Consider the following 121372-nt stretch of genomic DNA (forward strand, 5'->3'; position numbering starts at 1 on the left):
ATTGTGTATGTGTGCCATTCAGAGGGTAAATGAGCAAGACAAAAGATTTAAGTGCCTTTGAATGGGGTATGGTAGTAGGTGCCAGGAGTGCCGGTTTGAGTGTGTCAAGAACTGCAACGCTGCCGGGTTTTTCACGCTCAGCAGTTTCCCGTGTGTATCAAGGATGGTCCACCACCCAAAGGACATCCAGCCAATGGCAGGCCAGTGGTCGAAAACGGCTCATTGATGAGAGAGGCTAAAGGAGGCTGACACGAATTGTGCAGAGCAACAGATGGGCTACAGTTAGTCAACTAACAGTCCAGTACAACATTGGTCCTAAAGATCAATCAGCACCCAGCCACATGACATAAAAGGAGGCCTCTACTTCTCATTTGGGAGGAGGGAGCAGAGGAAGCAGGTTGGTGCTTTTTGTTTGTAATGTTTGAATCCAGTGAAGGCATTGCCCAGCCTGGAAATCCTTATTTTATAAGTTTTTCTTGGCCTTTTGTTATTTGTGTTTAAATACTGTTATTTTGGCCCTTGTGCCCTTTTATTTTTGTGTTTATTTATAATAAAAGTAATTTTTTTTGAAGTGCAGTCTGTCTCTGGGCCTCTATCCACTCACCAGCCAGCCACACTAGGGTATGGAGAAAACCATGCGAGTACATGCATACATCATGCTGCGTGTCAACATTGCAGGCTGGTGGTGGTGATGGTGTGGGATGTGTTTTGATGGCACACATTGGGCCCCTTGATAAAAGTGGAGCAACGTTTGAACGCCACAGGATATCTGAACATCATTGCCAATCAGGTGCATCACTTCATGGCAGCAGTGTATCCATCTACTAATTTGATTTTTTTCAGCAGGATAATGCCCCATGCCACAAGGCTAGGATTGTCCAGGAATGGTTCCACGCACATGACCGTGAATTCAGCATACTGCAGTGGCCTGCCCGGTCACCAGATCTCAATCTAATTGAGCATCTATGGGATGAGATGGAACGAGCTCTTTGGAGTAGAGATCCACTACCAGCCAACTTGACACAACTGTGGGAAGCATTGTAGTCAACATGGGCGAGCATCCTTATGGAACGCTTTTGACACCTTGTAGAGTCCATGCCCAGATGAATTGAGACAGTTCTGAGGGGAAAAGGGGGGGGGGGGGGGGGGGGGGGGTACAACTCAAAATTAGGAAGGTGTTCCTAATGTATTGTACACTCAGTGTATATTGTAAAAAAGGATTTACACATGAAGTATTGTAATTATGCATAATAACATTGGAATGATGTGTAAGTACACAGGTATTTACTATGTAACTGCAATGTAAATACACAGGAATTAGAGATATGTAAAGCATTATTCTTTAATGTTCACAATTACTTTAATTGTCGCTATTGGTCGTTTCTCCATCACTTACCTAGGAACTCCTGGAGAAGCTGGAACATCAGGCAGCTTTCATAACGAGCTTGTCTTCAAAACAGCTCAAAGAGCTTTTCCAGGTTATACAGTATGAAAAAATTGAATACAACTCAGAGCAACGCCACTCAGAACTACGATGATTGCAAATAACATGAAAAAAACAAAAATACACAGTCACATTTCACTTGAAATGACTTGTTAATCTTTTCTTCTCACTTAGAAATGAACAACATTATTGCTTATGCCTCTAAATGTATTTTTATGTAAAAGGTGCTGCAGTTTATGCAGTAAAAAAAAAAAAAAATTCTTCTTTGGACCTTCACAATAATCAGCAACAAAGTGCGTGCTCCACTTCTGTGTTCCAGTCTCTGTCAGTTCTCTCTTATTGGAGCCTGTGCTTGTGTTCCAGTCTCTGCCAGTTCTCTCTTATTGGAGCCTGTGCTTGTGTTCCAGTCTCTGCCAGTTCTCTCTTATTGGAGCCTGTGCTCTACTCTACTCTACCTGCCTGACAGATGATAAAGGGTTTTAGCACTGTCAATCCCTCAGCTTGCATGACTGCTAAACTAATCACTGGCCCTGTCCACACTGTTCCTGCAAGGTTTAAGGCATTAGGCTGCTGTCAAAATGAAGAACAAAGTCTTGGAAAAAAGAAAGTAAAAGTAGAATAATTAGAATATAAATCTATCCCAACTTTATTGAGACTAGATCTGACAGGGTCACTTCCACAACTAACTGATAAGCAATCAGGAGCACTGCTAAGTCAGTTCGGTTAATTAAGTAAGAAATGGCAATGCATTTGAATAGGTGCTCTGGAGACCCACATAAATACAAGCCCTCAGGGACAGATATGCCTGAAAACAGGATCAAAGGGTAACGATATTGCGATTCTTTTAACAAGGTGACTTTTTATTAAAAGAAGAGAATGTTGGGAATTATGATAGGCATATCTATCCACTACTCATTTGATCCTGTCATCCCACTTTTAATTTTGTCCCTTTCCTCAGCCTTTTAAAAAGATGAACAGAAATTGAAATTCTACACTATCATTCAATAAGTTCAGTATTTGTCTGGTCCCATGTACAGACAACCAAGCAAATCAGTTTTTGACTACCATAAACCAGAGTACAGCAACAAAACAAGTCACAAGTACTGATGCCATCCTGAAAGAACAGCCCAGGAGAGGTGCAGATGGGTTTTACCTTTCACTGTCAGAAGAAACCCTCGACACCACAGCATGGTTTGGTGAAAGAGCTTGAGAGTTTGGGTCCCTTTTTAGATGTTGAAGGGCTTCAATGACAACCTTATCAAACAAAGGCTGTGATGTGGAAATGGGCACAATAGTGTCACAGAGCCCCCTGAGCTGGTGAATGGGCTTCAATAGGACATTTTACCCGGCTATTGCATTTAGTCCCCCGAGGTTAGGAAATACACGGTTGCTCACATCTGTCGATTGGAGGCACAGTTGGGCATAAAATGAGATGAATGTTGAGAAGCAAACAGCAGCTAGGCAAGCAGCTTCTTCTAATCAGAGTACATTTGGGGCTCTTCAATACAAATAACAAGGGTTTTAATAGTAGAACCAATCTAGCACACTGCAACTGGATCAAGATTTTTCATTTATTTCCTTTGTATGCCTACTTGTATGCAAACCTCTCTCTGGGCATGAGAATTTCAATTTTCGGTCAGGAATAATAATAACTATTAAGTTATCAGTTACATTACTCACGCCACTAATTATGTGTATCTACACATGTATTTACTATGTAACTGCTATGTAAACAAACAGTAATTAGAGGCTGTTCCATGGAAATTAATAATGCCTTATTCTGGGCATCAGTAAAATTGACTGCATGTCCAACAATTGTGTTTAACAAACTCATCAGGCAGGTTCTGACTGAAACAATCCTGTTGAAGCGTCAGTGATCACGAAGCTCCATACCAGATGAAGCATATAGGATTTAAACCCATCCATGTTATACAATCTTCACTACCTTAACACTGAAACTCTTTCCCATTGAATACCCACATGCATTCTCTTCTACTCAATCTTCACCTCCCTAATATTGAACACCCACATGCATTCTCTTCTACTCAATCTTCACTACCCTAACATTGAATACCCACATGCATTCTCTTCTACCCAATCTTCACTACCCTAACATTGAATACCCCACATGCATTCTCTTCTACTCAATCTTCACTACCCTAATATTGAATCTCTTTCCCATTGAATACCCCACATGCATTCTCTTCTACTCAATCTTCACTACCCTAATATTGAATCTCTTTCCCATTGAATACCCACATGCATTCTCTTCTACTCAATCTTCACTACCCTAATATTGAATCTCTTTCCCATTGAATACCCCACATGCATTCTCTTCTACTCAATCTTCACTACCCTAATATTGAATCTTTTTCCCATTGAATACCCCACCTGCATTCTAGAAGTGTTAGCTTTAAAAGGCTGCTAATTTGGAGATACCAGTCAAATCTTCCTGAACCGAGCTTTGGTTCAACTCAAGTTGTCCAACATTATTTTTACTACTAATAGTAACAGTTGTAACAAACCCAATCCTTGAGCAAGGTCCAATGGCTAGTATTTGACGGAATTACAAATAAACTACCCTGAACAATAGAAGTCTCCAAAGCAGTAGGATTGCCCAACAGAACCAAGAAAAATTGCAGGGTAAGTCAGGATTGTTTACAACAAATAGAACATAGGAAGACAATTAAACCAGAAGACAACACCAGAGTTCAAATAGCAGATGTTATTGGATATGCATGGAATATTATACTTGAGAGAGATGGATCAAACATTTGGAGTACATGAGTTTTAAACAGACAGCATTTGACCCATTCAAAATGTTTACCACCGAGTCCATCAGGCAGTCGTTATAAAAAGAAAAAAAAAGTGTCCATGAAAACAACCACAACCCCCAATACTTTAAAAGTCCCAAGATGTTCAACTGCATTCTCATCCGTACTGAGAATGCAGTTGAACCAGAAAAGTTTAAACACAAAACAAAACAAAAATAAAACTTCTGTGCTGGGTGCTCGTTAATCCCCAATAAATAAACAAAAATGATAATCCAAAACAGTCGGAACAGCCCAGATAATCCAGCAGCAAAAATAAGATTCCTCCCCATTAGGGGATCTCACCCAGTTCTTCCTTGGTCCTGTAGAGCTTGGAGTTTCCAACCAGGTAAGACGACAAAAAGTGATGATGACGACAACTGGATTAGTCACTGTTGTTGCTCTTAGGATCCATAGAACCAATTTGAATGATATGGATAGCTGGTTAATTTAAACTGGAAAAATGGCAGATTAGAGAAAATACTGTTTCTAACAACCAAAAGATTACTGCTTCCTGATTTCTCCTTTACAGACCAGCAAACTCACTCTTTAAACACTCTGCATCCACAAAGAAACACACCCGAAAAAGAATTACCCCAGCAAAAAAGAACCAACCTCCCCACCAGGAAGTAATAGTCCTATTTAAAGAGCCACCAATTTAGATACCTAGACTTAATGATACATCAAGCCCAAAAAGACCTTTGCAAAGGCAATTAAGGAAAACAGCTGAATCTAAATAGAATGTCCATGAGTCATGAGATAAACCCCTTACCAAAATTTAACAGTAAATTGAAATAGCTTCACCTAATTTTACCTTATGGAATCTGAAAGGCCCACTTTAAAAATGAGAACAAAATTACTTTTTTAGCAATTGAACAGAGAATTAAATTAACCTGGCCAGGTATTCTGATACTCAATTAAGAGCAGCAGGCAGCAAATTACTTATGCTGCATTCATGTAGCTAGTGCTACACAGTAATAATAAAATAACTGCATGGCATAGCAGATCGTTCTCATTGCAAGTACCAATAATGATATACAACTGTAGATATGAAACTCTAAATAAAAATATGAAAGCTAGAAGTGCTTGAAGTAAATGAATTGTGTTCCTGTGGCCCTGCTACAAGGTCACGCCTGTGTACAGCAATAATTACACACACCTGTGTCACGCTTCTCCATATGTTAATAAGGTACAAGCTTAGCACGGGCCAGAAATTCTTGCATACACAATTTTGTTTTCTGTCATGTGCTATATAATTTGCATTCGTTTGATAGTTCGGAAGATCTTGCGTCATTAATTCAGAGAAACTTAAGTGCCTTCTTCATATTCTTGTTCACCTTTATAACTGAAAAGCTGTCCTTCCCTCACCTTTACAACTGAAAAGCTGTCCTCCCTTGAACTTTACAACTTAAAAGCTGTCCTTCCCTCACCTTTACAACTAAAAAGCTGTCCTTCCCTCATCTTTGCAACGGAGTACACATCAATGGCAGTTAACTTCTGGAGTGTTTTAAAAGCTGACTGGAAGTGAATTCTTCTCCTAAACTAGTAAAGTGTGACAAGTTTTATAAAGCAAAAAAAAAAAACAGTCATGTTGTTTTACTAGCAGCGCTTGCATTCATTCTCTCCATCTCCCTTCCAAGAGAGGTTTGAGGGAAACTCAACAGTGGGGTAGGTGTCACCCCCACCCCCCACCCGCAAGAAAATCTTTTATTGATCTGGAAATGTATTTATTTCACAGTGTTGACATTACTGCATTAGCACTTGTACTAAAGATAGAACAAAATCCAAATGAAACACTTTGAATTTGAATCCAGCTGGCTGCCTTCTCTAATCTCCTTGGAATTATCAGACGGGTCTATTAGTTTTACCAGGCATTTGCTTTCCTCATTATCTGTTAGTTTTACCGTGCATTCGCTTTTCTCATTATGTTAGTTTTATACCCCCTACTAACCATTTCAATGTTCATTTTTTGCTCAGACCCACTTCTGTCTCCAGTAATCATTCCACCATCTATTCTCAGTAGTTTTGGAAATGGAGTGTTGCTTATCTATCCAATGCAGTTGACTTGCTTCACGCTTCAACAGAACCGCTGCAGGCGTGCTAGAGCAGGCAGCGATGCCCTTCTTTTCATTTCTTTTTCCAGATGTACACAGCCCTGATGAAATGTTGCAGCCAGTGTTTCAGATCACTGATGTTAGTGGTTTTTGCAGCACTGTGGGGGTATCTCACACTGAGATGGTTCCATGATATTTTGATAAAGAACCTCCCTCCTGAGAGTTTTGCAGCTCTGCATGTCTCAAGCCTGTGATCCATGCGTATGGATGTTAACAATGTTTCTAACGGTGGGTTTAGGCACCTCAGAATGTGGAATTGCATGTGCAGGAACAGAGGGTTTCAATTTTTGTCTCTCATTAAAGCAACGTTTTGTATAATCGATGCTAGCCATGAGTTCAGTAACATTTCTGCAGGTCAGCGTCACTGCTGTAGCCTGGGTCATATCCATATAAAATATGGGCAACTTCAATTTTCACCTAATTGGAGTGCTTCAAAAAATGACTATTTACAGTTTAATGGTGCAGCCTTTGATCGTAATTACTATTTCAGGCAGGGATTTTATTGTGCCTTTATGAAAGCCTTTGTTGGCTCATGATATTTCTAGCTTCTCTTTCATTAGTCTCAGAAGCTGAATGTCCACTCAAGTATAATTTGTCCCTTAAAAGGTTACGCATATGAAAGAGCGCTAACACTTATAATTAGATCCGAGGCAGCTGCTTGCACGGTGTACTTTTTATCTTGGGAAAGCAGAAGAATATAAAATCGGTTTCATAACTAATGTTGGGGGGGAATGTACCTAGTCCATTAACGGCTACCCCTGGCATACAATGATTGGAACACAAGCTGCCACTTGCTCTGGGCATAAATACTATGTCTGCTACACAATTCAAAGTGGCTTCCCATGAAATGATGAGGTGCTTGTTAGAGACCCATCATGTGGCTAATGTAATGGCATGGATTCAAGGATTTGTACACCATCATCTAGCAAGTATAAAATGTTGTTGCCCCTTCAATTACCAAATGCTCATCCCGATAGGAGCATGCAGCTGTGACAAAAGGAGAGGAGTGCGCGTGCATATGAGATAAGCACCTGGACTTGTATGCAGGACTGTTTTAGAAAAATGAATCTAACTTTACATTAAGTGTCTAGGTAAGTGATGCAGAGACTACCAAAAGCAGCAGTACAAGTACCTTAAAGAAATTGTAGCGATCAAAAGAGGGCAACACGTTGCATTCCATGTAATTGTATCGGAGCACTACTGTATCAGAAAAGGATTTGAGTTAGGGTTCATAGCACAAACTCTTTCATTTGTAAAGCTAAGTGCTGCTGAATCATCTTGGCTCGTTCCCTCATGTTTGTTTTGTTGTTGAGTGTCTGCACCTGGCAGTGCGCTGTTCTTTTTATCAGCACAAATAGATCTCCTCCAGGTACAGCCCTTAATACGAATTCCTGATTCATTCCTATCACTTCCCACAGGAGTTACTTGGAAAAGCATGCAGATTTCTATCTATTATGATGATTTTGAGCAAAGTACTCTGAAGTGCTCTTTACCACCAACAAAGTGGTGTTAAAGTAGCAGATGGAAACACTGTCATTTGGAAGATTATCTTCAGAGCAGTGTCCTCTCTGATTTCATATGTCAATCTAGTTGCTTTTTCTTACATATATGATTGAGGCATTCTACCTGGTAGTTTTACATTTTGGTTTTGAGTTTGCTTAAAACAGAAAATGCAGTTTTTATAGGCAGTTGTATATCTCTGTGCCACAATGCTTCAAAGGCACAGTTTGTAAGGAGAGTGTCCCATTGCAATACTGTTTCTATCACTCCAGCAATGGTATTTTGGTATTGTTCTCGATCCTAACCCGAACCTCCATAACCCTAAAAAAGTTTTTCCTAAGTGGTGACTGCCAAGACTGGTCCAATATTCAGGCAGTGTTGTCCTTGGCAGACTTTAACTGACCATCTGAGGGTAAAATGAAGAGAACAATGTGTCACACCAGTCTTTCCACATTGTTAGTAAGTGGACCTTATTTGGAGGACTACAGCACTTGTAAGAGAGACCTGCATATTTTCAAATAAGAGACAATTTTCTATTCAGCACTCACCCTAACCTTCACCTCCCACCACCGGCACTCACCCTAACCATCACCTCACCAGCACCGGCACTCACCCTAACCACCACCTCACCAGCACCGGCACTCACCCTAACCACCACCTCACCAGCACCGGCACTCACCCTAACCACCACCTCACCAGCACCGGCACTCACCCTAACCATCACCTCACAGCACCGCACTCACCCTAACCATCACCTCACCAGCACCAGCACTCACCCTAACCTTCACCTCACCAGCACCGGCACTCACCCTAACCACCACCTCACCAGCACCGGCACTCACCCTAACCATCACCTCACCAGCACCGGCACTCACCCTAACCACCACCTCACCAGCACCGGCACTCACCCTAACCATCACCTCACCAGCACCGGCACTCACCCTAACCATCACCTCACCAGCACCGGCACTCACCCTAACCACTCACCTCACCAGCACCGGCACTCACCCTAACCATCACCTCACCAGCACAGGCACTCACCCTAACCATCACCTCACCAGCACCGGCACTCACCCTAACCATCACCTCACAGCACAGCACTCACCCTAACCATCACCTCACCAGCACCGGCACTCACCCTAACCATCACCTCACCAGCACCGGCACTCACCCTAACCATCACCTCACCAGCACCGGCACTCACCCTAACCACCACCTCACCAGCACCGGCACTCACCCTAACCATCACCTCACCAGCACCGGCACTCACCCTAACCATCACCTCACCAGCACCGGCACTCACCCTAACCACCACCTCACCAGCACCGGCACTCACCCTAACCACCACCTCACCAGCACCGGCACTCACCCTAACCATCACCTCACCAGCACCGGCACTCACCCTAACCATCACCTCACCAGCACCGGCACTCACCCTAACCATCACCTCACCAGCACCGGCACTCACCCTAACCACCACCTCACCAGCACCGGCACTCACCCTAACCATCACCTCACCAGCACCGGCACTCACCCTAACCATCACCTCACCAGCACTCACCCTAACCATCACCTCATAGCACAGGCACTCACCCTAACCATCACCTCACCAGCACCGGCACTCACCCTAACCACACCTCACCAGCACCGGCACTCACCCTAACCATCACCTCACCAGCACCGGCACTCACCCTAACCATCACCTCACCAGCACGGCACTCACCCTAACCATCACCTCACCAGCACCGGCACTCACCCTAACCATCACCGGCACTCACCCTAACCTTCACCTCACCACCACCGGCACTCACCCTAACCATCACCTCACCAGCACCGGCACTCACCCTAACCATCACCTCACCAGCACCGGCACTCACCCTAACCTTCACCTCACCAGCACCGGCACTCACCCTAACCATCACCTCACCAGCACAGCACTCACCCTAACCACTCACCTCACCAGCACCGGCACTCACCCTAACCATCACCTCATAGCACAGGCACTCACCCTAACCATCACCTCACCAGCACCGGCACTCACCCTAACCATCACCTCATAGCACAGCACTCACCCTAACCATCACCTCACCAGCACCGGCACTCACCCTAACCATCACCTCATAGCACAGCACTCACCCTAACCATCACCTCACCAGCACCGGCACTCACCCTAACCATCACCTCACCAGCACCGGCACTCACCCTAACCATCACCTCACCAGCACCGGCACTCACCCTAACCATCACCTCACCAGCACCGGCACTCACCCTAACCATCACCTCACCAGCACCGGCACTCACCCTAACCATCACCTCATAGCACAGCACTCACCCTAACCATCACCTCACCAGCACCGGCACTCACCCTAACCATCACCTCACCAGCACCGGCACTCACCCTAACCATCACCTCACCAGCACCGGCACTCACCCTAACCATCACCTCACCAGCACCGGCACTCACCCTAACCATCACCTCACCAGCACCGGCACTCACCCTAACCTTCACCTCACCAGCACCGGCACTCACCCTAACCATCACCTCACCAGCACCGGCACTCACCCTAACCATCACCTCACCAGCACCGGCACTCACCCTAACCATCACCTCACCAGCACCGGCACTCACCCTAACCATCACCTCACCAGCACCGGCACTCACCCTAACCTTCACCTCACCAGCACCGGCACTCACCCTAACCATCACCTCACCAGCACCGGCACTCACCCTAACCATCACCTCACCAGCACCAGCACTCACCCTAACCTTCACCTCACCAGCACCGGCACTCACCCTAACCATCACCTCATAGCACAGCACTCACCCTAACCATCACCTCACCAGCACCGGCACTCACCCTAACCATCACCTCACCAGCACCGGCACTCACCCTAACCATCACCTCACCAGCACCGGCACTCACCCTAACCATCACCTCACCAGCACCAGCACTCACCCTAACCATCACCTCACCAGCACCGGCACTCACCCTAACCATCACCTCACCAGCACTGGCACTCACCCTAACCATCACCTCACCAGCACAGGCACTCACCCTAACCATCACCTCACCAGCACCGGCACTCACCCTAACCATCACCTCACCAGCACCGGCACTCACCCTAACCATCACCTCACCAGCACCGGCACTCACCCTAACCTTCACCTCACCAGCACCGGCACTCACCCTAACCATCACCTCATAGCACAGCACTCACCCTAACCATCACCTCACCAGCACCGGCACTCACCCTAACCATCACCTCACCAGCACCGGCACTCACCCTAACCATCACCTCACCAGCACCGGCACTCACCCTAACCATCACCTCACCAGCACAGGCACTCACCCTAACCATCACCTCACCAGCACCGGCACTCACCCTAACCACCACCTCACCAGCACCGGCACTCACCCTAACCATCACCTCACCAGCACCGGCACTCACCCTAACCATCACCTCACCAGCACCGGCACTCACCCTAACCATCACCTCACCAGCACCGGCACTCACCCTAACCTTCACCTCACCAGCACCGGCACTCACCCTAACCTTCACCTCACCAGCACCGGCACTCACCCTAACCATCACCTCATAGCACAGCACTCACCCTAACCATCACCTCACCAGCACAGCACTCACCCTAACCATCACCTCACCAGCACCAGCACTCACCCTAACCATCACCTCACCAGCACCAGCACTCACCCTAACCATCACCTCACCAGCACCGGCACTCACCCTAACCATCACCTCACCAGCACCGGCACTCACCCTAACCATCACCTCACCAGCACCGGCACTCACCCTAACCATCACCTCACCAGCACCGGCACTCACCCTAACCATCACCTCACCAGCACCGGCACTCACCCTAACCATCACCTCACCAGCACCGGCACTCACCCTAACCATCACCTCACCAGCACCGGCACTCACCCTAACCATCACCTCACCAGCACCGGCACTCACCCTAACCTTCACCTCACCAGCACCGGCACTCACCCTAACCTTCACCTCACCAGCACCGGCACTCACCCTAACCACCACCTCACCAGCACCGGCACTCACCCTAACCATCACCTCACAGCACCGGCACTCACCCTAACCTTCACCTCACCAGCACCGGCACTCACCCTAACCTTCACCTCACAGCACAGCACTCACCCTAACCATCACCTCCCAGCCCCAGCACTCACCCTAACCATCACCTCATAGCACAGCACTCACCCTAACCTTCACCTCCCAGCACCGGCACTCACCCTAACCATCACCTCACCAGCACCAGCACTCACCCTAACCATCACCTCCCAGCACCGGCACTCACCCTAACCATCACCTCATAGCACAGCACTCACCCTAACCTTCACCTCCCAGCCCCAGCACTCACCCTAACCTTCACCAGCACTCCCCATGGTTCTGACTTTTGAAGAGCAGTTTTGTGCACGGGACGTTGGAGTGTGGATTATAATAATTGTCTTGTTTTTAGGTTTGCAAGCCCCCCCCCCGATACCATCGTTGGTAGAGGGGCAGCCATTATTGTTGTTTATTAAAATAAAACACAGACGTTTTTGGGAGAAATACTGTTTGGACATTGTCTTTGTTACCGCACCACTTACACAGTCACAAGCACACACCAGCTGTTTGAAATAATGGGTAAAACATTACACAAGTCTGATAACTGTGATCTTACAGTACATGCATGTACTGTTTAATCCCAAAGCACTCCAACTCTAATTCAAAAGTCTTTTACGAGTGAAAGGCCCAGCAGGAGCATGCAGGACAAAAGAAAGAACATTTCTTTTTCAGCTTTGAAAAGGACATGCGACACTTGCTGAAAGCTGTAAGAAGCACAACATTTCGAACTCCATGACAGAATGTGGCGGGATACGTGGGCCGATTCCTGAGTGTATTGTTTTATATGGAGTTCCTGGGATCCCTTGGTCTTTGTGGTTTAAAAGGGTTAAAACATAGAAGCAGTTAACAAGTACAAGACACTCTGCTGGTATTTATATGCAGCTCAAGCTCCTGTCCCTGTCTCTGTGCTCAGTTGAATCAGTGGGCTGGTACAGGAGGCAACCTGTGAAAATGATCCTGACCCATTGGTGCCCAGATACTGCACTCTGGAGGAGACAGCTCAGTTTCAACACCAGGAACCAAGGTCCAGAAAGTATCTGGTTTAGCCTTGGCAGATTTCAGTCTGAAAACTGACCTGTAATGTAAAAAAATAGGATGCAGTACCTTGGAAACTAAAAACCAAAAAATAATTTACATATTAAAGCGCAAAATTAATAGTACAGTAAGGGAACTGCAAGTGTCAGAAGCTTCACATCACACTGGGTTAATCGCTTTTTAAGTCCTGCTGCCCGCAAATCGCTTTTTTCCTTAATGTTTTCACAACCTAGGGTTCTCTTCTAGACCAGTTAAAAAAATTCTGCAAGAGAATCTGCTTCAGTCCGCTAAAAAAACTGAAGCTTGGGAGGAAATTCACCTTTCAGCAGGACAATGATCCCAAGCACAAGGCCAAAGCAACATTGGAGTGGCTCAAGAACAAAAAGGTGAATGTCCTACAGTGGCTCAGTCAAAGTCCTGATCTCAATCCCATTGAGAATCTGTGGCACTATTTGAAAATTGCGGTCCACAAGCGTCGTCCAAACAACCTGAACACCCCGGAGCAAATCTGCCAAGAAGAGTGCCGACACGAAAGGTGGCTCTACCAAATGTTAAAATGTGTGGGGGTTGAATACTTATGCAAGCAAGATATTTCAGTTTTTTATTTTTCTTAAAAATATTTCCCAACATAAAACCAATGTCACCTTACAATAATTGATTTTGAGTTTAAGTGTTTTAAAATAAAATATTGAATAGAACGAAATTTCGAAAACGAGAGTTTGATTTTTAAATACATACAGTATACCACTTTTTCCTCAGTAAATGCAGTAAAACATTTTTTTATTTTCACACGTACACTTATGACACAAGGCATACATTAACGACACAAGGCACAGGTTAATATTTTATTAGATTATCTTTTTAAAACAAAACTGTATACATCATGATTACTATCCAAAAAGTCATCTATACAAATTAGTGCAGGCAAAAATTTGAACTTATCTTAAGAAGGACAGTTATATGAACCAGTTACAGGTGTTTTATGAGCTTTACGGGTCAGTGTGGTTAAGACTGCTGTCCTTGTTTAGCACCACGAAGAACTAACTCCATCTACCCCTTCACATACTCGTCAGTGTTAGGTTAGGTTACTATAATAGTAATGTGGCTTAAGAAAGGATAGGCATGGAACCAGTTTCTTGTGTCAATGCATCTGATTATGAACCTGATTCACTCCAATTACAACCACAGCCTGTCCATAACTTCAAAAGGAATGTTTTCTAAGTTTCGAAAAAGTGGCATTGCTCAACTACCTGCAGACAAGCTGCTTCAATTCAAGTTAACTTCAACACAAGGTCAAAATGAGTTTGTGAATGTAGAAGACATGGAAACATGGTTAATATTCTATTACACTTACTATTGTAAATAACAGTAACAGCTAGTGCTATTTGCATCCTTCTCTGCAAGTACTCATTGATTCCACTGAGAGCTCTTCAAATACATTAAGCTACATGATCACATCACAGTCCCCCCCATACACATTTCTTACAAAAGCATGTTTTAAAATGGGCAAACAGAGAGCAAGAGAGGTAAATGCATGGGGCTTATTAAGCCTAACATGCTTTTGACATCAGTTAATAGCGAGGGAAAGGCAGATTTCAGTCTACTCCAGTTCTGAAAAAGGACCTAGCGCATAGCCACTTGAGAAGCTGTTTCAAACAGTTTAGAAGCACCTACAGTCATCAACGTAGGAAGCCATGGACGTGTGCCAGCACTATTGCATTCTATTTTAATGAACAGAAGCCTGCCATCCCCTCTGAAAGAGTCAAACATTCTCAGTCAGCCCAAAACCATGACCTACACAATCTAAGCTTTACTGGGTTACAACCGGCTAGTGGATATATAGGATCTGCTTTAGAGAAGACACTGAAAATAGAAAAGTGCTGTTGTAGTTAAAAGAGTATTGTTGCATCAAAACATCTGACCACGTTTATACTTTACTGTAGGCAGTTCACACCACGAATAAACATGTTCTGAAGAGTCAGAGAGCTGGAGTTAATCATGGACAGTACTGCACACCTCACTGCTAACTCAACCCACTGTTCACCTGTACTAAACACACGTAGAGACTGAACACTCGGGTTGCGGTGGTAACTTTTTATAGACAGGCAATAATGTGAAAAATGTTTCTGCAGTTACCTCTTCACAGTTAAAAATCCTTATGTCTTTTATAATGCACTGGATACTGGATAACTGGCAGTCCTGCAGAACGTATGGTACAGTATGTAACATTCCCTAATGTAAAGAAGCACTGATTGCTCATGATAACACAAGAAAGAAAGTATGCCCTCAGTATAAAATCTGTGTATAGCTGTATCCAAAAGCATCTAAATAATGTGTCAGACGCCATGACTGTGCACTCCAGACAAGACTGGTCCATACGATGCCATGCCTCACTTTCATGTGCTTCTTTCAGCCAAAACCATGTTGAGAAGAGAATAAAGGAACAGCTCTCTTCAGTCCTCTTCAGCCCAGACCAGCACGCCAATTACAGGCTTGATAATGATAAAGAAAGTGTGAACCACACTGCAGACTTCTCACAGCTGATTCTCCCAATTCATAATGTTTTCCACCTCTGCAATACGGAATCCACTTACAACGCATGCTTTTAAAGACATTTCCATGTATTTGCTTTATTTTATTTCTACTTGTTCTTTGCATTTCATACACCATCTCTTTTTTTTTTTTTTTGCAAATCAAAAAAGGTATTCTGGAAGTTTGTTAAAAAATAAATAAATAAAAATAATAATAAAAAAAAATCCTGTTCCTCTATCAACAGTTGACACCCAAACCAGTCCAATGATCCGGTACCATTAGGAAGTACTTATCCATTGCTTCACAGAACCGAGTCCTGTACAGCTCTGGGGACACTACAGTTGGCATTTTACCTGTTAATAAAACAAAACATGTACCTTTTCAAACAGTCTGAAACACAGTACAAAACTAATTCAAACAAACACAAACCAGCATAACACAATATCCAGAACAAAACTCATCAGCCTAGCATCTTAAAAGGCATGTGATTTTAGCCACATTTCAAAGTTAATTATTGCAACAACAAAAGGGTCAAAGCACTTAGGACCTCTGAAGCACTGGGCTAACACTTAATGAAGTATACTAGGCCAGCCATACTGTACTCATAAAGTACTCACCACCACTGTGTGCCATTTCCTTTTGTAAAAAGAGCTGCTGGTATTGAAAAACAAGCTGCTAATAAAACAGAACTAGCAAGAAAGGAGCTCTTAAAATCACAAAGGATTTACAGGAAGGTTTTTAACATCAACGTTAGGAAAACATCTGCTGTTAAGTTAGCATGGCAGTAAATGGCAGGGATGGAAATAAGACTCACATTGCATAGCAAGCAGATCCATTCCTCGTTTTACTATTAGTTTAATAAGACACACCTGAGCTTGTTACCTATACACTGTGGAATGCGTGAAATTGCTACACAATAAGAGTCTTATTTCCATCCCTGAACTCATTAAAGTGCATTCATATTTAAAGATCTTACTATCACCTACAGAATCGAACCTTATTAAACAAACAAAAAATAAATACATTGAGGGTGTGAGAAACAGCACAACTGTGTAGGAGACAAACCAAAAACAAAGCAAAACATTTTAAACAATTCTTAAAAGAAAACACTGCAGCAGATGGACACCAGGAAGAACACCTGGGGGGATTCAACACGAGTTAGGATTTTAATTACATTGAGTTTTGGATCCACTGCATAGCCCTGAATAGCTGCAGTATAATTCTGCATTTCTGTCATGCACATCGATGCCCAATGAAAAGTCTATTAAATGGGAAAAAAAAACCACTTATTTGTTTACAACTCCCCATTGTATACAGATCTAAACTTAGATGCTTAGCCTGTGTCTCAGTTCTGCACTTGCAGCCTCGTGGATGTCTCCGATATAATTAAATAGTTTGCAAGCTACAATTTTGCGGATCCAGACTCCTAAAGAGGGATGAAACTTTTCTTGTGATGTCAGGGAGTCGGGTGTATTTTCAAAACCCCACATGCAACTCACCTTGTCCACCCAGGATTCCTGTGGACTTTACAACCATTTCAAGCTTCTTGTCCCACGTAAACGTCCGGATATAATCTGAAAAGAAAGAATGAGCATATTTAAAAAAAAAAAAAAAAAAAAAAAAAATCATTATGTAGGCTCTAGGATTTATTTGAATTTGTATTATATACTGCACTATTCATGTACTTCCTTTTTGCATATTCATGGATACTGCGCAATAAAAGCTTAACTGGATATAGGTGGAAGATGAAACACTGAACACATCTTCCATGGCTATCCCTCACCACGCCTGCAAATCCCCCCAAAAAAACCAGCTAGTCGGAGATAGTATTTCCAGTAATTTTCCTCATATGCAAAGCTCAAGCAACAAAACCAAAAGTCTCGTGATTTGAGTTTCGAGTGAACTTAGATTTTACCTAAAACTATTTTCTATGGGGAAAAAAAAAAGAAAGTGCTCTGGAGCAGCAGGGGCGCGCGGCAATGCGGGCAGGGGCGCGCGGCAATGCGGGCAGGGGCGCGCGGCAATGCGGGCAGGGGCGCGCGGCAATGCGGGCCAGCCTCACCAATGATGCCCACGACCAGCTCGTCCGTGGAGTCATCACGCCCCACCAGCAGGGAATAGTCGATGATCAGGTGGCTGGAGAGGAAGTAGGCGTCGCTGTGAATGGAGGCGTGGAGCACAGACTTGCAGTGGGAGCGGATATAGAGTGGGCTGTCCCGCATCAGCTTCAGCAGGTTCTCATCCAGCAGCACCACTTCACAGCTCTCCTTCCCAGTGTCCGTCTTTACATTGCGGTTCCGCAGGGAGCCCTTCAGATCAAACACCTACGAGGGGAGGGAGGGCATGACAGTCACTACAGCACGCTTACGGGACAAGGGCTTCACATTTCCATTCTAAATCCAGCCTGATCTGAAATCTCATGGAATTGAGAAGTGATATTCTGAATACAGTACCTGTATTTGGAATGCCCTAAGGAAATCATCATTTCAATCTGTCAACCACACTTTAAAATACTGAATCAGAAGAGATATAGGCACTAAAAAGAAACTTCAAAAATTTTGCAACACTTATTATATATGTTATGGGGTCCCACTGAAAGAAGCTGTATATGTATTTTTCAATCTGGAAAATAAAAATGACTATCTGGCATGCTTTAATAGAAATGTGCTGGATAAATGCCTAACTGCTTTACTGATCTTTTTAGATAATGCATACAGCAATGAGAAAAATGCAGGTGCAATGAAGCGGGTCCCTGGCTTTTCCTATTCAAACTGCGTATTCTGCCATACAGAGACAGTCACTGCATCAGAGAGGGCTCCTCACAGTACCTGATCACACACACACACAGGACTCCTCACAGTACCTGATCACACACACACATGGGACCCCTCACAGTACCTGATCACACACACACACGGGACTCCTCACAGTACCTGATCACACACACACACATGGGACTCCTCACAGTACCTGATCACACACACACACACATGGGACTCCTCACAGTACCTGATCACACACACACACACACGGGACTCCTCACAGTACCTGATCACACACACACACACACGGGACTCCTCAGAGGACCTGATCACACACACACACACGGGACTCCTCAGAGGACACACACACACAAAACACCCCGGGACTGAGGACCTGCACTGACACACACACGGGGATCCTCAGGAGTCTCTGGATCTCACACACACACACACATACGGGATCACTCAGAGGACCTGATCACACACACACACCATCCTCACAGGACCTGAGGACACACCACTGGACACACGGGACTCTCTGAGGACTGATCAACACACACGGGATCCTCAGAGGACCTGATGATCACACCACACACACACCACACACGGGACTCACACACCACCAACACACAAGGGACTCCTCACAGAGGACACCTGATCACACACACACACACACACGGGACTCCTCAGAGGACCTGATCACACACACACACACGGGACTCCTCAGAGGACCTGATCACACACACACACACACAGTACCTGACACACACACAGGACTCCTCACAGGACCTGATCACACACACACACACGGGACTCCTCACAGGGATCACACACACACACACACCTCACAGTACCTGATCACACACACACACACACGGGACTCCTCACAGTACCTGGGGACTCCTCACAGTACCTGATCACACACACACACATGGGACTCCTCACAGTACCTGATCACACACACACACTCCTCACAGGACTCCTCACAGTACCTGATCACACACACACACACGGGACTCCTCACAGTACCTGATCACACACACACACACACGGGACTCCTCACAGTACCTGATCACACACACACACACACGGGACTCCTCACAGTACCTGATCACACACACACACACACGGGACTCCTCACAGTACCTACCTGACTCACAGTACACACACACACACACGGGACTCCTCACAGTACCTGATCACACACACACACACACGGCTCACAGTACCTGATCACACACACACACACACACACGACTCCTCACAGTACCTGATCACACACACACACACACGGGCTCACTGCAGAGGACCTGATGAGTGGTGCAACACGTGGCCCTGAACGCTCCTGATCCATTCACACACACACACACACACACACGATCAGGACTAGGTACCTTGATCACACACACACACACACGGGACTCCTCAGAGGACCTGATCACACACACACACACGGGACTCCTCACAGTACCTGAGAGTTGTTGTGTGTGTGGTGTTGCCTGAGGAGTATCCTGAATAGGTAGTGGTGTGTGGTGCACAGTCTCATGGACTAGTGGGGTGTGTGCACCTGTCCTCACCGTACCTGATCACACACACACACACACGGGACTCCTCAGAGGACCTGATCACACACACACACACACACACACGGGACTCCTCAGAGGACCTGATCACACACACACACACACACGGGACTCCTCAGAGGACCTGATCACACACACACACACACACAGTACCTGACTCACACAGTCACCTGATCACACACACACACACACCCACACACGGGACTCCTCACAGTACCTGATCACACACACACACACGGGACTCCTCACAGTACCTGATCACACACACACACACACGGGACTCCTCAGAGTACCTGATCACACACACACACACACACACACTCACAGTACCTGATCACACACACACACACACTCCTCACAGTACCTGATCACACACACACACACGCGACTCCTCACAGGACCTGATCACACACACACACACACACGGGACTCCTCAGAGGACCTGATCACACACACACACATACGGGACTCCACACACACACACACACACACACACACACACACACCCTGTCATGGACTAGTGTGTGTCACACACACACACCAGTGTGTGTGTGCCCTGAGGAGTGGTCATGGACAGTGTGTGTGTTGTGTGCCCACTCCTCACAGTGTCACACACCCACGACCCCCAACTGACCAGTGTCCCTGAGGACTAGTGACAACACACATGTCACAGTGTGTGGGGACTCCTGAGAGTACCTGAGTCTCCTGGACTAGTGTGTGTCACAGTGACCTGATCACACACTGTGTCCACGGAGGACCTGATCACACACACACACACACGGGACTCCTCAGAGGACCTGATCACACACACACACACACGGGACTCCTCAGAGGACCTGATCACACACACACACACACGGGACTCCTCACAGTACTCCTCACAGTACATCACACACACACACATGGGACTCCTCACAGTACCTGATCACACACACACACACACACGGGACTCCTCACAGTACCTGATCACACACACACACATGGGACTCCTCACAGTACCTGATCACACACACACACACGGGACTCCTCACAGTACACACACACACACACACACATGGGACTCCTCACAGTACCTGATCACACACACACACATGGGACTCCTCACAGTACCTGATCACACACACACACACGGGACTCCTCACAGTACCTGATCACACACACACACACGGGACTCCTCACAGTACCTGATCACACACACACACACACGGGACTCCTCACAGTACCTGATCACACACACACACACACACGACTCCTCACAGTACCTGATCACACACACACACACACACGGACTCCTCACAGTACCTGATCACACACACACACGGGACTCCTCACAGTACCTGATCACACACACACACACACGGGACTCCTCACAGTACCTGATCACACACACACACACACACCTGATCACACACACACACACAGTACCTGATCACACACACACACACACACACACACACGGGACTCAGAGGACCTGATCACACACACACACACACACGGGACTCCTCAGAGGACCTGATCACACACACACACACACGGGACTCCTCACAGGACCTGATCACACACACACACACGGGACTCCTCACAGTACCTGATCACACACACACACACACGGGACTCCTCAGAGGACCTGATCACACACACACACACACACACACACTCACAGTACCTGATCACACACACACACACACACACACTCCTCACAGTACCTGATCACACACACACACACACACGACTCCTCACAGTACCTGATCACACACACACACACACGGACTCCTCACAGTACCTGATCACACACACACACACACACTCCTCACAGTACCTGATCACACACACACACACACGGGACTCCTCACAGTACCTGATCACACACACACACACGGGACTCCTCACAGTACCTGATCACACACACACACGGGACTCCTCACAGTACCTGATCACACACACACACACACGGGACTCCTCACAGTACCTGATCACACACACACACATACGGGACTCCTCACAGTACCTGATCACACACACACACACGGGACTCCTCACAGTACCTGATCACACACACACACATGGGACTCCTCACAGTACCTGATCACACACACACACACGGGACTCCTCACAGTACCTGATCACACACACACACACACACGGGACTCCTCAGAGGACCTGATCACACACACACACATGGGACTCCTCACAGGACCTGATCACACACACACACACGGGACTCCTCACAGTACCTGATCACACACACACACATGGGACTCCTCACAGTACCTGATCACACACACACACACGGGACTCCTCACAGTACCTGATCACACACACACACACACGGGACTCCTCACAGTACCTGATCACACACACACACACTCCTCACAGTACCTGATCACACACACACACATGGGACTCCTCACAGTACCTGATCACACACACACACACACGGGACTCCTCACAGTACCTGATCACACACACACACACACGGGACTCCTCACAGTACCTGATCACACACACACAGTACCTGATCACACAACACACACATGGGACTCCTCACAGTACCTGATCACACACACACACATGGGACTCCTCACAGTACCTGATCACACACACACACACACACACGACTCCTCACAGTACCTGATCACACACACACACATGGGACTCCTCACAGTACCTGATCACACACACACACACACACGACTCCTCACAGTACATCACACACACACACACACACACACGGTGTGTCCTCCCTGAGTACCTGATCACACACACCACACACTCGATCACAGTACATGATCACTGGTGTCACCTGGACTGAGGTGTGTGGACTCCTCACAGTGTGATCACACACACACACGATCCTCACAGGACCTGTCACACACACACACACACAGGACTCCTCACAGTACCTGGACTACACACACACACACACACACACACACACACACACACACTCACACCTGATCACACACACCTCACAGTACTCCTCACAGGACCTGATCACACACACACACACACGACTCCTCACAGTACCTGATCACACACACACACACATCACACACACGGGACTCCTCACAGTACCTGATCACACACACACACACATGGGACTCCTCACAGTACCTGATCACACACACACACACACACACACATGACTCCTCACAGTACCTGATCACACACACACACACACGACTCCTCACAGTACCTGATCACACACACACACACACACTCCTCACAGTACCTGATCACACACACACACACACGGGACTCCTCACAGTACCTGATCACACACACACACATGGGACTCCTCACAGTACCTGATCACACACACACACACACACGACTCCTCACAGTACCTGATCACACACACACACACACGGGACTCCTCACAGTACCTGATCACACACACACACACACAGTGGGTCCTGATCACGACTCCTGACATTACACACACACACACACGGGTGGTGCACACACACACACACACACACATCACACACACACACACACACGGGACTCCTCACAGTACCTGATCACACACACACACACACGGGACTCCTCACAGGACCTGATCACACACACACACACACGGGACTCCTCACAGTACCTGATCACACACACACACACACGGGACTCCTCACAGTACCTGATCACACACACACACACACACGGGACTCCTCACAGTACCTGATCACACACACACACATGGGACTCCTCACAGTACCTGATCACACACACACACACACAGGACTCCTCACAGTACCTGATCACACACACACACACACGGGACTCCTCACAGTACCTGATCACACACACACACACTCCTCACAGTACCTGACTCCTCACAGTACCTGATCACACACACACACACACACACACACACGACTCCTCACAGTACCTGATCACACACATACACGGGACTCCTCACAGTACCTGAGCTATTTTACGACCATAGAAAAGGTTCTCCATGACCAGCAGATCCAACTTCTTTTCTGTGTTGTTCTGAGAATTTTTATAGCCGATCCGATAGACGCCCAGAATCTTAGCCAGAGCTGTGGGTCTCTGAAACACATTTCCACATCATGTTCGAAAACAGAAGAGCATCTGTAAAAGCATCTATGTGAACGACTGCACTGCTGAACACTTCAGTTACCTTCTGCTGCACGGCTCCAGTAATGTAGGTGAAATAATGCGGAGCAAAGTCTAGGAAAGACTGAACTTCCAGCCGAGGCATCTGCTTCAGGATAAACCGGTCATCTACAAGCAAGAAAGAAAAGAAAAAGAACCGGCCATGTGGCACAGTTTAAAAACACCAATTATTTATTTATTTATTTATTTATTTATGTGTGTGTGTGTGTGTGTGTGTGTGTGTGTGTGTGTGTGTGTGTGTGTGTATATATATATATATACACACATACACACATACATACATACACATACATATAAAATAGATATTCTACACTTTGAATTACCTACAATTTGTAGTTTTACATTAAATAAAATTAGATAATGTACAATGCTGACAAATTAAGGAAATTCACTGGATAAATAGACTCAATACCATGATGCTTGGAGGTTTAGACAGAAAGGAATAGTAGAGTGTTACCATGTAGTACCTCACATCACAAGCACATTAACAGATATAAATAGATACGAGTGTGGTTACCATGCCATCAAAAGCCTTCAAGTACCTCCAGTGTTTGCTTTGAAACACACTTTCCCTTGACAAAGGCATGTTAACTGTGAGCCAGCTCACTCAATGGAAGTTCTCACAGCTTTACGTCAGATACAACTGCTTGATTTTTATTGTTGGAAGCATGCAATGAATCATCTCAGATTATAAACCCCCATTAATGTAACCTAGAACATTTAGAACCCTGAAGCAGCAGGCTCTGGACCTCGGTTCTATCTGAAACGTTTAGAACCCTGTGAAGCAGCAGGCTCTGGACCTCGGTTCTATCTGAAACGTTTAGAACCCTGTGAAGCAGCAGGCTCTGGACCTCGGTTCTATCTGAAACGTTTAGAACCCTGTGAAGCAGCAGGCTCTGGACCTCGGTTCTATCTGAAACGTTTAGAACCCTGTGAAGCAGCAGGCTCTGGACCTCGGTTCTATCTGAAACGTTTAGAACCCTGTGAAGCAGCAGGCTCTGGACCTCGGTTCTATCTGAAACGTTTAGAACCCTGTGAAGCAGCAGGCTCTGGACCTCGGTTCTATCTGAAACGTTTAGAACCCTGTGAAGCAGCAGGCTCTGGACCTCGGTTCTATCTGAAACGTTTAGAACCCTGTGAAGCAGCAGGCTCTGGACCTCGGTTCTATCTGAAACGTTTAGAACCCTGTGAAGCAGCAGGCTCTGGACCTCGGTTCTATCTGAAACGTTTAGAACCCTGTGAAGCAGCAGGCTCTGGACCTCGGTTCTATCTGAAACGTTTAGAACCCTGTGAAGCAGCAGGCTCTGGACCTCGGTTCTATCTGAAACGTTTAGAACCCTGTGAAGCAGCAGGCTCTGGACCTCGGTTCTATCTGAAACATTTAGAACCCTGTGAAGCAGCAGGCTCTGGACTCTGGATTTCCAGTAAGTTTCAGATGGTTTTATGAAAATGAAGCATGATCTACATGCAGCCTCTCGCTTTTACCCTCAGTGGCATAGAAGACAGCACCGGATTTGCCTCCGCGAGCCTGCCAGTTGACACAGTGGGCCAGGGAGCGGATAAAATCATCCGCTCTACTTTCCATGATCTCCTCCCGCATTTTGTGGAACTCCTCCGCATAGTAGATCCGGCAGTAGAACTTCGCATTGGCATCTGAAAACTCTGAAAAGAGCAGGGGGGGTTAAAACATGTTCAATGTGCTGCTGCAATTCATCCTGCGCTGCACAACAATGTTTAAACTCTCCAGCACTTTACAACTCATTTTACCAGTCTGGCATGGCATATCATGCATCAGAGACACATGCGTCTTCTGGTATTGTAAGTGTGCAAGTGGACACGGAGAGTGCCTATAATGTAGTGCGTTAAGCCACGACAACCCAGAATGGATGCATTTAAACTGGTGTAACCCTAAAACTGCAGTGGAATCATTTTACATTGAAACAAAACTCAGCAACTGCCTAGCTTGCCCCATTTCTCACCCGTTTAATCTTCTGTGTACCGCCGCACATCTGAAAACAGACAGTGTTGTGTACATTCCCTAAAAGCATTTTGAACTTCAGGGACACAAGCTTTCGTTTCCAATATACAGCAGCAATGAAATACTGTTATGACATTTCGAATTAGGTACAGAGCGACAAAGCCAATGATGTAATCTGGAAACGTGAAAAGAAACTCAAAAGTACTTATTCAGTGTGTGTGTAATACAGTTTTGTACACTGTGTGTAATCCAGTTTTGTAGTGTGTGTCTAACAGTTTTGTACAGTGTGTGTAATACAGTTTTGTACAGTGTGTGTGTAATACAGTTTTGTTCAGTGTGTGTGTAATACAGTTTTGTTCAGTGTGTGTGTAATACAGTTTTGTTCAGTGTGTGTAATACAGTTTTGTACAGTGTGTGTGTAATACAGTTTTGTACAGTGTGTGTGTAATACAGTTTTGTTCAGTGTGTGTAATACAGTTTTGTACAGTGTGTGTAATACAGTTTTGTTCAGTGTGTGTAATACAGTTTTGTACAGTGTGTGTAATACAGTTTTGTACAGTGTGTGTAATACAGTTTTGTACAGTGTGTGTAATCCAGTTTTGTACAGTGTGTAATACAGTTTTGTAATAATACAGTTTTGTACAGTGTGTGTAATACAGTGTGTGTGTAATACAGTTTTGTACAGTGTGTGTAATACAGTTTTGTACAGTGTGTGTAATACAGTTTTGTTCAGTGTGTGTAATACAGTTTTGTACAGTGTGTGTAATACAGTTTTGTACAGTGTGTGTGTAATACAGTTTTGTTCAGTGTGTGTAATACAGTTTTGTACAGTGTGTGTAATACAGTTTTGTACAGTGTGTGTAATACAGTTTTGTACAGTGTGTGTAATACAGTTTTGTACAGTGTGTGTAATACAGTTTTGTACAGTGTGTGTAATACAGTTTTGTACAGTGTGTGTAATACAGTTTTGTTCAGTGTGTGTAATACAGTTTTGTACAGTGTGTGTAATAGTTTTGTACAGTGTGTGTGTAATATAGTTTTGTTCAGTGTGTGTGTGTAATACAGTTTTGTTCAGTGTGTGTAATACAGTTTTGTACAGTGTGTGTAATACAGTTTTGTACAGTGTGTGTAATACAGTTTTGTACAGTGTGTGTGTGTAATACAGTTTTGTTCAGTGTGTGTGTAATACAGTTTTGTACAGTGTGTGTAATACAGTTTTGTACAGTGTGTGTGTTTTGTAATACAGTTTTGTACAGTGTGTGTAATACAGTTTTGTACAGTGTGTGTAATACAGTTTTGTTCAGTGTGTGTAATACAGTTTTGTACAGTGTGTGTAATACAGTTTGTACAGTGTAATACAGTTTTGTACAGTGTGTGTAATACAGTTTTGTACAGTGTGTGTAATACAGTTTTGTTCAGTGTGTGTAATACAGTTTTGTACAGTGTGTGTGTAATACAGTTTTGTTCAGTGTGTGTGTAATACAGTTTTGTTCAGTGTGTGTGTGCGTAATACAGTTTTGTACAGTGTGTGTTTTGTACAGTGTGTGTGTAATACAGTTTTGTTCAGTGTGTGTGTAATACAGTTTTGTACAGTGTGTGTGTAATAGTTTTGTTCAGTTTTGTAATACAGTTTTGTACAGTGTGTGTGTGTAATACAGTTTTGTACAGTGTGTGTAATACAGTTTTGTACAGTGTGTGTAATACAGTGTGTGTGTAATACAGTTTTGTTCAGTGTGTGTGTGTAATACAGTTTTGTACAGTGTGTGTAATACAGTTTTGTACAGTGTGTGTAATACAGTTTTGTTCAGTGTGTGTGTAATACAGTTTTGTTCAGTGTGTGTGTAATACAGTTTTGTACAGTGTGTGTAATACAGTTTTGTACAGTGTGTGTAATACAGTTTTGTACAGTGTGTGTAATAGTTTTGTTCAGTGTGTGTGTGTAATACAGTTTTGTACAGTGTGTGTAATACAGTTTTGTTCAGTGTGTGTAATACAGTTTTGTACAGTGTGTGTGTGTAATACAGTTTTGTACAGTGTGTGTAATACAGTTTTGTACAGTGCGTGTAATACAGTTTTGTACAGTGTGTGTGTAATAGTTTTGTTCAGTGTGTGTAATACAGTTTTGTACAGTGTGTGTAATACAGTTTTGTACAGTGTGTGTAATACAGTTTTGTACAGTGTGTGTGTGTAATACAGTGTATACAGTTTTGTTCAGTGTGTGTAATACAGTTTTGTACAGTGTGTGTAATACAGTTTTGTACAGTGTGTGTAATACAGTTTTGTACAGTGTGTGTAATACAGTTTTGTACAGTGTGTGTAATACAGTTTTGTACAGTGTACAGTGTGTGTAATACAGTTTTGTACAGTGTGTGTAATACAGTTTTGTACAGTGTGTGTAATACAGTTTTGTACAGTGTGTGTAATACAGTTTTGTACAGTGTGTGTAATACAGTTTTGTACAGTGTGTGTGTAATACAGTTTTGTTCAGTGTGTGTGTAATACAGTTTTGTACAGTGTGTGTAATACAGTTTTGTTCAGTGTGTGTAATAGAGTTTTGTACAGTGTGTGTGTGTAATAGTGTGTGTGTGTGTGTAATACAGTTTTGTTCAGTGTGTGTGTGTGTGTGTGTAATAGTTTTGTTCAGTGTGTGTGTAATACAGTTTTGTACAGTGTACAGTGTGTGTAATACAGTTTTGTAATACAGTGTGTGTGTGTAATACAGTTTTGTACAGTGTGTGTGTAATACAGTTTTGTACAGTGTGTAATACAGTTTTGTTCAGTGTGTGTAATACAGTTTTGTACAGTGTGTGTGTAATACAGTTTTGTACAGTGTGTGTGTAATACAGTTTTGTACAGTGTGTGTGTAATACAGTTTTGTTCAGTGTGTGTAATAGAGTTTTGTACAGTGTGTGTAATACAGTTTTGTTCAGTTTGTACAGTGTGTGTGTGTAATACAGTTTTGTTCAGTGTGTGTAATACAGTTTTGTTGTGTGTAATACAGTGTGTGTAATACAGTTTTGTACAGTGTGTGTAATACAGTTTTGTACAGTGTGTGTGTAATACAGTTTTGTACAGTGTGTGTAATACAGTTTTGTACAGTGTATGTGTGTATACAGTTTTGTTCAGTGCGTGTAATACAGTTTTGTACAGTGCGTGTGTAATACAGTTTTGTGTGTGTGTAATACAGTTTTGTACAGTGTGTGTGTGTAATACAGTTTTGTACAGTGTGTGTGTAATACAGTTTTGTTCAGTGTGTGTGTAATACAGTTGTTCAGTGTGTGTAATACAGTTTTGTTCAGTGTGTGTAATACAGTTTTGTACAGTGTGTGTAATACAGTTTTGTACAGTGTGTGTGTAATACAGTTTTGTTCAGTGTGTGTAATACAGTTTTGTACAGTGTGTGTAATACAGTTTTTTTGTACAGTGTGTGTAATACAGTTTTGTTCAGTGTGTGTAATACAGTTTTGTACAGTGTGTGTAATACAGTTTTGTACAGTGTGTGTAATACAGTTTTGTTCAGTGTGTGTAATACAGTTTTGTACAGTGTGTGTGTAATACAGTTTTGTTCAGTGTGTGTAATACAGTTTTGTTCAGTGTGTGTAATACAGTTTTGTTCAGTGTGTGTGTAATACAGTTTTGTACAGTGTTGTAATACAGTTTTGTACAGTGTGTGTAATACAGTTTTGTACAGTGTGTGTAATACAGTTTTGTACAGTGTGTGTAATACAGTTTTGTACAGTGTGTGTAATACAGTTTTGTACAGTGTGTGTAATACAGTTTTGTACAGTGTGTGTAATACAGTTTTGTACAGTGTGTGTAATACAGTTTTGTACAGTGTGTGTAATACAGTTTTGTACAGTGTGTGTAATACAGTTTTGTAGTGTGTGCGTGTAATACAGTTTTGTACAGTGTGTGTAATACAGTTTTGTACAGTGTGTGTAATACAGTTTTGTACAGTGCGTGTGATACAGTTTTGTACAGTGTGTGAGGACGCCTGTTTTGTTTAATACAAAATAAAAGTTTTAAACAAACACGAAAAACACAGGACACGGCACTCTTGTGCCAAAATAAACAGACAAACAAAAACAGACTAAACTTAACAAAACGGTGCACGGACAGACACTGACAAACACGGTGAGCGGATACTTTCTCCTGTGTTATTAGTGTGTTCAGTGTGGTGTGTGGGGTTTATTACAGTTCCGTGTTCCAGTCCCGTTCTGTGCTCACCGAACACCCAACCACCAGTATGTGCCCAACGTGCATCTATATATACTTTTGTGCTGGGATTCAATTACCAATTAATGTTCACTTGAATCCAGTTTTGCACAGTGAATTAATAAAGTGCAATTCCCCGTGCTCAGTTTGGACAGTGTACTTTCTAAAAACACAGTTTTTTGTAAGTGTGGATGTCAAAGTTTTCGTTATGTCTTTACTTGCACGTTTTGTGCAATCCTCGTGTGTGTGTACAGTTATACAGTTTTAAACAGTTTTGTGTGTTACACAGACCCGTTTATTATCCCGTGTAATAATGTTTTGTACACCAACATGTAAACACACAGTTTTGTACAGTGTGTGTAATACACACAGGGGCGGGGCACTGTGTTACATATACCCCCCTTGTGCAAAGCACACATGGCCTCAATGGCCACCTCCCCCCTTAAAAGCCCAAAAGTCCCGCCCAAAGTTTTGTTCAGGACCAGAGGTTTCCAGGTTCCCACAGGTCGTAATGCTGTCAGCAGGGTAGCAGTCTTGCCAGGGTAGTCCTAGCAGCGGAAAGGCTGCTTGGGGTGTGGTCTCCTGACCTTCCCCCTCCTTCGGCGTGGCAGCTCCCCTTGGTGGGGCTTCAACCACAGTTCTTCCTGCAGGGAAGAAACTGCAGAGGGAGCAGGTCTCCAGACCTCCAGTTTTGTTCCGTGCGTGAGAAACTGCTGCTTTGTTTGGCGGTCTCCAGACAGTTTTGTACAGTGTGTGGCAGCGAAACTGCTGCTGGGTTGGCGGTCTCCAGACCTCCTCCCCCAGTTTCCTACAGTGTGTGCTAGGTTTTGGCGCTGTGGTGTACCTCCCAGACCTCCTAATACAGTTTTGTTCAGTGTGTGTGCTACAGTTTTGTTCAGTGTGTGTGTACTACCGGCTTTGATACAGTGTGTGGGCAACCCCAGGCGATGCAGTGTGTGGCAATACCAGGCGATACAGTGTGGCGTCCAGGCGATGCAGTGCGGTGTGCAACCCAGGCGATGCAGTGTGTGTGGGCAACCAGGCGATGTACAGCGTGTGTAACCCCAGTTTGCAGAGTTTTGTGCAGTGGTGTGTAATGCAGTTTTGTTCAGTGTGGTGTAATAGTTTTGTACAGCGAGGCTAATACAGTTTTGTTCAGTGCGTGTAATACAGTTTTGGGCAGTGCGTGTAATACAGTTTTGTACAGTGTGTGTAATGGCAGTTTTGGGCAGTGCGTGTAATACAGTTTTGTACAGTGCGTGTAATACATCCTTGTTCAGTGTGTGGCAGGCAGTTTTGTTCAGTGTGTGTGGCATAAGCGTGGCTGTAATACAGTTTTGTTCAGCGTGTGTGTGTAATACAGTTTTGTTCAGTGTGTGTGTAATACAGTCTTGTTCAGCCACTGCAATAATAGTTTTGTACAGTGTGCTTCCCTCAGCCGCCTATGTGTAAGGGCTTTGCTGAGGACCGTAAGCAGTTTAGTACCTGTGCCCTTGTGGTGAAGGTGAGTAGGCAGTTTTGCTACTCTCCCCCTGATACAGTTGGAGGCAGAGGAAGCTCCAGCTCCTCTCCTCGTGATGGTGGGGGAAGGGTGATACCAGCAGGCAATACACCCTCCGCTGGTGGGTAATAAGTGATACCAGCAGGTATTCACCCTCTGCTGGTGGGGGAATGAGTACATACCAGCAGGCATTCACCCTCTGCTGGTGGGGGAAGTGATACCAGCAGTGCATTCAGTTTCAGCTGTGTGGAATAGGGACCTGCAGGCATTCCCTCTGCTGGTGGCCAGGGACCCAGCAGGCATTCACCCTCTGCTGGTGGACAGTGGACCCAACAGGCATTCAGCTGGTGGACAGGGACCCAGCAGGCACAGTTTTCTGCTGGTGGGGGGTGAGTGATACTGCCGGCGTTCAGTGTGTCTGCTGGTGGAGTTTTGTGAGGAGTGTGCCGTACAGTCACCAGCAGCCAGGAGGTGGAAGACCCAGCAGGCATTCACCCTCTGCTGGTGGACAGGGACCCAGCAGCCATCTGCTGGTGGCGGAGGCAGAGGCAGCTCCTGTCGCTCTGTTCCTGCCGGTGGAGGTGGCGGAGGCAGAGGCAGCTCCTGCTGCTCTGCGCCTGCCGGTGGAGGTGTGCGGAGGCAGAGGCAGCTCCTGCTGCTCTGCTCCTGCCGGTGGAGGTGGCGGAGGAGAGGCAGCTCCTGTCAGTGCTCCCAGAGACAGTTTTGGGAGGCAGAGGCAGCTCCTGCCTGCTCTCCTCCTGACCAGTGGAGGTTTTGCTGGCAGAGGCAGCTCCTGCTGCTCTCCAGAGCCTGCCAGTGGAGGTGGCGGAGGCAGAGGCAGCTCCTGCTGCTCTGCTCCTGCCGCCAGGTGGCGGAGGCAGAGGCAGCTCCTGCTGCTCTGCCCCTGCCGGTGGAGGTGGCAGAGAGAGGCAGCTCCTGCTGCTCTGAGCCTGCCGTGGAGGTGGCGGAGGCAGAGGCAGCTCCTGCTGCTCTGCGCCTGCCGGTGGAGGTGTAATAGTTTTGTTCAGAGGCAGAGGCAGCTCCTGCTGCTCTACTCCTGCCCATGGAGGTGGGAGCGGCGTGTAGTCTCCTGGTGGAGGAGGTGGGAGCGGCGTGTAGTCTACCCTTGTTACAGGGGACTGGTGCGGCTCTCCCTCCCTTGCAGGAGACTGGTGCTGCTGTGGAGACAGCGGTGGGACCTCTGCCTTCCTCTTCCCCTTTAGAAATTGGCAGGGATGGGGGTTAAATTCCCTTCTCTGCCACCTCCTCACCTTCCTCTCCTGCGGCAGTTCCTCCTCTCCCTCCTGGTAGGGGCAGCGGAAGGGACAATTGGCAAAGAGATGGTCCTGGTTGCAGAGGAGGCACCCCGGCAAGGACTGGTTACATCGCCGGGGATGTCTGGCCCTTAGGCGGCACTCCTCCTCCCTGTCCCTCACCTCTTTATCGTCTTTCCTGCTTCTCCCCATTTCTTTCTTTTTTTTTTTTTTGTAATCCAAAGACGCCCCCTTTTTTTTTTTTTTTTTTTTTTCTCCCACACAAAAAAAAACCTCTCCTGGTCTGACGCTTGGAGGCGCTGTTAAATCCCACGCAGGACACCACGTGTCACAGAGACGGCCGAAGTGGGCGGCGTCAGAACCAGGAAAGGTAAGGCAATACACAAAACACAGGACGGATGAAATGAAGTGATGAAGACGCCTGTTGGCGCCGGTTTAATACAAAATAAAAGGTTTAGCCAAACACGAAAAACACAGGACACGGCACTCTACGCCAAAATAAATAGACAAACAAAAACAGACTAAACTTAACGAAACGGTGCACGGACAGACACTGACAAACACGGTGAGCGGATACTTTCTCCTCTTATTATTACTACTACTACTGCTACTAGGATTTCCTCCGTCTCCAATCCCGTTCTCCGCTCACCGAACTACCCAACCACCAGTATGTGACAACGTGCATCTATATATACTGGTTGTGCTGTTACCAATTAATTATTCACTTGAATACCAGCACGTGAATTAATAAAGTGCAATTCCCCGTGCTCAAGATTATTACATTTTACTTGCACGTGAAGTGCTGTGCAATCCTCGTGCCTAAATACACATATACATTTTTAAACACTTCCCAGTTACACAGACCCATTTATATCCCATGTACCAATGACTATACACCAACATTAAACACACAGTTTTGCCAGATAATACACAGAGGGAGTAGGGCAGTTTTGTTCAGTTTTGTGTGTAATACAGTTTTGTTCAGTGCGTTTGATGCAATGTCAAACAATGACATTAGTCAACACAGTCACACAAACAATTATGCCAAAACAAGTCCACACACAAATTTGTCAAACAAGTAACAACACATTAGTCAAAACTAAGTCACACACATTATACAAACACGTACACCCCACATTTTATTTTTGTTCAGTTTGTGTTTATTGTCAAAACATGTAATTTCAGTTTTTGTTGTTTTTTACAAGTTGTGTGTGGCGTTTAAATTACAAGGTTTGTGCACACAGGGTTTTGGTTTGTAATCAGGTTTTTTGGTTTTGTTTTCAAGTGTGGTTCTAATAGCACACACCCACAAAAAACATGCGGGCACACACATTAATGTCCAAACCCAAGTCACACACCACATTATGCCAAGACAAGTTCTACACACACATTATGTCAAAACAAAGTTCGGTCACACACCCCCACTTCTGTCAAAACCTGCACACACAGTATGCAAAACCCCTCAAGGCACACACCCTATGGCACAACAAGTCACACAACCATATTTGTTATTGTTCAAAACGCAACAAGTCTCTCCACCACAATCATTATAAAAACAAGGAAAACACATTATCACACACCCCCACACACCCACCACCCCCAACAAGTCAACCCAAACACCCAACCATTATCAAAAAAACAAGTCCGCACACATTATGAAAAAACAAGCACACACAACATTAATGGCAAAACAATTACATACACATATTGTCAAAACAAGTAAACACATTATGGCGAAAATCTTCGTCACACACAACATTTAAAAAAAATTGCAAAAACAATGTCACAACATTTGTCAAAAAATGTCACAGCACATTCAACATGTCACACCCACACATTAGTGTCAAAACAAGTCCACGCACACCATTATATGAAAACAAGTGGACACACACATCTCAAAATAGTCACACACCTTATGTAAAAACATGCAACAACATTATGCAAAAAACAGGTCACAACACACGCATTATGTCAACAAACATGTCACACAATTATGTAACAACATAGTTCAATCCACAATGTAAACATAAAAGTCCGCACGCACATATGTCAAAACAGTCACGCACATTAGTCAAAAAAACATTGCACACCACATTACGTCAAAAACATGTACACACCTATCTTCAAAACATGTCAACATTATCAAACAAGGACAAATACAAAACAATGTCACACAATATCTTCAAAACATGTCACACCGCAATTTACAAAAAACAAGACACACATTAATAGTCAAAAACAATCACAACATGAGTCAACAAGACACACAGAGCCAAAACATTGTTACACATCATGGCAAAACAAGTCACGAACTACGGGTTTTGTTCAGTGTGTGTGTAATACAGTTTTGTTCAGTGTGTGTAATACAGTTTTGTACAGTGTGTGTGTACAGTTTTGTAGTTTTGTACAGTGTGTGTGTGTAATACAGTTTTGTACAGTGTGTGTAATACAGTTTTGTTCAGTTTTGTTCAGTGTGTGTAATACAGTTTTGTACAGTGTGTGTAATACAGTTTTGTTCAGTGTGTGTAATAGTTTTGTTCAGTGTGTGTGTAATACAGTTTTGTTCAGTGTGTGTGTAATACAGTTTTGTTCAGTGTGTGTGTAATACAGTTTTGTTCAGTGTGTGTGTAATACAGTTTTGTTCAGTGTGTGTAATACAGTTTTGTACAGTGTGTGTAATGGAATACAGTTTTGTTTTGTACAGTGTGTGTGTAATACAGTTTTGTGTGTGTGTGTAATACAGTTTTGTTCAGTGTGTGTGTAATACAGTTTGTTCAGTGTGTGTGTAATACAGTTTTGTTTTGTTCAGTGTGTGTAATACAGTTTTGTACAGTGTGTGTGTAATACAGTTTTGTACAGTGTGTGTGTGTAATACAGTTTTGTTCAGTTTTGTACAGTGTGTGTGTAATACAGTTTTGTTCAGTGTGTGTAATAAGCACAGTGTTCAGTGTGTGTAATTTTGTTCAGTTTTGTGTAATACAGTTTTGTACAGTGTGTAGTTTTGTGTGTGTGTAATACAGTTTTGTTCAGTGTGTGTGTAATACAGTTTTGTACAGTGTGTGTGTGTAATACAGTTTTGTTCAGTGTGTGTAATACAGTTTTGTACAGTGTGTGTGTAATACAGTTTTGTAATACAGTGTGTGTGTAATACAGTTTTGTACAGTGTGTGTAATACAGTTTTGTTCAGTGTGTGTGTAATACAGTTTTGTTCAGTGTGTGTGTAATACAGTTTTGTACAGTGTGTGTGTAATACAGTTTTGTACAGTGTGTGAGCTGTGTAATACAGTTTTGTTCAGTGTGTGTGTAATAGTTTTGTTCAGTGTGTGTAATACAGTTTTGTACAGTGTGTGTGTAATACAGTTTTGTTCAGTGTGTGTAATACAGTTTTGTACAGTGTGTGTAATACAGTGTTACAAGTCACACAACATTATGTCAAAACCAGTAACACACCTTATGTCAAAACAGTCAAACATGTCAAAAACAAGTCAGTCACACATGCAAACACGGTCACAAAATTACACATTATGTCAAAAAAAGCACACACATTATGTCACATGTCACGCCACATTATGCAAAACATGTACGACACATATGTCAAAACCATGCACCACAACATTATCAAAAACATGTCACCCATTATGGCAAAACATTGTCAACAAACACACATATTGGTCAAACACATGTCAAACAGTGTGTGTGTAATACAGTTTTGTACAGTGTGTGTGTGTGTATACAGTTTTGTGTGTAATACAGTTTTGTACAGTGTGTGTAATACAGTTTTGTACAGTGCGTGTGTGTAATACAGTTTTGTACAGTGTGTGTGTAATACAGTTTTGTTCAGTGTGTGTAATACAGTTTTGTACAGTGTGTGTGTGTGTAATACAGTTTTGTACAGTGTGTGTAATACAGTTTTGTACAGTGTGTGTAATACAGTTTTGTACAGTGTGTGTGTAATACAGTTTTGTACAGTGTGTGTGTGTACAGTTTTGTTCAGTGTGTGTGTAATACAGTTTTGTTCAGTGTGTGTGTAATACAGTTTTGTTCAGTGTGTGTGTAATACAGTTTTGTTCAGTGTGTGTAATACAGTTTTGTACAGTGTGTGTAATACAGTTTTGTACAGTGTGTGTGTTTTGTTCATACAGTTTTGTACAGTGTGTGTGTTTGTACAGTGTGTGTTTTGTACAGTGTGTGTGTGTGTAATACAGTTTTGTTCAGTGTGTGTGTACAGTTTTGTTCAGTGTGTGTGTGTAATACAGTTTTGTTCAGTGTGTGTGTAATACAGTTTTGTTCAGTGTGTGTAATACAGTTTTGTACAGTGTGTGTGTGTTTTGTAATACAGTTTTGTTCAGTGTGTGTAATACAGTTTTGTACAGTGTGTGTAATACAGTTTTGTACAGTGTGTGTGTAATACAGTTTTGTACAGTGTGTGTGTAATACAGTTTTGTGTAATACAGTTTTGTTCAGTGTGTGTAGTAATACAGTTTTGTACAGTGTGTGTGTAATAGTTTTGTACAGTGTGTGTAATACAGTTTTGTTCAGTGTGTGTAATACAGTTTTGTACAGTGTGTGTGTAATACAGTTTTGTAATACAGTGTGTGTGTGTAATACAGTTTTGTACAGTGTGTGTGTAATACAGTTTTGTTCAGTTTTGTGTGTGTAATACAGTGTGTGTATACAGTTTTGTACAGTGTGTGTAATACAGTTTTGTTCAGTGTGTGTAATACAGTTTTGTACAGTGTGTGTGTAATACAGTTTTGTTCAGTGTGTGTAATACAGTTTTATACAGTGTGTGTGTAATACAGTTTTGTACAGTGTGTGTAATACAGTTTTGTACAGTGTGTGTGTAATAGTTTTGTACAGTGTGTGTGTACAGTTTTGTACAGTTTTGTAATACAGTTTTGTGTGTGTGTAATACAGTTTTGTTCAGTGTGTGTAATACAGTTTTGTACAGTTTTGTACAGTGTGTGTGTTTTGTACAGTGTGTGTATACAGTTTTGTACAGTGTGTGTGTAATAGTTTTGTACAGTGTGTGTAATACAGTTTTGTACAGTGTGTGTAATACAGTTTTGTACAGTTTTGTACAGTGTGTGTAATACAGTTTTGTTCAGTTTTGTAATACAGTGTGTGTGTAATACAGTTTTGTTACAGTGTGTGTGTAATACAGTTTTGTACAGTTTTGTTCAGTTTTGTTCAGTGTGTAATACAGTTTTGTTCAGTGTGTGTGTAATTTTGTTCAGTGTTTGTTTTGTTCAGTGTGTGTAATACAGTTTTGTACAGTGTGTGTGTAATACAGTTTTGTAATACAGTGTGTGTGTAATACAGTTTTGTACAGTGTGTGTGTAATAGTTTTGTACAGTGTGTGTGTAATACAGTTTTGTACAGTGTGTGTGTAATAGTTTTGTTCAGTGTGTGTGTGTTTTGTTCAGTGTGTGTGTAATACAGTTTTGTACAGTGTGTGTAATACAGTTTTGTTCAGTGTGTGTGTAATACAGTTTTGTACAGTGTGTGTGTGTAAATACAGTTTTGTACAGTGTGTGTAATACAGTTTTGTTCAGTGTGTGTGTGTAATACAGTTTTGTTCAGTGTGTGTAATACAGTTTTGTACAGTGTGTGTAATAGTTTTGTACAGTGTGTGTGTAATACAGTTTTGTTCAGTGTGTGTAATACAGTTTTGTACAGTGTGTGTAATACAGTTTTGTTCAGTGTGTGTGTAATACAGTGTGTGTGTGTAATACAGTTTTGTTGTGTGTAATACAGTTTTGTACAGTGTGTGTGTAATACAGTTTTGTACAGTGTGTGTGTGTAATACAGTTTTGTTCAGTGTGTGTAATACAGTTTTGTACAGTGTGTGTAATACAGTTTTGTACAGTGTGTGTAATACAGTTTTGTACAGTGTGTGTAATACAGTTTTGTACAGTGTGTGTAATACAGTTTTGTACAGTGTGTGTAATACAGTTTTGTACAGTGTGTGTAATACAGTTTTGTTCAGTGCGTGTGTAATACAGTTTTGTACAGTGTGTGTAATACAGTTTTGTACAGTGTGTGTAATACAGTTTTGTTCAGTGTGTGTAATACAGTTTTGTTCAGTGTGTGTAATACAGTTTTGTTCAGTGTGTGTAATACAGTTTTGTACAGTGTGTGTAATACAGTTTTGTACAGTGTGTGTAATACAGTTTAATACAGTTTTGTACAGTGTGTGTAATACAGTTTTGTACAGTGTGTGTGTAGTAATACAGTTTTGTTCAGTGTGTGTAATACAGTTTTGTTCAGTGTGTGTGTAATACAGTTTTGTTCAGTGTGTGTAATACAGTTTTGTTCAGTGTGTGTGTAATACAGTTTTGTACAGTGTGTGTAATACAGTTTTGTGTGTGTAATACAGTTTTGTTCAGTGTGTGTGTAATACAGTTTTGTACAGTGTGTGTAATACAGTTTTGTACAGTTTTGTAATACAGTTTTGTGTGTGTGTAATACAGTTTTGTACAGTGTGTGTAATACAGTTTTGTACAGTGTGTGTAATACAGTTTTGTACAGTGTGTGTGTAGTACAGTTTTGTTCAGTGTGTGTGTGTGTAATACAGTTTTGTTCAGTGTGTGTGTAATAGTTTTGTTCAGTGTGTGTGTGTAATACAGTATTTCCTGTGTGATTTTGTTTGGGAGCGTTGCACTTACGGAGCTCGATGTGGGGATTGCCAAGCTGTTTCTTATGTTTGCCACTCCCATCTGCCTCCTCTTAAAGAAAAAAAAAAAAAAGATATTTATAAAAATGACCAAGAACAAGCACAATGCAGTGCAGTTTTCTCCTTTGCTTAGTATGTCTAGCCCAGTAGTATAGAGAGGGTCAAAATCATTACATTCAGTTTCAGACAATCATAAGAAAGTTTACAAACGAGAGGAGGCCATTCGGCCCATCTTGCTCGTTGGTTGTTTGTAGTTTATTGATCTCATCAAGCAGCTTCTTGAAGGATCCCAGGGTGTCAGCTTCAACAACTTTACTGGGGAGTTGGTTCCAGACCCTCACAGTTTTTTGTTGTGAGGGCCTATTGGGCAAAAGTAAGGCCTACTGGGCCAGAATTAGTTAAGACAATGCAAGTCAAGCTTCCTTATCAACTTGAGCAGTCATAGAAACTGAATAAGCCATTTTCTCCCTACTGGAAAAATTAAATTACAACCATTAGAGATACAAACTTGGCATTTACAGAGGATGCAGAAACAAATGGAATCTGTATCATGTATTTAGCACAATATTAAAGCTCCACAGGCCCTGTTCTCTTTAGGAAGACATTTTGTAAGGCCTGTTTTGATTAAAGCCCCTGTTGATTAACAGCTCATGAATCAATTTTCATTGCTTTTAGGAGAGCGATTTGTTCATTTATTGCCATTTCAGATCACATTTTGTTCAACCTCTGTGGGGATGGACTGGTGAGAGGTAAATACTTAAAACTTGTTTAGTGGCTGTGAATAAACCATCAGTTGAATTATAAGACTTCTTATTTGTTCAATACAGTGATAGCTGTTAGAACCCTCTGGTGTTACATGAACAAAACAGATGTGTACAAGATCCAATAATGAGACTCTTTTTATTTTGTTAGCTACTACACATCACATGTTTACACGGCATTCAGAAAACTTCTGTGTAATAGCACAACATAATATATCACATCACAGTACAAAACGAATTGTTCCATCCCTCATCTAACTCCTATAAAAGGACATACTGTGTATCTCAATCCTAACAGTGACAGTTACCATGGAGGGCAGTTCAAGTTCGCTACAGTGTTTTCCTACAGATCGGCAGCACTCAGCTTTGAGAATTCCATCAGCACTGAAAACCACTTAGGACTGGGAAGAACCAACACACATAAAAGATTACTTTACCGGACACCCTAAAATATCTGTTAATATTCTAAACTGTACATTCAAAAAAGCAGAAAGCAGAGGGGAGATTGGAGGCAGGGGGGTGGGACGGTGCCACACTGCACGTGCAAGAGTAGCGAGCGACGGCGCCACACTGCACGTGCAAGAGTAGCGAGCGACGGTGCCGCACTGCACGTGCAAGAGTAGCGAGCGACGGTGCCACACTGCACGTGTAAGAGTAGCGAGCGACGGTGCCGCACTGCACGTGCAAGAGTAGCGAGCGACGGTGCCACACTGCACGTGCAAGAGTAGCGAGCGACGGTGCCGCACTGCACGTGCAAGAGTAGCGAGCGACGGTGCCGCACTGCACGTCTAAGAGTAGCGAGCGACGGTGCCGCACTGCACGTGCAAGAGTAGCGAGCGACGGTGCCGCACTGCACGTGCAAGAGTAGCGAGCGACGGTGCCGCACTGCACGTGTAAGAGTAGCGAGCGACGGTGCCGCACTGCACGTCTAAGAGTAGCGAGCGACGGTGCCGCACTGCACGTGCAAGAGTAGCGAGCGACGGGGCCGCACTGCACGTGCAAGAGTAGCGAGCGACGGTGCCGCACTGCACGTGTGCGAGCGACGGCGCCACAAGAGTAGCGAGCGACGGTGCCGCACTGCACGTGCAAGAGTAGCGAGCGACGGTGCCGCACTGCACGTGCAAGAGTAGCGAGCGACGGGGCCGCACTGCACGTGCAAGAGTAGCGAGCGACGGTGCCGCACTGCACGTGCAAGAGTAGCGAGCGACGGTGCCGCACTGCACGTGCAAGAGTAGCGAGCGACGGTGCCGCACTGCACGTGCAAGAGTAGCGAGCGACGGTGCCGCACTGCACGTGTAAGAGTAGCGAGCGACGGTGCCGCACTGCACGTCTAAGAGTAGCGAGCGACGGTGCCGCACTGCACGTGTAAGAGTAGCGAGCGACGGTGCCGCACTGCACGTGCAAGAGTAGCGAGCGACGGTGCCGCACTGCACGTGTAAGAGTAGCGAGCGACGGTGCCGCACTGCACGTGCAAGAGTAGCGAGCGACGGGGCCGCACTGCACATCTAAGAGTAGCGAGCGACGGTGCCGCACTGCACATCTAAGAGTAGCGAGCGACGGGGCCGCACTGCATGTGCAAGAGTAGTTAGTGCAGAAAGGGGGATGCTGTAGCTTCAGGCTGTACCTGGGGGCTCACTCCCATGATTGTCTGCCCCCTCCTTCCCCGACTGTCCCATCTGATAATAAGCAGTGTCTGCTGATTGCATGGCCTCCCTTCTCACAGGGCACAGGTCAGGGCTGCTGCCCCCTGTACCACGGAAAAAAGACAGCACTCCTGAAGTCTTTCTGGCTGAAAAAAATCAAAGAAACAATTTACTAGGCAATTGGTGTTTACTTCTGTTTAAAGTTATTTGCTTGTATTATGTTTGTTCTTCAATTTGGAAAATGCTGATTTTTCAAAGACAAAGCTATGGATGAGATATTGCTGCTGTGTCCTGATATGAAATCACTGCATTTATTTTATTTTTAAATTTGGAATCACAAATTATTTTTTCTCATTTTCTCCCCAATTTGGAAAGCCCAATTATTTTTTCACCCGGCTCAACCCGGCCCACCCCTGCCACCCCCCCACCCCTCGGGAGAGACCCTCCCCCCGCCCCTCCCACTCGGGAGAAATGAAGGACAGGACTCACGCGTCCTCCGAAACCTGTGCCATCAGCCGTCTGCTTCTTTTCACTCTACAGGACCACATAAAGGCAGGCGCCTGGCCAGTGTCTACATGCTGGTACATGGTGAGCCAAGGACACACCAGCTGACCTAAGCCCTCCCCACCCGGGCGCCTCTCGACAAATTGTGCAGCGCCCTCTGGGAACTCCCATCCATGGTTGGCAGTGGAATAGCCTGGACTCAAAGCAGCGACCTCCAGGCTACAGGGTGCACCCTGCACTCCACGCAGAGTGCCTTTACCGGATGTGCTACTCGGGAGCCCCCTACTGTACATGTTTAAACTCAATCCTATGGTCTAGCAGCACCCAGAGCGTGTAACCACCAGCAAAGGCATCAGGATGCAGCAATTTATTTACAGTGTTGCATTTGAAATATCAAAGTATCTTCAAATTACCAAAAATGTTCTCAGAGCAACAAAAAACTTTAACCCTTTCCTTTACTGTCCTATTTAATGCCTGTTTTTATTGGACACTGGGCAGCAAAGGGTTACTAAGACCAATAGGAAAAAGTAAATCGATTCCATTTGAAATATCTAGTGATGAAAAGAACACGGCTGTGTCTTGTTCAGGAAGCAGTCTGCAGTTTGCTGATGAGTTTTCCTGTATTTTATGGAGCGTCTTTACAGCATGTGAATGGGACTGCAATGAGGGGCAGATGATAAACAAACCCCCGCCCTGCCCCGCCCCGCAGGCACCATGACTTTTAGGAGGAAAGCATTTTAGGAAAATGTATAAAATTGGGACTGGATTTATTTTAAGGGTATTTAAAATTTATGCAACCAGTTCCATCAAAAGCCCATAATAGCTTCCGGCTTCTGACAATGTCTTTATTTTGTACCATTGTGTAGAAAGCATATATATTCTGACAGCAAGTTAAAAGTAGAGCCAAGCTTTAGCATCTCTGTTTTCTTTTCAAATGACTGTTCAGCCCAAAGGAAAAGCATTACGCTATCAAAAACCAAACCAAAAGAATAATTCATTGCAAAAGCAGAGCAGTTTGGTTCAATCTGGAGACTACTGGAATTTGACTCTGCTACAGAAACAAAAAATACTGTAATTAGCGAGGAGCAATGATAATTCAAGAGAAAGAATAAAAAAAGAAAGCTTTCCGATGGACCGTACTGATCTAATTTCAGCTCCTCGGCTGCTGCGCTCGCTGCTTGACTGCACTAAATGAGCCTGCCACTAAAAGCTAATGTGTGAAAATAAATTAAAAAAAGGATTTAAAAGGTTATGGTATAAATAGTTTATGTCCATAGGAGGCATCTGAAAAGCACAAAAGAAGCATTGCTCTAATCCAACCCAAGCTCTTCAGAGAGAAACGCAGTCATTCAACTATGCTTTTATTTATTTTATTGTTTAATTTGACCATCTCGGCTGTGGTTGTATCAGCTGGTATATCCAGAATGCAGCTCCACCCGTATTATACTATTAACAGCACTAAATACTCGATACACACTCCAGGGGTACTAACAGATTCTCAGCGATTAAATCCCAGATCTTTCATATTCCCCAATGACTAACTTCTTAGCTATTATTAACCTGGAGTAATGACTTCAGAACACATTGAATATGAAGGCACTCCTAGGGATAATGTTCTACCCTCTATCTCTGCTCTTATTCATCTTGTGTTACTGTTAAAGTTACCGATCTCTTTGGGGGAGTCACTGAGCAAGCCTGAACAAGATGGAATTTCTGTAAAGAGGTTTCTATAAAAATGGCCAATATGCAGTTACACTAGCGGTGTAATTAACCCACCCCAATTCTTTAAAAAACTTAGTGTCAGCATCTTGTTAGAAGACAGCCATGCTAAAACTGTACAGCATTTACTTACTTGAAGCACTTCGGTCACCACCCAGCTTTTGTATCTGACTGTACCCCCTCGTGCAAATAAAAATCCTAAAAACCAGGGAGTTCAAGTAATGCGCCAAAACCCATTTATCAACATCTGCGTCTGGACTTTGAAAATGCCATTAAAACTACTTCAAGTTACTTTTATATGTTTTTTCAGGTGAATCCTTTTATCATGAATATCAGGGTAAACAAAGGTACACTGGAGTGGTCTTGAGTAAATGAAGGACGTGTGCAGATCAAAGGAATTCCCCAAACATGTGGAGATGCAGGATCTGGTCGATATCAAGTCCCTGTGTTGCTGCCATTCTAATAGATCTCAGTAATGAGAGTTCTGTACAGAACAGACAAAGAGTAATAGATCTCACTAATGAGAGCTCTGTACAGACGAGAAAGAGTAATGCTTTACTTAAATACTGAACAAGGCCTTGCCTGCGTCTGAACAGGGTCTCTCTCGCGCTCGCTCCTCTTTTCCACATGTGCCCCACAGAGCACTGTGTGAACAGGGTGTCTCTCTCTCTCTCTCTCTCTCTCCTCTACTCCATGTGTGCGCTCTACAGATCATAGTGTGAACAGGCTCTCTCTCTCTCTCCTATTCCATGTGTGTGCTCTACAGATCATAATGTGAACAGGGTCTCTCTCTCTCTCTCATTCCATGTGTGCGCTCTACAGATCATAATGTGAACAGGGTCTCTCTTTCTCATTCCATGTGTGCGCTCTACAGATCATAATGTGAACAGTCTCTCTTTCTCTTTCTCTCTCTCTCTCTCCTCTACTCCATGTGTGCGCTCTACAGATCATAGTGTGAACAGGCTCTCTCTCTCTTTTCTCTCTCTCTCTCCTATTCCATGTGTGTGCTCTACAGATCATAATGTGAACAGTCTCTCTCTCTCTTTCTCTCTCTCTCTCTCTCTCTCCCCCCTCTATTCCATGTGTGCGCTCTACAGATCATAATGTGAACACAGTCTCTCTCTCTCTCTCTCGCTCTCCTCTATATTCCATGTGTGCGCGCTACAGATCATAATGTGAACAGGGTCTCTCTCTCTCTCTCTCTCCTCTATTCCATGTGTGTGCTCTACAGATCAGTGTTTCATTCTGAAAGTGCTCCTCAAGCAGTTATCTAGGTGCACCCCCCCCGGGTTTTGGGAACACAGAGGGTCTTCTAGCAGGATAATGCAGGTATGTATTTAATCCAATATAAATTGATCAAAATGAAGCATGGATTGGATCACAGGGTTTTTTAATCCCATTAAAATAAGCAAAGCAAACCTAGGGTATACTGGTTATATATACATGCAATCTTACTGAAAACATTACGAATGTGCAAAGCCAAGTCCCGATGAAGTAGACAGTCAGAATAATGTTTGTGCTGTTGATAAAACACCTGGAGCAGGAATGACTTGGGCAGATATATCTGCCAGTCAGTAAAGCCCTAACACTTACTTGGCATGTCGGAGTCAGTGGTGCGATTGAGCTGGGCTGTTATAATCTCAGTCTGCCGGGCAGGGCTGCTGGTTTTGGCTCTGCTTTCCGTGGTGCTGAAAAACAATTCATGGAAAAACAACAACCCTGTGTCTGTTAACAAAATGTATTGCAACCTTCAAGTTAAAAATGAATTGCTCTTAAAGAGAGGTATTTGTTTTTTTGACTGTTACTGTAGCGAAAAGTATAACTTTAGGGTCTAAAAGATGGAAATGTAGATTGATTTAGAATGAATAATTTGATGGAAAGCACTGGCCCTATTAATAAAGATTCAAACATGTTTGTCTGAAAGCTCCAAAACACTTGGATAAAACTTACTGTATCTAGTGATTTATTATACTTGATCAGGTCCAACAATTGTAATAGTTGTGCCAAGGCATGTCTGTCAGTGGGGTACAACATCACCAAACAGCAATACCTGTGAAGAGGAAGCGGTCCTTCCTCTCCTGTGCCCTTCACGGACAGCTCCTCCAAGGCAGTCTTGTACTCCTTGCAGCTAAATACATGGATTGAATAAAGAGGACAACAACACACAAGCATTATTCAGCACTCCCACAGGCACTTCATGGGAAGGGATGAAACTAATGCTAACATTAAAAACACAACCGGACATGACTGGAAGCACGCTGCAAAAGAAATTCCTGCATTACCCTTTTATTTACAGTGCAGAACTGCTTCCACCCTATAATCCCATGGTGACAGCTTTTATTACACAAGACGAGTCGGCATGATATAAAAACGGGTCGCTACAAATGCAATGCCATGTGTGGCTGGAGCTCTCGCCCTAATCTCTGGAGAGTACCTGAGTGCAAAGGCAATGATGGAGCTGGGCTCTTTCTCACACACTGCGATGGGAACCCGCTCGTGTTCGTACATCAGATAGTGCTTGTCCGGCTCGCTGTCACAGACAGATGAAACACTGTTACAAGTGTGCTGGTAAGGCATAAGGCTTTTTAATACAAATAAGCTGGACTTTGAATTGAAGCACATCTTCCATTACTTACAATGGGAATGGGATGGGGTTGTAGCTGTTACCAGGAAGCAGGTTTGCAAAAATAGCTTTCATGGTGGATTTCTCCTTGACTTGACCGTCTGTTGAGCCCAGTAAATGCCCATCAAAAACATCTAAAATCAAAATTTGAAAAAAGTTAAACCATTATTTTATACAATCGTAATATAAACACCAAAGAAAGGATCCCCAAACCCTAATGCTTTGCTTCCACCTGCCACAGGGATCAAGTTGAAAGTGATCTGACAGCAATCCTGTCAGCAGCAGGGCAATATCCCTGGGATTTGTCCTGGGACTCTGACTGGAAGGGTCTGGAATAGAGACCGCGAGGATTCACTCCTGCCCAGTCGTTTAGAATGAGGACACAACAAGCATCCGTCGCAAATGACATGCGGTGACACACGCAGAAACAAAACTATGAAGAGAAGCCTGAATGGATCCAACAGGTTCTTAAATCCTCAGATTACTAGAACATCTTGAACCTGCTTCCCGGTTCTTCCTCAGTACTGCACCTGTTTAACAAACCAACCCTTTCCAAAATCAGGCTTTACTGTCTATAAGAACTGTCCCATGCATGACAGATTCACAAACTAGCCCTTTGTTTTTTCCTGGTTATACCTTCAGTTATGCTGCTTGAGTCCTGGTCACTCGTGGATGAGGGGAAGGACGGCCCAGAAGAGAGCTGCTCCACGGCTCCCTCTGGTGGAGAAGGCAGCTGGAGCAGGGTGGAGCTCGAGGGCATGTTGCTAAGGTACCGATCCTCTGAAATTCAGAACAGAAAGGTGGGCATTTTCTAAACTGGAGCAAACAATCGACTCATGAAAAAATGGAATTAAAAGCTGAGTAATGCTTACAAGGCTATTGTTGCTTTATGCATGAACTAACACCAGACCCACACCAGATGTTATTGTTGTACACATACTTATTTCAGTGCAGTTGTGCTCCCGTGTGGCTACAACAGTCCAGATCTTGTTCTAGCTGATGGTTCTGATGGTTTAATTGATCCTCAATGTTCACTACAAGGCTTAGGGACCTGCTTTAAATGAGCCCCACTGCCTTCGTGTCTACAGACCCTTCACAATTCACTGCCTTCAGGATTTCAGTTTTTGTCATCAGAAGCCAAGTACAGTTAAGCAGGCAGCAATGTCAAACGGACAATGTACAATGTGCTTAATATTTATTAGCATGACTCAGACTGAAACTGTCACTCACCTTTATCCCCATTCTGTACAACAGGAGAGGCATTGCGTGGGGAGGAATCCAGTACGCTGGTCTAGGGAAATCAAACAAACAAATTCATCATCCCTGAGAGCACAGTGCCCCAAACGAGGCAGCTGTCATTCAATCAAGTGAAATTAGAAATCTGAGCAGCAGCTATTTACTGTCTTAAACAAGCAAACCCTCTCTACATACACTAGCATCCTCTAATGTTCTTAAACACTCGGGTAACATGCAGTGTGAAATGCGTGGACAAACTGCACCTTGCTTTCCTCGGACTGCCTGTGTCTCCCGGGGCTCGCAGGGACAGAAGGACGCTTTCTTCCCTTCTCTTGCTGGAAAAGGTCCTGCAGCCTACAAAAAATAAGAATTAAAGTCTGCACCAAAGCCAGCAGCACCACTAACCCTAGGAACACAGTTTAATTTAATTCAAGACTGCAGCTGTGTGTTTAAAAAAAAAAAAGAAGAAGAAGGTTAGATGATATCTCAATCCCCGTCAAACTACAAAATTAGAAACCTGGGGGCGTTGTCAGGCAAACAAGATTCCATTGTGCTCTCATCTATACTCCCTTGGCAAGAGACTGAACTCTACACTATTGACTCCTCCTTTCATCAAGAAGAATGACATTGTTCTCCTTCAACATCAAGGACCCTTTAATCTTCTACATGTTTTAACAACTTCAGTTTTTAGATGTCTCATCTCTATCCCTTACCAGGGATAGACAGTATGACGCAAACCTTCAAAGCACTTTACCCTTCTGATGAATATTAAAACGTGCGCATGTAGGGCACGCAGCCATAGCATGTGCATACCAGATTGAGGCAACCGACAAAACCTAGAGATAAAGGACGTCATTTACCATGAATCCCTGGCAATTCCTGTTGAACTGATGCATCCCGAAGTGAGGAATGTCAGCCAAGCATTGCAGCCGCAGGGGTAAACTGTGGACTTTCGCAATTCCACAGACATGCTGTAACAGGGGCAGGGGCTGAGGTCGTGTTTTGGCCGGTGCTAGAGATACCTGCTGTTCCAGGACTGCAGCATCTCGCACAGGCTCTGCTTCTTCACGATGACGGACTCGAGAGCTGCCTGCAGCTGCTGGGGGGTGTCCAGAAAGGACAGCAGCCTGGCCTGCAGCTTCTCAATCCAGTTCCGGATTTCCACCTCCTCCATCTGCAATCACAGAAACACGTGACTTAATCCAGTTCCGGATTTCCACCTCCTCCATCTGCAATCACAGAAACACGTGACTTAATCCAGTTCCGGATTTCCACCTCCTCCACCTGCAAACACAGAAACACGTGACTCAATCCAGTTCCGGATTTCCACCTCCTCCACCTGCAAACACAGAAACACGTGACTCAATCCAGTTCCGGATTTCCACCTCCTCCACCTGCAAACACAGAAACACGTGACTCAATCCAGTTCCGGATTTCCACCTCCTCCACCTGCAAACACAGAAACACGTGACTCAATCCAGTTCCGGATTTCCACCTCCTCCACCTGCAAACACAGAAACACGTGACTCAATCCAGTTCCGGATTTCCACCTCCTCCACCTGCAAACACAGAAACACGTGACTCAATCCAGTTCCGGATTTCCACCTCCTCCACCTGCAAACACAGAAACACGTGACTCAATCCAGTTCCGGATTTCCACCTCCTCCACCTGCAAACACAGAAACACATGACTCAATCCAGTTCCGGATTTCCACCTCCTCCACCTGCAAACACACATGACTCAATCCAGTTCCGGATTTCCACCTCCTCCACCTGCAAACACAGAAACACATGACTCAATCCAGTTCCGGATTTCCACCTCCTCCATCTGCAAACACAGAAACACATGACTCAATCCAGTTACAGATTTCCAACTCCTGCACCTGATAAGCACAGCGCCATTCTTCTCCACGCTGGTGAGAAATCACATGAGCGCTCAGTGTTGCACCGAGTCAAGAGCGTTGTGCAGTGCATTCAGTCTCGGTGCACTCCATCCAACGCGCTCTGTATACAACCGATATATTAGTGGCAGATCAAAATGCCTCTAGCATTCAAATATTAAAAAGCATGACTGATCATGGCCTTTTACATGCTTTTAAAAGACCAAAATGCACTAAATACACTCACTTTTCTCGATTTCCCATTCTTTTAAAGACTTCTCGTTCTTTCAATGATTTAAATGACATGACCGTTTCTATCCGACACCGTTTAGATCAACTGAAACACTCCCAGAGAACACTCCCAGAGATGCCCTGTAACAAACGGCTTGTTTTCAGAAAACCAGGATCTGCTGCTGACTCTTTGATTTCTTTTTTTTTTTTTTTTTTTTTTTTTAACCTTTCTGCTAAACTGGGACAGTGAAGAAAGAAAGATTTGAAAATAACTAAATCAGACCTTGCTGTTTTAAAATTAGAAAGAAAAATGCCCTCTTCAGATCTCAGGATCGTCTGCATTCTGTAGTGCACATCCTGAAGAGGGTTCTGATTTCTGTGGTCTATTGTACAGTGCCTTGATAAACCCTAATTGGCAGCTCTAGTCTTGAACAATGCACACCGACTTTTTTTGTAATTAGCTGTTTTAGCAATAACTGCGAAAACCAGAACTGCAGATACACGACAATATGTTGTAAACCCTAAAACATATTCCTTAAAAGATTAAAATGCTGTGATGGATTTTCATAAAGATTCTGAGATACAGTACAGTTTTAGTTTTGTAATGTACACTAACATAGCAAAGTGGAAAAAAAAAAAAAAACATGGTAAACAAACCCTCACAGTAAAAGCATAGTAAAGTGTAATAAAGCACAGTGAAAGCAATGTAAAGAATAGCAAGATACAGTAAAGCATATTAATAAATATTGAAAACCAGGGTAAGCGATAGTAACTGCGTAGTGCAATGGGGAAAAGCGTACCATGGTAAACTTTTATAAGGAGAAGCACACATGCAAAGAATGTTTCCTTAAGTAGATGAGGGTACTTTTTCAATGTGTTTATTTCTAGAACCATGTATTACATACTGCTTACTTAGTTGAGCACTGCTCGAGTCACAAGCCTTTTCGAAATGCTTGTACTATACCTGTACTTTCAATGTTTAAACCAATCAAATCACCTCTTTCTGTGCAAACAAGTCTTCCATCTTCTCCTCCCTGGTTTTGCTGAAAGTGTCTGTCTTGAGCGAGGTGAGCCGGTCGTCTATAGCCAAGTACACCTGGGATACTCTGCAGAGACAGTGAGGAACAGGTAACTGCAAGTCTCATTCGCACTCCTCCCCAAGCAAGATACAAACAGGATTTCGTAAGAGAGACTGCAAACTGGACCCTTGTTGAAATGTGTGTTTCACCTTGCTACAAAGTTGTTGTTTTTTTTATAGTATCTTGAGATTTAAAAGCTTCCTTTACCCAGTTCCTGTATTCCAGGAGACCTTAAATGTATTAAAGCACTGACATGGAAAGGTCAGGGCTGCAGAATAGCTGCACACGCGCTCACAACGTTCTCTGAAGGATCTGGTCAGGACCTGAACATTTTCCTCTAGCTGCAGAATAGCTGCACACGCGCTCACAACGTTCACTGAAGGATCTGGTCAGGACCTGAACATTTTCCTCTAGCTGCAGAATAGCTGCACACGCGCTCACAACGTTCACTGAAGGATCTGGTCAGGACCTGAACATTTTCCTCTAGCTGCAGAATAGCTGCACACGCGCTCACAACGTTCACTGAAGGATCTGGTCAGGACCTGAACATTTTCCTCTAGCTGCAGAATAGCTGCACACGCGCTCACAACGTTCTCTGAAGGATCTGGTCAGGACCTGAACATTTTCCTCTAGCTGCAGAATAGCTGCACACACGCTCACAACGTGCACTGAAGGATCTGGTCAGGACCTGAACATTTTCCTCTAGCTGCAGAATAAGAACATAAGAAAGTTTACAAACGAGAGGAGGCCATTCGGCCCATCTTGCTCGTTTGGTTGTTAGTAGCTTATTGATCGCAGAATCTCATCAAGCAGCTTCTTGAAGGATCCCAGGGTGTCAGCTTCAACAACATTACTGGGGAGTTGATTCCAGACCCTCATGATTCTCTGTGTAAAAAAGTGCCTCCTATTTTCTGTTCTGAATGCCCCTTTGTCTAATCTCCATTTGTGACCCCTGGTCCTCGTTTCCCTTGGATCGACACTGTCAATACCTTTTAGTATTCTGAATGCTTGAATTAGGTTGCCGCGTAGTCTTCTTTGTTCAAGACTGAACAGATTCAATTCTTTTAGCTTGTCTTCATAGGACATGCCTTTTAAACCTGGAATAATTCTGTTCGCTCTTCTTTGCATTCTTTCTAGAGCAGCAATAGCTTTTTTGTAGCGAGGTGACCAGAACTGAACACAATATTCTAGATGAGGTCTTACTAATGCATTGTACAGTTTTAACATTACTTCCCTTGATTTAAATTCAACACTTTTCACAATGTAGCCGAGCATCTTGTTAGCCTTTTTTATAGCTTCCCCACATTGTCTAGATGAAGACATTTCTGAGTCAACAAAAACTCCTAGGTCTTTTTCTTAGAGTCCTTCTCCAATTTCAGTATCTCCCATATGATATTTATAATGCACATTTTTATTTCCTGCATGCAGTACCTTACACTTTTCTCTATTAAATGTCATTTGCCATGTGTCTGCCCAGTTCTGAATCTTGTCTAGATCATTTTGAATGACCTTTGCTGCTGTAACAGTGTTTGCCACTCCTCCTATTTTTGTGTCGTCTGCAAATTTAACATATTTGCTTACTATACCAGATCTGCAAATTTAACAAGTTTGCTTACTATACCAGAATCTAAATCATTAATGTAGATTAGGAATAGCAGAGGACCTAATACTGATCCCTGTGGTACCCCACTGGTTACCACACTCCATTCTGAGGTTTCTCCTCTAATCAGTACTTTCTGTTTTCTACAAGTTAACCACTCCCTAATCCATGTACATGTGTTTCCTTGAATCCCTACTGCGTTCAGTTTGAGAATTAATCTTTTGTGGGGGACTTTGTCAAAAGCTTTCTGGAAATCTAAATAAACCATGTCATATACTTTGCAATTATCCATTACACTATGTAACCCAATTTTTGTTCCTGGGTAGTAAGTGTTATTTCCTAATTGGTTATGCCTCAAAAGTATAGAAAATGTCTATTATTCCCCACAAATTTTGCTTTTGTGACCAGGACAGTGATATTTCAAAATATCACTATTTCCAATGGGAAAACAGGCAAATGTGTGTCTTTTCGTTCACATAAAGTCAGAAAAAAAAACAACATATTAATCCAAATGAACATGTATTTATACTAAAGTAATACAAAAATGACTACAAAAGATTTAGAAGCGAGTAGTTTTTTGAGATTTACAATTATACTGTATTTACAGTATAATCGTAAATCTCGAAAAACTACTCACTAGGAACAGTCTATAGCATGCTCCTATTATTATGCCCTTTGAATTTTTGTCCGTTATTCTGACCCATACTGATTCGGCTTTGTTTTCTTTGTCCAGGTTTAACACCTGGGCTTCAAGACTGTTTCTTATGTATAGCGCTACCCCTCCTCCTCTTCTGTCCTGCCTGTCTTTCCTATACAGTGTTTACCCACAAATATTATATTCGTCCCCATCACTCTCAGACAACCAAGTTTCTGTAACACCTATCACATCATAGTTACTTGTTAGTGCAGTAGCTTCAAGTTCTAGAACTTTGTTTCTGATACTTCTAGCATTTAGATAAATACATTTAATGGTTGTCTTACCCGAGTTGCACACGCTCACAATGTGCATTTTCATCTAGCTCCAGAGGAATTGGACACTTACTTTTGGGAGAAGTCTTTAAGGTCCTGAAAGAGGCTGCCTTTTGAAGGGGTCTGCTGCTCAATGTAAATTTCGGGTGGAGGGAGGCAGACTTCAAGCAGCCGGATAGGAGTGTAACTGCAGGAGGTTAGGGAGAAACATGAGAGTTCTGTTTACAACAGTCACTGCCTGCAGGAGGATCTAGAGAAACAATGACTACACAAGTCTGGGTTGATAACAGTCATTGCCTGCAGGAGGATCTAGAGAAACAATGACTACACAAGTCTGGGTTGATAACAGTCATTGCTTCAGTCTCTGGACACATGCTGAAGTTAATAGATATTTATTGATGCTAAAAGAAATGTGTTTTTATGAGAAATGATGCTTGAGTTTGCTAAGAGTACAACACACACGTCGCCACCGTGGAATAAAACTAAATAAATAAATAAAGCCATCCGTTGGTTTTACTACTACCTTTGATGAGAAGCAGCCATGTCTGGACTGAAAGAATCAGCCCGTACCTGAAGGACGCCACCATCTGGTTATAGGAGAAGTACTGGTGGTAGTCGTTGTGGATGGAGTGCCCGCAGGGCTCTGCGTTGGCTCTGCGACTGTACTGGTGCCCGTAAAAACGCAGCTCCAGGTACTTTGCAAATGACATGGACCATGAATCATTGGAGAGGGGGACCACTGGAGTGACCTGGGAATTACATGGAATACAACTGTACATTTAGTTCCAAGTCGTATTCTATACTGTTGTATTAAAAACAAAATTTAAAAAACTTAATTTGGTGCTGGTGGGTCGAATAGTGAAAACTTCTGGCAGGTCAATGCTGTTGAAATTACCAGTCTGTGCTTTACTGCTGGTAGCGTGTCTTAAATTGAGGTGTTAATAAAACCACAGACCTGATCACAGCTACCCAGGGCAGGGGACAGTACCTGTTTGCAGATCCTGCACCAGGAGTACGTGAGGATGGTGTGCTGGTATCCCGGCACGGGTGAGTCCAGCTCCTTGAGCACGATCTGCACGCACCCGCTCCCGTGGACAAAGCGCCGGATGTGATGCACCATGGGAGTCTCGCAGAGCATGCTGGGGCACTGGTACGAGGGCCTGCTTCACACAGCAAGACACAACAAGGATACATCTGATCAACACCACCACAGCAGGACACAACAAGGATACATCTGATCAACACCACAAGGATACATCTGATCAACACCACCACAGCAAGACACAACAAGGATACATCTGATCAACACCACCACAGCAAGACACAACAAGGATACATCTGATCAACACCACCACAGCAAGACACAACGAGGATGCATCTGATCAACACCACCACAGCAAGACACAATGAGGATACAATTGATCAACACCACCACAGCAAGACACAACAAGGATACATCTGATCATCACCACCACAGCAAGACACAACGAGGATACATCTTATCAACACCACCACAGGAAGACACAACGAGGATACATCTTATCAACACCACCACAGCAAGACACAACGAGGATACATCTTATCAACACCACCACAGCGAGACACAACAAGGATACATCTGATCAAAACCACGAGGATACATCTGATCAACACCACACGGATACATCTAATCAAAACCACAAGGATACATCTGATCAACACCACAAGGAAAATATTATAAGAAAGTTTACAAAACGAGAGGAGGCCATTCGGCCCATCTTGCTCGTTTGGTTGTTAGTAGCTTATTGATCCCAAAATCTCATCAAGCAGCTTCTTGAAGGATCCCAAGGTGTCAGCTTCAACAACATTACTGGGGAGTTGATTCCAGACCCTCACTATTCTCTGTGTAAAAAAGTGCCTCCTATTTTCTGTTCTGAATGCCCCTTTGTCGAAACTCCATTTGTGACCCCTGGTCCTTGTTTCTTTTTTCAGGCTGAAAAAGTCCCTTGGGTCGACACTGTCAATACCTTTTAGAATTTTGAATGCTTGAATTAGGTCGCCACGTAGTCTTCTTTGTTCAAGACTGAACAGATTTAATTATTTTAGCCTGTCTGCACATGACATGTCTTTTAAGCCCGGAATAATTCTGGTCGCTCTTCTTTGCACTCTTTCTAGAGCAGCAATAGCTTTTTTATAGCGAGGTGACCAGAACTGCACACAATATTCAAGATGAGGTCTTACTAATGCATTGTACAGTTTTAAAATTACTTCCCTTGATTTAAATTCAACACATTTCACAATGTATCCGAGCATCTTGTTAGCCTTTTTTATAGCTTCCCCACATTGTCTAGATGAAGACATTTCTGAGTCAACAAAAACTCCAACAAATAGGTCTTTCTCATAGATTCCTTCTCCAATTTCAGCATCTCCCATATGATATTTATAATGTACATTTTTATTTCCTGCGTGCAGTACCTTACACTTTTCTCTATTAAATGTCATTTGCCATGTGTCTGCCCAGTTCTGAATCTTGTCTAGATCATTTTGAATGACCTTTGCTGCTGCAACAGTGTTTGCCACTCCTCCTACTTTTGTGTCGTCTGCAAATTTAACAAGTTTGCTTACTATCCCAGAATCTAAATCATTAATGTAGATTAGGAATAGCAGAGGACCTAATACAGATCCCTGTGGTACACCGCTGGTTACCACACTCCATTCTGAGGTTTTTCCTCTAATCAGTACTTTCTGTTTTCTACATGTTAACCACTCCCTAATCCATGTACATGTGTTTCCTTGAATCCCAACTGTGTTCAGTTTGAGAATTAATCTTTTGTGCGGGACTTTGTCAAAAGCTTTCTGGAAATCTAAATAAACCATGTCATATGCTTTGCAATTATCCATTATCGATGTTGCATCCTCAAAAAAATCAAGCAAGTTAGTTAGACACGATCTCCCTTTCCTAAAACCATGTTGACTATTCCCAGGACCCTGTTACCATATAGGTAATTTTCCATTTTGGATCTTATTATAGTTTCCTTAAGTTTACATATAATAGAAGTCAGACTTACTGGTCTGTAGTTACCTGGTTCAGTTTTGTTTTACTTTTTGTGGATCAGTATTACGTTTGCAATTTTCCAGTCTGTCGGTACCACCCCTGTGTCAAGAGACTGCTGCATGATCTTGGTTAGCAGTTTGTAAATTACTTCTTTCATTTCTTTGAGTACTACTGGGAGGATCTCATCCAGCCCAGGGGATTTGTTTATTTTAAGAGTTCCTAGTCCCTTTAACACTTCTGCCTCAGTTATGCTAAAGTTATTTAAAACTGGATAGGAACTGGATGACATGTGGGGCATGTTGTCAGTATCTTCCTTTATAAAAACTTGTGAAAAATAATCATTTAAAATATTTGCTATTTTTTTTTCTTCATCTACGATTTTGCCATTTGTATCTCTCTTCTGATCAAAACCACCACAGCAAGACACATTGAGGATACATCTGATCAACACCACGAGTATACATCTGATCAACACCACAGCAAGAAACAATGAGGATACATGTGATCAACACCACCACAGCAAGACACAACGAGGATACATCTGATCAACACCACCACAGCAAGACACAATGAGGATACATCTGATCAACACCACACAGCGAGACACAACGAGGATACATCTGATCAACACCACCACAGCAAGACACAACGAGGATACATCTGATCAACACCACCACTGCAAGACACAACAAGGATACATCTGATCAACACCACCACTGCAAGACACAACAAGGATACATCTGATCAACACCACCACAGCAAGACACAACGAGGATACATCTGATCAACATCACCTTCACAGCGAGACACAATGAGGATACATCTTATCAACACCACCACTGCAAGACACAATGAGGATACATCTGATCAACACCACCACAGCAAGACACAAAGAGGATACATCTGATCAACACCTTCACAGCGAGACACAATGAGGATACATCTGATCAACACCATGAGGATACATCTTATCAACACCACCAGGATACATCTGATCAACACCTTCACAGCAAGACACAAAGAGGATACATCTGATCAACACCATGAGGATACATCTGATCAACACCACCACTGCAAGACACAATGAGGATACATCTGATCAACACCACCACAGCAAGACACAATGAGGATACATCCGATCAACACCTTCACAGCGAGACACAACAAGGATACATCTGATCAACAACACCTTCACAGCAAGACACAACAAGGATACATCTGATCAACACCACCACAGCAAGACACAATGAGGATACATCTGATCAACACCACCACTGCAAGACACAACAAGGATACATCTGATCAACACCACCATCTTATCAACACCACCAGGATACATCTGATCAACACCTTCACAGCAAGACACAAAGAGGATACATCTGATCAACACCACACAGCAAGACACAACGAGGATACATCTGATAAACACCATGAGGATACATCTTATCAACACCACAACAGCAAGACAGACAGCAAGACACAACGACAAGGTGTTGTCATACCACAGCAAGACACCAGGAGGATACATTATCAACACGTCACCCACTACAAGGACAATGAGGATACATCTTATCAACACCACCACAGCAAGACAGATGTATCCTCATTGTGTCTCGCTGTGAAGGTGTTGTTGATTAGATGTATCCTTGTTGTGTCTTGCAGTGGTGGTGTTGATCAGATGTATCCTCATTGTGATCAACACCACCAGGATACATCTGATCAACACCACCACTGCAAGACACAACAAGGATACATCTGATCAACACCACCTTCACAGCACATCTGATCAACACCACGAGGATACATCTGATCAACACCACCAAGACACAATGAGGATACATCTGATCAACACCACCACAGCAAGACACAACGAGGATACATCTGATCAACACCACGCGCAAGACACAATGAGGATACATCTGATCAACACCTTCACAGCAAGACACAAAGAGGATACATCTGATCAACACCTTCACAGCAAGACACAACTGCAGGATACATCTGATCACAACACCACAGAGCAATACATCTGATCAACACCACCACAGCAAGACACAACGAGGATACATCTGATCAACACCACACAGCGAGACACAACGAGGATACATCTTATCAACACCACCCACCTACAGCGAGACACAACAAGGATACATCTGATCAACAACACGAGGATACATCTTATCAACACCACAAGGATACATCTGATCAACACCTTCACAAAGAGACACAAGGAGGATACATCTGATCAACACCACGAGGATACATCTCATCAACACCACCACAACAAGAAACAAGTGAGGATGAATATGATCAACACCACGAGGATACATCTGATAACACTAGTTGTGGAAGACACAAACAAGGATACATGTTCCCGAGGATACATCTGATCAACACCACACAGCGAGACACAACGAGGATACATCTTATCAACACCACCACAACAAGACACAAAGAGGATACATCTGATCAACACCACAAGGATACATCTCATCAACACCACAAGGATACATCTGATCAACACCACCACAGCAAGACACAATGAGGATACATCTGAGCAACACCACGAGGATACATCTGATCAACACCACCACTGCAAGACACAACGAGGATACATCTGATCAACACCACAAGGATACATATGATCAACACCTTCACAGAGAGACACAAGGAGGATACATCTGATCAACATCACCACAGCAAAACACAAAGATACATCTGATCAACACCACCAGGATACATCTAATCAAAACCACCACAGCGAGACACAATGAGGATACATCTGATCAACACCACCACTGCAAGACACAACAAGGATACATCTGATCAACACCACACAGCAAGACACAACGAGGATACATCTGATCAACAACACGAGGATACATCTAATCAACACCACAAGGATGCATCTGATCAACACCACCAGGATACATCTAATCAAAACCACCACAGCGAGACACAACAAGGATACATATGATCAACACCTTCACAGCGAGACACAACGAGGATACATCTATCAACACCACCACAGCAAGACACAAAGAGGATACATCTGATCAACACCACCACAGCAAGACACCATGAGGATACATCTGATCAACACCACGAGGATACATCTGATCAAAACCACCACACCAAGACACAACGAGGATACATCTGATCAACACCACCACAGCAAGACACAAAGATACATCTGATCAACAACACGAGGATACATATGATCAACACCTTCACAGAGAGACACAAAGAGGATACATCTGATCAACACCACCACAGCAAGACACCACAAGGATACATCTAATCAACAACACCTTCACAGCGAGACACAATGAGGATACATCTTATCAACACCACCAGGATACATCTGATCAACACCTTCATAGCAAGACAAAGAGGATACATCTGATCAACACCACCACTGCAAGACACAACGAGAATACATCTGATCAACACCACGCGGATACATCTGATCAACACCACCAGGATACATCTGATCAACACCTCCACAGCAAGACACAACAAGGATACATCTGATCAACACCTTCACAGCGAGACACAACGAGGATACATCTTATCAACACCACCACAGCAAGACACAACAAGGATACATCTGATCAACACCACCACAGCAAGACACAACGAGGATACATCTGATCAACACCACAAGGATACATCTCATCAACACCACCACAACAAGACACAAAGAGGATACATCTGATCAACACCTTCACAGCGAGACACAACGAGGATACATCTTATCAACACCACTACAGCGAGACACAATGAGGATACATCTGATCAACACCACCACATACATCTGACACACCACGAGGATACATCTGATCAACACCACCACAAAGAGACACAAGGAGGATACATCTGATCAACACCACGAGGATACATCTGATCAACACCACCACAGCAAGACACAACAAGGATACATCTGATCAACACCACCACTGGATACATATGATCAACACATCTGATCAACACACGAGGATACATCTGATCAACACCTTCACATACATCTGACACAATGAGGATACATCTGATCAACACCACACAGCAAGACACAACGAGGATACATCTGATCAACACCACCACAGCAAGACACAATAGGATACATCTGATCAACACCACCACAGCAAGACACAACGAGGATACATCTGATCAACACCACAAGGATACATCTGATCAACACCACCACAGCGAGACACAACGAGGATACATCTGATCAACACCACAAGGATACATCTGATCAACACCACCACAGCAAGACACAACGAGGATACATCTGATCAACACCACTACAGCAAGACACAACGAGGATACATCTGATCAACAACACGAGGATACATCTAATCAACACCACAAGGATACATCTGATCAACACCACGAGGATACATCTGATCAACACCACCACAGCAAGACACAAAGAGGATACATCTGATCAACACCACAAGGATACATCTAATCAACACCACAAGGATACATCTGATCAACACCACAACAAGAGGATACATCTGATCAACACCACCTTCACAGCAAGACACAAAGAGGATACATCTGATCAACACCACCACAGCAAGACACAACGAGGATACATCTGATCAACACCACCACAGCAAGACACAAAGATACATCTGATCAACAACACGAGGATACATCTGATCAACACCACCACAGCATACACAAAGAGGATACATCTGATCAACACCACAACACAAGACACAAGAGGATACATCTGATCAACACCACCACAGCGAAGACACAACAGAGGATACATCTGATCAACACCACACAGCGAGACACAACAACAGGATACATCTGATCAACACCACCACAGCAAGACACAAAGAGGATACATCTGATCAACACCACAAGGATACATCTGATCAACACCACACCATGAGGATACATCTGATCAACACCTTCACAGCAAGACACAAGGAGGATACATCTGATCAACACCACAAGGATACATCTGCAAGACACAACGAGGATACATCTGATCAACACCACCACAGCAAGACACAACGAGGATACATCTGATCAACACCACGAGGATACATCTGATCAACACCACACAGCAAGACACAACGAGGATACATCTGATCAACACCACCACAGCGAGACACAACGAGGATACATCTGATCAACACCACAAGGATACATCTGATCAACACCACAAGGATACATCATGATCAACACCACCACAGAGAGACACAAGGAGGATACATCTGATCAACACCACGAGGATACATCTCATCAACACCACCACAACAAGACACAAAGAGGATGCATCTGATCAACACCACGAGGATACATCTGATCAACACTACCACTGCAAGACACAACAAGGATACATCTGATCAAAACCACCAGGATACATCTGATCAACACCACACAGCAAGACACAACGAGATCAACAACACCACCACAGCAAGACACAATGAGGATACATCTTATCAACACCACCACAACCCCATATGACAGTACTACAAGGGGTACATCTGTGTGTTCCACCACAGAGGACACAACAAGGATACATCTGATCAACAACACCACTGTGGGATACACTAGATACATCTGATCAACAAGGATACATCTGCAAGACACAATGAGGATACATCTGATCAACACCACGAGGATACATCTGATCAACACCACCACAGCAAGACACAATGAGGATACATCTGATCAACACCACCACAGACACAAAGATACATCTGACAACACCACAAGGATACATCTGATCAACACCACGAGGATACATCTGATCAACACCACCACAAAGACACAATGAGGATACATCTGATCAACACCACGAGGATACATCTGATCAACACCACCACAGCAAGACACAAAGAGGATACATCTGATCAACACCACGAGGATACATCTGATCAACACCACGAGGATACATCTGATCAACACCACAGAGGATACATCTGATCAACACCTTCACAGCGAGACACAACGAGGATACATCTGATCAACACCACCACAGCAAGACACAACGAGGATACATCTGATCAACACCACAAGGATACATCTGATCAACACCACCACAGAAGACACAAAGAGGATACATCTGATCAACACCACACAGGAGACACAACGAGGATACATCTGATCAACACCACGAGGATACATCTGATCAACACAACCACAGCAAGACACAAAGAGGATACATCTGATCAACACCACGAGGATACATCTGATCAACACCACCACAGCAAGACACAAAGAGGATACATCTGATCAACACCACCACAGCAAGACACAACAAGGATACATCTGATCAACACCACAAGGATACATCTGATCAACACCACAGCAAGACACAACGAGGATACATCTGATCAACACCACCACAGCGAAGACACAACAGGATACATCTGATCAACACCACGAGGATACATCTGATCAACACCACCACAGCAAGACACAACGAGGATACATCTGATCAACACCACCACAGCAAGACACAACAAGGATACATCTGATCAACACCACAAGGATACATCTGATCAACACCACGAGGATACATCTGATCAACACCACGAGGATACATATGAGACACAATGAGGATACATCTTCAACACCACCAGACACAATGAGGATACATCTGATCAACACCACAAGACACAACGATACATCTGATCAACACCACAACAGCATCTGACACAACGAGGATACATCTGATCAACACCACCACAGCGAGACACAACGAGGATACATCTGATCAACACCACCTTCATACATCTAAGAACACCACAAGGATACATATGATCAACTCCTTCACAGAGAGACACAAGAAGGATACATCTGATCAACACCACCACAGCAAGACACAACGAGGATACATCTGATCAACACCACCACTGCAAGACACAAATCTGATACATCTGCATCAACACCACAAGGATACATCTGATCAACACCTTCACAGCAAGACACAACAAGGATACATCTGATCAACACCACGAGGATACATCTGATCAACACCACCACAGGAAGACACAACGAGGATACATCTGATCAACACCACCACTGCAGACACAACGATACATCTGATCAACACCACCAGGATACATCTGATCAACACCTGATCAACACCACAACGAGGATACATCTGATCAACACCACCTTCACAGGATACACTGGAACAACACCATCTGATCAAGACCACAAGGATACATCTGATCAACACCACAAGGATACATCTGATCAACACCACCACAGCAAGACACAACAAGGATACATCTGATCAACACCACCACAGCAAGACACAACAAGGATACAATCAACACCACAAGGATACATCTGATCAACACCACCAGGATACATCTGATCAACAACAGAGAGACACAAAGAGGATACATCTGATCAACACCACCACTGCAAGACACAAAGATACATCTGATCAACACCACAACATCTGATCAACACCACCACAGGACACATCTGATCACAAAACACCACCAGGATACATCTGATCATACATCTGATCAACACCACCACAGCAAGACACAATGAGGATACATCTGATCAACACCACCACAGCAATACATCTGATCAACACCACCACAGAGAGACACAATCAGGATACATCTGATCAACACCACGAGGATACATCTGATCAACACCTTCACAGCACACAATGAGGATACATCTGATCAACACCACCACAGCAAGACACAACAAGGATACATCTGATCAACACCACCACTGCAAGACACAAGGAGGATACATCTGATCAACACCACAAGGATACATCTGATCAACACCACCACAGCAAGACACAAAGAGGATACATCTGATCAACACCACAAGGATACATCTGATCAACACCACCACAGAGATACATCTGATCAACACCACCACAGGATACATCTGATCAACACCACCACAGCAAGACACAAAGAGGATACATCTGATCAACACCACAAGGATACATCTGATCAACACCACCACAGCAAGACACAAAGAGGATACATCACATCAAGACCAACAAGGATACATCTGATCAACACCACGAGGATACATCTGATCAACACCTTCACAGAGAGACACAACGAGGATACATCTGATCAACACCACCACAGCAAGACACAAAAAGGATACATCTGATCAACACCACAAGGATACATCTGATCAACACCACCACAGCAAGACACAATGTGGATACATCTGATCAACACCACCACAGCAAGACACAATGAGGATACATCTGATCAACACCACAAGGATACATCTGATCAACACCACAAGCAAGACACAATGAGGATACATCTGATCAACACCACCACTGCAAGACACAACAAGATACATCTGATCAACACCACCACAGATCAAGACACAACGAGGATACATCTGATCAACACCACACACAGCAAGACACAACGAGGATACATCTGATCAACACCACCACTGCATCTGATCAACACCACCATACATCTGATCAACACCACAAGGATACATCTGATCAACACCACCACAGCAAGACACAACGAGGATACATCTGATCAACACCACCACTGCAAGACACAACGAGGATACATCTGATCAACACCACCACAGCGAGACACAACGAGGATACATCTGATCAACACCACCACTGCAAGACACAACACGGATACATCTGATCAACAACCCCTTCACAGCGAGACACAACGAGGATACATCTTATCAACACCACTACAGCCAGATACAACAAGGATACATCTGATCAACACCACGAGGATACATCTAAATCAACACCACAAGGATACATCTGATCAACACCTTCACAGCAAGACACAACAAGGATACATCTGGTCAACATCTTCACAGAGAGACACAACGAGGATACATCTGATCAACACCACCACTGCAAGACACAACAAGGATACATCTGATCAACACCACAAGGATACATCTGATCAACACCTTCACAGCAAGACACAACAAGGATACATCTGGTCAACACCTTCACAGAGAGACACAACGAGGATACATCTGATCAACACCACCACAGCACACAAAGAGGATACATCTGATCAACACCACCACTGACACAACAAGGATACATCTGATCAACACCATGAGGATACATCTGATCAACACCTTCACAGCAAGACACAACAAGGATACATCTGGTCAACACCTTCACAGAGAGACACAACGAGGATACATCTGATCAACACCACCACAGCAAGACACAACGAGGATACATCTGATCAACACCACCACAGCGAGACACAACGAGGATACATCTGATCAACACCACGAGGATACATCTGATCAACACCTTCACAGAGAGACACAAGGAGGATACATCTGATCAACACCACAAGAATACATCTGATCAACACCACCACAGCAAGACACAATGAGGATACATCTTATCAACACCACCACTGCAAGACACAACAAGGATACATCTGATCAACACCACCACTGCAAGACACAATGAGGATACATCTGATCAACACCACGAGCATACATCTGATCAACACCTTCACAGCAAGACACAAAGAGGATACATCTGATCAAAACCACAAGGATACATCTAAATGAACACCACAAGGATACATCTGATCAACACCTTCACAGCAAGACACAACAAGGATACATCTGGTCAACACCTTCACAGAGAGACACAACGAGGATACATCTGATCAACACCACCACTGCAAGACACAACAAGGATACATCTGATCAACACCACGAGGATACATCTGATCAACACCTTCACAGCAAGACACAACAAGGATACATCTGGTCAACACCTTCACAGAGAGACACAACGAGGATACATCTGGTCAACACCTTCACAGAGAGACACAACGAGGATACATCTGATCAACACCACCACAGCAAGACACAACAAGGATACATCTGATCAACACCACGAGGATACATCTGATCAACACCTTCACAGAGAGACACAAGGAGGATACATCTGATCAACACCACCACAGCAAGACACAATGAGGATACATCTTATCAACACCACCACTGCAAGACACAACAAGGATACATCTGATCAACACCACCACAGCAAGACACAATGAGGATTCATCTGATCAACACCACGAGCATACATCTGATCAACACCACCACTGCAAGACACAACAAGGATACATCTGATCAACACCACCACTGCAAGACACAACAAGGATACATCTGATCAACACCACCACAGCAAGACACAATGAGGATACATCTGATCAACACCACCACAGCAAGACACAACATGGATACATCTGATCAACACCACGAGGATACATCTGATCAACACCACCACAGCAAGACACAACAAGGATACATCTGATCAACCCCACCATAGCAAGACACAACAAGGATACATCTGATCAACACCACGAGCATACATCTGATCAACACCTTCACAGCAAGACACAACGAGGATACATCTGATCAACCCCACCACAGCAAGACACAACAAGGATACATCTTAACACCTTTGCTATGTTTTTACTATGGGAAGCTTTTATAAAGGTCAGTTACAGTTGTTGTTATCATTAATTCAATAAGTACGTTTTGATTAATATAAATTATAGAAATTATAGTCTGCCTCCACCAATTAAAAATCAACATTTTAATAATGCTCTGTGCAATCCTATAAAAGTCCAGCATTTTATTATTTTTAGGGCTGCTGCATAACATTACATGTGTGAATTTGCTTGAATAAATCATTTACATTTCTTTAGTTTTTTTTTTTTTTTTACCTGAAGCAATAGCGTTCCAGAAATATCCCAAGTGTAAGATCGTTCTTCCCATAGAACTCCATCGTAACGATCCTAAAGAAAATGACAACGATGGAAACTCATTACATTTACAATGAAAAGCATGCTGTTAATTCAGTATACTTACAATGAAAAGCATGCTGTTAATTCAGTATACTTACAATGAAAAGCATGCTGTTAATTCATTATATTTACAATGAAATGCATGCTGTTAATTCATTACATTTACAATGAAATGCATGCTGTTAATTCATTACATTTACAATGAAATGCATGCTGTTAATTCATTACATTTACAATGAAATGCATGCTGTTAATTCATTACATTTACAATGAAATGCATGCTGTTAATTCATTACATTTACAATGAAATGCATGCTGTTAATTCATTACATTTACAAAGAAATGCATGCTGTTAATTCATTACATTTACAAAGAAATGCATGCTGTTAATTCATTACATTTACAAAGAAATGCATGCTGTTAATTCATTACATTTACAATGAAAAGCATGCTGTTAATTCATTACATTTACAATGAAATGCATGCTGTTAATTCATTACATTTACAAAGAAATGCATGCTGTTAATTCATTACATTTACAATGAAATGCATGCTGTTAATTCATTACATTTACAATGAAATGCATGCTGTTAATTCATTATATTTACAATGAAATGCATGCTGTTAATTCATTACATTTACAATGAAAAGCATGCTGTTAATTCATTACATTTACAATGAAAAGCATGCTGTTAATTCATTACATTTACAATGAAAAGCATGCTGTTAATTCATTATATTTACAATGAAAAGCATGCTGTTAATTCATTATATTTACAATGAAAAGCATGCTGTTAATTCATTATATTTACAATGAAATGCATGCTGTTAATTCAGTATTCAAAGAAATTACAACGAAATGCATGCTGTTAATTCATTACATTTACAATGAAATGTATGTTGTTAGTTCCAAAAAGGTAATCAAAGAAGACACACTCATTCCATGCTGTGTTTAAATTTCTATTTGCACGCTTTGGGTCTTTAAACAACTTGCTCCTGAATGGAGTTTGCTACCACACCATCTCTAAAATAAATAAATAAATAAATAAATAAATTAAAATCACTGAAACCCAAGCACTACACAGCCAATATGTATTTATATATAAACAGATAGAACACACAGCATCTACAACTTTAAATGAACACTATCTTCTTCTAGTTTGGTAGCTCTTTGGTAAGGAGAAGATACACACCAAGGGCTGACACAGGGATTAGGTGCATTGCTCGACTGAGCCGAGAAGCTGCTGAAGAGAACACAAAGCCTCTGGTGGTTTGCAGGGTTCAGACAGTCAATCTGTGAAGAGGGAAAAGCAACTGAGTTTCACTGTGAACACTCGGGGAACGACAATGTAGCCTCTTCAGCAAAATGAGCCATTACATTTGTTTAAGGGGTGCTAATGATAAAGGAGATGACAATACACCAGTAAATTATTAGTGCTGCATTCAATGAATGAATCCTTCTAGCGCATGTCAATCTGTTTCTTAAAATACATTTGAGAGTGAGGAAACTGACAATTTGGATGATCAGATCCAACCATTCAGTACATTTTGTAACCTTGTTTCGTGCACCTCATTGCAACAATAAGAAAGTTAGCATCCTTTCTATTTGTGGGACACATACAGTAGGTCCCTTGCATCTTAAAGGGTTCAAACAAACCCCACTTCTTAACTGTGGGTGTGTACTTGACTCGAAGCTGCAGAACAAGCCCAAATCATCCCCACCTTGGAATCCCAGGCCATCTCATTCTGCACATGGCCCCGATCGTCCTCACTCTCACTCTTGGTCCCAGTCTTCCCAGAGGCCTCTTTGCAATGAGCAAAGGGGTCAGTGTCCTTCTGTCTGATCCTCCCTCCCCGAGCCCTGAAGTCCGCCAGCATCCTGGACAGGCCCTGGCTGCTGCCGAGGTGATCTGCGATCCGGGTGTTGGTGAGCTCGTGGGAGGGGAGGACCTGGGTAGACCTGCCAGGCACGCTCCCATTTGAGGGCTGAGAAGCCGACGCCTCCTTAAGAAGCTGGCGTTTCCTCCTGCTGTCCTGCTCCTTGAACTCCTTGCTGACGAGAGGCGAGAGGTAGACCTGCTCGTGGAAGTAGTCTCGGCTGGGGCACCTCACCCCTTTCTGCGTCAGGAGGAAGGGCTCCTTGAACGATATGAAGGGCGAGATGCAGAGGATGACATCCTTCAGCTCTTGCTTGAAGGCCACCGAGTGAGACTTCAGCCTGTCCTCGGAGGAGGTCACCAGCTCTGTGATGTACATCCCTGTGTCGTCCTGAAGGGGGTCCCTGAACAGCCTCGGAGCTGCCTGCAGTCCCGTAGGCCCATCACACTGTCCTTCATAAAGGGTACATGCTTTGCTCAACCTGCTGTCCTGACTGACGTTGTCTTCAGCGTCATCCACCAGAAACGGGGGCAGCACTACCACTGGCGGCAGGGAAGAGGAGGAGGAGGAGGAGGAGGACAGGGTCGGTCTGTGTGGGGGCCCCATTTCGGGATTGTCTATCTTTGCTTCATCTAATTTCTCAGGGACCTTCTCATCACAAGGGGGAACCCCCTCATCAAGTAGCCCGTTCTCTATGAGCTGGTCCACCATGTCCCTGGACGCCGACTCTGAAATTGCGGGCAGCTTTTCTGACGCGAAGTCCAGCTCTTTGAGGACAGTGCTGACGTCAGCACCCTGGAAGAGGTCCAGTTTGCCTGCCTCGGCCGCCCCGCCCTCAATGAGGGAATGGAACGAGCCACTCTTGGCCAGGCTGGGGGGCATGGCGAACTCGTCCATGAGGAAGGAGATCTCCAGCTGGGAGTGATAGGCCACGCAGATCATGAAGATGATGATATCCTTCACCCTGGCTAGTTCATATTCTGGGGCCCCCCTCAGTTTGATGGTGCATCCTAAGTGCAGAGGACAACCCTCAAAAAACATCAGGGTCTTCGATTGATCTGGAGAGAAATTAAAACAGCCGTAAAAAGCAACAGCAATGGTGACACTTCATATTAACAGGTGCCACAGCTCATACAGTGGATATTCGGTACTGTACAGAGAAAGTAATATAAAAGCTGTCACACCAACTACAACAACACTTTCTATTATCTTATTTTATTGTCAGCTATAATGTATATGGATTTTACGATTGACTCGTAGAAGCGGACTAACCTTTTCAGCCCTCTCTACAACCACAGATCACAGCAGGGTAACCTATGTTTCTGATTAGTAAAGCTATGTTGTACCTATTCCCTTACGTTTGTGCTGCAAAGCAGGTAGAATGAGAAAAGCAGAAATCACTGGAGCATTTTTTCCATTTGGGGGGTTGACTACAAAGCTGTGCATTTAAAGCCAGGGCTGTAAACATGTCAAGAGGCCGCCTGGAGCGAGGCTGGAGGCACTGGCAGACCTTGCTAGAACTCACCACTGGCCAGCTGGAATGAGTGCATGTAGAACTTGTGGCAGGTTCCCAAGCGAGGCTTCGTCAGAAGCTGATCCAAGGACATCACTAAGTCCCCTTGAGTCATGCGGCTCACCCGGTCCAAGACTTGCTGCAAAGGTAAATACCAAAAAAATAAATAAATAAAAGCCAGACTGATTTCAGTGGATGCATTTCTTGCAGAGAATATTCTGAGGAGCACCTTTCCGGTTACCAAGACACCAGCAAAGGAGCTGCAAGATCTGTGCATATCTGCTCAGAACATGGTCTACAAGGATCACTGTAGTTAGCAGGACAGATATTATTAGAGCTGGTTGAGACTTAACAAAAATGCAACTAAAATGACAGAGACTCCCCCTTGAAGCCGTGCTTGTTGCTCCCCCCTCGTGGGATCAGCCCCACTTACAGGCTTCACATTGTTAACCAAGGTGATGCCGTGCTCCAGCAGCATGTCCTGGGCTATCCTCGAAACTGTCTTCTCCACCAAAACCAAATTAGGACGAACGTCCACGATTCTCTGCACGTAGTTCTTCAAGAACTCCCGTTCCTGTTCCAAGAAATGAAGCAATATCAGAATTCCTGGACGTTTCTCAGTTTACCTCTTGCATGCCAGTACTGAAGGGATCCAGTGTCTAGAGCAGGGAGCCGTGTATAAAACTGTACTTACAAGAGACTATCCATTCTCTGAGCTTCTTGTTTCACTGTCAACCTCAATGCAGCTGACTATTAGTTACAACACTTTACACTCAATCATAAGATATACAGCAGTACTACAGTTACACAGAGGGTTAGAACTAGCATTAGGGGGAAGAAGATCAAAAATAAAAATCACTCCTCCCATACACTGCCGGTTAGGGTTAGAGTTAGAGTCAAAATGCTTGTCTAATTTTATCATTTATTAAAAAAAAAAAAAAAAAAAAAAGGTATTACTTTGTTACTTATTAAGTTCATTTTAAGTACTATTGTCAGGATTATTAACAACCCCTAGAAATGTAGTTTTCAGAAACAAGCAAGCATTCTGTAAAAGTCTGAAAGGCAAACGAAGGCTCCCTGTCAGAGTGTGATCACTCGCCTGCAGCACTGTGGGGTCGATGCGATCACTCGCCTGCAGCACTGTGGGGTCGATGCGATCACTCGCCTGCAGCACTGTGGGGTCGATGCGATCACTCGCCTGCAGCACTGTGGGGTCGATGCGATCACTCGCCTGCAGCACTGTGGGGTCGATGCGATCACTCGCCTGCAGCACTGTGGGGTCGATGCGATCACTCGCCTGCAGCACTGTGGGGTCGATGCGATCACTCGCCTGCAGCACTGTGGGGTCGATGCGATCACTCGCCTGCAGCACTGTGGGGTCGATGCGATCACTCGCCTGCAGCACTGTGGGGTCGATGCGATCACTCGCCTGCAGCACTGTGGGGTCGATGCGATCACTCACCTGCAGCACTATGGGGTCGATGCAGGTGAACTTGGTCTCCTCACGGTAAAGGTACTCAATGGAACACTTCAGCAGCAGAATCTTCGGGGTTTTAATATGGGAATTCATCTGGACATGAACAGAACAGCGACAAACGATTATCCTATGTCATCACGAAAATAGGAATCTGAAAATGATTTCCAAATGTATTTAATGTGTTGTTGTTTAAAGGACTGGTCAGAGGAGCCATTAAAAGTGAAGTAGTATCCCAGTAAAAAACACCCAGCAAGCAAACATGCAGGGCTTTCTGATAGGTCACAATAATCAGCCAGGCCTCTGCTCACACAACCAAACCATGCCGCACACCTACCTTCTTATGGGCTATGTTTTTGGTGCAAACAAAACCATTTACAACTGCAGAGTCAAATTTCTTCCCTCCAGGAATCTAAAAGCAAACAAAAAAAGAAGTTGGAATGAGAGGGATCTATTAAAACATGTCTCAAGAAAGCCCTCTACTCCACGGTCCATGCAGATCATGAGAAGATCAGAACCCTCACCTTCTTGACATGGACACACTGGCGGATGTCCATGTCGTCATCGTTATTCCTGACGTCGGGACGCACCGTCTGGACCACCTGTCTCACCACCGGGACGATGATGTCTCTCCACGACAGAGACAGGGACTCACTGTACAGCAGCTGCTGCAGCAGCGCCATCATGTGGCTGTGGTTGGCAGAGCTGCAGAGAGGAAAAGGAACAGCATGTTGAACCCTTTCATGCATAGTGACCTCCTCATATGAGGATGGATAAAATAAACTCTTCTAGTCTTTACATGGGGACATGGCTAGGAGATGTGGGGGGGGGGGGGGGGGGCATGACAAATATTATGTGTCCAAAACTACTTTAATGTTTATTTTCAATATTTCATGCATAACAGTGTGAAAGGTTCAGGAGGTAAACCCAGGGTTTCACTGACGTGTGAGTGTCCATCTCGTCTCGATTAGCCATAGGGCTTGAAGTTTTCAGGTTTTATGTTTGATCAAATGACATCCCTTTAAACTCATTGAGACAATTCTGTTTCCTAATTAAACTCTGAAAAGCTGTTAATTACAAAACAATGTTTCTCTTCATTTTTATTTCAAACAGACGTGACACATGATGTTAATTGCTTGTCGCTGATCCTAACTGCATTTCATTCTTGCAGTCGTCTACTTTATCGTTTTGCTTTTGTTATTTTTTTGTCGTTTAACAAACTTGTCCTGACGGATTTTCTTCTCAGCACAGAACATCCAGTACGGAGTGTTACACAGATAGCAAGTCCAGCATTTAAAATTGCCTTGATTTGCAGCAAAGAAAAGAATTCTCTTAAACCCAGTCTTTAATTAGTAGTTTTCTCTTCAAATTATGATGCAGAGACAGCTTAACAACTACTAATTAACATTTAAAGGGAGGTAGAGAGTTCAAAAAGTTCAAAAAGTCCCCAATTATACCGTTTAGTGATCAGAACTGCAGTAGACCCAAATCTTAATGCTGTTCACATCATTAGACTTGCTCTAACTGTGCGCCAAAGCTGTAAACACCATCTCTAACAATTCATGTGTCTTGTAACCATTAAAAAACCTCTTCTAGTCTCTACAAGGGGACATGCTCGGATACATTGTGAAAAGTGTTGAATTTAAATCAAGGGAAGTAATGTTAAAACTGTACAATGCATTAGTAAGACCTCATCTTGAATATTGTGTGCAGTTCTGGTCACCTCGCTATAAAAAAGATATTGCTGCTCTAGAAAGAGTGCAAAGAAGAGCGACCAGAATTATTCCGGGCTTAAAAGGCATGTCATATGCAGACAGGCTAAAAGAATTGAATCTGTTCAGTCTTGAACAAAGAAGACGACGTGGCGACCTAATTCAAGCATTCAAAATTCTAAAAGGTATTGACAGTGTCGACCCAAGGGACCTTTTCAGCCTGAAAAAAGAAACAAGGACCAGGGGTCACAAATGGAGATTAGACAAAGGGGCATTCAGAACAGAAAATAGGAGGCACTTTTTTACACAGAGAATTGTGAGGGTCTGGAATCAACTCCCCAGTAATGTTGTTGAAGCTGACACCCTGGGATCCTTCAAGAAGCTGCTTGATGAGATTTTGGCATCAATAAGCTACTAACAACCAAACGAGCAAGACGGGCCGAATGGCCTCCTCTCGTTTGTAAACTTTCTTATGTTCTTATGTTCTTAAATGCATGATAACCTCATATATGAGGATGCCATCATTCCCCAAAAACTGACAATTTTCTATAAAAAATGTGTGTCCAAAACTACTTTTTTCAGCTATTTTCAGTATTCCATGCATGAAAGGATTAAGTATAGCTCTGTCTGAGAAAAAGATTTGCCAGTGTGGGTGGATGTCACTGAGATCATCATAGCAGAGCCCATTATCCTTCAGAAGGACCAAGGCAGAATAGAAATAAAGAAAAAAAAGGAACAAATGAAAGTTAGGTCAAAGACAGAGGAGGAAGTTGTTTCTTACAGCAACCTCTCCATGGCTTGCTTCTCTCCATTCTCCTCTCTCAACTGCTCCAGGGAGCTGTGGTGCCAGCCCAGGGGAGTGAAGAGCAGCTCCTTGGTCTTCTCCTCCACCCGTCTGTTAAACAGGGACTCTGGAGAGAGAGAGGGGGAGACGGAGGCAGGTGGGTGAGTGAGAGAGAAGGGGAGAGGGAGGGAGGTGGGCGAGTGAGAGAGTGCGAGAATGACAGCGAGAGAGAGGGAGAGGGACGGAGGTGGACGAGTGAGAACGAGAGAGGGAGAGGGAGGGAGGTGGGTGAATGGGAGAGTGAGAGAGCGAGAGAGAGGGGGAGAGGGAGGGAGGTGGGCGAGAGAACGAGGGGGAGAGGGAGGGAGGTGGGTGAGTGGGAGAGTGAGTGAGAGCAAGAGAGAGGGGGTGGGGAGTGGGAGAGTGACTCTCGTTCAAAGAGAGAGGGGGAGAGGGAGGGAGAGGTGGCACTACTCGCTCTCTCAGAGAGAGTGAGGAGAGAGGAAGAGGGAAGTGGTCGAGTGAGTGAGTGAGTGAGCGGGAGGGAGACACAGAGAGGGAGGGGGGGGAAAGAGTGAAGAGCGAGGAGGGGGGAGAGAGAAGGGGCAAGAGAGGGAGAATGGGATCAGCATGAAGACAGGACAGCACCGTCACCCCAGGTTTTAAACACATTTATGTTTTCATTAAAGTTTGTGGTCTAAAGAAGTTTTTTTTGTGCTCCCATGTCTCCAAGCCTGTATGTTTTGAAATATAGTCAAAAGTTTAAATACCCCAATGGAAATTTATAATTTATAGAAATTTCTCAAAAACAAATAGTTATAGGAAAAATCTTTTGTAGCAAAAGTTTTGCTTTTGTGGATGAGGAAAAAAAAAATATTTCTATTATTACTTATTTCACCATTCTTCAATGCTAAATTTTTCCAGTTCATTCATATTCCGAGGACTTCTCCTGTGCACAGCCTTCTTCAACTCATCCCAAAGATTCTCAATCAGATTTAGATCGGGACTTTGACTAGGCCATTCCAGAACCTTGATTTGATTCTTCTTTAACTATTCTGCAGTAGAGTTTGATGTGTTCTTTGGATTGTTGTCATGTTGGAACGTCCAGTTGCGTGTTAAACCAAATTTTGTAGCGGAGGGTTTCAGAGGATTGGCCAATATCTTTTGGTATGGTATGGAATCCACTAACATATATTGTAACAAAATTTTCTGTGCCATTAGAGAAAAAACAGCCCATTAGAAGCATATTACCACCTCCATGCTTGACAGTAGGTATTGTGTTCTTTTCTTTGTAAGCCTCACCAGACTCGAAACGTAACAACTATCAGTGTGAACAAATAGTTTGATTTTTGTTTCATCACTCCACAAAACCTTTGACCAAACTCATATCCATCGTTCAAATGCCATTTTTCAAACTTTAAGCTATTGTCCTTGTGACGTTTTCCTAAGAGTGGCTTTTTCCTTGGCCTGCTACCATTGAGACCTTCATCATGCAATACTCGGCCTGTGGCTGAAATGGAAACCCCAGTCACACTTGCAGCCAGTTCACTTTGAATATCTTTGGCAGTCAATCTCACATTGTTATTAACCCTCCTCACAATTATTCTGCTTGTTCTTGGAGAAAGAATCTTTCTTCCAGACCGAGGGAGCATTGTGACAGTACTGCGAGTCTTGCACTAGAAACAAATGTTGAAATTGGGAAACTCAAACGCTTGGAAATCTTCTTGTATCCTTCTCCAGCTTTATGACAATAAATCATTTTCTGCCTAAGTTCTTCAGGTAGCTCTCTATTTTTTCCCCATATTGACTTTTTTGTAATGACAGCAATCACTCTATGCCTAACCCTTTTATACTCTCTAAGAATGTTCACCTACAATCCAGCATTTTCTAAAATTAGGTTCTGCATTATCATATTGAAATTTCTAGCACCTTGTAGACAATACTATCATAGCATCAAAGGGTATGAATACTCTTGAATTAGCATTTTTAGCGTTTTACAAAATAATTGCTGAAATAAATAATTGTAGACATCTATTCTTGTAACTCTTTTCCTCATCCATAACAAACTTCTGCTACAAAAGAAAGATTTTTCCTAAAATTCTTTGTTTTCAAGAAATTTCTAGAAATTATAAGTTTCCATTGGGGTATGTAAACTTGTCTACAACTGTATATATATTGTGAACCCATTTGATTTTCGTTCCAGCGCTGTATCTCATTTTATTTGGAACTAAATATGAAACTTGAACAATGCTTTTGGTCAGATCCGTGATGACAACCTAGCTCAAGTTTGGAATCTACCTCCCTTAACACCTCATATTAACTCACTGCGATGAAGTGCCCACCCCTTGAGCATATGTAGTTATTGATGTATATATTATTTGTATTGTACTGTTATTATAATAATAATAATAATAATAATAATAATAGCTAATATGGAGCCTTAATAAGGTCATTATTTGATCAATAGGTAATAAAGGCTCCAGCCACAGAATATAAAAGGACCCACTCCGAGCGCATTGAGGAAAAGACAGAGAAATAAAGAGAAAGAGAGCGAATGCTACCTTGACTACAAGATACAAAGCTACTGGTTTTTGTAAAAGTATAGTTAGTGTTTGTTTTGTTTGGCCAATGTGTCTTTTTGTTTGAGTGTTTTGTTTAACTCCTTCCTTTCTTCCATAGCTGTGCAAGCAGCGCTTTTCAAACCCCAGTACTGCCTTGTGTGTCTATATCTTCCACGTCTGTGACATTATCCACCAGCCAGCTTGTGACACTCACTAAATGAAATCCCGTTTCATAGTGAATACGCATTCTCGACAGTTACTATGCATGACCCCAGCCTGGCCTCTCCATCATTTCCCCAGGTCCATGCACATTCAGATATTGAAAAGTCATGACTTCAGTTGACAAAGGGGGTAACTGGAGAGCAAGGTCATAATTAAAGGGAATATGTCATTTTCCACTATGAACCTAAACTATCTTAACTCCATTTTGCTTAATATAAACACTATGAAAAGCAGCTCTCACAATGCTCAAAGGGTCCTACTTGTACTTAAATTGTATTACATGTTTTATTTTATCTTTTTTTTTCCCTTTATGAAACACGTTGTTACAAGACTGGTCCTGAAACAAAACTAAGACCTTTCACTCTTTATACTACAGGCTGTGTTGATGCGTGACGGTGTCCTGCATCAGCCAGCCCCACCCAGCAGCTGAGAAGCTGAGAAAAACACACAACCAGAACAAACAGGACTACAGAGCACGACTTTGTACCATAAAAACAGCATGTTCAAAAGAAATGACATATAGAGAGTGAGATCATAGGCTTTTATTTACAGACACAGTCATTTTTAATTACTATCTGCTAGTTAGTTACTGTACTTAAAGTTGCTGTAAGACATACACAAAGCATTTACTTATAAATGATATACACAGTCCTATTGCTGTTTATTTTGGGTGTAATGCAGTACAAAACTATTTGATTAGATATCCTAATGTAGTCTTGCTGTTACTTCCTTATAAAAATGGCACAATCAAGCTACTTTTTAAAGACAGACAGACCTGCCCCAAGAAATACAAGCGCGAAGGAAAACGACATCTCTTTACCTCTGATGAAAGCGTCACTTATGGAGATCATGTGCTGTCCTCCATCCTCCGAAACCAGGAACTCTGTTCACAGCAGAGACAGAGAAAAGGACAGTTCAGAGAACCTAATATATATAGCAACAGAAAAATGCGGGCCTGCAAGAGATGTCATGGTAAATGAATGACTGTAGAGACACACACACGCTCTGCCAGTACAGGGAACAGCTTACCCACTCAACCAGACAAATAAGAACATAAGAAAGTTTACAAACGAGAGGAGGCCATTCGGCCCATCTTGCTCGTTTGGTTGTCAGTAGCTTATTGATCCCAAAATCTCATCAAGCAGCTTCTTGAAGGATCCCAGGGTGTCAGCTTCAACAACATTACTGGGGAGTTGATTCCAGACCCTCACAATTCTCTGTGTAAAAAAGTGTCTCCTATTTTCTGTTCTGAATGCTCCTTTTTCTAAACTCCATTTGTGACCCCTGGTCCTTGTTTCTTTTTTCAGGCTGAAAAAGTCCCTTGGGTCGACACTGTCAATACCTTTTAGAATTTTGAATGCTTGAATTAGGTCGCCACGTAGTCTTCTTTGTTCAAGACTGAACAGATTCAATTCTTTTAGCCTGTCTGCATATGACATGCCTTTTAAGCCCGGAATAATTCTGGTCGCTCTTCTTTGCACTCTTTCTAGAGCAGCAATATCTTTTTATAGCGAGGTGACCAGAACTGAACACAATATTCTAGATGAGGTCTTACTAGTGCATTGTACAGTTTTAACATTACTTCCCTTGATTTAAATTCAACACTTTTCACAATGTATCCGAGCATCTTGTTAGCCTTTTTTATAGCTTCCCCACATTGTCTAGATGAAGACATTTCTGAGTCAACAAAAACTCCTAGGTCTTTTTCATAGATTCCTTCTCCAATTTCAATATCTCCCATATGATATTTATAATGTACATTTTTATTTCCTGCGTGCAGTACCTTACATTTTTCTCTATTAAAATGTCATTTGCCATGTGTCTGCCCAGTTCTGAATCTTGTCTAGATCATTTTGAATGACCTTTGCTGCTGCAACAGTGTTTGCCACTCCTCCTACTTTTGTGTCGTCTGCAAATTTAACAAGTTTGCTTACTATCCCAGAATCTAAATCATTAATGTAGATTAGGAATAGCAGAGGACCTAATACTGATCCCTGTGGTACACCGCTGGTTACCACACTCCATTCTGAGGTTTTTCCTCTAATCAGTACTTTCTGTTTTCTACATGTTAACCACTCCCTAATCCATGTACATGTGTTTCCTTGAATCCCAACTGCGTTCAGTTTGAGAATTAATCAATAAAACATACACTGTAGAACAACTTCCCAGTAAAGAACTTTCAGCTTCTGCCTTCTGTCAAAACCATGAGCGCATGAGAACACAGCGTTGCCATAACAACTCACTTCTCCTTTTCTCCAGTCATACAAATAAGGAAACATACTTACTAGGAACGTACTGTAACTGGCAAGCAGTGGTCAGAACAACAAACTGCAGTGCTGTCAGGGAGATAAGGCAGAGCCGTCCAACAAGGTGCTGTTGTTATAAGGAGTCTAGAGACTCCGGACCGCTTGTCCCTCCGGCTCAAACTTCTCCTTTTTTGTTACTTTATTGTTGTATTATAACCAATATTTTTTTGAGCTCTTGAGTTTCAGCAAAACCGCTTGGACCACAAATTCTAGTCTCGTTTCCTGCTTTTGATGAAAATGGTTTAGTGTTTTAGCAACAAGAGCCACTAGTGTTTGTCATTTGGGAATGGCGATACAGTATAATGCAACACCAGCATGACTTGTTTATAAAGTGTTGAGAAACAGACCAGTGCAGGGCATTGTAATACTGCATGTCCACAGAAATGAAGAACATGAATAATTATATTACTGTGGACATTTGGAACAAGTTGGACATGCTCACACTGGTCATGTGGGACTCGACTCAGTCCTGCCAGTTAGCATACAGAATATACAGTATAAAACCACCGAAACTGCATACGTGGGTGGTTTCGGAGCGTACCTTTCTGCTCAGCGGGGTAGGGGGGCACGTGAGGGTACTTGGACTGTTTCTTGATGTGGAAGTTTACATTGTCCATCTCCACATTCAGACTTATAGACGCAGCAGAGTCACTGTCCACTGCAGACTGGAAACTGCTAACTGAGGTCCGTTTGCTTGGAGTGGCAGAGTCTAAGAAAAAAGAACGCAAACAAATAATCCAGATTTTCCACTGTGAAAATGGTTACATATTGGTCATGTGAAACAGTCAAGGGAACAGCATTACTCAGCATTTAGACCTAATACATCACTCTCTAAAAGAAACAGACATCATTACAACCCAGGGAACTGTTTTTTCTGAGAGTTGTTTGTGCTGTGTGTGTGTGTGCTCTGGGACAGGAAGGAGAGTTGTCTGTGGTGTGTGTGAGTGTGTGCACGCGTGCGCTCTGGGACAGGAAGGAGAGTTGTTTGTGCTGTGTGTGTGTGTGTGTACTCTGGGACAGGAAGGCAGAAACACACGCACACCACACAACCAACACACACGCTTCTGTCAATGTTTGTGTGTGTGTGTGTGTGTGTGTGCGTGTGCGGCGTACGAGGACCCCTGTCCTTCTCTCAACAAAACACGACCCACACTCACACAAACACACATGAGACCCTGTCCTTCCTCTTGTTGTGTGTGTGTGTGTGTGTTTTGCTGTGTGTGTGTGTGTGTGTGTGTGTGGTGTGTGTGTGTGTGTGTGTGCTGTGTGGCGTGGGAGACCCTGTCCTTCCTGTGTGTGAACAACGACACACACTCACACGAGACCGTGTCCTTCCTCTCAAACAAACAAAAAGACCCTGGACGACACACACACAGACATTTTGCTGTGTGTGTTTGTGTCTGTGTGGGTGTGTGTGTGTGGTGTGCATGTGTGGTCACGAGACCCTGTACTTCTCTTAAACAAACACGACACACACACACACGAGAACATTGTCCTGTCCTCTCTCAACAAAAAACGACGAGACACACACAAGGAGACCCTGTCCTTTCTAAACAAAACAACGACTCTGTCCTGTTCTCTCGTGTGTGTGTGTGTGTGTGTGTGTGTGTGTGTGTGTGTGTGCTCTGTGCAGGAAGGAGGTTGTGTGGTTGTGTGTGTGTGTGCTCTGGGACAGGAAGGAGAGTTGTTTGTGCTGCTGTGTGTGTGTGTGTGTGTGTGCTCTGGGACTGAAGAGTCAACGCGCGAGACCCTGTCCTTCCTATCAACATGTTTGTGGTTGTGTGTGTGTGTGTGTGTGTGCTCTGTGTGTTGTTCTTCTGGGCTGTTGTGTGTGTGTGTGTGTGTGTGCTCTGGGACAGGAAGGAGAGTTGTTTGTTTTCGCTGTGTGTGTGTGTGTGTGCGGACAGGAAGGAGAGTTGTTTGTTTTCGCTGTGTGTGTACACACACACACGAGGACCCTGTCCTTCCTCTCAACAAACAAAACGTGTGTGTGTGTGTGGTGGTGCGCTCTGGGACAGGAAGGAGAGTTTAACACACAACACACACAGATACGAGACATTGTCCTTCCTCTCAACAAACACGCGCGACACACACACACACGAGACCTGTCCTTCCTCTCAACAAAACAAAAAGGGCGACTGTGTGTGTGTGCTCTGGGCAGGAAGGAGAGTTGTTTGTGCTGTGTGTGTGTGTGCTCTGGGACAGGAAGGAGAGTTGTTTGTGCTGTGCTGTGTGTGTGTGTGCTCTGGGACAGGAAGGAGAGTTGTTTGTGCTGCTCTGTGTGTGTGTGTGCGCGCTCTGGGACAGGAAGGAGAGTTGTTTGTGCTGTGTGTGTGTGTGTGTGTGCTCTGTGTGTGTGTGTGTGTGTGTGTGCTCTGGGACAGGAAGGAGAGTTGTTTGTGCTGCTCTGTGTGTGTGTGCACTCTGGGACAGGAAGGAGAGTTGTTTGTGTGTGTGTGTGTGTGTGCGCTCTGGGACAGGAAGGAGAGTTGTTTGTGCTGTGTGTGTGTGTGTGTGGGACAGGGGAACACCTGTACACACTGTCAACAAACGTACGAGTGAGTGTGTGTGTGCGTGCGCTCTGGGACAGGAAGGAGAGTTGTTTGTTTTCGCTGTGTGTGTGTGTGTGTGTGTGCATGCTCTGGGACAAACAAAAGTGTGACACACGACACACACACAGAGACCCTGTCCTTCCTCTCAGCAAGACGAGTGTGTGTGTGTGTGTGTGTGCTCTGGGACAGGAAGGAGAGTTGTTTGTGCTGCTGTGTGTGTGTGTGTGTGTGCAGTGGGTGGGTTGTGCATTTTAACACACGAGACCCTGTCCTTCCTCTAAAACAAAACACGACACACACACATACGAGACCGTGTCCTTCTCTCAACAAACACGACGAGACACCCCAACACGCGCCCTGGTGTACTTCCTGTCAACAGAACACGAAAACACGACGACAACACACACGCACGTGAGACCCTGTCCTTCCTTCAAACAACACGGACGACACACACACACACCAACGCGCGAGACCCTGTCCTTCCTCTCACAGAAAGGAGAGTTGTTTGTTTTCGCTGTGTGTGTGTGTGTGTGTGTGTGCGCTCTGGGACAGGAAGGAGAGTTGTTTGTGTCGCTGTGTGTGTGTGTGTGCTCTGGGACACGAAGGAGAGTTGTTTGTATGCTGTGTGCTTTGAAGCCTTGCTCTGCATGAGAAGGGTTTCCCAGGGCAGCCGGAGAGCACACGCTGACGTACTTGGCATGTTGTCTTCGCCCTCATCTGCAATCTGCTCCGTGTCGCTGTCGTCAAACTTGATGTCTTTAAACCAGGAGGGCTCCGAGTGGCCCTCCAGGGAGTTCACTGAATCGCTGTCTGGAGACGGAGTCTCGGAAAACTCTGTGCTCTGATAAAACAGAAGCAGACAATCAGCTGCATTACTGTTGCAGTATTGCTGTTTAACATGCACGAGGCAGACTCGCTCAACTAAAGACTGTTCACAACCCTCTAGTGCGTCTGTAATTACATTTGACCGTATCTACTGGGAACTCTAAGAACAAAGAGTCTCTTTCTTAAATAGTAACTATTTTAATATCTGTATAAGAACATCACCCTCTTTTTTTTTTTTTTTTTAATTATTTTTTTCTTTTTTATGTTGATTCACAATTTCTACGAGTGGAAAATAACAAGGTGAAACTGACTTAAGAGAAAGAATTTATCATTAGATAACATTAACATTTTTTTTTTTTTTTTTTTTTTAATTATTTTTTCTTTTTAATACCCAACTGTGAATGTCTTTGATCCTGACCCTGAACTCAAACAAAAGACTAAAAAATGATCACAGGCAGTGTAAGGTAATCCAACCCTTTCTATTATGCGGTTAAGGAAATGCAGGTATGTTATAAAACAGACATGCATTCAAACTGTGGCTCAGCCCTCAGTGATGGTTTTCAGGACTGCACTCATTCATTCAGTTACAATATTAAAACGACTGTGTTTTAGTCTAAGAATTTGAGCAATCAGACAGATTAGATAAAAGCAGATTTAACAGGATTGCTTTCTCAAACAGAGCCAATAAATAGATAAGAAAACACCAAGACATTTACAACACACTGCATGTGTTCCTGTTTAAATCTACCCAGTGCCTTCAAAATGTGTGGAACCTGCAGGTCACATTTGCGCCTTTATTTTTTTATTTTTTTTACTTACGTTCTATTTTATGTTTTTGGTTTTTTATCTGTTTAGAAACTGCAAGGAACTCATGCAGATATTTCGTACTATTTTCTTATGTGCTTGGCAATCAATAAAATCTGCAATAGAAAGTTCCTAAAACAGTTTTTTATTACTGCAATCCTAAATGATTTGCTCACATTCACATAGGTACTAGTGCTACTGCTGTGGACAGGCAACACTTACCTGCAGGGGGCGGTAAAGGACATATTCATCCCTAAACAGCTGATCATGATGAGTGACACAGTCCAGCCATCGCCCATCCGCCAGCGCCTGACCAATCGCTATAGCCTGGGCTCTGAAACACAGACAGCACACGCGAAGCAGGGATCAGAGAGGCTACTGATCGCTGCACTGCAGCCTTGTTTTTAATCTGGGATCTCTGAACACCAGAAACACACCTAACACTCTGCGACCACTTGTACTTTAGCTTAGTGGTCTCCCAGTATTGCAAAACAGTCTCCTGCTGTCTTCATGGAAGGTTTGGGATACTGTTAAGCAGTCTTTAGCAGTTATACTCTGTGTGCAGCATGACTCATCCTGTAGTTTAGGAGGAAGCTGTCAACAGGTGCTGCTGGGTACGAAAATAAACAAAAGCAAATTAACATGTCTGTATTTCTGATTGGGAAAAAAAAAAAAAATTCCACGCAAGAAATTTCTGTGAATTTCTGCGGAATCCTGGAGGGACTGGTGATTAAACTTGTTAGCTTGAGAGTAAAAAGAGTGCAGTATTGGAAGCTGCACGCGAAATGCAATTCAAACAGGCGAGTAATAGCCGTACACCTTTTCATACATGCTAGCATTCTGAGAATAAAATATTGTTAAATGCTGAACCTTTGACTTGACATGCTGTTTTATGTTTAAAAAAGTATTATACGAAGGTCAGTCTCTTCCTCCGCCACTGGTTCCATGTTAGCACTGTAGTAATGCTTCAATATCGCATCACGTTAGCACTGTAATGCTTCAGTCTCTTCCTCCGCCACTGGTTCCATGTTAGCACTGTAGTAATGCTTCAATATCGCATCACGTTAGCACTGTAATGCTTCAATATCGCATCACGTTAGCACTGTAATGCTTCAATATCCCATCACGTTAGCACTGTAATGCTTCAATATCCCATCACGTTAGCATTGTAATACATGCCTTGTTGATCACGTTAGCATTGTAATACATGCCTTGTTGATCACGTTAGCATTGTAATACATGCCTTGTTGATCACGTTAGCATGGTAATACATGCCTTGTTGATCACGTTAGCATGGTAATACATGCCTTGTTGATCACGTTAGCATTGTAATACATGCCTTGTTGATCATGTTAGCATTGTAACACATGCCTTGTTGATCATGTTAGCATTGTAATACATGCCTTGTTGATCATGTTAGCATTGTAATACATGCCTTGTTTATCATGTTAGCATTGTAATACATGCCTTGTTGATCATGTTAGCATTGTAATACATGCCTTGTTTATCATGTTAGCATTGTAATACATGCCTTGTTGAGATGTGCCCGTTCCTCAACAGCCAGTTCACCAGCTCCTTGCCCACAATGCAGTTGGGGTAGGTGCGCAGCCAATAGCGGTGGTCCTGGAACTCCATGCCGGTGCTGTGGTGGCAAATCTTCTTCCACAGGTCCTTCAGCTGCACGGAATCCTACACACACAGAAACAACTGCTTTATAGCTACATCAATCCAACGCTATGCTTAAGAAAGCGCATGGCTACGCATGGCAGGTAATCACCAGCAGGATCTTCCTCTCTTCCTCGCTGGCATCTCCCTTGATGTAAGCGCGGCTGGTCTGGGGGCTGATGGAGCTCTCGTAGGGCAGCATGGACGTACCCGAGCGGTCCAGGGACAGGTTGGTAATGCTGGCAGACCTGAGAGCAGGGGGTGCATCTGAATCAGTGCATCAGATACAATACACTCTATAAAACAAGCTCGTACAAGAGAACACTATTCCCTCTGGAGGACAGAAAGTCCAGAATGAATGAGACTGTTTATCAGAATGAAACAAAGGCCAGGGAATGTTATGCAATACGGTAATAAGTCTTCCTTCATTTAAACAAATAGGGTGCTCCCTTGACTTGCAATTGTAACATTAAGAAAGCTGTGCCCATATTATTACTTTAACATTAAATAATGTGCAGGTGCGAACTACATAAAATAACAAAGACTTGTCCGCACCCCTTCCCTCATCGTGATCAATGTGTTCACGCGATCCTGAGGGAGAACCCCCAAAGGAAGAAGGCAGCTTTTAAAGCACTCTTTGAACACACCTCTTCCGCGCTGGAGACTTCCCCACATCCTCCTGCATGCTGGCCAGCCGAGTCGCCAGGCTGTTGGGCTGGGAATCCTGGTGAATTAAACTGGCAAGAAAATATAGAGCTCACGTTAGCTGTGAGTAAAGCAAACCCCTAATAGCAGAGGCATGAGAGCCCCTATACAAGACAACCAGGGTATTTTTGCAGTTTCCCCCCCCCCATGCTTTTCCCCTGGTTTGCTTTTTATTAATAAGCTTTGCTATACTTTACAAGGCTTCCCTATGCTTTACCTTGCTTTCATTGTGTTTTACCACATTCTGCTTTTACAAGAGCCGATATAACCCCATAGCTCCCAAGAACTTAAGAGGATCCTATTCGCTATTGAAACAGCTATAAAAGGTCACCTGACATTGCACACAAAAAAGAAGTGCACCATGAGAAGTGTCGAGTGTCTGTTACCTCTGCCAGGCCAGATCCTCCTCCAGGAAGATATTGCGACTGGCCTTCCTGCCCCCGATGGGGGTGCGTGGCTCGCTGGGTTCCAGCGCGGACACGGCGCAGGTGGCGTCAGACAGAGCGCTCAGGTCCTCCCCGATAGAGCTGCTGTCAGCAGAGTGCGCGTAGCTCAGCGCTATCTTACGACAGTAGGTGCAGGCCCGGAGATCCCCTGCCACAAAAACAAAGGGCGAGAGAAGTGACTTTATGGATGTCCGCTCAGATCTGTAGAGTGCAGCAAGCTGATTCTCGATCAGACACTGGCTCCGCACACGTACACTGTAGAAATATTCCACCTTGTGTGTGGCGTATCCAGGGGAATTCCAGGGATGCACATAAAACTCCTGTTGCATAGCTGTTTCACCCATTCCAGATTGTACTATGTGTTTGATAAGCCTCAGTGTATAGGAAACAAGCTCAGGTGTACCTTATTAAACTCAAAGTAAAACCAGGAATGGCTCAAACTGAAATCCCAGGAGTTCACTGGGCACTAGCTGAAGTGTTTGTCTACTTGACATACTGTACCCATAGCATTACATTTTAATTATATCACAGCTATCCTTAGCGCAGGTTTTAAAAAGTAACCAATAACAAAACAAACAACCGCTGTGATAAAAAAAAATAACTGATTGGCATTGTATGTAGAGACAGCATTAAATATAACTGTACACAGTTCTTGTTACACAAGCCACTATGTAATCTTTTTTGTTTCAGTTTTGAAATCGGTTTCAGGCAACAAGGCAGCTTCACTTGCCTGTATATCCCATGAATTTGCCAGGGATCTCCTGGTTACAGCAGCGGCTACAGAAGATCTGTCCGCAGAGCCGGCAGTGATGCCTCCTTCTGAACGTGGTGAATTTCTCACTGCAGTCGTAGCACTCTTTACACTGGCTGTCCGGCATCCAGTACTGCTTCAGGTCACTGTCCTGCAGCACAAAAATAAAAGGCACTGTCAGAGCGGTTTGATCCAGGATGCACTTCACACCATTGCTATACAAAAACCCAAAAAACAACCCTCATAAAACTGTTTACCAGTGTACATGTGCACAGCAATTCTGCAACGTGCCCCCATGCTTTTCCCACGTCTATCCTACGAGCTTACCAGTGTACATGTGCACAGCAATTCTGCAACGTGCCCCCATGCTTTTCCCATGTCTATCCTATGAGTTTACCAGTGTACATGTGCACAGCAATTCTGCAACGTGCCCCCATGCTTTTCCCATGTCTATCCTATGAGTTTACCATGGCTTGGAAAATGCATGCTTTTAATGTGGTAAACTGTAATACGGCAACGATCAGTGTATTCAATTGCTCAACTGGTCGGTCTAGCTAGTCTGTACACATTCAGGTTTTTTTCCGGTGTTAGAAGTTGGTGAAGCTTACTCATACATTTGCATGTCCACGCAACACTTCATTTCAGTAATTGAGGCCATTGTGGTTAGGATGACATCTCTCACAGCTTGTGAAGACATGTTCTGTATAATAACATCACATTCAAAAAAACCTAAACCCTGCAATTTTCACCCATCATTAATCTGTAGCTGTTTAATTTTGTAAGACATGGAGAAGTTTGTTTCTTCGTTTTTTGTTTATGTATCCATTTAAAAACACATTATTTCTCTCTTTATTGTCCTACATTGCCCTCTGGTGGAACTGGGCACGGAAAACATTTGTTAAAAGAGAACAGTGATCTCTAGGTTACATTTACAGAGCTCATGGGATGTTTAAAAGCCATTTAATGCATAGCTATGAAGCTGCATAGCACATATGGAATGAACCGACACCAGCTAGTAAAGTGTGCAGACCATCGTAAAAGGCATGTGATTTTAGCCACATATCAAAGTTAATTACTGCAGCACCAAAAGGGTCACAGCATCTAGGACACCTGAAGCACTGGGCTAACACTTAATGAAGTTTAGCCATACTGTACTCACAAGGTATTCACCACCACTGTGGGCTCTGAATGGGCTGTGAATGTATGTCCCTGCTTACCTGGCTCTTCCCCTCCATGATCTCCTTCAGCCTCTTCAGCACCGTACTGAGGCTGCGCAGCTGCACTGCTGTGCGGGGGTCATGACCTCCCAGGGGTGGCTCTGCCTTCCTGCGGCCCTCTGCCCAGCAGAAAGAGAAACACACACAGATTATATATATATATATATACACACACACACATATATATATATATATACATATATATATATGAATGAGAGAGAGCAAGCGAGCGAGTGAGCGAGAGAGAGAGAGGTCAGATCCCTTGCATTATCGTTTGCAATATTTATTTTAGGTTATGAATCAGGGACAGAAATAAGACCCCCACAGAATAGCAGTCTGATCCACTCCTGGTTTCACTGAGTTTAATACTGACACATTGTGGTTAATCAAGCCCAAGTTAAACCCTGGAATAATGAAAACTGCCTTGCAAGAGGAGTCTTATTCCCACCCCTGTGAATAAGGTTTCAGTGCAGTGCTTCTGCAAGAGGAGTCTTATTCCCATCCCTGTGAATAAGGTTTCAGTGCTGTGCTTCTGCAAGAGGAGTCTTATTCCCACCCCTGTGAATAAGGTTTCAGGTGCAGTGCTTCTGCAAGAGGAGTCTTATTCCCACCCCTGTGAATAAGGTTTCAGTGCTGTGCTTCTGCAAGAGGAGTCTTATTCCCACCCCTGTGAATAAGGTTTCAGTGCAGTGCTTCTGCAAGAGGAGTCTTATTCCCACCCCTGTGAATAAGGTTTCAGTGCTGTGCTTCTGCAAGAGGAGTCTTATTCCCATCCCTGTGAATAAGGTTTCAGTGCTGTGCTTCTGCAAGAGGAGTCTTATTCCCACCCCTGTGAATAAGGTTTCAGTGCAGTGCTTCTGCAAGAGGAGTCTTATTCCCACCCCTGTGAATAAGGTTTCAGTGCTGTGCTTCTGCAAGAGGAGTCTTATTCCCACCCCTGTGAATAAGGTTTCAGTGCTGTGCTTCTGCAAGAGGAGTCTTATTCCCACCCCTGTGAATAAGGTTTCAGTGCTGTGCTTCTGCAAGAGGAGTCTTATTCCCACCCCTGTGAATAAGGTTTCAGTGCAGTGCTTCTGCAAGAGGAGTCTTATTCCCACCCCTGTGAATAAGGTTTCAGTGCTGTGCTTCTGCAAGAGGAGTCTTATTCCCACCCCTGTGAATAAGGTTTCAGTGCAGTGCTTCTGCAAGAGGAGTCTTATTCCCACCCCTGTGAATAAGGTTTCAGTGCAGTGCTTCTGCAAGAGGAGTCTTATTCCCACCCCTGTGAATAAGGTTTCAGTGCAGTGCTTCTGCAAGAGGAGTCTTATTCCCACCCCTGTGAATAAGGTTTCAGTGCAGTGCTTCTGCAAGAGGAGTCTTATTCCCACCCCTGTGAATAAGGTTTCAGTGCAGTGCTTTTGCAAGAGGAGTCTTATTCCCATCCCTGTGAATAAGGTTTCAGTGCAGTGCTTTTGCAAGAGGAGTCTTATTCCCACCCCTGTGAATAAGGTTTCAGTGCTGTGCTTTTGCAAGAGGAGTCTTATTCCCACCCCTGTGAATAAGGTTTCAGTGCAGTGCTTCTGCAAGAGGAGTCTTATTCCCACCCCTGTGAATAAGGTTTCAGTGCAGTGCTTCTGCAAGAGGAGTCTTATTCCCACCCCTGTGAATAAGGTTTCAGTGCTGTGCTTCTGCAAGAGGAGTCTTATTCCCACCCCTGTGAATAAGGTTTCAGTGCAGTGCTTCTGCAAGAGGAGTCTTATTCCCATCCCTGTGAATAAGGTTTCAGTGCTGTGCTTTTGCAAGAGGAGTCTTATTCCCATCCCTGTGAGCGATAGTTCAGTGCAGTGCTTCTGCAAGAGGAGTCTTATTCCCACCCCTGTGAATGATGTTTCAGTGATTTTTCTTTCTGGAAATTAGGTGATCCCTTTAATTACTTGTTTTCTTCCTGAAACAAATGATTGCAAGCACTAAATTGGTACTGGGAACAGCATCATGCAAATGCTCATTGAATCAATGGGAACTGCTGCTTGGTAACACTGCCTGTGTACATCCTTTACTGACAAGAGTAATGCATTGTTTCAGTATGAACAGAAGCAATGTTTCATAGTGATCAATGCAAAACCCAAAGCTACCCTTAGAAATACTTGCTGACTGACATCCTATATTCTGGGAGACCTGCGACAGTCCAATCCCATACCTCCTTGTGCACTGCAGCCCAGCAGGTGGTGAATTGAGCACCTTCATTGTGATCTTGTTACCTGACACTGTGGAGCTTCGTCTCTGGCTGTCTGTGGAATGCTGTTTGTTCTGCATTGAGGTCCTTACAGACTGGGCCCTGCTTGTGTGCTTTGTACTAGAACAGGACTCCCTCGCCCCCTGCTGGCAGTCTGGATGAACCTCGCTTTTCTCTGGAGAGGCGGCAGGTCTGGCCTCATCTGATAAACCAAAGATACAAATAAAACCATGACTGCTGCATCGACCAGTACTCCCAGTTAAGGTCCCAGGGCCCCAGATTTCTTTTCATTAGTCCAGAGATATTCAAATGACAAGAGAAATGGAGACGCATGACGTGAAATCATGACATATGAATCATTAACCAGCTCTGCTAGGACTGAGAGTCTGGGACGTTTCTACAATTAAAATAATTCAGCTTTGGGAATGGAAAATGCTTATAGTCGTGCATTTGTTTAGAACACAATATTTAGCATTTTGCAGCCCCAGGACTATCGATACAACCGGGTTAAAATGAGAACAAAGAAGCAAACTCTGGTGGATTTCCGTAGCGCATCACATTCCTTCAGATACGTGAGAGAAGAAACCCACCATCATGTGGTGAGACTCAATGCCAAATGCATTGTCAATGACATGCGAGCCTCGTGCTTCTCTCTGAATGAACCAAACAAGTAAGAACAGGGAGCCGCTCCTCATATTTGAAAGCAACTTCAAATATTCAAAAATGTTCTGAACTCCCAACACTCCCTGGTATTGCATACAGATTCTAAAGCAGCTGCTGTTTCAGACAGGGGCCCTGCATGGTAATCACAAGAGGAAATGCACACATGTGCAATGCACTGTGACGTCAGTGCGGTCAGGCACATCCCTCACGTGAGTTACCCCTTCATGCCGACCATGTGAGAAGAATCATGCGGAGGAGCCCCTTCTTGCAGTGCTGCACATTCACGATTTTCCCTGATATTTGATACTCTTGTACTGTACAACAAGGGACCTCTCAGACAGGATGAGCAGAACTGCTGTATAGAATACTCTGGAGACCACAAAGGTCTCTTGTTCAGATGAGAAGTGGAACCTTCGGTAAAGAAAGCTCCTTTCAGCTCAGCCTCAGAAACTGAAAAACAACAAACAGCAACTGTCTGCACATGGACCAACTGAGCTTATTATATAAAATACTGCTGTGAAAAACGAAAAGAAATGTGCTTTTTTAAAAACAAACATATCAGACAATAAGAACAAAAAAGACAGATAGACATCTATATATATATATATATATTATATATATATAACATATATATTATATATAAATGGATATATCAATATATATATATATGGATTTATTCTGTTAGAAAACAAAACTACTGGTACATTCATACCAGCTACAGATGGCATTTATTTATCATTCAGGAACCATCTGGCAGACTACAAGTAGCTATGTAGGGCTTTTGGTCATCTGTCAGGACAGACAATATTATGTAAAGAAGAATCAGGATTCAACGATACAGAATTCCTTCTGGATGATGGTTGACTTCGGGCCTCGTTCACAAAACTTAGAAGACTGTTTTAAGGAAGGTTTTGCTAAGGGCTGTCTTATAAATGACTGTTTTGGAAAACATTTGAAACTGTTGCAGTTTATTCGTTCATTTTTCAAATCAGTGTTTAACCCACTCAAAAAAAAAAAGAAAAAGCACCTAATTCCTTAACATAGCGGTTAAAACTGTGTGAACAAGCTCTGCATCTGTACGTACCTCTGCTGAAGCGGAAGAGGCTGACGAAGGAGCTGTATGCGGTTTTGAGGGGGGGCTCCTCCTGCTCGGGGGTGAGGGGTTTGAAGTGGGTGAGTTGGGGTGGGGTGCTGGGGGACTGCAGGGGCTCCCCACTCAGGTCCAACGTAGAGGAGGAGGAGGGGGGCTTTTCACCTGTAGCCATGTCATTGGTCCTGGAATTGACACACAGAGGGAAAGTTAGGCTGCTATTTCATGCAGGAAATACAGGGACCAGGATTCACTGTAAACCATGGTGGCTTGAGGCAATGCAGGTTTTCTCAAGGGCTGTAGTGGGTCCCTACTGTGCAAGATACAAGCCTCACCGACCACACGGATGATCTTCTGACAAAAACAAATTCATGCGTTTACTGAGTCAGCCAACTGTATGAATGTACATTAAGCTTTGACTTTACTTTTAAGGGAAACCTGATAATGTGTGCATTTTGTTTTAAAGAGAATTATTTGCAGCAGATAAAGATCCCATAAAAGATACTGCGCTTGCTTTTGTTTTATTGTTATTCTACCAAACTAAATATTAGTTACAGAATATAAAAGGCCAGTGACCCTCAATGTTTACAGTCATGTTCACATACTCCAGACACAAAACCTATTTATTTCAATTAAAAAGGGTATTGAAATTGTGTGGCAAATCTGAAAACCCTTACAGTGCCCCACTGTAACATTTTATTAATGTATGTTAGTTACGCATTACACGGGGAATGATTGCAAATTGACAGTACAGTACTTTGGCTCAATCCAGAATGCTTTAAATCCAATTAAAATAATAATCATCATTATCATAATAGATTGTGCCTCCGTTACAGCATGCTCAATTCTTGGATCAAGGGGCAGCACTATGAAACAGGGCAGCGTACACTTTCTTACATACTGATACTGCACTTTCCGTTTGCCACTCGGCTTTCTTCAGAATTGCACGCCAGTTATTTATAACTGCAAATCTTTTGAACAGTAGTTCACTGTAGCAGCACTATTAAACAGAAAGTCTGCACTTCTTTCCCATTGAAGGAGAAGCTCAGACCACGAGAGGAGGAGGAGAGAGTAGCATATCACACCAATTAAAGTGACTCCGTAATTATCCTGGAGAGGCTGAAAGTCCAGAATACAATGTACTTTAATATTTCTAACCAAACAGCGGCAGCTGGCAACAGGCACTGTCATAAGGTGTGAATGAATCACCCTGTACAGTATATGAAACAACCTCATACCGGCATCCAATATGTGCGCATAATTAGAAACCAACAGCTAAATAATCCACGATCATTCGACAGCTTGCTAACCTGCCCAACCGTTTAAAAAAAATAAAAACATTCGAACACAACTGTTCATTTTTACATGATAATAATGAGCACGGTATGTTTTTTACATGATAATAATGAGCACGGTATGTTTTTAGCGGTTTATTTTGAAGCCACTGGTCTTTCAGTGCATGCAATGTGATATTTTAAACTAACGTCGTACACCGTATCACACTTCGTCAAAAAAGAAACAATATGCAGTCTCTGTGTGCAGTGTACGGCAGTGTACGGCAGTGTACGGCAAAGCGCTGCAAACACAAGAGTGGCGTGAAACAGCCGCGTCATTCAAACCCAGTAATCCAGATTAAAAACGGACAGCAACATGCGGGTCCAATCGTTAAAGGCTTGTTTTTAGAGCAGCTTTCCTAGCACTGCCTGAATGTATGGCTTTAATTTTACTGATTGTTGCAATTTATGAGGCCGTCGCTGTGGTGCAAATTGACCAAAAACACTGAATCAAAAGAATACTTTTGAGAGACAGAACAACAACCGCGAACTCGAATTGCAGTAAAGGCGCGTTACCTGTTCAGAGCGGCGTCCTCGCTGGCATGCTGGTCTTTTGTTTTGTGTTTTAAATCAGGTGATTTGTGTTTAAATTAAGTAAAATCTGCTTCCAATTTCCGTGCACCCCCACCGCCATTGCCTTCCCCTGCAGACCAGGCTCGACCAAACTGTCAACAGCACAATCGAACTACAGCTGTGCCAGACAGCCAAAACACACCCGCTGATTCCGCGCGTTAACTGAGAATTTAAAAAGGGTCTGTTCAGTTTGGAAGTTTGATAGATCCTATTGGGTGATGACTGATGACCATATGCTTCCAAGCTCCCTGCGACAGTCTGGGACAGACGTTTTGTTTGTTTTTTATAGTGTTTTCTGCTAGTTTGTAGTCTCGTTAAGTCCTAAATAGCAAGGCATGCATATTCGTGGCAGGGCTGACTTGAGAATTATCAGTCCCGTTTTCATTGCTAGAGCAGTTTTGTTTCGGTAACAGCCGGTTCATATTCCCAGGGAAACGTGTGCTGTGAAATCTTGTAATGTCTGCGTGTTCTGTAAAGGCACCTTATGACAGCATTACTCAATCTTGGGGACAAAGTACAGTATGCACGCAGTACAGTATGCACGCTAGCCACGGTATTCTACTGTTTCATCTTCCTCCAGATACGTTATATTGGGAAATATGCTAATATTTATGCTATGCACAGAAACTCTTGCAAATCAGATTGTGAAATACTGTATGCAATGCATTCTGTAGACCTATGCATCATTACCCTGGTCTAGTCAAGTGCCTTCTGCTGACCAACCCAGTGGCCAATCCTCTCAATCCGTTTTTTTTTAGTTTGTTTTGTTTTGCAATCCAAGTACTGTAGCTGCCTCCTAACCACCCTTTGCTGATCAGGCCCTACCTTCTGCTGGGCCTGTCTGTGTGTAGCTTATCAGCTCATTCCCACTGACCGTGGTGTCGTCGTCCCCCCTTCGTCTCAGCTGACTGCTTCAACACCAGCTTCTTTCCTTCAATCAGCTGGCACAGAAACGCCACGCCTGCTGAGCCCACACATTTCCTAACAGCGACGCTTAAACTGGGGTTACATAATAATGTGTTCAATGTGTTCTTTCACTGTTGCGGCGAGAGGCATACAGCTACTCGTTATGCAGTACAGTACAATAAACCCTTCTGTCACCGTTTTTTGTATTTACTTTTTTGGAAATTTTAAAACAGTTTGTGTGAGCTGTAGATAGAACACTTAACACTGTACAATTGTGCGCGCACAGCGGATGAATATACTAAACATCCAATTTATTTTGTATTTATTTGTTTTACTTTATTGCAAGAAAATGGGTCTTTGACTAATGTGATGGGAGTCGGTCCTGATGACAATGCATATAGACATTATTAACATACCGTACTTTGTCATTTACGTTCATCGGAGTACCGTGTACCGATGTGTATCTTTGTGAGTTGCCATTGCCTCTCGTTCTGAGGAGGGCAAGCTCCGAACGGTATTTAAAGCGATTCTCCAAGCTGAAAATAGCACAGGACTAAAAAGTCACAACAAAGTCGCTTTTATGCCGACAATAAACTGCAACAGACTAAAGAAACTGATAAAAAATAATATAATAATAAAAAACCATGGGAATTGCAATTAGTATTAGCGGGCGTGACATCAGTTTAAATGGGATAGTGTGAGCGTTTGAAGAGTCCTGGCGAACATTTCTCACAGAGCGTCTGTTTTGGATCCTCTGGTTCGCTTGCTGTCACTCACGGGCGGGCAGATGAGACAAACTCTAGGGACCCTGTCCTCTTGCGCGTTTTATAACGAGTTAAGGGTTCAAAACCTGTTAAAAATCCTTAACTCGACCAAGCACAAGTTCATAACCGAGTCTGAAACCTATTCAGGAGGTCGTCTCGAACTCAGTTGTCAGCACAACTGGGTTAGATAAACCGGTTTCACTGTAACCTGGGCGTCAGCCGTGTTGGAGTCTGGTTACACAGTATCCTCTGATAACCCCTGGTGCTTTGCGGTAGTACGTTAATTCCCTTTGCTACATGAGATAGCATGGAAACAGGTTCTATACTGTGAGTGCATACGGACGAGAATAAAGAAAAGACAAGACCGAATTCAAATACTGGAGGACTAAATCTTGTCATAATATTCCATCGGTACAGCCAGATATGGCAATATACTGCAACACAAAACTTAAAAGGAGTCCCTAACACTTTCTAAATGATCTTAGCTCACATCACATATTAGAAAGTTAAAGGTCTTTATCTCGACTTTTAATTTAATAAAATAAAAAAAGAACGCGTTAGCCGCACCAGATTTTCCCTTTCTGCAAATTCCCATCTAATTTATATACTATGGTGTGGCCATTATTGTCCCCCATACGAATTTTTTTTTTTTTTTTTTTTTTTTAGGGGGGGGGCGCGTATACATTCAAAGTGTTTCTGGGATACAGTCATTCAGCGCACTATTTTTTTTCAACAGTAGCTGGGTTAACGAACCAAGTTTAATTACGGCAATCTGGACGCTAACGCTGTTGGACTCGGGTTCAGCTAAATCGCGTTTGAACTCAGTTGTCGACTTTTTTGCTCTAATTTTAAAAAGCCTTTCTCTTTGGACTATGATTTCGTCTAGCCGTCTGCGGTTCGGAGGTAAGTCTATCTTGAATCTGGTTATAAGTAGGGACACACAGTAGGTAATGGTGTACCGATTACACCTTATTAAATATTTTAAAAGTTCCGTACTCTATTGCACGCCAATGTCCCTGAATCCAGTGCGTAATCACCATGAGATCACATTTTAAATACGACATAACGTTACTAAAAGAAAGTGTTCCTTTAAAAAGCGTAAACAGGAAGCACCGCTCTTTGTTTTCTGTAATATTTGACATAGTCTCCTCCCCGGCTCAGCTCATACGAGTCTCCTTGCACCCTCCTCCTGGAAGCAAAAACATATCAAAAACGGCCCATCCTCATAGCCCTGTCACCTCTATAGGGAACGCGTCTGAGGTGGGCTGTAGCCATTGCATGCTTGCACTGCCTCATTGGTTAAACACACTCGGTGGGATGGGCGGTGCAAACATCGCTCAAGGGGTACTCTGGTTTAAGGCGACCGGTTTACACAGAGGAACGGTAGCTGTTCGAGGGTTCATTGCCAATCGGACTTCTACATACATTCGAGATCAATTTTCACCTTATTCTACAAAATACAGTTTTGCAAAGGTAGGGCGAGCATATGTTATCAATGTATATTAGTTTACACTGCTTGTGGCAGGTTTTTTTTGTAAAACACCCAACTGAAAAATAATTTGCAGGTTCCAGCGATAATTACATTTTGAATACAGTACCAATACGTGACCGTATATATACTTTTTAAAACATTCGTTTATATTCAAACGCGTTGTTTTTTCCTTAATCTCAGCTGCATTGAAATCGACGATTATGCCAAGAGTAACTGTTATAAATGCGGCTTTGACAGTAGCAATGTTTCCAACTCAGCCTGTCTGGATATATTCTTTTTTTTTTTTTTTTTTTTTTTGACACGTACTGTATGGTTTCACAACTAGTCGTCTGTTGTGATTGGTCGCATAACTGCTTGCTCCTGTAGTTACCGGTATCTAGTCAGTGGAGCTGGACCATTTTGAGTGCCGAGAGTGCTGAGACTTGACACTGATCCCAGGACGAGGCTTGCGAGTCTGCCGGTGTTCTGCAAACCTGCGCCGCCCCTCAAAATGGGCTACAGGTAGCATAGATTAACTGACTAACCCTAACAGCGCCTCCTCCCCTCTGAATGGGCTACCTCAACTGAACGATACGCATGCCATTTAGAGAGGCAGAAATGACAATGGGCTAACCTGGGTTTTGAATTAAAAAAAAATAACCCACCAAAGCCAGGGTAGCTCACCTGGAGACTTCTGTTATATGTAAACTGTAACAAGATCCAAAGTGGAAAATTACCTATATGGTAACAGTATCCTGGGAGACAGTCAGCGTGGTTTTAGGAAAGGGAGATCGTGTCTAACTAACCTGCTTGATTTTTTCAAGGATGCAACATTGACAATGGATAATTATTTATATTATATTATTATATTATTTATATATGACATGGTTTATTTAGATTTCCAGAAAGCTTTTGACAAAGTCCCGCATAAAAGATTAATTCTCAAACTGAATGCAGTGGGGATTCAAGGAAATGCATGTATATGGATTAGGGAGTGGTTAACATGTAGAAAACAGAAAGTACTGATTAGAGGAGAAACCTCAGAATGGAGTGTGGTAACCAGTGGAGTACCACAGGGATCAGTATTAGGTCCTCTGCTATTCCTAATCTACATTAATGATTTAGATTCTGGTATAGTAAGCAAACTTGTTAAATTCGCAGACGACACAAAAATAGGAGGAGTGGCAAACACTGTTGCAGCAGCAAAATGATCTAGACAAGATTCAGAACCGGGCAGACACATGGCAAATGACATTTAATAGAGAAAAGTATAAGGTACTGCACGCAGGAAATAAAAATGTGCATTATAAATATCATGTGGGAGATACTGAAATTGAAGCAGGAATCTATGAAAAAGATCTAGGAGTTTATGTTGACTCAGAAATGTCTTCATCTAGACAATGTGGGGAAACTGTAAAAAAGGCCAACAAAACGCTTGGATACATTGTGAAAAGTGTTGAATTTAAAAATCAAGGGAAGTAATGTTAAAACTGTACAATGCACTTGTAAGACCTCATCTAGAATATTGTGTTCAGTTCTGGTCACCTCGCTACAAAAAGGATATTGCTGCTCTAGAAAAAGTGCAAAGAAGAGCGACCAGAATTATTCTGGGCATGTCATATGCAGACAGGCTAAAAGAATTGAATCTGTTCAGTCTTGAACAAAGAAGACTACGTGGCGACCTAATTCAAGCATTCAAAATTCTAAAAGGTATTGACAGTGTCGACCCAAGGGACTTTTTCAGCCTGAAAAAAGAAACAAGGACCAGGGGTCACAAATGGAGATTAGACAAAGGGGCATTCGGAACAGAAAATAGGAGGAACTTTTTTACACAGAGAATCGTGAGGGTCTGGAATGAACTCCCCAGTAATGTTGTTGAAGCTGACACCCTGGGATCCTTCAAGAAGCTGCTTGATGAGATTCTGGGATCAATAAGCTACTAACAACCAAACAAGCAAGGTGGGCCGAATGGCCTCTCGTTTGTAAACTTTCTTATGTTCTTATGTCTTGACTTTATATTATATTATTATACAACGGATAAAACCAAGTATACATGATGAAACGGATAACTTAATGAACCAAGTTTATTATACGATGAATAAAACAATTGTGCACAATGAAATGTATGCATTAATTAATTTACTTGTTAAACTCAATTATGCTAACGCTGAAAATGGTAGCTCAAACTTTGGTGGGCGTGTGGTAAAAAAAACAAAAAGGTAATCACGCATGCGTATTTTGTGCAAGCAGCTCCCATTTCCAAGGAGCACAGATTTTCAGAACACCGGCTGTGCTGAGCACATTGATCTATGGGTCTGTTAGACCCCCAACCCGAAATACAGCCTCATCTATTTAATTAAACATTTTAGAATCCCGAAATAGTTTCATGTTCGGGGTGGGGTTGTCTTGCGAATTAACCCATCGCGATCTGAAGAATAAAAATGGGGCTACAAATTAACCCGATGGGGTCGACCTGATCAGATTGGGGTGTATTTTGGGTTAGGGTCATTCTCCTAACAGAGCCGCAGATCAGTGCAATTTAGTCAGCAATGCCTGCACACAGGCGCAAGTCTGAAATCTAAGTTCTCGTACTTGGTCCACAATATTCCATAGTAAGCCTTCTGTGGCCTTTGCTGTGCTTTATTTTAGAAGCAGATCTTGGCATTCCTTTGTGGTTTTAGCTGCAGGAACACAGGCTTGTCATCATTCAAAGTGTTTTGTTTTTTTTCAGGTCTGAAAATGTCACAAAAAATCAAGGCGGGTTCAGTGGTTGAAATGCAGGGAGATGAGATGACAAGAGTCATCTGGGACTTGATTAAGGACAAACTCATCCTGCCCTATGTGGAGCTGGACCTACACAGGTAACAGTGACTGGCACTGACATTAAGCCTGCAATGCCTTTGCTGCTCCTCATTAACTCAACTACTGCCTTTCCACCGGGGCGCTTGGTATCACATGACAGCCCATGTAAATACTGTACAATATATAGAGATTTCTTTTTATTGTCAGAAATCACCTGTGTGCCCCAACCAGCCAGCCTTCTCTTCTTAATACAATACATGCATGTAGATCACAGACGTTACAACACGTGTGTAGATCACAGAAGTTACAATACATGCGTGTAGATCACAGACGTTACAACACGTGTGTAGATCACAGAAGTTACAATACATGCGTGTAGATCACATACGTTACAACACGTGTGTAGATCACAGACAATACAATACATGCATGTAGATCACAGACAATACAATACATGCGTGTAGATCACAGATGTTACAATACATGTGTGTAGGATCACATATGTTATAATACATGTGTGTAGATCACAGATGTTACAATACATATGTGTAGATCACAGATGTTACAATTCATGTGTGTAGATCACAGATGTTACAATACATGTGTGTAGATCACAGATGTTACAATACATGTGTGTAGATCACAGATGTTACAATGACATTGGGTGATCAGAAGTAGCCTTACTGACACTATTCATTGATTCCTGATTATAGCTCTGGAGCTGGTTTTAGACCCTGGTTAGCACTAAAGTCTTGGACCTAAAGTAACAGTAAGTAGTCCAAGATTAGTGCTTATGTGAAACCAGCCCTTAATGTTTTGTAAGCTACTCTGCATAATCGTCACAATGGACATTTATGCAGATACTGCCTCAGATTGCTTGACAAAACAAAAAGCTGATTGTGGAGTCCTGCTGGCATGTTAAACCAGCACTCCTTGCTAACCCCAGCACTTAAACACCAAACAAATCATATTCATGTGTGTGACTGGGCAGCACAGTAACGCTTGTGCAGGTTCCTGGCCAGCAGTCTGATATGTAAACCTTGGAAGCCGTTGTTCAAGCAGTGCTTGGGAAGAGAAGGAGAACTGGGTGAAGGGTGAGGGGTGGAGCTTATCTGAACAGTGGAGCAGTGTGATTGGGTAGGGATTGGGCTGCAGTGATATAGTCTTGGAAAGTGCTTGCACATGCATATTTCAACATTCTTTAACACAATGTACTGATGATCTGTGACTTGCAGGGACCTTAAGTCTTACATTGGGCACATTTCTAGCTACCTCTCCTGATTTAAGTGCATATATAGATGATTTTTGCCTGCTTAATAATAAACAGTTAAGTAACAAATCCCACTGGCTCTGTTTTCACTATTATATAGTTACACCTTGCAGGGGGTGCAATCCACAGCTACAGGGATATATTGAAGGCGGTGTTGCATACGTATGTCACACATTACAATTTGCATAGATCTGGAAAGCACTTGTCCAGTTGTTTTGGAGCCTGGTATTAACATTATTTAGCATGCGTTATTGATTTTCATGTCTGTCTAGCTATACATCCATCCGTCTTTATATTTATACATACTTCATTTTTTTGCCAAGATCTGGAAAATCACTTACCAAATTGTGGTTAAAGTTTAATTGCAATCCATTATTCTATAGTATTCTGTACCTATATCATATATGTCTCGGTCCTCAACGTGTCCATCATCCTGGAAGCTGATGCTTTTCTCTCCTACTGTTTTGCAGCTATGACCTGGGAATAGAGAACAGAGATGCCACTGATGACCGGGTCACAGTGGAAGCAGCTGAAGCCGTCAGGAAGTACAGCGTGGGGATCAAGTGTGCCACCATCACCCCAGACGAGAAGAGGGTGGAGGAGTTCAAGCTGAAGAAGATGTGGAAGTCTCCCAACGGGACGATTCGTAATATCCTGGGGGGCACCGTGTTCAGGGAGGCAATCATCTGCAAGAACATCCCACGGCTGGTGCCCGGCTGGCTCAAACCCATCATTATTGGCCGTCATGCTTTTGGGGACCAGGTGGGTGGGGATTCCTGTTTAAAAACTGCACTGAAATGCTAGGGGCATCAATTGTGCTGAATCTTAGGCAAAGAAGCACTCGCCTCCCAGATGGTACGCCCACTATCCTTTCATCTGGAAGGTCATTTGTTGGCTAGCACCTTGATATGTGAACCCCAGCAGTTATTACTGCTATGGATGGTGCCATTAATGCATCAGCATGGCAGTCAAGCAAGATGTATGCTGGCCTTTCCTTCTTGCTGATTGTTGCAGGGCTCCCAGAGCAACTGGATCAGAAAGGTCTTTATATAATTGTTATCCCTTCATATAGTAACTGTATGCCAATTAACCTTTCTTTCTGACACGGTTACACGTGGCTTCTAGTTGAAAAGGGTTATGGTTGTTACTGCAATCTTTACAATTTCTGAGCAAAGGGCTATAGTTACTTATTAATTGTGATGTACTTTAGACTGCAGACATAACATGATTAGCCTCTCTGGATTTTCATGAGTAACCAAAAAATAAGTACCATGTCAAAGGAAGCATTTTCAGCAACACAGGACCACTCCCGCTATCAGTATTAGATCGAGTGGTCTGTATGTGTGCATAACATAAGGGATAATGTACACCCAGCTGTGTGTAATAAGGCTGCAATACTATCAAGAGTTTCTGGTGACATATAACGCATGAGAGCACTAGCATTGGATTCATAAATAAATCCTAACAAACCACTTTACTGATGTGAACTATTGTTTTACACAGTTGAAGTGCTATTGCAGGGTTCTTGTGATGTCTTGCCGTACAGATAAACAGTAGTGAATAAGGTGGTTCCCTGGGACCAGAGGGGATACGATACGGACCTCAGATAAACAGTAGTGAATAAGGTGGTTCCCTGGGACCAGAGGAGATACGATACGGACCTCAGATAAACAGTAGTGAATCAGGTGGTTCCCTGGGACCAGAGGAGATACGATACGGACCTCAGATAAACAGTAGTGAATAAGGTGGTTCCCTGGGACTACTGGAGGGAACGATACGGACCTCAGATAAACAATAGTGAATAAGGTGGTTCCCTGGGACCAAACGAGAGATGATACGGACTGCACTTGCTTTGTTCTCCTCAGTACAGAGCTACAGACTTCGTGGTCCCCGGCCCAGGCAGAGTTGAAATGAAGTACACTCCGAAGAGTGGCAGTGAGCCAGTCACATACCTTGTGCATGATTTTGAAGGTAAGGTCCAGAGCAGATAGAACTGAATTCTTCAGTGAAAAAAACAAATAGAAGATGTGTCCTACCATTCTTCATGAAAGCATGTTCACACAAGAGTCCTTTCACATTTTTATATTCTGAGTATTGGCTTGCATGTTAATGCAGTTGTGAGAGTATGTTGTAGCTGAGAAGCTCAGTCTCTTTTTGTTTTCCACTTCCACAGTATCAGTGGCAGGCGCTGCCACTGCAGTGTAATGTTTCCCGGGTCCATTCTTCTGTTATTGTACCTATTGCAGGGAGCTTCTGTGATGGATTGCTCACAGTATAGACTGATTTGCTCTATGTTTCTGCTCTGCAGACTGTGGTGGTGTAGCTCTGGGCATGTTCAACCTGGACCTGTCTATCAGAGATTTTGCACACAGCTCGTTCCAGATGGCCCTGACCAAGAGCTGGCCCCTCTACCTGAGCACCAAGAACACCATCCTGAAGCAATACGATGGCCGCTTCAAGGACATCTTCCAGGAGATCTATGAAAAGTATGATACTGTGGTCAGGTTTATCAGAAAATACATTGGAAATGTAATCACAGTCAAAAAGCTGATGCTGCGTATGCAGCTCTGTCCCAGCCCAGGATTCACCACATAGTTTTTGTGTAGTTTGCATTTTGCAGATACAAGTCTCTTTTTACCTGAGATTTGATGCCACTCCTGTTTCTGAGCCGCTGCACTGTTGTACTGTGGCTAATTCCTGTTCAGTTTCATTCATTGGTTCGTTGCAGGGAATACAAGTCCCAGTTTGAAGCGAAGGGAATCTGGTATGAGCACAGGCTGATCGATGACATGGTGGCGCAGGCTATGAAGTCTGAAGGAGGCTTTATCTGGGCCTGCAAGAACTACGATGGAGATGTGCAGTCTGACTCTGTCGCTCAGGGTACTGAAGTGTCAAACAGTCTTTAGAGATCATATAAATAATCTGAAATGTGTTACTGGGAGGGATGGTCATTTGTACTTACAATATACCTACAGTACAGGGATGGACATAGGACTCCTGTTGGATAGCAGTTTCACCCATGCCAAATTTCAATATTGTGCAAGATTGATTAGCCACAGTGTATATGTAGATCAGGACAGACTTGTGGATCAAAATGCTACGCATATTTCCCTCCATGCAGTAAACTAAATGCAATCTCTAAATGTAAAATTCAAATGTATATTTTCATAACATGGGTGTACGTCAACATGAATACATTATTTGAGTAGAAGAAGAAGAAAGGTGGAGTAGGGGCATGTGGTAAAAGTCATTTTGAAAACCTCCAGGCTATGGCTCCCTGGGAATGATGACCAGTGTGCTGATCTGTCCGGATGGAAAGACTGTAGAAGCAGAAGCAGCTCACGGCACTGTGACACGGCACTACCGCATGCACCAGCAAGGCAAAGAGACCTCCACCAACCCCATTGGTGAGTGTGTCCAGTGCTCAGTCATTAGCAGCCTGGTGCGTGGAGCAATGTGTGCAGTCTTCACAATACTGAATGCATCAGGAAACAATTCCATGAAAAATAAAAGCTATATATATATATATATATATATATATATATATATATATATATATATATATATATATATATATATATATAGTTATCTATATAAAATATCCAACATGTTTACATACCTTTGTCAAGGGAAAGTGTTTGAAAACAACCAGTGGAAGTGCTTGTAGGCTTTTGATGCTTATTTCTATTTAAATCTGTCAATGTGCTTGTGATGTAATTTACTACATAGAAACAATCTACTATTCCTTTCGATTTAACCCTTCAGGCATCGTGGTATTGCGTCTATCCATTTATTTTCCTTTACTCTTCGGTATTGTACATGATCTAATTGGATTTCTTCTAAAACGACTAATTGTAACTCATTCATGTTGTGTTCATCTTTTAACTTTACTTTTTTATTTCATATATATGTAGTGCTAGGGCAAATATCTGAATATTCAAATGAATGTTTTTGAACTAATGTATTCGGATGCAAAAATCAGATGCTCGTATTCGCGTGAAATGGTAAAAACACCTTGCACTTTTTCACCACCTCATCAGGCGTGGTGTGACAGTTTAAAAAAAATGGCAAAAAAAAGAACTCTGTGTGACATGGGGGATGTATATAAAGAAAAACAAAACAGGATCAACACAGCAGCTCTTGAGCCTCTATTTAAAAGTTTCAGACAGCAAAACGGAAACAAACCACATTATGCTCGTGCAAGCATAGTGATCTCTATGGAAGGCCATCAGGGACAAAAATGCATTGCGGTGCTTTAGAGCGAGTCAGAATCTCATGGGAAAAGAAAAAAGGCAAGCAAGTCATTCTGAAACGACTCGCTTGAACAGTGCCCGACTTGCAGAGAATGCTGTGTTTTTACATAGGCTGTATATGTTATATATAATATATATATATACACACACACACACACACACACACACACACATATATATGTATGTATGTGTGTGTGTGTGTGTGTGTGTGTGTGTGTATATATATATATATATATATATATATATATATATACATATATACATATATATATATATATATATATATATATATATATATATATATATATATATATATATATATATATATATATATATATATATTATATATATATATATAATGTAAGGTTTTTTACCCCTTCATTTTACAACGCCATTTCCATGTTTGTTTTATTTAAAGTGTTTAAACTTCAATTTCAGTTTTCGTTTGCTTGTTCAGCTACAGAAAGGCACAAGTAAACCTCATGTTGTTACTTTATGAAAACGTATCTATGGCCACTGTTTACTGCAAAGAAACGGCAATGGCAAGGAATGAGAAAAACTAAAAAAATAAATACAATCCGTTGTCAACTTTATGTACTATTTATATAAACAAATAAACAAAACAACGTTTAACTTGAACTTACTGTTTGGCATCCTTTGTTTTGTAGTTAATTCAGTGGGTTAAAGTAAGTTCTACACAGCTTCTTCTTTACTCCTGGGATATTTTTCTATTTTAACATGTTACATATTGGAAGGTCTTGCTGTATAAAGGCACACACTCAGGACCACGGCCACGTCCCTGCTGCTGTACTGTCTCTGCCAGCGTTCAGAGCAATATAATGGCTTTTATTCATTTTGAAAACAAACAAATATTTAAATTATATATATCTGAACATGAAAATCCTGTGTTTGCCCCAGCACTATGTAATATATAAAATGAATGGGCGTTTTTTCGTCTTGCAGCCTCGATCTTTGCCTGGACCCGGGGGCTGGCTCATAGAGCTAAGCTTGATAAGAATGCAGAGCTGCGCACCTTTGCCACTGCCCTGGAGGAGGTCTGCATAGAGACCATTGAATCCGGCTTCATGACCAAAGACCTGGCAGCGTGCATTAAGGGGCTGCCCAAGTAAGTGCGCCAGTGTTTCTGTTTTCTCTGAGCCATCCTACATACACACACACATACATACACACACATACATACACACACACACACATGCAGACACACATACATACATACACACACACACACACATACCTACCTACCTACATACTTGTCAGTGAACCCCTATGAGGTGTGACTGGTCCTTGATCTTCTTTCTTGATCTTAAACTCCTCTTGAACCCTCTGATGCTGGGGTTGATTCTGGTCATTAACAGCTCAAATTCCTTGTCTCTGCAGTGTACAGCATTCTGATTACTTGAACACCTTTGAGTTCCTGGACAAGCTAGCAGAGAACCTGAAGGTGAAACTGACCTCCCAGCCCAAACTGTGAGACCGGCCCGGAACACCGCCTGGATCACTGGAGAATGTATAAATATACATCTACATACAGCTGTGTCTTGTGTTTTAAACAAAGCTGTCCTTTTGTACTATTCATGAAATGGCCAGTTTTGAATAAGAACCATGCCACCATTAACTCTTGTTTGGTTGCAGTAAGAAAATCGTTAATAATTGTTTCTAAACACTAGTGTTCCATTTCCTTTTACAATCATGATAAATAGTATGGCTCTATTAGGATGCTAAATCTAACAATACACAGGGCAACTCTTAGACATGTATGTTGTGTTCATCATTTAGAAGTATATAAACTACAATATGAACAGCAGCTGCCTATTGCCTTTTTGGAAAACAGTTGCAAAGTTGTTGTTTTTTTTTTTTTTTACCTATGTTGCAAGTATCATAACAGGGACAGTCACACTTTTAAAAGTTTGGCACTGTAGTTTTTTGTATGGGTCAGAATTAGTCTTGGAGTGGATGATTTAAAAAAAAACTACATTTTACTACATTGAAACATTGTAACATTTTTATCTGCTGCTGTTTTTGTACAGTTTTGTGATGCCTCTCTTTACCCCTCCCAAACAGTGCTGATCATTTCCAAGCATCTCAAACGATAGCCTTTTACACACCGATGACCCTGTAAGAGCGTCTCAGGGCTGAGTTAGTGCTGTTCAGTTTGTTCATTGATCTTAACAATTTCCTTTGATAATACGCTGGATTTCTGTATTACAACAGAATAGCCTGGTCTCATTTCAGTTAGAATAAAGGGTCCGTTGCTTTCATTTTAAAAATGGATCTCAAGTATGTTCTCTCAAGTCGTTCTAATTATGTGGATAGAGGAAATTAAACTCTAGGTGAAACCATTAACGTGTAAACCCTCAAACTTGAAAATAAAACGATTCACCCATATTTACTTTCACTATGGTCTAATTCTGAGTTTCCTTTTTCCAGATTAGTGATTGTTGCCACTTTACTGTGTAAGTTAAAAACTAAATTTGTATTTTACAGTACCCCAGTGATTAAAGGAAACCTGCACGTGTCTCAGTTCACCACAAGGGGGAGCTCACCAGCTGGCGGTGTGATTGTGTTTGTACCATGCTTACTGGATTGACCCCTGTTCCAGAGATTATACAAAATACAATGTAGCAGTTTTAAATATTCCAATAGTTATATAGGAAACCTGCATTGTCCCCAGGCAGAGATAGCCAAAGTGCAGCGGTAACACATGGGCATCCCAAAAAAACCAAACCAGATAACCAGTGCAAGCTGCTTGCTGAAACAGCACAATGTCAACTGTACCATGTATCATGTGTTGCACTGTAGCATCTGTATTTTTAATTGGCTCAGTAAATCTGTAACATCTCGCTCCATACAAATGCATTACATAATGCACACAAGATCAGTGCGTTCCAATCAATTGTACTGTATACCAGATGAATGTGTGTGATGAAATTAAGTACAGATACTGTATCTAAAAAAAGATGGACATTTCCTTTAATTACAAGAACAATGCTGGGCAAAAGGGTATAGCATCATTCACAAAGAACCCACTCTTCATACTGTATGTGTCTGCACTGAGACCGTGATCAGAAATAAGAAATATACATTCAATCATACATTGTGAGCTTTGTGGTCTAGAGACCATAACCAATTGGCTGATTTTTTTTTTAAGCCACTAACAGGAAAGTGGAAGTAATCTGTCTTAATAAGTATCAAAGGTTTTATGCAGCTGCTATTGTCCAAAAGTAATTGGATTTTGCCAAGTATGAAAAGGAGTCTCATTTCCCAGTCCGAGCTGCATTTAGATCATTGTGCTGCTGAAAGGTTGGATCATTAGTGGATGTGGGCTTACGGTTTCTATTTCTAATCCTGCTGATTGCTCTGATGAGCTGAAACTATGAACAGAACAGGTAAAAGCTTCTAAAGATGAACCCCATCCATGGCAACTGTTGCTACACGCTGGACAGTATCGGGTTGGCACTGGGCGTGGCACAAGCCTTGAAAACATTGGGAATAGATGGGAAACAACAGAACGACTGGATATTATAGGCAAAGTGTTTCCAGCAGGAGTAAACCACCGACATGTCACAGATCAGCTCAAATAGCTATCTGGTCTGATATGCCCAATTTATTCACTTAACGTTTTGCTTGTTGAATTCATGCTTACAACATACCACGAGTGAGATCTGCTGTCTAGTGGTCAAACACACCTGGTTGCTTGAGCAATGCCAGTGGCTGGATAACAGGGAAGACACACAGAGTTATGTGTCTCACTGCAGCCAGTGTCAGTGTCCCATACAGTCCACGAGAAAGCACTAGCATTATAGCTCCACACTGACAACCACACTGCAATGCTATGTTAATGGAGAGGGTTAGGTTTGCAGGTACTTAACAGAACCCCAGTACTGGTGAGCATTCAGCTTGTTGCAGAGGTGCTTTAAACCAACTTTGTACAAGAGCAGACAGGCACCTTGCCTTGGAACACTAGTGCTTCATGGGGATGGAATGTTACCATGGAGACAAACAATCATTCTCTCATCAAAAGAGAAACTAAGAGGTTTCAGGTATTTTGTGCTGTAGAGCAGAAAACATGAAGCCCTGGTCAGATGAAAGGAGCTGCTGTCCTTAAGCACAATGATACAGTAATCAGTGGAAGAGTGTATAATCAAAAATACAGCAAAAAAAGCATATTTTTTGAACAATTATGTGACATCCGGCATGCTTCAGAGGAAGTCCAGCCATGCTTCAGTCCCAAGCACTGTTCTACTCAGTCTGCAGCACCTGTTCAGTCCAGCACATGATTCAGTCCAGCACTGTTCCTATTCAGTAGCAGCAAATGCTTCTGTCCATGCACATGCTTCAGTCCCAGTACTTTTCCTACTTCAGTCCCAGCACATGCTTCAGTCCCAGCACTGTTCCTACTTCAGTCCCAGCACATGCTTCAGTCCCAGCACATAGTTCAGTCCCAGCACATGCTTCAGTCGCAGCACATGCTTCTGTCCCTGCACATGCTTCAGTCCCAGCACTGTTCCTACTTCAGTCCCAGCACATGCTTCAGTCCCAGTACTGTTCCTACTTCAGTCCCAGCACATGCTTCAGTCCCAGCACTGTTCCTACTTCAGTCCCAGCACATGCTTCAGTCCCAGCACATGCTTCAGTTCCAGCACTGTTCCTACTTCAGTCCCAGCACATGCTTCAGTCCCAGCACATGCTTCAGTCCCAGCACTGTTCCTACTTCAGTCCCAGCACATGCTTCAGTTCCAGCACTGTTCCTACTTCAGTCCCAGCACATGCTTCAGTCCCAGCACATGTTTCAGTCCCAGCACATGCTTCAGTCCCAGCACATGCTTCAGTTCCAGCACTGTTCCTACTTCAGTCCCAACACATGTTTCAGTTCCAGTACTGTTCCTACTTCAGTCCCAGCACATGCTTTAGTCCCAGCACATACTTCAGTCCCAGCACATGCTTTAGTCCCAGCACATGCTTCAGTCCCAGCACATGTTCCTACTTCAGTCCCAGCACATTCCTACTTCAGTCCCAGCACATACTTCAGTCCCAGCACATGCTTCAGTCCCAGCACATGCTTCAGTTCCAGCACTGTTCCTACTTCAGTCCCAACACATGTTTCAGTCCCAGCACTGTTCCTACTTCAGTCCCAGCACATGCTTCAGTCCCAGCACTGTTCCTACTTCAGTCCCAGCACATGCTTCAGACCCAGCACATACTTCAGTCCCAGCACTGTTCCTACTTCAGTCACAGCACATGCTTCAGTCCCAGCACATGCTTCAGTCCCAGCACATGCTTCAGTTCCAGCACTGTTCCTACTTCAGTCCCAACACATGTTTCAGTCCCAGCACTGTTCCTACTTCAGTCCCAGCACATGCTTCAGTCCCAGCACTGTTCCTACTTCAGTCCCAGCACATGCTTCAGACCCAGCACATACTTCAGTCCCAGCACTGTTCCTACTTCAGTCACAGCACATGCTTCAGTTCCAGCACTGTTCCTACTTCAGTCCCAGCATGTTTCAGTCCCAGCACTGTTCCTACTTCAGTCCCAGCACATGCTTCAGTCCCAGCACTGTTCCTACTTCAGTCCCAGCACATGCTTCAGTCCCAGCCCTGTTCCTCATCTTTACTCATCTTGTTCCCAGTTAAAGGGCAGCAGTTGTGTGTCTTTGTGTTCCTCCCTGACCCTAATTGCATGGTTCGAATCCCATGGTACTGAAGTTTTACTTCTTATTATAAACTGTTAAGCATTTCCAAGATTTGTACTTTTTATATGTCATGTGAAAGAAACATACAGTACTGCTATACAGTATCACAGTCATTAGCTGGGATTACAGCAGCTTGTCCATTGCACACCACACACATTTCTGCTATGCAAGTCCAGCATGAGAAAGTCTTGGTCCATGTGCTGGCTGTTGTGTATGTCCCTAGTCAGACACTAGGGGGCCCTACTCCTTCGGCCATTGACCAAACAATTTAGATACTTGATCTGTCAAACTGGTGCTGCAGTTTGCATGGATGTAAATGCAGCCTGCAGTGCGCCGAGTTTGTATCTCACTAGCATCTTTACATAAAAAGACAAACAAAATCAAAATCTTTGCATAATAGAAAATGTCTTTCGAAATAAGAGCGCTAAACGTTTTGAGGATTGTGTTCTGAAATGAGTTAGAAGTCAAAGACAGTTCATGTTACAGAACTACCTGAATTGCATTTGAAACATTCAGAATTACGAGAACAATGCTGCTGTTTTCACAACAGTGCTAAACACTTCAGAGAGCGTCATGGACTCACACAAAGCATGTAAACGAGGAGAGAAATATATTGCAGAGCAAAGTGGAAAAAAAAAACTCATTGCATTATGGGAGCAGTAGTCATCTCTGCTCCAGAACTACATATTGCAAGCTCTTACAACTCAATAAGCACCACAGCACATAGCTGAGCTTCTCTTTCTGTGATATAATCATTCAGCCAGCAGAGTGAAGCATGCATTCTGTTTCCCAAATTCCACTTTTAGATGGCTTTCCGCCAAAACAGCAAAATTCCCATAAGACTCTTGCACTAAGCAGTGAGCTGTATTAATGTGTACATCATGCCCTACCACACTGCCTAGGGAGCACATAGGAAAGACACTTTCCATACATTTTTATTATAATCTATAATGAATTGTTCCTTCAATTACATAAAAAGAGTTGAAATAGCGTCTGCGCATTGTCCACTTCCCTGGCTTGGGGGCGGAGGGGATTGGAATCAGAGTAGGGTTTCAATGTAGACCTGGGTTTAAAATCTTCCATAGTCTGGTGTGTGCCAACCATCAATGTAAATCTTCTACAGCCTGGTGTGTGCCAACCATCAATGTAAATCTTCTACAGTCTGGTGTGTGCCAACCATCAATGTAAATCTTCTACAGCCTGGTGTGTGCCAACCATCAATGTAAATCTTCTACAGTCTGGTGTGTGCCAACCATCAATGTAAATCTTCTATAGTCTGGTGTGTGCAGAATCATCAGTGTAAATCTTCTATAGTCTGGTGTGTGCAGAATCATCAGTGTAAATCTTCTATAGTCTGGTGTGTGCAGAATCATCAATGTAAATCTTCTATAGTCTGGTGTGTGCAGAATCATCAGTGTAAATCTTCTATAGTCTGGTGTGTGCTCAACCATCAATGTAAATCTTCTACAGTCTGGTGTGTGCTCAACCATCAATGTAAATCTTCTATAGTCTGGTGTGTGCAGAATCATCAATGTAAATCTTCTATAGTCTGGTGTGTGCAGAATCATCAATGTAAATCTTCTATAGTCTGGTGTGTGCAGAATCATCAATGTAAATCTTCTATAGTCTGGTGTGTGGAGAATCATCAATGTAAATCTTCTATAGTCTGGTGTGTGCAGAATCATCAATGTAAATCTTCTCTAGTCTGGTGTGTGCAGAATCATCAATGTAAATCTTCTCTAGTCTGGTGTGTGGAGAATCATCAGTGTAAATCTTCTATAGTCTGGTGTGTGCAGAATCATCAATGTAAATCTTCTATAGTCTGGTGTGTGGAGAATCATCAATGTAAATCTTCTATAGTCTGGTGTGTGCAGAATCATCAGTGTAAATCTTCTATAGTCTGGTGTGTGCAGAATCATCAATGTAAATCTTCTCTAGTCTGGTGTGTGCAGAATCATCAATGTAAATCCTTTGCTCTAAAAAAATACTTGTCTCAAACAGTTGTTTTTTTCTTATTAAAACTTCTTGGACAGCCTAATACTTCAAATAAAAAGTAGACACTTACCCCACTCCCTCCTTTCAATGGCAGTGTTAACTATTGACTCCCTTAATTGACTCTTAACACAAAGGCAAGGGATTTGTAGGACAGATTAGCATTTCAGGGGGTTCACATGCAATTTTATGTAGGCCAGGAACAATATGGTATCCACAAGATTACAGCTGGCACTCATAAAACCATTATCCCCTAACAATGAGCCAGAAAGGAACTTATTTGGGGCCATTAGCTAAGCCCCCACCCCTCTGTCCACCCCTTCATTAGTAAGGGTTCTTAAACAAACTAAAACAATGAATAAGAGGGGGGGAGGTACTGAGCAGCCCAGGATAATTACTCTGCCTCCTCCCTGCAGCCTGAATGAAGTTTGAATAATGTTTTTCTTACTGTGGAGCCAAGGCAATGAAACTTGGGTGTTCAAGCTGTGATAATCCCATTAGTGGAGAGTGGCTTCATTTTTTTGTATTTATGTGTGTGTGTGTGTGTGTGTGTGTGTGTGTGTGTGTATATATATATATATATATATATATATATATATAATATATATATATATATATATATACACACACACACACACACATATATATATATATATTACTTAGTGGGAACTGAGTGGGCAGTTGGTGGGAAGGAGTTGAGGATGAATACCCCCTCCCCCCACTCCCACAACAGCCCTGCAGTTAATCTACCCTCTCTACTTGTGGATTTGTGTTGGGATCTAAGTGCACTCCAGTAGACAATCATCTGTGTTTGAATCAAGTAGTCTGTGTCTCACAAAAGCAGCCAATGGAACCGAATCATGCTTCTCATCCACTTTGAGGAGCAGAATGAAGACTATCAATTAACCATCAATGTCTAAAGCATCTGTAATAAAAGTGATCAACTGAAAAATAATACCAATAAAACAATCAATTATTTCATCCAAAGCTAAAAGAAAGTTTTCAAAGGATTCTCATTTCGCAAAAAGCAACATGCTTTTTTTTTTAAATGGTTTTCAGTTTTTTTGGCAGAATACAGACCTTTCCGTCTGGCAGTATTGCCAGTCATGATCAGCCAGAGCCTGGGAGCATAACATCTTCCTCACTCTCCCAGCATGTGTCTTAACCGCTGTACAAGGGATTGAGTCTGACTGGGAGGATGTTAATACCCATTATATACCATTACCTCCTCTCACCTGTAGGGGTCAGCGCTGCGTGGGAAGAATGATAAAGCACTGCAAGCAAAGGATCTCCAGTTTCTGAGCTTGGCAACTTTCAACACCTTTACAGAAGAGTTCTGGAAGGGTGGAAGAGTAGTCAATGACATTCAATGGATTAGTTATTGGACTCATTGGACAGCCAGTCTCCCACTTTCTGCAAACATTCAAACTAAACCTGCAGACTGTAGATCTCATTGAAATTCTGGGACTGGCAAAAGAGCTTCTTGTTGCTTGTTATTATTGTTTACTAAAGTGAATGTCACAACAGTACAACAAAACGGGAATTGCTTTTCAATGCTACTTAAAATTGAAAGAAAAAAATAGATTGAGTGGCAACTTTTAGCAATAAGTAATCACTGTCACAGCACTTCTAAAGGGTGGCGGTAGAGAAGCACAGTAAAAGCACAGTGTGATCACAGTAAAGGACAGCCAGGAATGGAAATAGATAAGTGTGGTAGAGCACATGTTAACCGAGGTAAACAAAGGTAAGTGCATGGGGTGGACATGGTACAATCATGGCAAACTTCCTGTGCGTATTTACCCAGGTAACTGTTATGAGGGACATGCAAGCCCCACATGGTTGGAAGTGCTGCATGAGAACTGGAATAATGTGAACTGGAACCCATATTAGCACATGCTGCTGCTGCTGCTGCTGCCTCAAGCATTGATAGGGTGCAAGCCTACAATGTAAAGACTCCACTCACATGGACTGACTCATGGTCTCGGCCCATGTTGCCAATAGAAGCCATTAACTTCCAGACCAATCATGGCTTCCTGGCGCATGCTGTTTTGGTGTGTAACTTGCTTTAAACATCTCATATGATCTCAGAGTCGGACATTGCAGAAGCATTTCCTAAATTGCAATTATCATTAGTGTTTATTCCTGCCCTGATTTCAATTACTATAGAATATCATGCATCATCACAGTTTATTGGTTGGTCTTGCCTGTCTGAAATACAGATACTGCTGTCGGTGATGCATCACCTGTTCTTTACCTATTGCAAGATTTTGATTTCCATGCAAACTATATGCGTTGCAACCAAGGAATCAACTAACTTATGTTGTAGTGGTTGTATGAATTTGTGTATGCATTTCTTTAGTGTGTCTTACTTTATTTGAGGATATTCCGACATATCAAGTAGCCCATTTTAAAAAATCTATACAATAGTACCGTCCAGTTATCCACTGCAGAGCATTGCATTAGTACATTCTAGGAAACGGTGTGTTTTTGACGGTATTACAGTGTGTTGTTTTCACAGCTGAATTCAACTCTAGCACCACCCGATTAAAGACTGCAGTATTTTGGACATAGTGCATTTCGATGCAGTTTAAACACAGCAGTGTAGCCTGCATAAGCAAAAGGAATGGCACATTTTACACCACGGCTCGGATCTGCCGCCACACTCAATAGCGGAACTTTAGTTTGAGAATCACTGCTTATCCGGTGGCTGGAGGGACGGCTTTCATGACGGAACCGCAGCTGACAGCTAGTAAACAGAAGAAGCAGGTGAGGCACCGGGACGCGGTGTAATATACATAATAACAAATAACGCGGTTAATAAAGAATGTGAAAACAGTTATATAACATTAAACTCGTGTTCAAAATCCCAGACTGCGAGTCAAGCTATGCGCTGTATTACTGAAGATCATTATACAGTAGCCTGTGTTATTCTATACAACAGTAATGCAGTTCCAGTTATAACAGATGTTATCGAACTCAGTGTATTCATGAATGTCGTGTTTGTATACAACCAGCTGGCAAGCTGCATGCACATAAAATATTTCGACTTAGTGTTTACCACGTTAAGATGTCAAGATCTAATGTTAAATGTAAAAGCTAATGTTCTTTTTTGTATCAAACATAGCCTATAATAATAATAATAATAATAATAATCCATTTTACAAGAACAACAATGCAAACATACAATATACAAAGGAGCAGATAAAATATCAGTTCAATAAAACAAATCAAACGTTAAAATAAATCAACAAAAGCTGTCTTAAAAAGGTGCGTCTTTAAGCGAGATTTGAAAATATCCACAGACTCAGAATCTCGAATAGATCAGGGCAGCATGTTCTATAGTCGCAGGGCAGCACTTCAGAAAGCTCGGTCTCCCATAGTACGGAGTCTAGTCCCAGACTGAATGAGACATCCGGCATCCATGGATCTTAAATTGCGTGCTGGAATGTACTCTTGCACTAGATCCCTGAAATAAACATGGCCAGCACCATTTAAGGCCTTATAGTAAGGAGCAGAATTCTGTAGTCAGTCCATACCTCACAGGGAGCCAGTGCAGTTTATACAGTACAGGTGTGGTGTGCCCACAAGAGGTATGAGTTCAAACCCGGGCTGCAGAACTCTTCACATACTGAAGCGTATTGAGTACTTTAACAGTAACCCCAGTCAAAAGAGCATTGCAGTGTTCCAATCTTGAGGAGATGATTTCGCAGCAGAAGATGAGGACAAAAATGATCTTAACCGGGCAATGTTAGTAGTAGCAAGACTGTCCACTCTGATTGCAACATTAGCTAGACTGTCCACTCTGACTGCAGCAGTAGCTAGACTGTCCACTCTGATTGCAACATTAGCAAGACTGTCCACTCTGAGTGCAACATTAGCAAGACTGTCCACTCTGAGTGCAGTAGTAGCTAGAATGTCCACTTTGACTGCAGCAGTAGCTAGACTGTCCACTCTGACTGCAACATTAGCATGACTGTCCACTCTGACTGCAGCATTAGCTAGACTGTCCACTCTGAGTGCAGCAGTAGCTAGACTGTCCACTCTGAGTGCAGTAGTAGCTAGACTGTCCACTCTGAGTGCAGCAGTAGCTAGACTGTCCACTCTGAGTGCAGTAGTAGCTAGACTGTCCACTCTGACTGCAGCAGTAGCAAGACTGTCCACACTGAGTGCACCATTAGCTAGACTGTCCACTGTGAGTGCAGTAGTAGCTAGACTGTCCACTCTGAGTGCAAATTTAGCAAGACTGTCCACTGTGAGTGCAGCATTAGATAGACTGTCCACTCTGAGTGCAGCAATAGCTAGACTGTCCACTCTGAGTGCAGCAGTAGCAAGACTGTCCACTCTGAGTGCAGCAGTAGCAAGACTGTCCACTCTGAGTGCAGCAGTAGCAAGACTGTCCACTCTGAGTGCAGCATTAGCACGACTGTCCACTCTGAGTGCAGCAGTAGCTAGACTGTCCACTCTGAGTGCAAATTTAGCATGACTGTCCACTGTGAGTGCAGCATGAGCTAGACTGTCCACTCTGAGTGCACCATTAGCTAGACTGTCCACTGTGAGTGCAGCAGTAGCTAGACTGTCCACTCTGAGTGCAGTAGTAGCTAGACTGTCCACTGTGAGTGCAGCAGTAGCTAGACTGTCCACTCTGAGTGCAGCAGTAGCTAGACTGTCCACTCTGAGTGCAGCATTAGCTAGACTGTCCACTCTGAGTGCAGCAGTAGCTAGACTGTCCACTCTGAGTGCAGCATTAGCTAGACTGTCCACTCTGAGTGCAGCAGTAGCTAGACTGTCCACTCTGAGTGCAAATTTAGCATGACTGTCCACTGTGAGTGCAGCATGAGCTAGACTGTCCACTCTGAGTGCAGCATTAGCAAGACTGTCCACTCTGAGTGCAGCAGTAGCAAGACTGTCCACTCTGAGTGCAGCATTAGCACGACTGTCCACTCTGAGTGCAGCATTAGCACGACTGTCCACTCTGAGTGCAACATTAGCACGACTGTCCACTCTGAGTGCAGCAGTAGCTAGACTGTCCACTCTGACTGCAGCAGTAGCTAGACTGTCCACTCTGACTGCAGCAGTAGCTAGACTGTCCACTCTGAGTGCAGCAGTAGCTAGACTGTCCACTCTGAGTACAGTAGTAGCTAGACTGTCCACTCTGACTGCAGCAGTAGCTAGACTGTCCACTCTGACTGCAGCATTAGCTAGACTGTCCACTCTGAGTGCAGTAGTAGCTAGACTGTCCACTCTGACTGCAGCAGTAGCTAGACTGTCCACTCTGACTGCACCATTAGCTAGACTGTCCACTGTGAGTGCAGCAGTAGCTAGACTGTCCACTCTGAGTGCAAATTTAGCATGACTGTCCACTGTGAGTGCAGCATGAGCTAGACTGTCCACTCTGAGTGCAGCATTAGCACGACTGTCCACTCTGAGTGCAGCAGTAGCAAGACTGTCCACTCTGAGTGCAGCATTAGCACGACTGTCCACTCTGAGTGCAACATTAGCACGACTGTCCACTCTGAGTGCAGCAGTAGCTAGACTGTCCACTCTGAGTGCAGCAGTAGCTAGACTGTCCACTCTGACTGCAGCAGTAGCTAGACTGTCCACTCTGAGTGCAGCAGTAGCTAGACTGTCCACTCTGAGTGCAGCAGTAGCTAGACTGTCCACTCTGAGTACAGTAGTAGCTAGACTGTCCACTCTGACTGCAGCAGTAGCTAGACTGTCCACTCTGACTGCAGCAGTAGCTAGACTGTCCACTCTGAGTACAGTAGTAGCTAGACTGTCCACTCTGAGTGCAGCAGTAGCTAGACTGTCCACTCTGAGTACAGTAGTAGCTAGACTGTCCACTCTGACTGCAGCAGTAGCTAGACTGTCCACTCTGAGTGCAGCAGTAGTTAAACAGGGGGAAGCTAGAAACTGGTTGATAATGTTACAATTATTTTCTTGAAAGAAGAGTAACAGTAGAAAACAGAACAGAGTTTTTTGTTGGCTCAAGTAATTTATTAATGGTGGAGAACAAGGTTCTAGAATTACTTCTGCCATCCTCAATTAGATTAGCATAGTAGGCAGATCGAGCAGCCTTGAGAGCATCCTTGTAGGCCAGTATATGTTGTTCATATGCCTGTGCATGAACAGTAACCCCAGTAACCCCGTTCAAGCCGGTGTCCTGCTGCTTTCATGGTGTGAAGTTCTGTAGTATACCGGGGGGGGGGGATGAGAAAAGGAGACCGTCCTAGTTTTAACAGGAGCTAAACAGTCAAGACATTAACGTGTCATTGTAATAGTTGACTAAATCATCAAGTAAATGATGCTGTTCCATGAAAGGTGCATTTTTGTAAATGCCCCAGACAGACTAGCTGGGGTAACAGAGTTAGGATTCGAAATGTTATGATACGTTTGCTATTACAAGGAGGTAGTGGAATACCCGTATTTAGTACTATAGCCTTTTGATACTAAAAGCATACATGCTAAGTGGGAACAAATTCATATTTAACATCAAGGTCCCAGCCGAAAGGGATTGGGGTGTATTTTGTGTGTGTGTATATGTATATAGAGTGCATGTGATTTCATTTCCTGCCATACTGCTCTGATGTTTGTTGTAACACTGCAGACTGCTGGTGTGTGGCTTCAGGTACCTGTGTTGTGCTGTCAGGGCCTGTCACAAATGATATGCCGTCTTTGTTTTGTTTTAGTCACCGGAATATACTGCTGTGTGTGTGGTGGTGATGGGGAGAAGAATTAGCAGTGTGGGCCCGGTTTTCTGCACGCTTGGAGACCCCTTTTTAAAAACTGTATTACCCATAATATTTAAGAAACAATACTGTGATGGGACAGATATAGGGCAAATTAAGTCAGCCTTCACCCTCAGCAGACAAATGACTTTAGGTTTTGGAAATGCTGATTTCATTTGGAAACACAACGTGCTGCATTAATTTTCAAAATATTTCACACTAAAATAATTTTTCAAGCCTGGTACTTAATCTGGAACCAAAATTCTCTATGCAGAGAAATACAGGAAATTCAGCAATAAAGTCCACAGCATTTCAAGGTGCTCCCTGCCGAGTTCCTCTGTATGACGATTAGGTCAGAGAGTTAAACTCTTTTTCTAGCATTCATCTGCTCT

At 43.3% G+C, this 121372-nt stretch overlaps 2 protein-coding genes across 6 annotated transcripts; one reads left to right on the forward strand and one right to left on the reverse strand.

The window, feature by feature from the left end:
- Nucleotides 1-13875: 13875 nt before the first annotated feature.
- LOC121322789 (1-phosphatidylinositol 3-phosphate 5-kinase-like) lies at nucleotides 13876-96014 on the reverse strand. 5 transcript variants are annotated; one of them, XM_041263083.1, is made up of 42 exons: nucleotides 95913-96014; nucleotides 93175-93365; nucleotides 91453-91629; nucleotides 89216-89334; nucleotides 87978-88149; nucleotides 87188-87395; nucleotides 86744-86833; nucleotides 86209-86344; nucleotides 85963-86120; nucleotides 84654-84765; nucleotides 83496-83643; nucleotides 80792-80959; nucleotides 78765-78827; nucleotides 75159-75288; nucleotides 73190-73370; nucleotides 73003-73077; nucleotides 72654-72761; nucleotides 71625-71765; nucleotides 71204-71330; nucleotides 69523-70736; nucleotides 68994-69094; nucleotides 67720-67791; nucleotides 54938-55112; nucleotides 54520-54698; nucleotides 54023-54136; nucleotides 51299-51407; nucleotides 49213-49364; nucleotides 48454-48544; nucleotides 48185-48245; nucleotides 47591-47734; nucleotides 46968-47088; nucleotides 46766-46861; nucleotides 46382-46459; nucleotides 45925-46019; nucleotides 42090-42254; nucleotides 39697-39756; nucleotides 25546-25722; nucleotides 24065-24168; nucleotides 23845-23973; nucleotides 17638-17899; nucleotides 17075-17149; nucleotides 13876-15928 (listed from the first exon to the last, which is right to left on the reverse strand). In XM_041263083.1, exons 2-42 carry the CDS (start codon nucleotides 93353-93355, stop codon nucleotides 15813-15815), a joined length of 6384 nt encoding a protein of 2127 aa, XP_041119017.1. In that variant the 5' UTR covers nucleotides 93356-93365; nucleotides 95913-96014; the 3' UTR covers nucleotides 13876-15812. The 5 variants fall into 5 exon arrangements, with proteins under 5 accessions (XP_041119017.1, XP_041119016.1, XP_041119018.1 ...); XM_041263082.1 differs by lacking the exon at nucleotides 95913-96014 and adding an exon at nucleotides 95031-95450; XM_041263084.1 differs by lacking the exon at nucleotides 95913-96014 and adding an exon at nucleotides 95031-95449 and having other exon boundaries at nucleotides 54938-55109.
- Nucleotides 96015-98095: 2081 nt separating this feature from the next.
- Nucleotides 98096-108959, forward strand: LOC121323231 (isocitrate dehydrogenase [NADP] cytoplasmic). The gene is made up of 9 exons (XM_041264153.1): nucleotides 98096-98230; nucleotides 100960-101089; nucleotides 102771-103062; nucleotides 104166-104271; nucleotides 104609-104786; nucleotides 105029-105180; nucleotides 105567-105707; nucleotides 107517-107679; nucleotides 107952-108959. Exons 2-9 carry the CDS (start codon nucleotides 100968-100970, stop codon nucleotides 108043-108045), a joined length of 1248 nt encoding a protein of 415 aa, XP_041120087.1. The 5' UTR covers nucleotides 98096-98230; nucleotides 100960-100967; the 3' UTR covers nucleotides 108046-108959.
- Nucleotides 108960-121372: the final 12413 nt, after the last annotated feature.

Source organism: Polyodon spathula, chromosome 11 (assembly GCF_017654505.1).
Source record: "Polyodon spathula isolate WHYD16114869_AA chromosome 11, ASM1765450v1, whole genome shotgun sequence".
Classification (NCBI taxonomy): domain Eukaryota; kingdom Metazoa; phylum Chordata; class Actinopteri; order Acipenseriformes; family Polyodontidae; genus Polyodon; species Polyodon spathula.

What these genes read in the sequence shown, in the direction of transcription:
- LOC121323231 (XM_041264153.1), top strand. Translation starts at nt 100,968, where the DNA reads ATGTCACAAAAAATCAAGGCGGGTTCAGTGGTTGAAATGCAGGGAGAT. An exon ending in GTCATGCTTTTGGGGACCAG is followed by an intron (nt 103,063 to 104,165) that starts GTGGGTGGGGAT and finishes TGTTCTCCTCAG; the next exon opens with TACAGAGCTACAGACTTCGT. An exon ending in CCTTGTGCATGATTTTGAAG is followed by an intron (nt 104,272 to 104,608) that starts GTAAGGTCCAGA and finishes TCTGCTCTGCAG; the next exon opens with ACTGTGGTGGTGTAGCTCTG.
- LOC121322789 (XM_041263083.1), bottom strand. Translation starts at nt 93,355, where the DNA reads ATGGCTACAGGTGAAAAGCCCCCCTCCTCCTCCTCTACGTTGGACCTG. An exon ending in AACGGGCACATCTCAACAAG is followed by an intron (nt 84,766 to 85,962) that starts GCATGTATTACA and finishes TCTGTGTTTCAG; the next exon opens with AGCCCAGGCTATAGCGATTG. An exon ending in CTCATTCCAGCTGGCCAGTG is followed by an intron (nt 70,737 to 71,203) that starts GTGAGTTCTAGC and finishes ATTTCTCTCCAG; the next exon opens with ATCAATCGAAGACCCTGATG.